The 144,179-nt window shown below is 45.8% G+C and overlaps 1 protein-coding gene and 1 long non-coding RNA gene across 2 annotated transcripts; both read right to left on the minus strand.

Annotated features, from left to right (window-relative positions):
• Window positions 1–32,178: 32,178 nt before the first annotated feature.
• On the minus strand, window positions 32,179–34,158 carry MAFB (MAF bZIP transcription factor B). The gene has a single exon (XM_001101624.5). The coding sequence runs from the start codon at window positions 33,773–33,775 to the stop codon at window positions 32,804–32,806; it is 972 nt and encodes a 323-aa protein (XP_001101624.3). The 5' UTR covers window positions 33,776–34,158; the 3' UTR covers window positions 32,179–32,803.
• Window positions 34,159–53,219: 19,061 nt separating this feature from the next.
• On the minus strand, window positions 53,220–102,809 carry LOC107000402 (uncharacterized). The gene is made up of 5 exons (XR_013399953.1): window positions 102,621–102,809; window positions 85,090–85,304; window positions 61,810–61,879; window positions 59,195–59,315; window positions 53,220–55,883 (listed from the first exon to the last, which is right to left on the minus strand). It is a non-coding gene; the product is annotated as an uncharacterized LOC107000402 (long non-coding RNA).
• Between the last annotated feature and the right edge of the window lie 41,370 nt (window positions 102,810–144,179).

Genomic DNA, 144,179 nt, shown 5'->3' on the forward strand with positions numbered 1-144,179 from the left:
TTTGGTTTCTCTGAGTCTCAATGTCTACCCATAAAGTGAAGACAATACAGGCACCTACCTCATAAAGCTACTGGAATGATTAAATGGAACGATACATGAAAAGCTCTTAACATAATACTGAAAAAATGTAGGTAATATTGGGAGCCGGCTAAAAGTCATAGCCGTGTCTCTTTCACATGAGGTCTTATGAAACTGGGTTTTTCCCATCTTTGGTCTTTTCCAACAAAGTCAGCAAGACTTTGTCAGACTTTAACTGAGTCCATGATAAATATGTTGGCTAAGAATGGACCAAAGAAGACCCCTTGGCATGGTCCAGAGACCCCCATCAAGAATGCCATGAGTGCACTGATGACCATTCCACGGGAATTAATGCTCTGCCCCCTACCACCTCCCTCAGCCTCGCTATGCCTTCCCTGTCCACTAGATGTGGAGATCCAAGGGCTGACCGCGCTGTTGCATTCATCTCTGTGTCTGCAGATTCTTGCCGAGTGACTGGCCCAAGAACAAGAATTGAATTTCCCCTATTCACAGATGGCCTAGAGCCAGGAGGACAGTTTTTGTGAGGTCTCTATTTTTATTCTCATTTTACATGAAAGAGCATTGATGATCACAAAGGTAACTGTTATAAGCATTCAGCAGGCATCAGATCTTCCTTTACTGGCTCATCAAATCCTCACTATGGCATCACTGCTGCCTCCACTATTCAGGTAAGGAAACTGAGACTCAGATGAGTTAAATGACTTGCCCAAGACCCCATGGACACGAAGTGATAGAAGCAAGATTTGAACCCAGGCCTACAAAGCTACAAGTCTCCTTCCTCCTCTACCTGGAAGAATTTTTTTATTTATTATTGTTATTATTATTATTTGAGAGAGTTTTGCTCTTGTTGCCCAGGCCAAAATACAATGGTGCTATCTCCACTCACTGCAACCTCCTCCTCCCAGGTTCAAGCGATTCTCCTGCCTCAGCCTCCAGAGTAGCTGGGACAACAGGCATGCGCTACCACGTCTAGCTAATTTTTTTGTATTTTTAGAGAGACGGGGTTTCACCATATTAGCCAGGGTAGTCTCAAACTCCTGACCCCAGGTGATCCACCCACCTCGGCCTCCCAAAATCCTGGGATTACAGGTGTGAGCCACCACACCTGGTGACTTGGAAGATTTTAAAGTGCTTTTCTAATGCTAAGAGTTGAGGGGAAAATGTATTTGGTCATGCAGTTCAGCATCTGCTCACAGGCCTGATCCCAGAGATCTACAGCAGCATAAACCTTCTACGGCAATTTTAAAACATAGCCATAAATCCTGTGACACTATTCCTAGTAGGATGTGGGCCTATGATCTGTCCCCTCAAACCAGAGGGACTTATGACTGCTTTGACCAATACAGTACAGAAGTGACACTATATGATTTCCTAGGCTACATCATGACATGCCATGAGGCATCTACCTTATTTAATGGAGCAATTGTACTGAGAGTCAGGAGATGGCTATTAAGAAACTCTCATGCTCTACTAACCTGAGACCACAATGCTGGAAGCTATATGTAGGTGTTCCAGCTGACAGTTGCATGTGAGCCCCGTCTTCAACCAGCCCAACCCAGGCACCAGAAAGAAGAATGAAGAAGCCATCTCGAAAGTGGATTCCCCAGTCCCAGCCATTCAAGTCATCCCAGGTGAGGTGCCCAGATGTCATGAAGCAGAGATGAGCTGTCTCTTCTGTGACCTTTCCTAATTTCTGACCCACTGAACTTGTGAGTGTACTGAAAGGGGGGCTGTTTTATGCCAGCAAGTTGTGGGGTGGTTTGCTCTGCAGCAAAAGAGAGATAATCAGAACACCATCTGACCCTACAGCTCCTCATTTCTCAATGCTCTCAACTTGTTGATGGAAATGCACATTGATTTTCAAAGTCAGAAGCTCCGCATGGACCATTCAGAAAGTCATATCTGACCCAGATATTTTGGCTGAGTAAGAACCCAGGCTTGCTAGAGACTTGGACTTCAGCGTCCTGATAATTTTGGTGTCCCATCTGTTCGTTTATTAGTAGTTATTGCATTGCTACCTTATGCCAGGCACTGTGCTAGGCATGGAGATATGGCAATAAACAAAATGGACACCAGCCTTGCCCACAGGAGCTCACAGTCCAGTGGGGAAGACAGACATCACATAAGAAATTTTAAGTTAAAAATGGAGACGCACAGCCTTAGGGTCATCTAACCATGTCTGGTAAAGGGAGCAGGACAGGCCTAAGAAGGTGACCATCAGAGGGCTGAACAACAGAGTCAGTACCCATCTGATGTGGAAGGGGCAGAGACAAGAACTGCAGGAAGAGAGAACAGCCAGAGGGGAGGCTGGGTTGAGAGAATGCATGAGGCATTCAAGGACACAACAGATATCTGGTGTGGCTGGAACGAAGACACTGAGGCAGAGTGGTAAGAGGAGACACTGGACAGGGCTGCCGGGTAGAAATGGATGGGGTATCCCAGCCTAGGTCCCCATCCAGCCCCAGTCCCAAACTGCTGGCCAGCTGACCACCTCTGCTTCTTGGAGCCCCCTGGCTTCCTTCTCATCTCTGACTGTTTCTTCTCCGTTTCCTTGGCTGCCTTCTCTTTCTCCAATCATTGCCACATGTGAGCGTTCCCGCCTCACAAAACACTCGTAGTTCTCAGTTGCTCATGTGCTCTTCTGATAACCCCAAAATATTAAGGTGAAACACAGGAAACGGCAATATTTGACCATGTGTGACCTAAGAAAAAAAAATCACCCAGCAATTTCAATGGTTCAGGTTAATTTTAAGCTGTTGCCCCTTTCAAGCTATCTTCTGCAATGTCCCAATCAGCAAAGAAAGCCTTGACACTCATTATTTTCTGAGGTTTGTCATTTTCAAATCTTTCCAAATATGAAATTATATAATAATTTCAAATAAAATTATGTAATCTGCACCCTTTGAATTCGACCATGCCCGTCTAACCACACCGCCCGAGGCCTCGACCCCAACTCCTAGATGTGAGACACTGCTCCATTTTGGTCCAGAGGGTTCTCACCACCCTCATCTCTTCAAACTCTTCCACAGCAACTGGAAGGTTCCTAAGAACATTAAAAGTCTTAGAGGGAATTGAGGAAAACAGCAGGTTGGAGAGGTTGAAACTCAGAATGAAAGAAGTTTGGAGATGATCTCAGCAATTGCTGAGAATGGCCTATGGCAGGTGCCCAAGGTGCCCAGAATCTAAATCTGAAAGGCCCATACATTTATTTCTGCCCTGAACCCAAGAATATGATAGAAAAACACAGGGGCTAAAAAGGCTCTCAGGCTTACTTCTCCAACCAGCCAGCCAGACCCTGCCTGATACATATAGGGAAACTGAGGAGACCTAGAGACAAAAAAGGATACACGCCAGACCTTGCCTTGAGGTTGAGCTTAGGGCTAGAAACCAGATGTCCCAGTGCTCCATCTACCCCTCCACTCCTGCAGAGTGGGGCAAGAGTCCTGAGTGGCCAGCTGGCCATGTCCAAGCCTGAGGCCAGACACTGCTCACGTGCACTGCTGTTTGCTCAAGGGAGCGGGCCTGTGGCCATCTGGTCACATGTCATGCATTGGAGTGTGAATGGCCAGACAGAGGCATAGGTGCGGGGGTGGATCGCAGGGTGGGGGGTAATTTTTTAAACTGCTCTGCGTCACTGTCCCCAGAGATACTGAGAAATTGGGTGAAAGTGTACCATCTCTGGAGCCTTAGCCACCTGGGTCAGGGATGGGGCATACTGTGCCCCCAGGTCAATCCTGCACCTTCCCAGGCCTAGGAATCCTGGGTTTTTGTCCCAATGTGCTAGAGACTCTTGTTTGGCCCTAGCACTGGCCCACTCAGAGGTGAAGGATGGTTCTGGGCCTTGGAAGAGCTAGTGTGGTAAGGACAGGCTGGATCTGACTCTTTCTCTCTCTCTGTGTGTCTCTCTCTCTCTGTATGCATGTGTGGGTCTGTGTGTCTGTGTTAGGTGTGTGTATCCAGAGACAGCCACAGAGAGACAGGCACCAAGTGCATCTCCACCATCCTCATTACCAGCTAGCATCTACCGCTACCTCCTCTGTGCCCAAGGAAAGAGGAAAGAAATGGGAATCCTTCCTTGGCCCTGAGGAGGAGCTCAGTCTCCACAGGGCAAAATCTACTGAGCACCTACCATGCACTGAGTGCCTTATTGCACCTCCCAATTTAATCTGCTCAACAATCCTCTCAGGAAGAGGCCATTACCTGTGTCACAGCTGAGGAAACAGAGGCACTGCAAGGCTAATGGGCATGCCTGGGGGAAGGTACATGAGGAGCAGGTGCTAATCTGCCTTTGCTCACCATTTAATTCTCAATGGTTGGTACAATAGAGGTAGATGCCCAGTAAATCTTTGTGGAACGAGTGAGTTGAATAAATAAATGAAGTGTCAGAAGCAGGACTGGCAGCGGGGTCTGTCTGCTCCAGAGGCCGAGATGCCTCTTGATTTGCAGACATGTAAAATGTGCACTAAGAGGAGTCAACACAAAGCAGTGTGGAAACAGAAACCACAGTGCCGGACATTGCCAGGGGGCCGAGGGTAGCACAAAAAGCAGACTCCATTTGATTGAGGTTTTGAAGCTTACATAGGAGTTTTCTGGGTTGACCATTCAGTCTCCAAATATTTAATAACCATCTATCGTATGCCTGGCACTGTTCTAGGAGTTTGGGATCCATCAGTGAGGATGTAAGATTTTTGTCCTCAGGGGACTTATATTCAAGAGGACCAGGGAGTGAGGCTGTTCCAGGAGGAGCAGGTAGAGCAGGGAGGGAAAAGAGCTTTGTCTTGGGAAGGAAGAATATGGGGTTCATCAAGTGGAGCAGGTGTGAAGTGCAAGTTGAGAAGAAGCTGCTGATGAATTGGACCAGGGTCTAGAGGGCTCTGAGTGCCTGAGAGCAGATAAGAATGAGGGGAGGGTTCTAGATTTGGCTGTACACATGTCAAGGGGAAGAGTCAACTTCCAACCCGTTGACCTAGTGCCCTTGACTGCATTCATGGTTACTTTTCTATACCTACTTTTTGTGTTTTTTCTCCTATTTTAAGTCATAGATAAAACCATGAAAAATCTTCAGCTCCAGAAACAAGTTCTTAAACAAGTTCTCCCATTTAAAAGGGAAAAAAGTTGTTTCTGCTCTTTATTCATCTTTTTCATATCTTATATTGATTTTGGTATTGAAAATATATATATTTCCATATTTAAAGCTGGAATCTGCCAGGTGCAGTGGCTCACTCCTGTAATCCCAGCACTTTGGGAGGCGGAGGCAGGTGGATCACCTGAGATCAGGAGTTTGAGACCAGCCTGACCAACATGGGGAAACCCCATCTCTACTAAAAATGCAAAATTAGGGCATGGAAGCACGTGCCTGTAATCTTAGCTACTCTGGAGGCTGAGGCAGGAGAATCTCTTGAACCCAGGAGCTGGAGGTTGCAGTGAGCCAAGATAGTGCCATTGTACTCCAGCCTGAGCAACAAGAGTAAAACTCCATCTCAAATAAATAAATTAAATAAAATAAAGCTGGAATCTTTACGTCAGGTATCCAGGCTCCAATACGGGTGGTTAAGTTGCTTATAAAATTATGTGACATGTTTTAATTTCTTTAAATCAATCAATCAATCATTCATGATGCCTTTGGCAGGAAAAAGATAGAAAGCAGGCTTTTATTGTATTAGGAAGCTGAGGTTGTCAACATTTCAAATGAGAGGTTACCTGACCCATGTTTCTGCAGATTGTTGGGGAAAAGTTAAAGAAGACAACTTCAGGGCTGAATTTGGATGTGGTTCTGCAGAGGAGAAGGAAGAGGTCGGTCTTGTGTCCAATTGGGACTCACTGGGATGTGGCGGTGCAGGTGAACAGAGTTTGGGCAGATCCCTCTGCAGTGAGAAAAAGGTAAGAAGATGATAGCTGATCTCCATTAGATTAGGTAGGGCTGCCTGCCCAGGTCAAGGAGAAGATTCCAAGGATCCAGTGGCAAGCAAGGAAGTGAAGATAAAGAAGGGAAAGCGAAATTAGACAGAGAATCTTAGGGTCTTTGTAAGACAGAAATGGTGAGTGGGGTGATGAAGATACAGACATAGGTGGGGTGGGGACCAGGGTCTGCAGAGAGAGGAACAGGCAGGGAGCAAATGACAAGAGTACCCAGCATACAGCTTGACCCGTAGCAGGTGCTCAGGAAATATCTATAAAGCGAATGGTCTTGACCACCAGGCTGATGGACTTTCTTGATGGCTTTGATAGCCTTTTGACAGCTTTGGTGCTTTGGATCCTTTTTATGTGCTCAGGGGCACCCTTGCTAAAGGCCTTTCATTCATTGTTTATCTCATTTTGCAGATGAGGAAACAGAGGCTCAGAGAGGTTAAGTGGCTTAGCCAGGGTCACAAAGCTTGTAAGTAGTAGAATCAGGGCTTGAACCCAGTTCCATATGAGTCTAACACCTGAGTTATTTGTCTCTTGGGATCTTGTCCTGCAGCAGAAGGACGTGCAAAGACCAGGCTGCATATGAATTTTATGGGCCCCTGCAACTTTTGTTTTTATGTACCCCTTTCTCCATAGAAATATGTTAAAAATTCTAATTTATGGCTATTAAAATAAAGAGGAACATAATCCAGAATGCATTATATTAACATTTTTTTCTGCTGATTTTAAAGAAATAAAAACAATGCCATGGACCCCTGAAATATTGCAGGCTGTAGGAACAGTGCCTACTGTGCCTGCTGGTGAAGTTGGCCGTGGTCAAAGGTGCTTCATGGGTGTGATCTCTGTATTAAGAAAGCAGTCAGTCCCCTGTCAAACTAACCAGAGCCATTCTGTGAGGATGCAGCCCTCCGGAGCTACCCAGTGGGTCGGGGGTGCTCCTGTGGCACATGCCAGGGACCCCTGCAGGAGGCCAGCCTCCTGATCATGGCACTTCTTTGGTTTTTATGGAGGAAGGACAGAATCTTGCTCTGTTGCCTAGGTTGGAGTACAGTGGAGTGATCTCGGCTTACTGCAACCTCTGCCTCCCGGGTTCAAGCAATTCTCCTGCCTCAGCCTCCTGAGTAGCTGGGATTCCAGGCACGTACCACTATGCCCGGCTAATTTTTCTGCATTTTTGTAGAGACAGGGTTTCACCACGTTGGCCAGGCTGGTCTTGAACTACTGGCCTCACGTGATCCACCCGCCTTGAACTCCCGAAGTGCTGAGATTACGAGTGTGAGCCACCACGCCCAGTCACCATGGCACTTTTTGAGACATCTCCACCTCTTCAACTGAACAGGCAGAGACAGGAATGGCCCAGCAGCCATGAGACTCAGACCAGGCTAAATTAGTGCACACAGAGCAAGGGCAGGAATATCCAGCCTGCCCGAAGCACCAGCTCTGCCGCTCCCCCAGCACTGGAGGTGAACAGAGGCTCCAGCTGCTCTCTGCCCTCCTCCTGGAACTGTCAGGCTCCAGCAACTGACATCTGCTCCCTGGGAAGAGAGGGGTCCCCACGGATGACCTTTGGTATCTCTGTCTTTCCCCCCATCACTCCTGGCAAGAAGACTGGGCACAGGGATTGGAGGACAACTGTCCCCAGCCCAGCCTCTCGGAACCTGTAGGCCCACTGTCACCCTGAGCTGTAGAAGTCTCCCCATCTCAGCCTCCAGAGGCCTTGGTATCTCTCTTCTGGAAATCAAAACCACCCTTCCTGGGGCTTCCTGACAACTCCCCATACCAGCCCCTGTTGTCAGCTTTCTGAAAGAAAACAAGAATAGCTGTCAGGCCTTACTGTATGCCAGGCTCTGTGCTGAACACCAACTTCTTCCATGGTCAGGACAACTCCAGGAAGTAGGTGCTATTATCGCCTCAAGGGGAGCAATATGAGATCAAGAGACTTGCCGATGGTCAAGCAGCCGTAAGTGTGTAAGACAGGCTACGTCAGGATTCAAACTCTGCCTGTCTGCCTCCAAGCACCAGGCATCCTGCCTCTCAAGCCTGCAGTGCTCCCAGGTTAAACTCCCTGGTGCCTCTTGGACAAAGCCCAAACTCTCTAGTCTGGCTGTCAAGGCCTGTCTTAGTCTGGCCTCTACCCTGCAATGGCTCCCACACACACTGCTCTCCCACAGGGGAGCAGGCATACTCCAACTGTCCAGAACCGCTAGAGCTTCCCGAAACTCCCGCACGTTTCATCCTCCTGTGCCTTTGTGCATTCAGTTCCCCCAGCCCGGAACACCCTTCCCAGTGGAGGAATCTCCAGTGGATTGGGCAATGGGGTCTTGAGTCAGCCCTACGGGGATCTGAATCCCACCACTGTCCCTGGGTCCTTTTTGTCACCTTGGGCACGTCATCCCCTCTCTCTGAACACTGATTTCCTCAACCGTAAAACTGGAGCCACCAGGCCTACTTCATACTGTTTTCACGGAAATTCCCTGAGAAGAGATATGAGGCGTGACAGGCGTGGAGTGAGAACTCAGTGGATATTCCCTGTGCTGACCCCATGTGGTCACCATCTCTCCACATTCATTCATCTTTCAGCTCAAACATCCCCTCCCCTGAGATGCCTTCTGTGAGTGCCTTGACCAGGCAGGCTGAGCGCTGGCCCCTGGGCTGTGAGCCCCAGCACAGGGCCAGCTGTGTGATGTGTATTGAAAGGAAAGAAAAGGGAGGGAGAGGAAAGAATTAAGTGGGTCAGAAGAAGGCAGCTGGGGGTTGATAAATGAAATTGGACAATGGAGAATAATAGTGGAAAATGACTTGGGCCTTAATTATTTGGTAATTAGGTCCAAAGTGGCTGGAAACAGGAAGGCGGGTGACTGTGTTCAGCCAGATTGCCCAGGTAACTGGCTGTGTAGGCAGGCTCATCACTTCTCAGGATCCCCATGGAGTGGACTCCATGCCCCACTTACCTCCTCCTCCCAAGGCATCTCAGACTCAATTAGGGTCCCCCACACCCCAGACTGGACTGAATGGAAAGCCTCAGAAGCAGGGCGGGGCTCAACTCCCATCTTGTGGGCTGCTGGTGATTTAGGAGGAGCTTCCCAAAATGGTTTTCTGTCCTCTCCATTCCTACCCAATTCCTATCCCACCCCACACTCCCCCCACCTCCATCCTCCGCATCCCCATCACCCCTTCCTCCATTCCCTCCCTCCTCCTCCTCTGGGTCTCCATCTCTTCCCAGAGAGCCCTGGTAATAACCGCCTCCAAACCGGCCCAACCGGTCCCAGAGGACCCAATGGCCTGGCCTGGCCCTGCCCTAGAGGCAGGTAAGGAGGTGGGGCAGCGACTCCTGGGGTGTCTGAAAGCACCAATTACCTCTGCAGTCTGCTGGCCTGCCCAGCCAGCCCAGCATGGGGCCCTGGGGGTGGGGGTGGGGGTGGGGGGCAGGGCAGGCTGTTCTGGACAAGGGGACTGCACTTCAGACCCTACCACAGTCCAGGGACAGGACATCCCAAAGTGTTCCTCCCTCTTCGGTAAGCTGACAGGTCTAAAGAATTCTGCCAAGCCTGACACATTGAGTCACGTTTAATTACACATAGAACCAATCATCTGGTTGAAATGAGTGAAGTTTCATAAAAGGAAATGTAAAATCCAGGAAAAAAAATAGCAACTTTTTTTCCTGACAGATACATTGTTTGAAGCTTTGACATGACCTGTCTTAGAAAACCCCTTTCAGAGCCAGGGATTCCAGACTGTTTTATCTACCTGGTGCTTCGTGCCCCTTAGCCAGTGATAGGGGTTGTTGGGGGGAAGGCGGGGGAGGGGAGCAGAGTCTGGGAAGGGAGGCTGGTTGGAACAGCATGAAATGTGTGTATGCGATTGTGAGTGTGAATGTAAAGGGATGCATGTCTGAAACTGTATGAGTAAGTAAATGTAACCCAGATGCCTTTTGTTCAAATCCCAGCTCCACTTCTTCTTAGCTGTGTGACCCTGGGCAAGTTACTTAACCTCTCTGTGTCTTGGTTTCCCCACCTGTAAAATGAGTAGACGTAAAATGGGTAAAGGAAGAGTAACCTGGCTCCTAGCATGGCTATAAGGATTGAATGATTTAATGAATGCATAGCGCTTAGCAGAAGGCAGGTGGTAGACATGACTGAAGTGTTCAACATCATTACTATCATTAGTATCTGTATTAATAGAATTCATATTAATAATATTATCATGACCATGATTATTACTTAGAAACATGCCTGACCCCATAAACACTCATTCCAAGTTCACTAGCAGCACTAATTGTATTCATGTACATGTGTGTGGTATGATTGGAGAAGGACCCCGTGGATGAACAAATGGATCTTTCTGGATAAATGGTAGCTCTCTACTATAGCTTTCATTACAATTCTATAGGTTGGATATTTGGCACAGGTCTTACTGGGTTAAATTCACAGTGTCATTGGTGCAACATTCAGTTCTGGAGGCTGTAGGGGAGAATTCATTTCCTTGCCGTTTCCAGCTTATAGAGACCGCCTGTGTTCCTTGGTTCGTGCCTCCCTTCCTCCATCTTCAAAGCCAGCACTGTTGCATTTCTCTAACCTGGCTTCCCTGGCCACATCTCCCTTTGACCACACCTGGGACAGTTCTCCACTTTTGAGAACCAGGTTGATGACATTTGTTCCACCCAAATAATCCATGCAATCTTTCGCATCTCAAAGTCATTGACTTTCATCATATCCGCAAAGTCCTTGTTTGCCACAATAAGGCAACACATTCACAGGTTCCAGGGATTAGGATGTGGATGTCTTTGGAAGGCCATTATTCTGCCTGTAGCCCAGGGGGATGATGGAAACAGGCCCTCGTGGCTCTCAATTTGTTGTGGTGGAATCGCATCAGTGAGCGTCTCTTCTGGGGCTCTGGGCGCTGAAAGAGGCTGGAGACAGCTGGACCCATGATGGACAAGCTACAGCCCCACTAAGGGTCCCAGGCCCCCCACCTGGCCAGGTTTGGGCAACTTCTCCCAGATCCAAAAGGGCAGCAAGGTGTGGACCAGGCTCTGCCACTGACCCGCCGTGTGTCTGTGCAGAAGCGGCTCCCTGTCTAAGCCTCCAAGATTCCTTGTCTGTAAACCTTCTGAGGACCACAGGCAACAACACGCGAGGCTCCTAGGACAGCGGGGCACGTAGCAGGGGCTCAGTAAGTGTTTCAGTCTGCCCTCTCCACAACCTGGAGGTCAGATGCACAATTGCCACAGCAGTCAGGTGTGTGGCAGGGAAGCCCGTACTGGTATCGGGGACTGTGACTAGGTTCTGGTGGGGGACTGTATTGTGGGTAGGAAAGAGAGTGGATGTGGGAGCAGAAGAGTGGAAATCAGTGTGTAAGAGAGGGCGTCCCAGCATGCAGAACCCAGCCCCGTGCCCCTTCCTGAGGGCCCAGAGCCTCCAACCCAGGTTCACCTGAAAGTTAAAGCCAGCGCACACAGCTCCCCTCAGTTCTGCGAGCCTGACCACGGTGCACTGCCTAAGCAAGGCATGTCTTTGAAGTCTCCTGTTTTACACTTCCTAATCCAGAGATGCCCACTGCTGTCGTATTATAAAGGGCAACGTTTCACATTGCAAATTCTCAGAACACCGAGCAGCTACGAAAAAGCATTAGGTCAGACTTTGTACAGACAAGATGTCCCAAACACATTGTTAAGTAAAAGAAAAAAGTGAGTGTCATAGCACCAAGTATGGGTGGACCCATTTTTTTTAAAGTATCCATCTTGCCAAGTTTTAAAATGCAAATGTTTTCAAGTCACGAGGTAGCAAGTGGACAGATGTGAGGCTCCAGGGAGAAGTGAGGCCTGTGTCAAACTGCACAGCCTCAGCTCCGTGTAAAAACATTCAAATTCCGGTTTTCAAAGCAGGCAATTGGCTTTTAACCTCCATTGTCTTTGAAAAGAGAGTGAAACAAATGTGGTATGTGTGGGTATGCAGGTGCCGCGTGTTTGTGTGTATGCATGTGGGGTGTGTGTGTGCATGTGGGGTGTGTGTGTGCATATCCGGTATGTATGTGCATCTGTGGTGTATATGTGTGCATATATGTGTGTATATGTGTGGTGTGTGTGGCATATGTATGTGGTGCATGTGTATAGTGTGTATGTGCATGTGGCGTGTGTGGTGTGTGTGTGCATGTGTGGTGTGTCATTGTGTGTGTGCATGTGTTTAGTGTGTGTATGCGGTACATTTGCATGTGTGTGGTGTGTGTAATAGTGTGTGCATATGGTGTGTGTGCAAATACGTGTGCTTGAGGGGGATGGTGTATGTGAGAGTGTATGTGGTATACGTGGATTGTATCCATGGTATCTGTTTCCATGCTGTGTGTGTGCATGTGGGGGGTGTATGTGTGCATGTGTGTGGTGTGTGTGGTGTACACATGGTGTGTGTGCATATATGTGTGTGTGAGGGGGGTGGTGTATGTGAGAGTGTGTGTGGTGTATGTGGATTATATACATGATGTCTGTTTCTGTGGTGTGTGTGTGCATGGGGGGGTGTATATGTGCATGTGTGTGGTATGTGTAATTGTGTGTAGTGTGTGCACATGGTGTGTGTGTGCATATATGTGTATGTGAGGGGGATGATGTATGTGAGAGTGTGTGTGGTGTATGTGGATTGTATACACAGTGTCTGTTTCTGTGGTGTGTGTGTGCATGTGGGGGTGTATATGTGCATGTGTGTGGTGTATAATAGTGTGTGTGGTGTGTGTGTGCATATATGTGTGTGTGAGGGGGATGGTGTATGTGAGAGTGTGTGTGGTGTATGTGGATTGTATCCATGGTGTCTGTTTCTGTGCTGTGTGTGTGCATGTGGGGGGTATATATGTGCATGTGTGTGGTGTGTGTAATAGTGTGTGTGTGGTGTGTGTGCACATGGTGTATGTGCACATACAAGTTCATGATGGCTTTGTAGTGGAAGCAAAGAGTTTCAGGACTCTGAGTCTTTTTTTTTCTGTTTACATTGTACATTTTCTTAATTTTTTAAAACAAGGTTATACAAGTATCCCAAAAGTCTTAGTGCAAATTTAAGCTTAAAAAACTATTACTTCCTTAATCAGAAAAAACAAAGACAAAAAAGGAAATATATGACAAAAGTTTGTGTAAAAACGTTACACCAGGAAAATCAGCAATGTTTGTCTTACAGTTTCAATACCACTGGGTATTCCTGATACTGACTGGAGTCAAGGCTGGTGGGAAATCTGTGCTCCCGCTAGCCCCAGGGACACAGCAGGTCTGCCTGGAGAGTTGCTGCTCGGGCCCCAGAGAAAGTCAGCAGCATCTAAAGCCAAAGCACGGGATGTTTTCTGGAGTCCTGCACACATGCACAAGCAACACACACAGAGCTCTGTGCACAAATCCCCCTTTCAGTGCACATTATTTGTTCTCCGCAAGCCCCAGTCTAGGCCATGGCAGATCCGGCTTCCACAGCTGACTGCCCCTGACCAGCTGACTGACCCTGGACATGGCATTGTTACTTTCTGACCCTTGACTTTCCCCTCTGCAAAATGAAGTCAGATAAAAGATAATGCATGCAAAGTGCCTGTTGCGGGACCTGATACATGGTAGGTGCTCACTAAATAGGGTTTATGAAGAAGAGGAAGGCCACAGCCTATCCCCACTCCCTGGGCTCCAGCCAGATAGAAGTACGTCATAGGAGGCCTGCTGGCTGCCTGGAGAGAACAGAGTCCACTGACCTTATCAGGTCGGCCTCACTCTGCCCCACGCAGGGCTGACTTCTGTCCTCTAGCCACCTGGATATGTGGTCCCAGATGATTCAGTACATGTGTAACATGATCCAGTGGACCCAAGGCTCAGAGTCATCACTGCCTACCTATGAGGGAAGAAAGATAATTCCTTTTTGCAGAGGTTATTTAACTTCTATTTTTGCATCTTCTTTCCTTCATTGATTCATTTGATGTTTAAATGAGATGTGCATGAGAAGTAGGCACCGCATGAGGCTTGGGCCAGGAGGAGGCGGCAGTAAACCAGACCTACAATGTCCATGCTGCCACAGAGACAGGACCAGCTTCACGGGCATGCGACCTGCATAGTCACACAGAACTCTCCAGTTAGAAAGGGCAATGCCCGGTTTAATGCTCTGCTTTTGCCACCTTGAATGTCTTAATAATTTTTAAACAAAAATTTTATTTTGTTTCCATTTTGCACTGGGCCCTGCACATATGTAAGTGGTGGTGTTAGAAGTTAAGAGGTTGTAAATCCAAATTAGCAGTGCCCAGGAGATGAATATATCAACAAGGGAATCAGAGCAAGCCTTGGAAACGTGGGGGTTTAACAATGGTGGAGGTGGGGAGTAGCTGACCCAATGTGAAGCTTTAGTCCTCGCCTTCCTAAGGGAATAACATTTTGGTAGTAGCCTGAAGGGCAAGTAGAAATTGGTAAAGAGGTGGAAATGAAGTTTCTTAACTACAAAATGGAAACAGTGATCTCCTGACCCACAGGACCAGCCATAACAAAACTTGATTCAATTCATTCCATTCATCCATTCATTCATTCCAACAACATACAGCACCTATTCTGCTGCAAGTGCTGACCAGGCACCCCATACATCCCTGCCCTGTGAAACGTGTGTTCTAGCACAGACAATTATTATCTATTCATCTATTCCTGGGATTTGTGCAGGAAAGAGAAGTACATGGTGCTAAGGGAGCACATGATGGGGGCTGGGCTGGGTTAGGGGGCAGAGTTCTCAGCCCTGCCCAGGACTGGGCACAGAGGAGGCTCTGGGAGATTGCAGGCTGGCAGAGCCTGGTTCTGCAGAGCAGTCAGCTGTGGACACAGGCCCAGCAGGGAGCTATGGGCCCTGCTGATTTGCGGAGGCACCATGCCAGCAGCCACCTGGTTGTGTCCTGGTTCCAGGATCAGTGGGTAGACCTTAGGAGGAGCTGGCCCAAGGCAGGAGAGGGCAAAAGAGAAATAAATGTTTAATTAAAGAGAGGCAGCTTTTGGAGGGAGGGAGTAAAGCGGGCTAGCCTTACTGTCTAGCTGCTGTGTCCCTGCTACTTCATCGCATCTGTCAGATCACCTTCATGGCCCTCTACAGCATGTGCCTCTAGGTTACAATAGAGGAAACTAAGTCTCAGACAGGCTAAGCAATCTCCCAAGTTCATGTATGATGTTGGAACCAGAATCTAGTCTTCTGATTCCCAGAGTAAATTCTGCCACTTCTACCCGTGTGCCCTCTGACCAAAAATCTGCCCAGGTATTTGACAAGCCACCCCAGAAATTTCTTTCCAGCCCAGAACCAGCAATGCTTACATCTCTGCTGAGCAGTGAGTTTGCTTTTCCTTGAGAAAACCATGGGTCTTAACGGTTGATCTTTTTCCCCTCTTCCCATTGGCCACTAGGAGGCTCAGCATCAACTCTTGGCCCATTTCAACACAGATTTTTTTGTCATCATGTCACCTCTAGTTCAATCTGACTCATCTACCTCGCTTTTATTTTCTGCCTTTTGTTTTTATTTTCTGTTTGGGGGGTCTTTTTAAACTAATTTTAAATGTGCTTTGGCCCACTCTATTACAGAGCTTCATTAAGCCATCTCCAACCTCTTCTGCATTCTCTACATGTCTGCTTTGCCCCTCCCTCTCTGCAGAGAGCCTTTCTGTGGCTCCTTATGCACAAGGCCTGGGTGAGGCTTCCTGGCTTCCTGTTCTCTCCCTTTCCCATTCAAGCTCCCACCACGCTCTGACCAGTACCCGGAATCCAAACACCAATTTCCCAGGAATTATGAGGCTTTTGGCCCAATTTGCTCCAAACAACTGTGGCCATGGGCTGGGTCACACAGCAGAAATATGGCAGCAACATTCCATTCCTGCAGGGGGATACCCAAGCTCCTTTCCCTGGCACTCAAGGTCCCTTAGGACTTGTGTACAGCCTCTGCTTCTCAGTTCCAGCTATCCAGCACCTCACTCCCCAGCCACACGGGGCCCACTTCCTGTTCTGGAAACTCCCTCCATTGCCACCTGTAAGCTTTCCACCCAGGCTGATTCCTCCAGTGAGAGCCCTGTCCTCCAGCTCCATCTGTCTTAGTTGATGACAAACACAAAGGCTGCCTCCTCTCCTAAGCCTGCTCCATCCACCCCACCAGCTCTTATCCTCCTCTTGGCTCCCACTCCAAGTCCTTTATCCACCTTCCTGACCCTACACCCTGAGTTTCCATAAAGGTTCAAACAGATGCCAGACTCCAGGGAGACAGAGACTCTGGAGCCAGCACCATATGCCTTGTGGTGAGACAGATCTCAGTTCAAATCCTAGCTCAGCCACTTAGCAGGAGGACTTGGCCAACCTCCCAGGCTCTGGAAGCCCCCACTCACAGTCACATGGAGTTACGGTTGGGTTGAACGAGAAATCAGCAGTCAGGAGTGCAGAAGGGCTGAGCATGGACTGGGTGCCGAGTGCTTGGTGAGTGAATGAGTGGATTTGTGCCTGAAGCTGAGCATGTTCTTAGTAACTTACATATACGCTTCACTTTCAAACTCTTTGGTAGTGGCCCATATACCTGTCCATGACCCTCTTGGATCCCAGGGACACCAGGAAGGGCCTGGTGAGCACACACCCTGGAGAGAGGGACAGGCCTCAACAGACCTTGGGCTCAGGCCTGGCCCATCCTCAACCTCACCCTCAGAGGAACCCACACTTGTCCCTGCTTTTTGGAAAGCATGTCTGAGCCTCTTTGTCCCCTTCAAGCTTCTCGCCATCTCCTGTCCCATGGAACTCCCCTAGGATGGGGAGGATGTAGGAGAGGAAGGTAGAGAGAGGGCCGTATTTGCTGAGGAGCACCCCCTCCGTGCCAGGCACTGTGTTTATGCTTTATGTGCATTTTCTCATTCACCCTTCATTTCTCATTTACCACTTTACCAGATTACCATGATTCTATGCATGTTACATATGCAGGAAGTGAGGCTTAGAGAGATTACCTGGACTCCCCTGGCCATTCAGGGGATGGAGCCAGAATTTCAGGCCAGGACTGTCAATCTGCAGAAGCCAGAGTCTTGCTAATATGCCAAAGTGAGGACCCCACCCCGCCGCCAGTAAGAACCTCCTGCCTGGGTCCAAGGAAGGTTAGCCTCTGCTCTCCTAAGGGCTGGATGAGTACGCTTTACAAGGAGGCAAGAGTGGACAACAGTGAGCAGTGAGCGCTGAGGGCCCAGGCGGCTGGACCAGCTGAGCTCTTGCACCTCTCCTGGCAGGGGATGGAGCCAAGTATCATTACCAGAAGGCAGAATGTGGGTCAGGAGCTGTCTCCTCACTCACCATTCAGAGTGCCTTGAGAAGAACAGCTGTTGCTGACTGCACTTTGTGCAAAGAGGGCCTAAAGCAGCAGGGCAGGACTTGAACTCAAGGCTACATGCTATCCTAGATGACACTTGGGAACTTCACTGGGCCCTTCTCTAAGATCTAAGCATGGACCAAGTGCCTTAGAGATCTCCTCACCAGCAGATTGTCCTCTAGAGGAGTAAGTGGGCACCAATCATGGCTGGCAAGGTCATGATTATGGCAGAGAAGAAGAAAGAAGAAAGAAGAAAGAAGAAGGAGAAGGAGAAGAAGAAGAAGAGGAAGAGGAAGAGGAAGGAGAAGGTAGGTGGTGGCAATGATGGTGATCGTGACGGCAATAATAGCAGAGCCCCATGTATCCACCAGACACTGTTCTAAGCACTTTATGACATAATAATCCTATGGAGTAGGCACAAGTATTATCCCCATTTTACAGATGAAGAGACTGAGACATGGATGGTTAAGTAATTTGTCCGAGTTCACACAAATAGAGTGTATTAGAGATAACACTCAAGTTTCAGAGTCTGCACTTTTCTTCACAATGCCTATGTTATATTTACAACACAATGAAAATGGCAATCACTATTTGAGCATTTACTATGCATCAGAAACTGTGCTAAGCACTTTATTTGCATTATCTCATTTAATTCTCACAAGAGCTTTAACACCTGACAGTAGTATAGTTGCATTCACAGGATGTAAAATTTGAAACCATGAGAGGTAATATAATACGTGTGAGGTCTTGGGGCCAGTAAGTGCAGAGGTGATGGTCAAACCCAGGCAGCATGACTTCAGTCCCCCCATCTTAACCACTGAGGCACACTGCTTTTCTGTGGCTGCATATGCATGTTCACACACACTCTTCCATGAGCCCATTTGCACACACACATATGCATGCCAGGATGAACTTAACCCACACAGATTCACAGAAACACGGACACCAAAAGCTGGCTGTGCTGTCACTAAGTTAGGGATCCAAGCCCTCGGTCTCAGGGTTCCATAAAGTAGTTACCAAGGCAGGAGGCAAGTCTGCACTGCAACTATGCAAATCTTCGTTCCCCAGTCAGGGCTCTGAGCAGCTGGAAAAAAAACTGTGGGGGTGTGGGGGTAAGAATATTTGCACTCAGGGCTGAAACTCCAGATTCCTTTCAATGTACATTCACAGCTGTAAATCCCACTTCCCAGGACCTCCTGCTGGGGTTTGCACACCACCTTCCAAGGTCTTCCCTGCCAATTAATTTCAGTGCAAGTTGAACCAGAGATCTTGGCCAGAGGATAAAACCGGTTATACCTGCTTGACGATCTCCCCAGCTGCCATGCAGAGTCTGGGCTTTCTTCCTTCCAGGTTGCTTCTAGGAGTATTTCCTAAGCTCCTGCTCCTTCCTGTAAGTCCTGGCCATAGATACTTTGATACACTCAGATCCAGCTCCCTTACACCTCCTGGGGAGACACCACTGATAAGCCCAGCCATGCCCACCACAATCACAGCAGCCACCACACACCTAACATCATGGACAAGTTCTGTCTCCAAAGGTCCCTCCTGAAACCAGAAATGGACAAGATGTTCCCCATCTTACCAAGAGGCAACGAAGGAGGCTCAGAGAGATGAAGTGACTAGCTCAAGTCTCCACAGCCAGAAGAAGTTGGGTTTAAAACTAAGTCTACCATACCTAAATCACCTGGTTCTGCAACCCTGAATTTCTTCCAGGCCCCCATTCTGGCTCCAGTGAGCATTTCAGAGGAAAGAAAATGTCTTCCTTTAGGAGCGATGCAAGAGAAGGTGACCTAAAGAGGGAAGGATTACAAGTGACAGAGAGCTTCATGGGGAATCAGCTCAGACAAATGTGTGGAGGCCATTGCACCCTAGGCAGCTTCTGAAGACTGGTTTGGCCAGAGCAAATGGAGGGGCAAGGGCTGAAGCTGCAGAGCCCTGAAGGTCAAGCTAAAAGATTGGAAATGTGCCCTGGTTACCATGGGCAGCCATCAGTGGTTTCTGAGGAGGACTAGGTGCCAATATCTCCAAAGAAAATTACTTTTTTTTTGAGACAGAGTCTCACTCTGTTGCCCAGGCTGGAGTGTAGTGGCACGATTTTGGCTCACTATAACCTCTGCCTCCTGCATTCAAGGGATTCTCCTGCCTCATCCTCCTGAGTACCTGGGATTACAGGCATGAGCCACCACACTGGGCTAATTTTTGCATCTTTAGTAAAGACGGGATTTTGTCATGTTGGCCAGGCTGGTCTCAAACTCCTGGCCTCAGGTGATCTGCCTGCTTCAGCCTCCCAAAGTGCTGGGATTACAGGCATGAGCCACTGTGCCAGGCCAAGAAAATTAATTTAAAGGCAATATCCCTAACAAAGCACAGATGGCTTAAGAAGTGGAAGCACAGTTGGCTGAGGTGGACACTCCTCTCAAGGTTAAATCTCCACTGAATAAAATCCCAGAAGCATTTTCCAGCCTGTTACAAATTCACCAACCTCAGCTATCATCCAAACCCCAGCCTCAGAAAAGGAGAAAGATTAAAAACATAGCCTCCAGATTCAGACTTCCCGGGTTTGAATTCTAGCACTGGCCTATACTAGCTGTGCATCCTTGGGCAAGTTGCTTAACCTTTCTGTGATTCCATTTCCTCTTGCAGAAAATAGGGATAGTAATATCCCCCTATCTCATTGGGTTATTATGAAGGTTATGTGAGTTAGTGGTAAAACGTTTAATAGTGCCAGGCATATGGCAAGTGTCTGTCAAATAAGGATCTTTGTGTTCACAGACCCTGATCTATCTATCAAATGAAAATAGATTGAGTATGACACAGTGTGTTCTTAATGATCCATTTCTAGGTCCTTCTGATCACCAATTCCTCTGCTACCCAAAAACAATTCCTTGGATAATATGCCTCAAAACATTTGGGCTCACAGGTCTATAATATGCAGAATAAATCTATTACGTATCAACAATTTCAGAGGGTTCAGCCTAATGCTTCCACTTTTTTGAGAGCTGGAGTTTTTGACCCGTTTTAGCATTCTCTCTTTTTTATTTTCTCTTTGCTTACGGCAACAGAGAAAGGAAGGTGAGTCCTCAAAAGAACACAAGAGAGCCAACCTTTTCAGAAACCTTGAGAAAAAGAAAGATCTTTGAGACATATGATATCTACAATCTAAATGATACGTAACTTTCCTATTATACAAAAAAATGTAAAAACCCAAGTTCACTCTGTTGACCTTGAAGAAGACAGAGCCTGGACAGGCTAACAGCCAGGCAAGTACGGATCCCCTTCAGAAGATTATGTGAGGGCCAGGGCAAACTCTTGCACTCAGCTTCGCCCTTCAATCTTCCCCAAATCACCTGAGAGTCCGAGCTCAGCATCTTGGACTGACAAAGCTCTAGTTCTGTTTCTGTTTCATTGACGCAGGAAGAGGCTCTCTAAAAGCAGAACCCAGATGAAGGGTGGCTGTCAGGCTTGCAGGAGGACATTTCTCCTGGGCAACCAGGGCTGGGAAACCAAACATACCTGGGAGCAGCCACGTCCCCCTTATCCCCTTGTATTCCTCTAAAGACCTTTGGCTCTTTACCTCACACTGGAAGGGATCAGGTATAAATGTCACTAGGTCCATTTCACAGCTAGGCAAAGACAGGCAGTGGAATCTGACTCTCAGGCAATAAACAGAACTGAATTTTGAAGCATTGCTCTTTTCTGGGGCAAAGATCAATGACTTGTTGATTTTGCAAACAAGACAGTGACATGATCCATGTTTGAAAGAGGATACTGGTAGTCTTAGAGGAATAGGGTGGGGACTGGAGGTAAGTTACAAGACTCTGGGAATTGACCAAGAAGGAGGCGGGGGGATACTCCAAACTAAGATGTGGTGATGGAAACAGACAGGAAGGTGCTTCTGAGAGGGGATACAAAAACAGATTTGTCCCCAAGAAATCAGCTTGTTTCTCAAGAGCCGAAACAATGACTGAAGGAGGTTATTTGGCCTGGTATTATTAGCAGGCACCTGGAGACACATTCTCTCCCAGCTCTGCTTGGAGACAGATTCCCCTGACTCGCTTTACCTAGCTGTGAAATGGACCTATAACATTTATACCTGATCCCTTCCAGTGCAAGGTAAAGAGCCAAAGGTCTTTGGAGGAATACAAGGGGATAAAGGAGCAATGGCTGCTCCCAGATATGTTTGGGTTCCCAGCCCTGGTTATCCAGGAGAAATGTCCTCCTGGAAGCCTGACAGCCACCCTTCATCTGGGTTCTGCTTTTAGAGAGCCTCTTCCTGTGTCAATGAAACAGAAAGTAGGAATTTGGGAAGGTGGATTTTGATTTGAGGACACTGAATACAATCTTTTCTGGTGTTTATGAAGTGTGTTTACCAAGCAGCCACTCTCCAAACCCTAGCAACTGCTTAAAACAAGAGAGCTGCTGATTTGTGGAGTGTTTCCTTTTAAAAAATATCACCATAAATGTTGGATTTAGAGACATTATTTCCATATAAAAATAACTTGTCAAGGGGACAAAAGTATTTAAGAGGCATTCTTCTCAGCTCAGAAAGCAATAGGGAGGAGGGGTGGTTTGTTTTGGATTTGTTTTTTGATTTTGGGGGATTTTTTATTTTGCATGAGGTTAGAGCTAGGAGTAGGAGAAGTAAGAGGGGTGGTTGGAAAGCAGGTGGGGTGTTGGTTAGCTCTTTGCCTTCGGAATCCCAAACTCCTTCTCTGATTGCTCCTTCCCCCACCTTTTTCTCCCAAAAATCCACCAGGATCTAGGAGAAAACAAGAATGAGTTCTACTTTGCCCCCTCCCTTTCCCTTTCCCCCTTCCCTGCAATCTCACCTCAGCGCTCTCCCACCTACCTCTCATATCAGATGTCAACTTCTTCTTTCTCCCCACAGACACCACAGTGTGTCCCCAAGTGCACCACTGATGGTATACAAGATTTTGGAGGATAACATACAAATAAACTTTAAAAAAAAATTTAGCAGGATGTATTTTTTAGAGTACCAAAAAACACAAAGATAGATAGATTATAACAGATAGATAGACAGATATGATTGACAGATAGATGATAGATATGAATGACAGATATAGGTAGATAATTGACAGATGATTGATAGATATGATTGACAGAGAGATGATTGATAGATGATAAATATGAATGACAGATAGATAATAGGTAGATAATGATTGACAGATGGATGATTGATAGATATGACTGACAGATTAATGATTGATTGATAGGGCGAGCCAGGACCTCAAACCCATGCTTTCACAGACATTACCCCTTTCCTTTTTAAGTACATTTTACACAACACATGATCATTGAACCAATTATTGGGTTGTTATGGTCCTACTAAGTGCCAGGCACCATTCTTCGTTCTTAGGAACATCAATAAACAAAACAGTCGCCAGACACTGACCTTACAGAGCTTATATGCTGGCAGGCAAAAGCAGAAAATAAGCAAGAAGTGAATAATAATCCGATAAATTATAAAGTGATTAGTGCCATAAGAAAAGAAATAAAGAAAAAACAAGAAAAGAAATATTAAAGAAAAATAAGGCAGGTCAGCACTGCCCAGGGAGAGGGAAGGGGGCAGGTTCCGAAATTTGATAGGGTCATCAAAATAAGACTCATGAAGAAGGTGAGATTTCAGCAAGAACTTGAAGGAGGTAAGTAAGTTTACTGCAGGTGTATCTGGGGGAAGAGTGGTTCAGGCAGAGGGAACAGCTTCAGCAAATTCCCTAAGTAAGGGCCATAAGCAGCCTCTTCCAGAAACAGTAAGGTGGCCAGTGTGGCTGGAACAGAGTGAGCAAGGCAAGAAAGTACAGGGAGAGAAAATCAGAGGAGACAGAGATGCTGATTCTGATCACTTATTTTAAATGTTATTAAAACTAAATGGCATTTAAAATTCAGATTCTCAGCTGCATGAGCCACATTTCAAGGCTTTGATAGCCATTTGTGGCTAGTGGCTACCTTATTGGATGGCACAGATAAGAAATTTTCTCTCATCACAGAAAGTTCTATCACATGACACTGACCTTGAGTGTTCTTCCCCTCCTTATTTGACTTGGTTAACTTTTATTCAGACTTTAACAGCTCAAACATCACTTCCTCCAGGAAGCCTTTTCTGACCACTCTTCCTGTACATCAGTTCCACTGTCCTATGCATGCTCTCAGAGAGCCAGGTGGCTTACCTTCATATCATTTATCTCTTTGTGACATTGTACACTAATTGGCAGTGCTTGGTGGCTTGTACCTGAAGTCCCAGCTACTCAGGAGGCTGAAGTGGGAGGATCACTTGAGTTCAGGAGCTGGAGGCTACAGTGAACTATGGTCACTGCACTCCAGCCTGGATGACAGAGTGAGACTCCACTGAAGGAGGAGAAAGAGGAGGAGGAGGAGAAGGAGGAAGAAATTGTATGCTCATTAGTACAATAGCTTACTGATGTCTCTCTCTCCTAATAGATTGTAAACTCCATTGTTTCTGTTTCGGTTCATTGTTATATTGCCAGCACCTAGCACAGTGCCTGAGGTATGAAAGACAAATAATTTGTTCAACGATCCAATGAATGGTTTTAGGTGGCAGGACTAGAAGCAGAGTATTCACTAAACAAAGGGTTATAGCACCGCGGAGAACTGTGATTCAGTAGGCTCCTGGAGCCCAAAATTTTGCTGGGTGAGAGCAGCTCCAGAGGCTGGAGTCCCTGCTGCACCAAACCTGGATTCGGCTCAGGACCCTTAATCATTTTTGTACCCACCTTCTCACCAAGGCCCCCACATGCTGTCCCTCCAAGAGAACAACAGGAGAGCATCTGTCTTTACTAGAGAAGCCAAGTCTCAGATATTCACAAAATGCCTCTTCATTCCTTCAGTCTGGTGCTTGCAGCAGCAGCAGCAGCATTGAAATGCTTCCTTTTGCTGCTCGTGAATCCGAGGACTGGGGACCAACTTTGGCACATTTGCTGGGATGCCTGGCTAGGCACGGAGAGTGCCGTGTGCTCCAGCACGTATGTGGCCGCCCTCATGGAGCAAATGCTGGACTGCACAGCCCTGGATCTGACAGGTAACACGCAGCAGCTGCATGATTTACAAGGCCTTGTGGGGAGAGGTTTTGTCTCCCACTTTGAGAGCTTGAGTGCTTCATATAAATATTTATGGGAGTCTGGGGCCTCCATTAACCCTACCAGTGCCACATTTCACTTGTTACATGGTGCTTGTCTACGAATGAATGTGAAGACCCATGTTCAATTACACATGCATGCAGGTATGTGCATGTGAGGATGTACATGGACTTATATGCATTTGAGGAGAGCATGTGTAATCAATTGCATCTCAATGTGAGTATAAATACATATAGTTATGTGCACATAATTGTGAACATTATATCCACACTGTAAATGCATGTACATGAGTATTTGGACATGCATGCATATAGGTGTGGATACATACATATGCATACATGTATAATGCATGTGTATATGTTTGTGTGCATGTATGTGGGCACATGAATATGAGAGTTTGTATCTAGCAAATGAGCACATGTGGATTCTGTGCTCCAATGTGTGTGCAGGCCTGCCTCCATGTGTGTAAGCATGAGTGTATACACATGCATGTTTATTCACACACCTGCTCTAAGAGCATATGCATATCTATGTGCAGATCTAGAGTTTCAGCCTTACCCTAGAAACAGCTTTCATTAAACTATGGGTGATTCCATAAAAATTGCCTCACCTAGAGGCTGCTGCTTCTATGAACACTTGCTCTGGTAATTATGATATATTTACTGGTAAGTTCAATTGAGAACAGATGAAAGGTGAAAGAACTGTTCATTAATTGAAAACAGTACCAATGTCCCACGGCAATGATGTCCAAAGTGTCCTCCTCCACCACACACAGCCACAGACACACACACACACAAACACACACACACTTCTCACCACCATACTCCTCTGCCAGCAACTGAAATGAGCAACAGAGCTGCAGTTTCTCTCTGACACCCTTGTCATCATGTTTGTACTTGTGCATCTCCAACTTCCCATCACCCATCTCTTTGCCTGGGGATGCAAAGAGAGTGTCTTATGGCTGGAGAGCATGAAGCACACCCTTATAAATGTAATTACCCTCTGCAGAGGGATTTAGAGAGGAAACTGTCACCAAAGAAGACTATGTCCCACTCCTCCATACTTCCCTCCACCTGAGTGTTTCAGATAAGACATAGTGGACTTATGAAGTTTGGTGACAAAAATACAAATTTCAGCATCAGATACGTGGGGACTGAAGTTCTAGTTCATCCACAGGGTGACACTGAGCAAATAGTAACCACTCTGAGCTTTATTCATCTCTGACCTGCAGGTAATAGCAACCCATGCTTCATAGAGTTAAGAGAAATGTAATAATGGAACTAATCTCGCAGTTTGACTACACTTCTGTTTTGTGACCTTCCTGCCCATTGTCCACGGAAAGGGACATTTGTGCCATGCTCTGGCTCCCAGAACACAAAGAAGGATTGGTGTCAAGCCCTGCAATGGGAAGCACATCACTTCTCTGACCACTCAGGACAGGCAGAAGTGAGCCCCCAGGCCAGTCCAGGCCCATGGTCTCTGTAGAGTAAGGCTCAGGTGCCTGTAACACCAGTAGAAGCAGGGAAGTGAATGTGGCAGATCCAGAGAAGAAACAAAGGGACATGAAGAGTGAGCTAAGGGCAGCTGTGGCTCCTGAATCCGATGGAGTCCTGGGCTATGATCAATGCCTGCCTCATGCTCCAAAGCTCTGAAATGGGCACCTTGTAGTCTCCCACCCTGCTGTCCATTTACTAGAAGGAGTCCAATCCTAGGTAAGATATACAGATCTCCAAAAAAGAAAACACAACAATATAAATGTTGGACTTGTGGATTTCATCTCCCTTTTTATGTTGAAACTGGCTTCTTCCAGCAAGTACCAGGGCTCCTCCCACTGCCTCCAAAGCTGTCCCTCCAGCCCAAAGACAACATCCCTTTTTGATACAAATACGAAAGAATGTATAATGAGTGGCTGGTATTTTTCATGAAAGTAGCTTCACATGCAAAGAATGCAGAGAGGCAGTTAAAACTGAGTTTGGCTTCACAACAAATCATTAATATAGGTGATTTTCCACAGTGAAGTAGTAACTTATTTCATGTATTTTGTTTCTTCCAAGTGAGAACACTAAGCTCTGATTTTCTTGTCTAAATGCATCTTTTAGGAGGCATTCTGGGATAATATATATAATGTATCTTTTATTATCCTAAAAGATAGGATAATATAAGATGCATCTTTTCGTATGCATCTTTTAGGATAATATGTGTAAGACAATGGAGAAAGACATTAAGAAGAATAAGTGTGAGGCATAGGAAATTGACAGAACGTGGTAAAGGTGTTCAGAAATGAGGCATAGGAAATTGAAAGAACGTGGTAAAGGTGTTCAGAAATGAAAGAGGCATACAGGATGCGGAGGAGATGGGATAATGTGCTCCTCAGTTGGAAGAGGTGCTCTCCATGGTCTGGATACATGCTTCAAGCGGCAGAAACTATAGAAAGAATAAAATTTCAGCAGTAGTAGCTGCCGTCTTCACCAAAATAAGGCTAGGCTTCTAGGCCAAGAAAGCCCAGCCTGGGAAGCCCACTGAGGGCTACTTCCACGGACCAGGTACACCCTGGACACAGAACTGTCGCTTTACTGCAGCTGGATTGTCTTCTGAGTGTACTGGGCTAGGCAACAGCACAGAACAGCTCTACCAACCAGATCGACTTCTTTTAGGAGGGCTGCTGGAAACCATGCTGCCTACTGGATGTGCCATTTGAGGACTTTTATTTTGTTGGGGGGAGGAGGAGCAGAGCAAACCTCTAATCTTCCCTTCCTTACATAACAAATCCAAACACAACTATCTCTGGGATGAGAGGCCAGGCCAGCAGACTGCAGGCTGCAGAGGGAAGGGTTACGCAAGAAGCCAGTTCAGAGTTTTTCCTTTCTGAAAACAGAAGGGCCTGGAATGCAGATTTTGCACCTGAAAGCCTGCAAGGGAATGACCAGAAACTCTAAACCCACTGTCTCCAGAAGCCCGGAGAGGAAGAGCTTGGGGAGTGGGGATGGGAGAGCAGGAGAGTAGGGGGTTTGCCTGGTGTGGCAGAAGCTGCAACTCCAGGTCACAGAGAAAGCCAAGTGACCAGCCTGGTGGATCTGGCGTGGTTCCTGGCAGCTCCCATTGCAGTGTGGGTCCAAGAGGCCTCTGGGCGGGCACTGGCTGAAGCAGTAGGTAGGAGTCGAGTGCCCTCTGACAGGCAGGAGCGTTGTCCTGACACAGAAATGCCCAGAGACCCGGGACTGAGGGAAGCCTGCCTGGTTCACCGAAAGAGGGATCTGGGTCCAGGGCCCAAGCTCAGCTTCCCCGGAGATCCCTTCCCCGAGAGCCGACTGGTGCCGGTTTCCCCGCCAGTGGGGCTCCGATCCCCAGCGAACCTCGCCACCGGGGGAACCTGGAAGGGAACAGCGGGATAGTTGGAGCAATCAAGACGAGAGCCTGGAGCAGCGGGCCCTGGTCCTAGTGCTGCGCGGTGGCTCGGGGGACTCCAGACTCTCATTCCCCCGCGCCGCATACTATTCCAGCCTCCTCGGGACCCCGCTCGGCAGCCCTTCCCCGCCAGGCAGTGCGGAAATAAAAAGCAGAAGAGAAATCAAAACAAAAGGAGAAAGTTTTCTGAAATGAAAGAGGTTACGAAGGAAGGGCTAAAAGAATGGGAAATGTCAAAGAAATAAAAAGAATGCCAGGAGGCAAGGGAATGGTGCCCAGGTTCCCACCCGTCCCCGCGCGCGAGGACCCGAGGCTCCCGGCAAGCCCAGCTGAGCGCCTTCCTCCACCCGCCTCGCCGAAAGTGGCGACGGCGGATCCAGCCGGCACAGCCTCCCGCACACCCCCAGCGATCCGGGGTCGCAAGAGGCGGGATTCGCGCCGGACTGGACTGCAGCCGCTCCAACCAGGGGCGCGGTCCGGAGGGAAGCCCTAGTCCGGGCCCTGCGTGTGCCCCGTGCGTGCGTCGGGGTGTCTGAGCGTGCCTGTCTCTGAGTGCGTCTCCGGGTGCAGGCGCCAGCCTGTCTACGTGGGACTGGTGCCGGCTTGGAAGACTCCCGGCGCTGGGAGGATTTTCCCCCGGGGATGTCAAGGATTGCGAGGAGCCCGAGAGCCGCGGGGAGCGGTGGGAACGTAAAAGGAGGATGACGGTGGCGGGGTGCCGCTAGGGTGGGACGTGCCAGAGGGCCTTGGGACTCAGTTCGCTTTTCCTGGGCTTGTGGGCTCTGGGGCATCACGGCGGGTCGGGCCGGCAGGCTACAGGCGGAGACATAGCTGGGGCTTGCCTGATGTGAGAGTCCGCCCTGAAGGCTCCGGAAGCCCAGGCCTCCTCCAAGCGGCTGCCGGCTCCGCCTGACTCTCGCCCGCTTGTGCCCCCGGCCTGTTAGTGCTCACTTGGTGGGTTGATGCGGGGACTGACAGTGACTCAGTGTCAGTCCCCGCACCATCAATATGGGTATCAATGTGGACATTAATGTGTGCAGGATGTATGTGTCTGTGTATCTGTGTGTCAGTGTGTCACTAAGACTGTGTTCTGGGATTGTCAGATTCTCCGAGAGGCAGCTGGTCACTCCAAACCGGCTTGAACCACTTTGTCTTCTGGATGCAATGCTGATGGTATTGGTCACTGGGTCAATGTCTGTGCTTCTGTGCTCTGGGGAAGAAAAGCCAACACTTTGGAGTTTGCAACCCTCCCTAGCTCAGAGACTAAGGATGGAGAATGCCAGTCCGCTTGGTACGATTCCAAAGGGAGTCAGGCCACCGGATTTAGGGTCTCCACCAGCCAGGCGTTCGTGATATTTTTGGTCTCTGGAACCATGCCGTGGGGTTTCCTCTGGCACCCCACCTGAGCGAAGCCTCTTTCACCGCAAAGAGGATACATGTGTACACGTGAAGACGTTCTGTGCAGGAGCATGTGCGTAGGAAGTTACCCAACTAATCAAAGCCCCTTGCTCCTTCATTCATGCACGTGGGGGCAAAGGTACCACAGAGCCAGGCTCAGCTGCCTCCTCCTCCCAGATCACAGCCAAAGCCTTCCCCAGCAGACACATCTTCCATCTTCCCGCCATGAAAATCAACTGGACCTTTGAATTAAATTCGAGCTAGAATCTCAAGCTTCTCTCCTATTGAACACCACCAACACACTATATAAATGTACATAAATGTTAATGTTATCTGTATCCTTAATTTTTAGGTCCCCTTCCTCTTCTCTAGACCTCAGCCTTCACTACTTCCAGGCTTCCAGAGATCCAGGCCAAAATTTCCTGTTAGTTTCACTCTCCCCTTCCTTCTCCCAACTCAGATTCCCAGCTGGGGCTCCACTTCTTGGGTCTCCTATATTTCCCCATTAGGGTTCTGAAACTCCATGAGCCAGAGAACTCCAGGGACTAAAGGTTAAGCCTCCTGGACTGCAGATAATGAGTCTGAGGATGCTGGAGCCCCTCGGAGCTTGCCATTGGCAAAGGATCACAAAAACTCTACAGGGGTTGGAGATCCTACTCCGTGTCCCAGAGGCCAACCCTGAGTTATAGACAGGATTCCAAGGAGGCTGGGAGGGGTTGGGGGTGACCTAGGTGGGCTCCACTCTTCCAGGAATACAGAAAAGGAAAGGTTCTCGGGCCACCTCCCAGTCGGGGATCTCCAGGATGCAGCTGAAGCTGCTGCACTAGAGTGATGACCCAAACTCCTCCAACAAAAATTCGAGGAGCCACTAAAATTCAGACTCGGCCACACAGTGCCCATCTGCGGAGCTGAGGAATCCATGCCTGAGTGCCAGTGCACCCCAAGGCATACTACCCTCAAAAACACAAGTCCACACAGAAGGGCTTCCTGCCTGGGGGATATTGCACCCCAAGATCTAGTGCTGGGTTGTACCTGCTTCCATTAGCTTTGGGGTGAGAGACAGGCCCCATTCAGAGAAGGCATCTGGCTCTGGGCAGCTCCAGTTGCTCCCAGAGAGATGCGCTGGGTAGGAGAAAGGAGACTTGCACCCCAGGCAGGAGGGCAAGGGCCCTGGTCAGCTGGGCCAGAGCGCCAAAAAGACCCAGCTTCCTCATCAAGGTGGCAGCTCCTGGCTTCCTAGTCTCCATCAATCACTATATCAGAACAGACAGACTAGCAAGTCAGTTCTGGTGGCCAAGCCTGAAAGCACTGAAAAAGTGGCGTGTGCCCCATATCCAGGGACTCAAGGCTGTTTGGACCTGCGCCCTCTCAGCTCACAAACCAGCTCTCTTGACTGGGGTCTGTACCTAGGGTGGGAAGCAGAAAACACATTTGAGGTTCATGTATACACACACTCACACACTCAAGGAAGGGCTTTACTAGGGCTTGGTTTGCTACTCCATTGGCCACGGGGTAAGAGTAACCCAAAGTTGGTGTGACTCTTGAGGAAGCAAGAGAAGAAAGTCAAAATCATGCGAACACAGAGTCCTCTAAATAAACACCATTTCCATGGTTTTAATAAGCAAAATAGGAAACCATTTTAATAACCAAAAAACAGAAACCAGTCTGAATAAAACTACAATAGACTAGGTTTTAATATTTTCATATCATAAGCAGGGTTTGAAATTGATCCCTTATTTTACATGAAATAAAAACAATTTCTGTTGCGGCAGGTTTGATTTCAACACAGTTGAATCTGTAAAAACCAAAGCTCGTTTCTGATGCAGGACAAATATCCACAATATTTAAAACTGCAAGCACCATGCGGTTCATACAATCTTGTTATTACTGTTAATTTATCAACTAATACAAACTCAAAAATGCATCTGGCCAGCAGCGCCAGCAATTTCAAATGGGAACTTAAAAATACACTTTTATTTTGGTATTTTTGTCAGTGCAACTTAAATCCTTTTACTGACCTGCAGAAAAAAAAAAAGTAATAATAAAGAAAAACACCCATGTCTTCCCTATAACTACTATACAACTGAAGAATTGAAGGGGGAGGGGGAGACACCACCAAGAACTCTTCCTACTATTTCAAAAGCAGGGAAAGAAACACAATGCACTGGTCTAAAGAACACATTTGAAAGTTGCAAAATTACTTGCCAATGTTTGGGTTTCTGGTACATTCTGAGCGTGGCAGTTGGTTCAGTGCAATGTCTGCTTACCAGTGCACTGCCAGGGTCAGGGATGGCTAAGCCTCTCACCCTAAGAGCGCTGTGGTTCCTACAATTAGCGCAGGCCCAGAGGGTTCAGAAGGGACCTCAGGATGATTCTGGTTACAATAAAAAGCAGAGGGGAGGATCTGTTTTCCTTTCCTTTCCTTTCCTTTCTTATTAAGGGTGTCATTTTGACCATAAAGACAAGGCTGGAGTCCAGTACACTCTTCTGGGGTGCGGAGCTTGGCAGCTTCCCTGCCCTGCCCTGCCCTGCCCTTGTACTCGGGAGCTGGGACCTCTCGGTTCTCTCTCTCAACACCAGCAAGGTCGAAAACTAAAGCAGGAGAGAAAAAAGAGGACCGAATGGGGATAAGGGAAGGAAAGAAAACACGCAACTTCCAAGTGTGCCCCAAGACAAAGTTGTTTTCTGATGTAAAATGCCTGGAACTTTTTCTTTTTTTTTTCTTTTTAACTTACAAACAAAAATACCATAATCATAAACCCAAACAAAGACCCTCAGCTTGCTGCCATGTTCTCTATGCGGTTTGGCGGGGCGGGTATTTACAAGCCTACAGCTGGGACTGAAACCCCGCACGCAGCACCGGAGTTTCCAAACTGCGATCCCTTCTCACCCAAAGAAACAAGGGGAGTATGATCCATGATCAACAACATGCTAAAGTTAAACAAGAAAATGGTACAAAATAGAAATTATTACCATACATGTCCAGCATGCAGGATTAATATTTTTAATGCAGATTTTTGTATTTTTCTATATAATCGAGCAGGCAATAAAACTGATGAGATTTGGGCGCCGAACGTCCTAACTGAGGCCCGTGTCTCAGGGCTGAGAGCCAGTGTTCTCCGAACTCTGACAGACAGGTCCGTCTGTCCTTCCTTCTTTCGCTCAGCCTCGCCTCTCGCCTGCCGGGACGCCAGAGTCCCTCTCCTCTCCTCGTTGCTCTCTTCCTGGCGCGGACTACGCTCCGGGCCGCAAAGCAGCGGTCCCGGCTTAACGCGCAAAGTTCAGAAAGCCAGGAGTCTCCAGATGGCCTTGGTGACTTCTCGGGACTACGCCTCGCCGCCCTCCAGCCTGAAGAGAAGTTACTCCGGGACCTCCCACCCTCTCGTCTCTCTCTCTCAGGCTCTGCTCGAGTCTAGGAGGCGGCGCTGGCGTGCGCTACTCTCGCCTTAGCCAAGGTCCCCTGCCCGCCAGCTCGCCAGCCCGTCGCCCGCGGCCCGCGCGCCCTTCCTCCCTCTCGCTCAAGTCAAACAGGTCAAGGTTGGGGCCGCGGCAGGGACAGGGTCCGGGGTAGTGTGGGACTGGGGACATGGACAGGGAGTCCGGGCTGGGGCAAGGGCGGGGGCCGGGACCGGCCACGACTCACAGAAAGAACTCGGGAGAGGAGGGGCTGTCGCTGGTGGAGCCCGCCTCCCTGAAGCCGGAGTTGGCGAGTTTCTCGCACTTGACCTTGTAGGCGTCTCTCTCGCGGGCCAGCCGGGACACCTCCTGCTTAAGCTGCTCCACCTGCTGAATGAGCTGCGTCTTCTCATTCTCCAGGTGGTGCTTCTGCTGGACGCGTTTATACCTGCAAGACTGGGCGTAGCCCCGGTTCTTCAGGGTCCGCCGCTTCTGCTTCAGGCGGATCACCTCGTCCTTGGTGAAGCCCCGCAGGTGGCGGTTCAGCTCGCGCACGGACATGGACACGAGCTGATCGTCGGAGAAGCGGTCCTCCACGCTGCCGTTACCGCCCGCCGCCGTCGCCGAGGCCGTCGCGTGCGGCCCGGGCCCAGGGTGGCTAGTGGGCAGCTGTTGCGCCGGGCTAGCGGCGCTGGACGGCGGCGGTGACGCTTGGTGATGATGGTGATGGTGCGGGTGAGCGTGCGGACCCAGCTCGTCGTGGGCCACGCCAGCGCCCGGGTACGCGTGGTGCGGGTGAGGGTGGTGGTGATGGTGGTGGTGGTGAGCGCCGCGAAAGCTGTCGAAGCTTTGCAGCGGCTGTGGCACTGGGTGCGAGCCGATGAGCGCTTCCACCGCGTCCTCGGGCGTCAGGTTGAGCGCCTCGGGGTTCATCTGCTGGTAGTTGCTCGCCATCCAGTACAGATCCTCGAGGTGTGTCTTCTGTTCGGTCGGGCTGAAGCTGGGCGACGAGGGCACGGAGCTACACGGAGTGCTGAGCGGTGTGGAGGACACCGAGCCGGCTGGCTGCAGGCGCGTGCAGGGCCTGCCCGGACGCTCCGCGCGCCCCAGGGGCTCCTTCTTCACGTCGAACTTGAGCAGGTCGAAGTCGTTGACATACTCCATGGCCAGCGGGCTGGTGGGCAGCTCTGGCCCCATGCTCAGCTCCGCGGCCATCGCTGACGCGAGGCGCAGCTGCCGCTGCAGCCCGGGAAACTTTGCGGCCGGCCGGAGCGCGCCCAGCCAAGCGCGGGGGCGAAGAGCGGCGAGCCGGGGAGGCGGGGAGCGAGGGCGCAGCGGGCCGGGGCCGCCGGCCAAGCCTTTGTCTGGGGACGCGGCGGCGCGCCAGAGAGTCCCAAGGCTGCCTGCACCGCCCCAGAGCTCTGGGCTGTGCCCGCGCCGGGAACGGGCCGGGGAGAGTCGGGCGGAGTGGAGAGGCAAGCGGAGCGCGCAGTGGGGCTGAGGGGAGGCGTGGGGCGAGTGCCCGTTGCTCGCTCTCTAGCTCTCTTGCTCTTACGCTCTCTCGCTCGCAGCCGCTCGCAGCTCGGCGGTGCAGCTGTGCTGGATCCGGCGGCGCCGCAGCCTTTTATCGCCTCCTGATGTCACTGGGGTGCGGGGGCCCGGGCGGCCCGGTGCGCGGGCCAATGGCTGCACGGCCTCCGCGGCCCAGCGGCGCAGGGCGGGGCGCGCCTGACAGCTCCCCCGCCCCCCGCGTCAGCTGACTGGCGGCCCGAGCGGCCCTGGAGGCGCGGAGGCCTGGCGGAGCGCTGGAAAGGAGTGGGACGGCCACCCTGGGCCCACCCCTCTACCCTGCAGGTCCCGGCCCCCGCACGCTCGCCTGGAGTGCGCGCCCCACCTCTAGGGCAAGCAGCCGCTTTCCCCTCCTCGCGCGCTCTCCTCCCTCAGTTCCCTTTGCACCCCACCCCCAACCCATGTCACCCCCAAGGAGGCTCAGAATGAGTGCCGGGACAACGCCTCCTGGGCCCTTTGTTCCCAAGCGGCCCCCGCCCAGTGGGCGACGCTCTGTGTGTCCTCGCGGCTTCAGGCCGTGTGTGCCGTGCGTTCCTGTTTCTGGAGATCTGCGCGTATTTGTGTGTTGGCCAGGGCGGGCTCGAGGCTCCGAGAGTTGTGTTCAGACCCAACTCTTAACCTCAGGGGACCTTTCTCAGGCCAAGCGAGGGCCGTGCCCCTCCTGGCGGGTGCAGTGGCAGAGCCCTGAGATTCTACTCCATTGGCCCCGCCGCTCCCCGCGCTCACCCCACCCCACAATGTTCACAGTGAAGGCGACGGGAAAAGCAGCAGCCCAAAGGCTCTGAATTCCTTTCCCCCGCCACACGCACGGAATCCTGAGCGCCCGGAGCCTCGGGGCCGAGGCCGGCCCGGGACGGTGCTCGGAATGGCTCTCCACTGCTGGGGAGCCGGCCCTGTTTTTGTTTGAACGTTCTGTAACGATTAAGCAGATCCAGGCGTCAGCCCGCCGCGGAGAGGCTCAAACAGGCATAAAGTGCGACCCCAAGTGGCCACTGTGCGCAAAGGCGTCGCGACCGCCCGGCCCACTGCCGGAAGGCTTGGACGGCGCCTCGGACCCAGCCAGGTCTCCCCTACCTGGCCCAACCCAAGCCAGCCCGGAACGCATACTGTGTGTGCAGCGGCGCCCAGGACAGGTTCCTTTCGAGCCACGTACAGGTCCTCGGGTCCCGTCTTCGTACTCAGCCGCGAGCCTCGAGCAGCGAGCTCCGCGCTGGTCGCCCCTGTTGAAATTCCGTGCCCCAGCGTTCGGGGGTGCCCGTCGGCTGCTCCCCGCGCCAGAAGGTCCCGGGCGGAGGAGGGCCCGTAGCCAAAAGTGGAAACGCCACAGTGAAGCAGCCCAGGGCTACCGGGTGAGAAACCTCCCCGGAGGGCAGACGGGGAGACCGAAGCGCACCGCACTAGGCATCCAAACCAGGCTTGGGAGCCGCGAACCCTCCCTATCCAGATCCAGGATGGCTAGAATTAACGGGTTCTTCCTGAGACCTCGGCTCAGGCGCCAAAACCGGATAGATCGCGAATTCGCTGGACCCGGAGACCCGACCCGCCTCCCGCGTCGCCTTCTGCTTTCCAGCTTTGGGCGCGCGCAGCGAGAGGCAGGAGAGGCGCGCACTGGGTGAGTGAGTCCCGGCCACTGTCTGCGCTGGACCAGCCCGACTGACCCCGCGCGTAGGGGTCGCGTGAGCCACACCAGTGCAGACGCACCTAAATGATTTTTAAATGTTAGAAGGTAAAATATTTGCCTCCCATTAATCTGAAAACTCTCTATTCTCTTGCGCCCTCGGAGAGGCTGGGGTACGGCGTGGTATTGGGTCGCCTATTTTTAATAAAATGAGTGTATTTTAACTAAAACTTGAACTCAGTCTTGTGGGGTGGCAACTTAAATGCTGGAAGGGCGCGTCTACAACCCTCTTCGAGAAGCGTGCTCTCCGCAGAAATGAGGCGGCCGCCTTGAGAGAGAGCCTGGGCGGTGCCGCTGCGCAGCCCCTGCCAGAAGCTGGGGGTTGGGGACTCGCACCTTGTAAATGTCCTCGTCCTGTTTGAACGCGGTGTGAGCACACTCGGACCATGGCTCAGTGGAGAACGTTTCCAAACCACTCGGGATCGGGTGTCTCGGATCTGTGCAGACTATGTATGGCTCCGGACTCAGGTGGCCAGGGCGGGACAAGCACGCCGGACTCTCTTGGTCCGGACTGGACTAGAGCTGGTAGCACCCTCCCTCAGGGTCCTAAGAGACCTGTGGCTCCCAGAGTGTTTCTGCCACTGTGGACTTCTGTGCGGGCACCAAGGCGAACAGGCCAAGCTGTGACCCACTCCACCCCCGCCCGTACGTCCGTCGACTCTGCCTGACACTCGCTGTCGAGGACTGGCGTGGCCCATTGAGGCCCTGGGGATTCCTGAGGCCCCAGGTCTGCGGTTCCGAAGTTCCTGTTCTCCCGCGCGCGGCCTGCCTCCGTCTCAGGGTCTCTTGGACTCGGGCTTTGTCTAGGCAAGCGCGCTCCTCTTTGTCCCTGTGTCTCTGTCTCTGTTGTGGTCACTCCCTTCGCCTGGGCTTTGACTGAGGTATCTCTGCCCATCCCCAGGCTCACTTCCCCACCCAAATCCGTTTCTCTGCCCCTCTTCCAGCTTAGCCACTCCCTCCTCTGCACGCCCGCCAACCTACCCCACCAAAAAAATGTTGGAAACAGCCCTACCCCTGCCAGGCTGTGGGTGAATGACGGAGACACGCAGGTGGCCAAGGAGTTAAGGCCGCTGCTGCGCAGCTGACCCCACTTCGTGGCCCGGCCTCCCCCACCGCGGTTACTGCTGCACTGATCAGTAGGGTCTTGGAGCCCCAGGCCCTATGGCCTCCAAATCCCGACTGCCGTCGCGGGATGCCGCTTCTCATCTCTGGGGTATCTGGATCAGCGTGCCGGGCTCCCCGGTCGTGGGTACACAGCAGTACCCGGAGTCTTCACCCTATCCCTAAAACGTAGGCAGGGTCGAGGTGAGGAGGGTGGGGGGTTACTACTGTATCCCCATTGACTGGGAGTCTGACATGCTGAAAGAAAAAAAGAAAAGGGATGGTGGAAGAAGTGAAGAGTCGAGGAGGAGAAGTAAAGGGAGGCCAGGAGCCACGCGAGCGGTCCGCGGAGTCCCAAGGCACACTGAAGGAAAGTCGGGGATTTTGCGGCAGCCACAGCCCCTCTAGTGAACAGCTTGTTGTCTCTAGCTGCCAAAACTCCCATTTAAGGTGCTTACCCAAGAGTGACCTCCTGTCTACCCACCCCAGCTTGGGCCAGAGGCTATGCCTCTGGGACGCACCGCCTCGGGATTCTTTAGTTACAAATGGTAATGGAGGAAGCTCTGCAGGGTCCGAGCCGCCGCAGAGCCTTGGAGCATTCGGGGTAGGAGTAGGGGAAGAGGTTAATCCCTAAGGGAGCGTGGAGCCCAGTCAGTCGCCAGGTGTGAGGTTCGCCGCGCTGCCCTCGCTGGTCCCCACTCAGCCAAGGAAATAACTCCAGAGAGGCCCGGCGGCGTGCCCTCCCGTGCGCCTGCAAACCAGGGCGGCACTCCTGGCATCCGCATTCAGCCCGAAGGTGTGCCGTTCACCTTCGGCGTTATTTCCCTGAGGGTTGCAGGGGGTTGGTGAGCGAGACGGCGTCTCTGTGGATGCATGGGTGCTGTTGGAGACGTGCGGGAGGGGTGTGTTCGTGCGTGTGTTGTTTGCGCGCGCGTGTGTGTTGGTGGAGAGGCGCAGCAGCACGCGGGATGAGGGAGCGGGAAACTTCCAGCTTCAAAGCTCGGGGGGCTCTGGATCGCGGAGTCGCTAAGCAGAGGCCAGTGGTCTCAAGGGCCTCAGAGGCAAGTTCTGCCAGGGAGGGTCCCGAATCAGGGGACCCCCACCTCCCGCCCGCCTCAGGAGCCTGACTTCTGCCTTTGCATCACCCAGATGTAGTGTCACCTGTCTTTTCCAAGGAGCCCTCAGGTCTGTGCTACCATTTGTGAGGCTCAGTGGAAAAGTATTCTGTTGCTCCCATTCCATGGGATCCGCCCAAAGTCTATGGGACCCAAAAAGAGACAGGAGAGTTTTCTGGGGGATTTTTGTTTTTGTCTTCCTTTTCCTCTTCCCAAAGGCAGCTATCACTTCCACTTTCCCTTGCCCCATACAACTGCTGTCAGATTCCAACCCAGTGCTTCTAAAAAGGTATTCTTGGGTTTCTAGGTCCTGGTAGTCTTTAGGCAACCAAAAGATTCAGAGGGTCCCAGTAGGGAGCCAGAGTTACACTGACTGTGAAAATCCTGGCTGTCTCCCCTGGGGACCAGGGACTACTCCCCAATACATGCACAAATGTGCACGCGAGCACACACACACACACACACTTAGGGGTAGGAAAGTGTTATTAAAACTATTTCACTGTTTTGGGTTTTTTTTTTTTACTGTGTTTTAATGTGACCAATAAATAATTTTAAATTACATATGTGGCTCACATTCTATTTCTGTTGGACAAGGCTGCATTAGATAACCACTGGGCAGTATTGCCTCCAACACAGATGGGATATTTGATAATAGTCACTCTCATTTGTATAGGGAGTTGCAAAGCCTTTTCTCATTCACCTTTTTGTTTCGTCGTTGTTGTTCTTTGTTTGTTTGCTTTGTTTTATTTTTTGAGACAGAGTCTCGCTCTGTTGCCCAGGCTGGAGCCTGGAGTACAGTGGCGTAATCTCAGCTCACTGCAACCTCCACCTCCTGGGTTCAATCGATTCTCCTGCCCCAGCCTCCCAAGTAGCTGAGATTACAGGCTCCCACCACCACATTCAGCTAATTTTTGTATTTTTAGTAGAGACAGGGTTTCACCATGTTGGCCAGGCTGGTCTCCAACTCCTGACCTCAGATGATCCGCCCACGTCAGCCTCCATCATTCACCTTTTCACTCAACTCTCACAACTCTGTGAAGTAGCAACTATTATTATCCCTATATTAGAGAGATAGGTAGGCAGGGAGATAAGTGGGTGGATGCAGATATATCACAGTGTCTTAAGAGCATTTTGCATGTCAACTCATTCAGTCCTCACAATTGCCCTATGAGATGAGTAGGATTATCTCCATCTCAAAGAATAAGCCTGGAGAGGTTAAATGATTTATTTACAGTTATACAGCAGTGATGAGCTGGAACTTCTGGTCCCAAGTCCAGTGCTCTGAATACTATGAAGTGTGTGGTCTCTGTGTCAACTGAGTAGCATCCTGGGGATTCTGGTGTCAGTACAGTGCTTCTCTACCTGTTCTCTGGGTAAAGATTTTCAGCTGCCCACAGGATTAGTGACTCTGTTCACATCATGGCTGAACCTTTACCAAGTGCCAAGTCCCTGCCAATAATTCGATTATGAGGGCAGTGTTTAATGTGCCTTCTTGTCAGTGGCAGTCAAACTTCTCTTTCCCTTTTCTCTTCCCTGACTGTGTGGGGCTGGAGAGAAACCAAAGCAGGGTTACTGGCCAAAGAAGAACAATTTTGCAGAGTCCTCTCATCCTGTCCTTTACCCTTGGCCTCAGCCTGGCCTCTGATCCTTGGTCCTGCCTCTGGTCTGAGTTTGACCTTCAGTCCCTATTCATACATCCCTAAATATCAAAGGAAAGAGACAGAGAGAAAGAGAGGGGAGAGATGGTTCAGTGCTGATGAGAATCTCACTGCTACTCAAAGCCACTGTCCAGTGAATGATAACCAGGACAATTCCCTTCCCACTACACCTCCCCCACCCATGACCCCAGAGCCAGTGTCAGGAATTTTGAAACCTCATTATTGCTCCCCAGGGCTGAGGCCCTCACCTCCCATAGTCCAACTATTGCCTCTCCTCTATACTTTCACAAGAGAGATCCACCAGATCTCTCTGGTTCTTCATCTAGTACCTTAACCTTCATCCAAGCCACCCTTATCTTTTCCTTAGAGGATTGCACAGGCTTTGGCTGTAGACTTTCTGCTTCTCCACAGGGCAGTAGAGATCGTTTTTAAATGAATCTGATCATTCTCCCTCTCACACCCCCTGGCTTAAATACAAATCACTTTAACACTTGGAAAAAGAACCAAATTCCTTGACATAGCCTTCAGGCCATGGACGGTCTACCCTTGTTACCCTCTCCCACCTCATCTTGCTGCATCCCCCATCACAGTGCTCCAGGCACACTGATTTATTTAAGTTCTTCCACAGCCCAAGCTGTGTTCTGCCACAGGACCTTTGCACATTCCATTCCCCTGCGTACAATGAGTCAATCACTTGTTTCTGAAGAACTTAGAAGACGTGTTCTATGGATCTTCCCAGGCCTTGCAGGGACTTGGGTGTACCTAGGCATGCGAGAAGGGTGAAAAGCCTATTAGCAAGGACAAGGTCCTGGTCATTCTAGGGAAATCCCACACACTGGAGTCGTAGGGCAAAGCTTGTACCTCCATTCCATCTTTCTTCAACCGGGATCAGGGTAGACCTCAGGTTTGGGAGAGGCTTTAGGAAATAACACGTGGACGTTCAAGGAAATGATATGGTCAGCTAGTCCAAATGTTTTACACTTGAGAAAATGGGTTACAAATACAAATTTGTGAGCCACAGTCTGATTTTATAGGTCTGAGTGGAGCCCAAGAATTTGCATTTTAATAAGTTCCCTGGGTGACTCTGAAGCCCAGAGTCCAAGAAACACACTCTGAGAAACTAGATGGAATTTGATCATGAGCTCCCAGAGGAAGTCTTCAGGAGGCAGCGTTGTCTCTTTGTCCTCAGTAGCCAGTGCAATGCCCATACCAGGAGGAACTCAATTACAAGTATGGAATAAATGAAAGAATAAATGAAATTAACAACTAGGCAAAGGCTGATCTTCCTTACAGTGTGAGGTCTCTGAATTGTCAGGCCTTTTCTGCACACCCTCCAGCCCCCTCCTCTCCCTTAGTTAACAGTCATTCCTGAACCAATCCTTCTTTCTTCCTCCTGAGGCCAAGGACCAACTCAGGAAATTTGCATGATTTGAGTTATCCTACCCCACGGGCCTCCCTGCTTTCACTTTCTTCCTCCTTTGTCTGGATGCTCTTCAAGGGCCCCGAACTCCAGCTTCTACTACATGGTCATCACCGCATGGAGAGCAAACTTCTCAGGTACAGGGGAAGTAGATGGCACCCTCCCACTGCCCTGGGACCTGCTGCCTGGGAGTGGTGGAGGAAATAATGCTGATTGTCTGTGTCAAAGCCCAGACTCCATTCAGCCAGGAGCTGCTGTGGTCATTCAATCTCTTTTTAAAACAAATCACAGAAGATCACATTCTCATTGTGAAAAAATGCAGCAATGTAATTTTAACATCTATGTCTAGAGCTACAGCTTGCCTTTGATTTTTACTCAGCAAATGCTCTGTCAATACATGGAGATCTACTTCTTTTTAACTAATGCATAGCATTCTGTCCAATGGATGCCCTATAGTTTTTTTATCTAGGCCATATTGATGGACACTTAAGCTATTTCTAATCTTTCACTATTGCAAACAATGCTGCAGCTCAGCTTTTTACATGTGCCTTTCTGCACATGGGCAAACATTCCTCTAGAAAGCAAGAAATAAAATTGCTGGGTTGAAAGATGTGTGCATTTTCAGTGTTAATAATGTCAAATTAGCCTCTAACAAGATGGTACCTATTTCATTTACAATCAGAATGGAAAACCTGTTTCCCCATAGCCACACCAACAATGAATTTCATCTTTTACAATGAATTTCAATTTTACAACCAGTGCTGGGAGATGAGGGTTCAAGGATAAACATGGCTTCTTTCCTCCCCTCCAGGACATTGCAAACCTTGCCATTGTGACATGAAAGGTGTTGTGATAGCAGTATGTCCACAGTGCTGCTGGATCCCAAGTAAATGATCCCTGGTTCTATTGGAAGAAATGGGGAGGGTGGCAGAAAATGCTGCAGAGGAGGAAAGGTGACACTTGGTTAAGGCTTTGAAGGCTGAGCAGAAATTTGCCAAACACAGAAATGCTGGAATAGCTGGTGGTAGGACTAGTCCAAGCAAAGGCATGGAGCAAAGGCTCTGCCTCGTGCACTTGGGGAGCTATTTCAGGGAGGCTGGAGACAGAGATGAAGGCTTCTGCAGGAGCCAACACTCGAAGGACCTGGAATGCCATGTCAAAGGGTCAGTATTCTGTCCTGAGGGCTAGAAGGTCATCTCCACATGGGAAGGCATCTTTTTTGGTGGACTGTCAGGCACATAGTAGGTGCTCAGTAAACACGTATGGAAATAAAAAGGAGAATCTCAAAGGTATTTAAGCAACATGCTTAATCATCTTTAATCCCTCATGGAGACAAGGTGCGTTCCATGCCAGGGACTGAGATCCAGGCTTCATTCTAGACACTGGAGAGGTGGCACAGACACACTCAGCTCAGGAATTCTTTCCTGGGTTGCAGCCCCCCTCCCGGCCCTGTGCCAGGTCCCTTTCACCTCTGCCCGTTAGAGATTGCTTTTGGTTGCTGTGTTGACAACCCCTGTTTCTGTGTTTGGAGCGGCTGTTCAGTGCCATTTCCTGATTTAATATCAGCACCAGCATACAGCAAGGATGCACAGTTAGCAGTTTTTGCTCCAAGTATTTTTCAAGTTCCCTTTTGATGTAAGGGTTGGGTTTGCAGCTTCCCTGATCTCACAGAGCAGGGAGGGAGAGACTGGGGGAAGGAACTGGGAGCCAGAGGTGGGAGAAGAGGACCCTGAGAAGATTCATCTAGTCCAGCTGAGCTGAGAGACTCCAAGCTTCTTCTGCAAGGGGATGGCAGAGGGATCAGCAAAGACAGGGCAGGCTGAAGGGTTTCCTGGAAGGTGTGGCCTCTGAAGCAAGGCTGCTGTTACCCTTCTGTGTGGGCATAAAGATGTACCCGTGTCTGTGAATATATGTCTCTGTCACAAAAACAAAGTGCTAAAAAGGTTAAATAACCTAACATGATGCAATTCAAAGCACCAGGAAATGAAAACAAAATTGGTCCAAAGCAAAACTTAAGGTTGGTGCAGGTCCCAGTAGTGCTCAGTTTTTCAGGGTTTGGGGTTGTTTTTGTTTGTTTTTGACTGAGCATCTACTATGCCCAAGGACTTCTTCAGGGCTGAGTGCTCATCCTCTCCTGATGGAAACAGATCTTTTTCACTACATTATGGCCAATGCAACAATGAGAGCATGCTCGGGGACTGTGCACACACAGGAACACACACCCACATTTGAGGACAAGACACAAAAAGAGACTGGGCACTTCTTCACCAGAGTCCTTGAAGGCCTGCACTCCCCCCAACCCCACCTATAAACACCTCTGTGACCTGCTGCTGGGGCTCCATTCTACCTCTTCTACCCTACCACCCACCTGTTGGACTCTTCTCCAAGACCTCCTGTGTCATTTGGGGTCTTCTGAGAAGGAGAAGCCAAAACAGGATTCTATATGTAAGAGGTTGATTGGGGGACACACCTGTGAAGTATAAACGAAGAGAGGGCAAGAGGAGACAGGGAGAGCCTTCAGACTGACCACGATGTTGGTCTCACCCCTGTGAAAGGAGAGGAGGAAGGAAGGAGGATGTGGAAGGAAGAGTCTTAGACTGCAGCACTGCTCTAGGAAAGTTGCAACCAGGATCATGCCACCCAGTCATGGCAGACTTCCCCAGGTAATGAAATTAGCCCAGCAAACATCTTATTGTGTGTTTTCCACATGTGAGGGACTGTATTATATTTAGCTTGCATCATCTCACTTAGTCCTTCACAATAACCTTAACAGACAGGTACTATTTTCATTATTACCCCATTTTGTAGGCTGAGGCTTAAATAAATGAAGTCCCTTGCCAGACGCCACAGGTTACAAGTGACAGAGGAAAGATTCAAAGGCTACTTGACTCTAACTATTGCTCTGGACTACTGTGGCCAGGAGGAGGCCTGGAAAGGGTAAGTGGGTGGCTCATTTCTCTCTTTGCACCCATCTCTCCTGCTTATGGGCCTTGGGATGTGTTTCAGCACAACCCCCAAGAAGGCTTTTCTGGTCTCATCAGGGCTGATGCCAGCTCATTCCAGGCTGGTCTGCCAGTCAGGCCCAAGCAGATGGCCCAGAATGCTCACCTGAAACAGGCACTCTCCAGCAGTCACACATGTGCTTTTTTCTTGGGCATTACCTCCTCCAGGAAGCCTTCCTGCTAGCTGGCCCATGTTTCCATACCTTATATAGACACTTTGCCCAGAGCCTATGTTACGTCTGTGTCCACCACCAAACTCAGCCTCTCTAGGACCCAAACCAGGTCTGAGTCATGTCAGCACCCAGCACAGGAGGGCATAGAACTGGAGAGACAGCAATACAGGCACCTGGTGCTTGGACAAAGGAACGTGTCCCAGGGGCATCACGAAGACACCCTTAAAGAGCATGGGTCGTTGTCATGAAAGCCATTGCTTTAGCCTTCAGATGTGCAGCCTGCACTCCCTGGCCTGGCTGCCAGGGGCCTCACCAACCCCCAGGCAGGGTTAACAACTGAGCTTCTCGTTTCTCTGCAGCATATAACACCTCCCACCCTCACCTCAACTTCTCTTGGGGGCCAGGCCCGGGCTTATACCCTTGCTTCCCAAAGCTTCAGCATCTGCTGGCTGCCAGTGGCACAGTGGGTAGCCCCAGCCAAGGAGGAGAGTTATTTTTATTTATTTCTTCTTAATCATGAACTTAATTTAGCTGCTAATCAGGTTACCATGGTGACTTGCACTGGATTTATAGCAGTTTCCTAAAGTGCCTTTTTCACACTCTTTTGGTAAATGAATAAAATTTGGGTGATGCGCAAAGCGCATAAATATTGGGTGTCCTAGAAAAAGGTCAGATGCATCCGTTTTGTATTTGCCTTTTGCCCTGACTAATCAGGCGTAAGAAAGAGCCATGACTGTGAATAGACTCCAGGTTCCTCTCCTCTGCCCTCCCTTTAAAACCTTCCATGGATCCCTACTGCCAACCAGGTAAAGTCTGAGATTTTTGCAGTTCTTTTCAAGGCCTGCCCCTCTATATTCCCTTCACTGACACTCTACCTTCCAGTTCTCCTGTGCTGTTTCTTGCATGCTTATGCCTCTCTGCTTTTGCTTGTGCTGTGCCCTGATCTGGAAAGTCCTTCCCAGACAGCAGGAAAGCCCTCAGCCTTCTGAGATCTCCAGAAGGGTGAATTCCTCTCTCCTCTGTTCCGGGAATGACGGTAGCCTGGCTTGTCTGAGAAAGATTTTCCCCCTTGTCTTGGGACCACTCCCATCCCTATGTGCTACTTTAGAAAATCTTTGCGCACTCTTATTGTCTCCACTATTGCTTGGACAGGGGTGGGGGGCTATAGTGCTGGCCAGTCCAGGAGAGTGGGTCAGGGAAGCAACAAGGAGATGAAATGAGGAGTCGGTATTTTGACAGCTTTCCGTATTTCACTGTGTGGGAGCCTCACCTCATATTCTATCCAGGTGTTTGGGAACAGAGGGATCATCCCATGGGCTCAGAAGCACTTCTGCCTTAGGCCTTCTGCAAGCACCCCCTAGTGGCTCCCAGAAGGGACAGTGTCTCCAAGCTGGAGACAACAGTTTCCAGGTTTCCCTTGAGGACCTTGGGGCCGGCTGCCAATCAGTCTTGGGATCAGCCACAATCCATTAGCGAATGCCTAGGGCTCAAGGCGCCAACAGAGCCACCAGGCGTCGGCGCCAGATCCTACTCAGGGAACCCAAAGCCACCTTCAATTATTGTCTTGGCCTTTATAATCAGACAAGCTGGACCCACAGACCATAGGCTGTTTCCTAGGCTCAGAAACCCCACCAGCCCCAGTTCTGACACTCTGAGCTCACCAGGCACTCTCCAGGCCAAGATATACATGCAACCCAACAGGAGACCTCTCTCTCTGAACCACTTGGGTCACAAAAGGAACCACGTGACCCCTTTGCAGCAGCCTACGCTGCAGGTAAGGCTATGTGAGTACATTAAATTACCACCCCTCTCTGAACCTCACTTTCCCATCTGGAAGGTAGAGCTGTCTTCATGGCAGTTGCACTGGCATCAGTGATCATGGCCTTACTTTACTTCTGGCCTTCGAAACGTGGAGTCAGAAAAACTGAGTTCGAATTCTTCCTCTGCATCTTTATTTGATTTTGCTTCAAGATTGAAGCCAAGGGAGAGGAAAGGGCTGTTTCCAGAATGCCTTTGGAAGAGTGAGATCAGCAGGCACAGACATTTACAATAGTGACCAAGAAGGGTACGTCTTGTGATATGTCAGGCAAGCCCTGAATGGCTGCACAACCTCAGCAGGCATGTTTGTCCATTTGTACCACCAGAGGAGTTCTAGCCAGAATGACTCAGAGGATCTGGGACTGGGGAGTAGACGTACAACTCTCTCCAACCAAGCATGGAAGGACCCAGGTATCCAGACACAATCACCCAAGGCTTGAGAGAGTCTGGAGTTCTAACCCTAGCTCGGTGGCAACCTTACTGTGTGATCTTGGACAAGTCACTCAAGCTCACTGGGCTTCAGAGAGTTTCTCTGGAGACATGAATCCTTCCCAAACGGGGGTGAGACCTTATCTTCCCCAAACCCTTCTCCAGCATGTGAGTTTATGAAGCTGGTTCTGGCCCATCCAACAGTAATTGGGGGTGGGGGACAACATGACTTTGTAAAAAACTCAGAATAAAGCACAGTAAACCCTCCAGCCACTGGGGACTGCCTTACTCCACCCTTGCGCATACCTTAAGGTGAGAATTAACAGGTACCCATTCCTGGTAAGGACTTGACAAGCATCTTGCATGAAGAAAAACCAGGACCTCCTCATTGACTTGGTAGATGTTACACAGCACTGTGTTTAAGAGCACAGGCTCTGGAGCCTGACTCCCTGGGTTCAAAACCCAGCTCTGTCATTTACTACCTGTATGGCCTTGGGCAAGTTACCTAACCCTTCTGTCTGCTCTTCCTCACATGTACAATGGGACTAATAGTAGCATATACCCCATTGGATTGTTGGGAGGATTAAGTGAGTAAATACACATTAGGCATTTAGTGTTGAGGGTTGATGATTATATAGCAAACATTTCTCCCACATATTAGTTCTCAAAGCTACTATTAGCCCCATCTTATACTCAAGAGAACTTAAATGCAAAGAAATTAACCCTCTTACCTGGTCCCTGTGCTCTCTGCTAGTGCATTTGCCATCAGACCTTGCTGCTCCCACTTCTGCTCAATATGATCAATGCTGTCCACTGACTTGTTTTGCAAAACAAGTTCATATAGCAATGGAAATAGAGAAGGGAGTTGGGAGTTAATTAGGGCAGGGTGAGCCACAGATCAATTTTAACATTGTTAAAGGAGAGATGACTAGACATTAGCATGTGATACAACAAGAACCATCACAACACCATCTACAAAGGCTTCTAGCCAAAAATGAAATACGACTCTGATCAGGCCTCTGGATCAAACTACCAATTTCCAGGAAACACAGGGATGGAGGAACACGTTAAACAACACCACAAGGAGGCGCTCAGCTGAATCTGGAATGTGAAACAATCTATGGGAGAATGACCAAAATTCATCAAGAAACAAACAGCATTTAGAAAAGAGAAATAAATCACATTTTTAAATGTGAGAAAAAGGGAGCACTGTTATAAAGAAGCTTAAGAGACATATCAGTCTAATGCAATGTTTACAGCCTGACTCAAACTAAATGTAAAAAGGAGGTTTTGAGACAATTGGGAATATCTGAATCTCTACCGAATATTAAATGAATCGGGTTTTTCACTGGGTTAGATGTGACAATGATATTGTGGCTATGTTAAAAGAAATTGTCAGTCCTTATCTATTAACAATACCCCCTAAAATGTTTATACATTAAATGAGATGGTGTCTGCGATTTGTTTTAAATACTCCAGCAAAGAGGTGGGGATCAAGAGTGCGTGCAGGTTTACAGTGATTTTCTCTTCTTTTGTATGTTTGGAAAATGTCATAATAAAAAGTTTAAATGAAAAAGGAGGGCAGAGGATGAAGGCAGATCACTAAGTATGAAGAGTTGTAGGTATGGGTTTCAGAAACATTGGTAGTGAGTGACATTTGGCTGCATGGAGATGGGACGGGGAAAGCACTCAGCCCCTCATGCATTCTCAGGTCACCTGAGGGAAAATAAGCCTTTGCACACGAAGTTCATTTGTTTATTCTCTCACTCACTCTCCAATTCATTCATCCATCATCCATCCATCGGTTCATTGTGCAGTCAACACACCTGTTTGTTGACAGCCTACAATGTACCAGAAACTGAGGATACAAAGGTGATCATCCCATCCTTCTGGTACTTACGGTGAAGGCAGGAGAGTCAAACGCTTGTTAAATCTGCCATCACGCAGATACAGCTTCACAAAGCCTGAAAAGTCTGAGGTAGGAAGTGGATTGCATGCCGTCAAGAAGTTTAACATGGGCAAACAGGACTTGTTCTGGAGTGAGAGATGGTCAGGGAAGGTTTCTCTATAACATTTAAGCTGAGACTTGAATGACCAAAAGGAGATAGCCATGTAAAGGGAAGGGCATTCAGGCAAAAAGAAAGGCAAGAGAAAATGTCCTGAGGCAGGAAGGAGCCAGGGATTTTCAGGAGTGTTCAGTATACAATGGTTACAGCAGAGCGGGGAGCGAGACTCACAGGCTGGGGGGAACATCTGGGGCTGTTAACTGCTGCTCTTGAACGAAGAGAAATGTCTCTCCCATCCACAGAACATGTCATACAGACACGGGGGCCTCAGGCCAGATGACAGATGCTCCACCAGTTATCAAGACAGGTATGGGGAAAGTGCATGTGCATGTTAGAGCACTAGAGAAAATGTTCCACTTCCTTAAAGAATTTTAATTTGGGACTAGGGTGGAGAGGAAGGGAAGTAGGCGGCCCTGGGGCAGAGAAGAGGCTACTACAAAGGGAACCATCGGAATCGCTGAGTAAGTAATACTCCCAATTAGAGATTTAAAAACCAATGGTGAAAAGCAGTCTTGTGCTCAGCTCAGCCCTCCCTCCCTTGGCCAGCCTCAGTCAGGGAAAGGAAGTCGTAGCCAACTGTGGGGACAGTTGCCCAGTGATTTATGGCCCTGAGACAAAGGCTCCCAAGGAAAGGCCCTGCGAAACTCAGACGTGTTGTTGGAACAATTAGAGCCCATCCATCTATTTGAGTCAGCACAGCATCCGGAAAATGGGCCTGGCCCGGGCTGAGCACCAGCTCTTCACGTGGGACTTCCCGCGTGGTGAACACACACAAGAGCCCAGCAGCTGGTGGGGGGAAAGCCCCATTTTTCAGATAAGGAAACTGAAGCTCTCAGAAAGACAACTTGCTCAAGGTCATCAGCTAGGAGATTCAAACTCAGATCTGTTGGAGTCCCAAGGCCACACTCTTTTTGGCATTTCTTACTATCTCCCTGGAAGTTTCTGCAGCTGCCCTGGGTGGCTGGTCCCTTGGGAGCTACTGGGCTCTTTCTTCAGTTTTCCAAGATGGGGCTGCTGTTGCCCCTGCAAAGAGGTTTGGCCCTCAGATCTCGATTTACTCTAAAAAGCTAAGCTGGTGTATCCAAAGCCAACAGCAGGTCCCTCTCCTGCAGAACAAAATGCGTAATTCCTCCTCTGGAACTGTGATTCCACAGAGACCTGGAAGGGGTCAGTGGTATCAGGCCCCTGCCTTCAAACTATGTACAGTGTTCTGGGCCCTTCTAAGAGCTGCATGTCAGAAGTACCCCTCAGGGCACATGCACAGCCCCGTGAGCTGCTTCCAGCAGCTGCACTTCAGGAGTGCTGTGTCTGACTCAGCTCTGTGATCCCAGTACAGCGTCTGATCCAGAGAAGCACACAGCAAATGTTTGCTGAATAAAGGAACAGACCTTTGGCATTGGAGATATTGCAGCAAACCCAACTTTAGAAGAAGAAAAAAAAAAGGATGGCTTATTAAAATAAGCTTATGGTACAATGTTCATTGTCAAAAGTAGATGATACAATCACATAGCAAAAAAGTCCCACAAAAACCCAGTATACATTTAATAGTGTAAAGTAACATGTATATATTTGTGCACTGTGAAAATTCTAGATTAAAATGTCAGCCAAAATATTAACAGTTCTATCACTGTGCAGTTGGCTTATGTGTAGTTTTATTTGCTTCTTGAATTTTTTTCCAAAATGTGTTATAAGAGCATGTGCTGTTTTCACAATAAAAAGGAAAAGCTGTAACTATTTTTTCCATAACATAATTTTTACATAATAAAGTTTAGGGTGCTGCCTGCCTCTCTGAATCCAGAGGCAGCTGCTGGGTGCCAGGAAAGGCAAAGATATTGTGTGAGCTCAAAGTCAGCTTCCTCGATCCACAGACCCCAGGGCCACAGGACCCACACTGACCTCAGGAGCTGCCCATTCCCCGTCCGGGTCCTTAGGATAAGGAACAACATGGATGCCAGACCTCACAGCCATCTGCCAAAATCTTACCACAGCCAGGTACATTTCTACGACTCGTTTCTCCATAAGCAAGTCAGTAAATCAAAGTGCATCTCATACACAAGGTGGGCCCTTTCTGGTAAAACACAAAAAAACTTAATCTTTGGTCCAGAAGCAGTAGATTGCGGCGGCAAGTCGGCAGCCAAAACCATTAATCTTTGCTGCGTTCCCCAACTGGCCCGAGTAGTAAAGAAGATAATACCCCAGCAGAATCAGTGACCCACTACAAATTGGTCCTGAAAGGTCCACCAGCATAAATAGACTTTTGCTGATCCAACACTTGTTAGGAACCCCAACAAAGAGACTATTGGCTCATCTGATGAGCCGCTTGCAAGGGGCCCTTGCAATGGCTGGTGATGGATGACCACCCTCCCTTGGAGGGGAAGACGCAGCTCCTGGTATGGGGCCCTTTCTCATCTTAAATTTGTCCTCAATAAATCACAGGTGCAGAGAAGCCGGCATCAGTTTCATTACACCTACATGCTCCAGTATCAATCACGCCACCATGGCGGCCTGTCTGGGCGCAGTTCATTTCAAGTGGCTGTTTCTGTCCTGATTCCGTTTCCACTGCAATGCACACCTCCAAGGGGCTGGGGCCTAGAGAACTGGAGGAAGAAGCTTTTCTGTAAAGGCCTATGCTTCCCTGGCCTCAGCACCTATTCCCTTCTCCTTCTCTATTAACTATTCCCCAAATGGGTGTCACTTGGAGCTTCATACCCAGTGCCTGTGCAAAGGGCTGAAGCCCCGGGATCAGAAAGACTTGTTTTTAGATAATAGCTCTGACATTTGCCAACTTGGAGCAAGTCATTTTACTTTGCAGAGGCTCAGCTTCCTTATCTGGAAAATGGGGCTAATGATACCTGCCTCTGGAGATGAAACAACACAGAAATAGTCGTAAAGGACCTGGCACAGCCTGGGCACAAAGTAGGATCTTCAGTTCATGTCAGTCCCAGCCCCTGCTCATCCCTGGCTAAGATGCTGGTTGAAGAGAAAGTATTGCAGGGATGACTGATCTTGCTCTCCCTCTGGTACTCAGACCAATGAGAAAGTGGAAATTCTGTGGTTCCTCTTCGCTGTCTACCTTCCTGGACCATTCCTGGTGCCAGCAAAGGTATGTCGATTATGGCTCAGAATTTATGAGGATGCTGCCACAGCTCGTTTTTTGTCTTGTTCCTTTCATTGTAGGCAGTTAAAATACACTTAAAACTAAGGACACCAGAGAGCTCTCAGACCTCTTCTTAATGCACATAATCAAATACTTTAATGTCATTAAATGCATATATAAGGCTCATCATAAAAGCTGTGAACTTCTTTTTTAAAGAATCATAAATGGGAATAAATGGTTTCTTTTTAGGCAGGTCCTACGCCAGTTCGCCTACAACCACTAGAGGCAGGACGGAAGCATCCCTCCAAGCCTGCCAATAGGCCTCCTCCAGAGGGCACAGCCCAGCTCCCTCTGCCGTGGGGTGTTCTCAAGGCCTAGTGGCAGCCCTGTAAATTGTTAACTAAATGAGTAGATCTTTGAGCAGAAGAGAGGGGAGTGCAAAGGACCCTGCTCCTGAGCTGGTAAGGAATGTCAGACGGAACAAGCTTTTCAAAAAGACACTTCCATTCACTCTAAACCTACAAGAAAGCCAGAGTGACAGGGCCATTTATTTGCAGAAGAGCTGGGGAGGGGGTGGAAAGGGAGGCAGAGATAAGAAGAAGGAGGAGAGAGATAAGTAAAGGAGAGAGGGACAGGCGGAGAGAGAGAAGGTTCACAAAGCAGGCAAAGAGGGAGACAGAAAAGGAGAGAGAGCAGGCTCTACCCCAGGGTCCAGTGTCTCATCCATCACCAGCCATTGCAAGGACCCCACTGGTTCAGGGTCCAATGTCTTGGCACTGCATGTTGGCTCAGAATTCTGAGACAGAGCCTACAGAGCTGCATATATATCCAGTACATCTCAGAGAACAGAATATAATAGCAGTATAATAAAGATCATGATGATGATGATGATGATGATGTTGAACATTTACTCTGTGTCCAGTCTAATGTCTAAGTTCTTTACCAGCATGACCTCATTTAATTCTCCTAAGAACGCTATATGGTAGCTACTATATTTCATCAATTCTAAGACATACAATTTCTTTTTCCCATTTTAACACCTCTGAAATTGAGATGCTTTTTAAAATCACTATCCGCCTGGCAGCAGTCTTGATGTCACTGTCATATCTGGGAACACACATCAAAACTTGCGGAACAAGTATTTGCAGCTTAAAATCCTGAGGACAATAGAGGAGTGGTTTTTAAAGAAATGCTCTCACAAACACCTGCAATGTGACCGCAGATGATAGTCTGTTGAAAAACACGAACACTGACAATGCTGAGTTCCTAAAATGCTGAGTTCCTCTGAATATGAGGAAGTTTTAGGAATGTCTTAAACAAATTATTCCAATTATATTTTCCTTTTCATGTATGCATACAAAGGTCTTGTGACAAACATCTGTGTTTAAATCAACCTGAAAGTTCTTTTCATAAATATAAAAATAAAATTTTAAGTGATAAGAAAGTATTATGTCATGGTTTCATTAGCAATGATTTGACTTTTTTTAGTGTTTCATAAAATAATGGTGCAACATACGAGCTCTCTAAGTCCCATCTTATAGATGAGCAAACTGAGGCACTTTTATTACTTGCTCAAAGTCACACAGATATTCTCAACCCCAGGTCTTTCTGATTCTAGAACCTGTGTTCTCAGCTATTATTGCTCTTCATCTCTGACATGTCTGAATTCAGATCAACATAGGTTCTGATTCCAGCGTCGCCACTTTCTGGCTTTGTAACCCATGAGACTGATGTCTAGTAGTCTCTGAGCCATAAAGCAGAAATGCTAATGAAACCTGCTTCTCAAAGTTATAGGTGGGAAAATCCATATGTGAAAAGGTTCAACACAGTTCCTGGCCCCAAGAAAGCGCCCAGGATGTGGCAGGCTGAAGGAGGGTCTACCTAAAAGTCCGCGCACATCCGAATCTGAAGAGCACCCCTTTGCCTCTGCAGCAGCACACAAAAGACTTGGGTGGCACCAAGAGCTCAGATCTAGGACTGGAACTGTGTCAGTAAAAGATGCTTTTAGCACTCTCGGGACAAGCCAGTCTGTATACACTTCCTGGTGCCTGCGAGATGCTCAACTCTTCCTTCCTACTAACAAAACAACAGCTGCAGTGACCGTAATTAGTGTATTACTTTATTATTACCATTTATATCTTTTGAATGCCTACACTTTGGGACTGTTCTAAGGCCTTTACCCACATTCTAATCTCACAGTAACCCCAGGAGTAGGCACATTACAGATGAGGGGAAGGCTTAGAGAGTTGAAGAACACATAGGGCTGTCTTTGGGGGTCCTGGGCTGATTCAGAGAACAAATACGCCCAGTGTCTTAGGTTAATTTGGTACTTTGGGATCCCATGGTTCATTCCCATTAGGTCTGAGATTCAAGTTAAGAAGTCAACTTCTAAATGTCATAAAGGATTTCTTCTCCCCCTGCCCCACACCAGTGATAAATAAAACTGTTTACCGTGGAAAATTTGGAAAATATTTATAACAAAAAGATATGGTCACATATAATCCCATTGCACAGAGAACACCTCCTGGTTTACACTTTTTTGCTCCTTTTCTCCCATTCTTATTTCTAACCATATTTTACACAGTTTATGTTATACGTGGAATTTTATATCTTGCTTTTATCTCCCGGCATAAGCATTTCCCATGTTATTGGAAACTCTTAAACATCATTTTTATTGTTACCAGTATTGTTGAATGGGTGGACCATAAGGTCCTTAACCACTCCCTTAATGTGGGAGCATTTAATGTCTGCAGGCACAAACTTGTGTGCCTAAACCTTTGCTTACATTTCTATTTCCTTGAGATAAATTATTTATAATAACATTACTGTGTCAAATGATTTAAGACTTGATAGATATTGTCAAATTGTAATTCATATTTAAGAATATCTATTTCAACCTTTTTTTTTTTTTTTTTTTTTTTTTTGAGACAGAGTCTCATTTCATCGCCCAAGCTGCAATGTAGTGGTATAATCTCACCTCACTGCAACCTCCGCTTCCTGGGTTCAAGCGATTCTCATGCCTCAGCCACCCTAGTAGCTGGGATTACATGTGCAGGCCACCACACCCAGCTAACTTTTGTATTTTCAGTAGAGATGGGGTTTCATCATGTTGGCCAGGCTGGTCTTGAACTCCTGGCCTCAAGTGATCCGCCTGCCTTGGCCTCCTAAAGCACTGGGATTACAAGCATGAGCCACCGTGCCCAGCCGAATATTAACATTTTATTGTTATTTTGATAATGAAATTTTTCTGATTATTTTCAATTAACATATTTTTGTTTACTAGTAAATGTGAACTTTAAAAAAAAAAAACTTTATTTTACAATTGTATCTGTGAATTTGTGAGGTTACAGCAAAGCAGTTAGGAGCCCCTGCCTGCTAGATTAAGCTGCGTGATTTTGAATCCTGGCCCCTCACTTACAATATGCGTGATCTTGGGATGATTATTTAACTTCTCAAAGCTTTATTTTTTTTCTCATCTTTTAATAGGGATGAGAATAATAACACCTAAATCATAGGGTCTTTGTAAAGAATGAACGAGAAATCTCATGTAAATTATACCTGGCATATAGTAAGTGTTCACTAAATATTAGCTACTTGAATTTCTTTTGCAAATTCTTTTTCATATACTTTTCTCATTTATCTTTTGAGATCTTAGTATCTTTCTTATCCATCCGAAAGAGTTCTTTCTATAGGAAGAACATTAGCCCTTTGCTACATATGTTGTGAATATTTTCTAATTGGCTTTTAAAGCTACATTCTTTCTCTCTTGATAGTCTCCCTGAGAGTATTTTAGGGCCATCCACATCTAGTGAAGCTGAAGGGAAGAGTTAGGTCTATTCAGTAAAGATATAGAAAAATGAAGGAGTTTTCATTTCCAGTGATGCACCCCAGAAAACATTGCTTCCATTCACAATGCTGCATTTCTAATAGATGAGGTAAGAATTGATGGGGTTTGTCCTACTCACAAAATGACGCCCAAGCGGGGATGCACGAAGAACGTTGCCACGGCTCCGACATATTGATGCCAAACACAGCCCGAAGCACTTCGTGTCAGGGACGGAAGTGTTAGAGCTTTCTCAAGCCCACTCTTTCTCAGTTTGGAAGCTGTCCTCATGTTCACAAGGATATTTTGGTAGAAAACCTCCTTTTCCAGGATCTCCATTTGCCTGTCGCCACTTCTGTGTACTCAGTACTTTTCTGTCAACGAGGGTTCCAAGGAGTGAGAAAGCCTGTTTTTGTTTTCATTTTTTATGTCTATTAAAAATAAACATGCTGAGAAGCTGCCTCTTAGTCTCTTTATCAAGCCCCAAATGACGTGTAGCCCGTGTCAACTCAGCGTTGACGAACGCAATCAGCATTTACAAAATCAGATTTGTAAGGCATCGGGAATAAACTTAGCTAAGGGCAGGTTTCCCCTCCATTGATCAAAACGGGTTTTTGCCGAATGATGGGCAGTCAGTCGGTCCCTCGAAGTAAGTAGGCTACAGGCAGACAGGATGCTGTCCCCAGCCCACCCGCCTGGGCCCAGCTCACAGGACACCTGGCAGGTTCTTCTGCTAAGAAAGCCGAGAAGCCCACCTCTTTATGGGTCGGCACAAACGGGGCACATTTCATGCTGAGTCAATTTAATCAATACTTTTCTTGCTTTGGAAACCCAGAGCATTTAGAGAGAGCAAAGCCACACTACACAGTAAAGCAGCTTTAAATTCTAATGAGCTTCTCTGTGCTAATTAATGACTTTGCTAACTGGAAGCTTTCTTTGTTAGAAAACACACTCTTGCCTTTCAAGATGACAGCTTTTCCTTTCCCGAATGTCTTTTATTATCAAACCAGAAAGGGACGTACTTTATTCCTCTCATCCTGTTAGAACTAATACATTTTTATTATTTAAAAAATAATTTTCTTTTAGTAACCAGCATTGCATTTTGCCTTGTAAAATCTAGAAAGTGCAAGAGATCAATTTCTCCTAAATCCTACCTGTCACCCGCCCGGCAGGAAACGGAGTTCTAGAGGGTAAACACAGCCTCTTCGGAATAGACACAACAGTATGCCTCCTCCCACCCCCTCCCATTGCACAGTGAGGTTTGGTAATTTGCAAATTGAGCAGCCATCATTATTTTTTAAGGAGCAAACAGGGTCTCCACTCCTCACTAGGAGAATGTGGCCCAATCATTTGTCTCGGCAACGCACGAATTCTAGAGCACTTGAGAATTCTTAGCCATAAAGCTGATTACTAACACAGGGATGGTTATAAAGAAAAAACTTCGTCTTAATCTGGGGAGGAGGGGAAGGGAAGATGAAGGGCAAGAAGGAAAAGGTACATACAGCTCATTGCTGGAGTTATCAGGCCAAATCAGAGCTTGAACTCTAATTTTTTTGTGAATCAGAATTCACACGTGAATGAATGAGTGGAATTTCTCTCCCTCTCTCTTTTCTGCCTTGTTGTTGTTGCTGTCTGACAAGAGAGTCCGTCTGGGTCTCTCTGTCACTATCGCCATCACTGTTCCTCTGTCCTTTCTGAGTACTTGGTGAAGATACCCTGCCTGGAAATAATTGCATTCAGACCCCTGAGTCCCACTTAAAAGTCTTTGGGACTGATCGAGATAAATCCCATCAGGCTTTTGTTTCCACTCAAAGTGCCCCCATCATTTATTAGACGAATTAAAGTATCAATTTCTGTTTAAACATTAACAGGGTGATGCCAAATATTAGTCAGTTCCTAATAATTCTGAGGGATTAAAAAGATAATAAAAGTAATAGTCCATTACATTACCTACTTCAGCAAGATTGTAATGAACGTAATAAATTCTGGATCAGGGTTATAACAACTTCCATCTATTTAAAATGAATTTGTAGGGTTACTTTCATTAACTATGTATATGGGGAAAATGATCTGACATATTACTTTAAAAGAGCTGTAAAACCGATTAGGAGAAAATATGCTTTCCAGACAGGGATGCCGGCCACTGGGGACAACTGCATCCTTGGGAAGTTGGAACGAGCTGCCGAGATAGCCCGATTCTGTCCTTCCAGCACTATCCGCTTGCTACTCGGAAAAAAATCGTGACAGCATCAGTGCTGGTGAACGACGGTAAGGGAACCTTCTTCTTCCCCTTCTCCTTTTTTTTTTTTTTTCTTCCCAGGTATATTCCTACTAATGAACCAGGGCTCACTCTGGGAACTTCTGCAAGGAAATAAACCCTAGGACTGCAGCCCAGCCTGGCCTTTGGACCCCCAGGGGAAAGCTGCCATATTAAAGGGGCCCATGCCCTCATTGCTAGAGGAGACAAGGGAGCGAGCACTTGACTGCACCACAGAAATTACTGCTGTACCTCGAATGCCCGCTTCATTTATCAATTTCATAGCAGAAAAACCCATATGACTGCCTTGTTCAGTCGCACGCTAAATCTAGTCACAGAAAGCTCCCCACCGCCAGTCAAGTGTGTTACGCACAGGCCTGGATAAAGTAACTTGAAATACCACTAATGATTTATACTTAATTGAACTTCTAAGTGATTAAAGTGGCAGTAATGAATGAATAACACCCTCCTCATTCCCTTGACCACTCAGCCCAGCCCCTCCAGGCAGAGAGGGCCTCGCCTGGGGAAGTCAGCGGGGACCGCCGACCGAAGCCATCCTCTGGGCTCCCCGACGCTGCTCATCCTGGCTCAATTGCTCTCACTTGCAGTAAATGACTCCATAAGCACCAAATCAGACCATTGATCCTTTTTATTAGATTACCCAATTGTAAGGTTAATGCATTTGCATTTGGCAAACGGAGTCGGTCAACTCGAATCCCGAGCAGCGATCAGCGTTTAAAAGGACACATATGGGGAGCAACTCTGTCAACACACAGATTTGCTGGCAGCAGTAGCCGGATGCTGACGCCCTTCCTTCCCCTGGCCCCCCCACCAAAGAAGGTGCCATAAGAATTCACTTCCAGGCCTGTGTCTTCCTTAGCAGCAGCCCCCATGGGACAGCCAGGGGACCAAATCTGCTGCCCATGTCCTCCCCACCCCCAGTGCTTCTGCTTCTGGAAGAAGAAAGAATCCTGCAAAAGTTTTCAGTCACCTCAGGCAGGGACAAAGGTGGATAGTTCACCTTGGGCCAGGAACCTTGCTGCCTTCTCTAAATGGAGGAGAGCCAAGACTTAAATCAGTGACAAGGACATAGGCTTCATAAACCAAAAGTTCTTTTCTGATGGTCATAGAGTCAGACAGGGGGCAGCCATTTATACTTAGGCCTCTACACCTGATGTGAATTTATTCTTGGATTTTCCAAATGCATTAACCAAATGCTATTTAAGTGGTCCGCCTTCATTAGGATTTTCTAGTAAAGAAATTCATAAGTATGTTGGAAAAACATACTTTGTTGATCTCATATGAGTTCTGCATTGGAGAATATAGCCACGGTTTAGGGGAAATTAGAAGTTACCCAGAGAAATCACCCCAGAAAATCATGTCCTTTCACAGAACAGGAAACTAGGGTGCAGAGAGAATGAAACTTACCCAAGGACCACCCCCACCACAGTGAGTTCATGGAAAAACTCCCGTCTTCTGCCTTCCAGATCACCCTGATGGGCCATCCTCGGGTAAGAAAGCAGTACTCTCAGAAGAGGTGGTTTTGAGGCTGCGGCAGTAAAGAAATCATCTTTTTATACAAATGTCTTAAGACACAAGCCATATTTCATATTCAGCTGCATAAACTAGGTCTTTGTCTAAATTGTTCTGTGGAGAACATTCGCTGTAAGTATTGCTTACAGGATGGATTTGTTCAGCATCTTGCCTCTGAGGACAAGGAAGCTGCTTTCATCATCTCCATTCTGTTCCCTTTTTCTGCTGTTCACTTTCTAAAGGTGGCCAGGACGCTGGGGAACAACCCATCATGTGAAGTCAGATACTGAGGGTTCAAGCCCCAGCCCTGTCACCTACAGGCAATGTTATTGTTCTGAGCCTCAGCCTTCTTCATTGTAATAATTCCTCCTTGCTGAATTGTTTTGAGATAAATGGGATAATATATGTGAAAATGACCATTGCAGATGAAGCTTTTATCTAGGTAAGGCTCCTTATCCATGAGTTTTCTCCCTCCTGGTTTCATAGAAAAAGAGTGATCCCCTTGGCTTTACAGGCAGTAACTGACTGGTGACAGGTAGCCTAGAGACAGCCCACGTCAGTAAAGGGAGCTGTTTCCAGTCCCAGCTCTCTCTTGCTTTGCAAGAGAGGCCCAGGCCCTTGCTAGCCTTTCACTTGCCTCCTCTGCCAAAGGCTGGAGGCTGTGCCTTCTTTGAATCACTGCTCAGACCTTGTCTGAGTCTCACAGGGCCTAAGAGGCCATGAAGATAGGGGTAGGGCAATTGCTGTAACAATTCAATTACACTTCAATTGCCATAATAGTCATTCTTATTCACTTACATTTTTTGAGCACTCTGTCATTTAAGTCTTTTTTACTTGTGATTAACCTCATCTAAGCCTCTCAGCAATCCTATAAGACTCAAATGACCATGCCCATTTTACAGAAGCAGAAATCGAAGCTTGCATAGGTCAAGTGACAGTCCAAAGCGACACAGCTGAGAGGGGACAGAGCTGGGGTTTAAGCTCAAGCTGGTCAGACTCAAGGATCAGTGCTCCATCACTGTGCCCTGCTCCGAGGACTCATAGTACCTTTGTGACAAGGCACAAGCCAGATGTCAGCAGGGACCCTGACCTCTCCTTCCTCTTTTAGCCAGTTGACCCATTGAGCCCCAGGGACAGGTATCTGTTCTCAGGGAAAACAGAGCATCAGAGGAGAAGGGGGAAAATAATCCCCAGGTGAGCAACAGCTGACCTCTGTGAGTTATTGAGAAAGTGCCGAGGTGGCAAGGCTGGTGGCGACAGGACCCCAGGGGCCTAAAGGAAGGGCGCTTATCTGATTAGGAGTGCATGCGGGCAGATTCTAGCTAGAGATAGCTGCGGCTGGGCTGTCTGGGAGGAGAGGGCAAAGAGAGGCCCCAGCTGGAATAGGCTACTAGTCCAGAAAGAAGTTCCCAGCATTAGAGCTTGCCACCCAAGAAGTTTCAGACCTGAGCAGGCCAAATCCCAAATCCCCATAGGCCATGCCATCAGCCGTGGCCTCTGTTCTAAGGAGGACACACGGAATACCAGGTGTAGGGAAGCAGATGCCTGTATATGCATAGACATGGACAGACTTGGTCTCTAAGTGGGTCTGTGCTTGTCTGCAGGGGCGTGTGCATGTGTGTGTGTACATGTGCACGTATGTGCCCACACAGCACCTGAGAGTAATGTGTCTCACCTGAGAGTGATGTGTGGGACAGTGTCTCTCTGTGCTTGTGTCTCTCTGTGAGGATGAGGGTGGGTGGGCATGTGTATGAGTGACCATGGCTGGTCCCAGGACCGGCATCTATGGCCCCATGGAGGTCTTTATGCCCATGACTCAGCTGAGGTGAAGGATGATGGGGGAACAGTTGATCCCATCAGTGGGAATGTCATGATTCACAGAAGTAGGTTCTGGGGGACTGGGAAGGAAGGGTCTGCTCTGTCTTGAAGAGTCAGGAAGGGCTGCCTGGAGGAAGGGGCATTTGCTACATGGAACCGTCCTCCTGAGTCTCTCATGTGCTAGACTTGAACCAGAATGTGTGGAAACCCCTATTGCCACCCATTGCAAACCATATTTGGTCTGTCGTCCCCAGAGCAGTTTGAGATAAGCCAAGCAGCATGATGGGCTGAGGAGTTAACCAGCCTCTTCCCCTGAAATATAAACACAAGCTCCCCACCAAGGCCTGTGTTCACAGGAGGAGATGGGAGTAACCAGGACAGCCCCTGGCCACCTCTGACTCCTGGACTTGGGGCTCCTGAGTACTGCCTGGTGGGTGTTTCCCTGCTGGACTGACCTGATTTTTTATGCACAATGCAGAACAAACCCCTGTGCAGAGTTGAGCACTGCCCCTGTGACCAGGGCTGGTGCGGGCAACAGAGCTTGACTCTGTACCTCTGGCCTGGAGGATACAGTGCCTGAAACCCACTTCTATCACCACCTCTTACTGCTGTATGATTTGGGACAAGCCCTTTCAGCAACGTGAGCCTCAGTTTCCTCATCTGTCAGATAGAGACGATTATTTCCCCCATACCTCAGTCACTGATCCTTGGTAGCTGTGCCTCAAGCCAATCACTAAGCCCTCTGAGGTTCAGCTTGCTCATCTGTAAAACAGGGACAATAACAGTAAATGAGATCACATGGAGAAAAGCACTTCAAAATTTAAACATTATCTGGCGTTTGAGAGAAATCACCTATGAGATGGAAAGACTCAGCCAGAGTTTCAATTCTTGGCTCCATCTGCAACCCTGGCTGGGCATTTCTCAGAGGATGCAGGCCTCTGGGTGTTGCTTCAGCGGCCAAGGAGGCTCAGACAGAGAGCTCCAGGACCCCAAGGACAGGAAGGCCCAGGGACAGAGTCTGCCGGTCAGAAGGCACTGGCCCGTGGCTCCCTGGAGCTGCCCAGCAATGATTCAGGAAAAGGCTGACAAGGATATTAGCAGCGTGGGTTTTTTTAATCCTGAGTCCAGAGAAAATGCACGGTCAGGAATAAAGGTGCCCAAGAGAGCAAGGAGAAGGAGAAATAATCAGAATTAGCCAGGGGGAGGGCAGCACGAACAGGGGAAACGCAGCCCCACCAGGGTTGGAGCCTCTGCAGGACCAGCTGAGGAGGTGGCCAGGGAGTGGGCAGGCCTGGACAGGCGTATGAGGGAACTTGGGCTGGCTGGAGCCCAGCGAGGAGGCAGAAGGGAAGACAGTAAAAGAAGCCGTCATCAGGTGAGTCCAGCACCCTCTGAGGCTGCCGTGGGACCCCCTGGCCACAAGGCAGTGGAAAGGGTGCTGCCAGAGGGCTTCAGTGCTCTGCCCCGCATTGTTCACGGGCTCTGGATGTGGACACTGGGTTTTAGAGTGACCAAGAGACTTCCCAGATCCTGCAGAAAGGCTGCAGAAGCCTCTGCAGGCAGCAGGCCTTCACACCCCACTCCCTCGAGGCTGAAACCAGACAAACATGACAGAGACCATGGCCCTAAAATTTCACTGGGGCTCTCTCCCTGGCAGTTGGACAGGGTGTATCAAGGCATTCAGGAGGTGATCCCAGCTCCTGCTTTAAGAGCAGAAAGGAATGGATTTCGATGAGCTGGGGCAGAGAAATCCATTTCCATGGGCAATGGAACTGATGTTGTTCCTAATTGAAACCTGCTTTTCACAAATCATTTAGACTATCAGATGGCTTAAGAAAAAGCCCTGGTCCTGAGTGTGTGTGTGTGTGTGTGTGTGTGTGTGTGTGTGTGTACTGGGAGAGGGCAGCATTAATGCATCCACCCTTGATTCCACTGCAGATCCCAAATTAATGGAGTATAAATTAATGACAAATGTGTGTGGCGTCCTGGAAGCCCAATGCTCCTGCGATACCCCCTGACTCTGGGTCCTCAGGCAAAGTGCTTTCCTGAGCTGCTTTGCTACTAATCTGATATAGAGGAATGGGAATGCATGTCCCCAGGTCCCCCTTGCCATGGCCGGGACCACATTACCCATTCAGCACAGCTTTTTTTTTTAACCAGGAAAGGCCTCAAATTGAAGATTTGACAGTGTCGGCGATAATAGCACAATTATACAGAATTAAATTGTGTCTCTGCATTAAAAGGATTCATTGGCTAAATGTAATATTTATTACACCACAATTTTGGTAATGCCATTCAGCCTATTTTTCTGCAATATTTAATACTAAAGAAGCATCAATAAATAAAGGAATCAGGACCTCTCTGATCCTCCAGCCTCTGAACCTCATTCCCAGTTCCTATCATGTAGGTTCCTTTCACTGTCAATTTGAGGTAAATTGGGATATTAGGATTCAGGAGAAGCCTAGAAGGAGAAGAGAGTTACTTCCCTTGAGCACTGCTGATTGTCCATACCTCTCTGTTAAAAGCTCTAAATTACTGACTGACGCGGAGAGCCCGGCAGACGTTCCCGAGAACCACAAGCTCTCAGCGTTACTCTCTCCCATCAGAGCTGCACTGTCTCTGGGTCAGTAACTGAGCAAACACCCTCTTGCATTTGCATCCCTCTCTTGGGTGCCAGGTCAAGGCAGGAATCATCTGGACCTCTCACCTCCCCAGCCCACTCTCTATGGGTCACCTATGTGAACATCAAACCCAAATCACAAGCCCCCAAATTTAATTTATTTCTACCTAAACAAGTTCTTTTATCATAAAGCAATAAATTTGTCTTGGTGCTAGCAATTTGTTGCGGGTGACATAACATTGCAAATTGATTAATCGCTACTGTACGCAGCAAAATGAGAAAAGCAAGGAATTATTATGAATAGCGTCCGTCTTTTACGGGAGGGATTCATTATTCAAAAGTGCTCGCTGGTGCTTACATGTGCCCTCGGTGCAGATTACATCCATTTGCAGACTTCCCACATCATGCTTACACAAATCAACAAACGTGCATTTATTAAGACGTAGAATGAAAGCTATTTAAAAGTGAAAAATGGCCTTTTGCATTACTTTTCTTCAAGGAAGGCAAATCTGGGTGGGATGTTCCTGGGACATGTCCCCACGGTTGTCACATGAGTGTCTCTGGGTTCTATGCAATCTGGCTTGTGCAGGTGCCAACAAATCTGCCTGCTCTGCCTTTGACAGTCCCAGGATCAGAAATACGCCACCAGTGATTTTGCAACCCTTGCTATGGCTCAGGAGACTTAAGCAATTGGCTGTCACTGCCTGCTGGGGAAATGCAGCAGAGAGTTCTCAGTTCTCCAAAAAGGAGCCTCCTTAACATCCCCCGGGACGGGGAAAGGAAATGAATATTAATTGAGTATCTATTCTGTACCAGACACTATCTGAATGCTTTCCTTGCATTAATAAGGCAAGTCCCTCTACCTCCCTAAACCTCATAGGATTGTTGTAAAGACCAACGGAGATAATGTGTGCACATAAAGCACATAGTAAATGCTCAATACATATTAGCTATGATTGCTATTATAATTTCATTTAAGCATTCCTAAGGTCAGTATTAGTACCATCATTTTACAGATGGGAAAACTGAGGCTTAGAAAGATTTCAAGATTTTCCAAATCACACAGTCAGTGAGCAGGGCTGGACTTCAATTTAGGATCTGCCTCCAACAATTCATTTTTTTTTCTAAACCACCCCCACAGCTATCCTTGACAGTCAAAATAAGATGTATTTGCTTCCTCTAATCCAACAGAGGAGGCCACACACCAACCACACATTAGCTACCCACTCTTTCCCTGCAGGTGTGTCAGAGGGGACATTTGAGAGGGTCTGGAGATTTCATGGCCTTCCCCATCTCTGCCCCTAGCTCTTCCTGCATAGGCAGAGCCCTCATCTGTCTCTGACTCTTGTCCCTTGCTTCTTTAACTAGTTGTCCCATTACCAAGGACTCTTCCAGAAAAAAGCTCGTTGCCTGCCCCAGTGAGAGGCTGACGGGCAACTCACAGCTCCAGCATTGACTATTCCTACTGAACTCATGCTCTGTTTAAAAATAGACTAAGATCTCAACTTTCATATTCTAATTAGATTTCGAAGCGACTTTCATAAAATGAGAATGCCTTCATTGTTTTTCTGCTGCATAAAGAGCCATTAACCGCTCCCCAGCCAAGCTAAAGTCCTTTCTAATCCCTGATATCACCCATAAGATGAGAATAGTTACTCATCAGCTTCCGAGAAAACTGTACGGAACCAGAAACCTGTCTCCAGGTGTCCAGAATCCAGGGGTGGTCGGGTTAGAAGCCTGGGCATGTAGCTCAAATTGAGAATTGGCCCCTGTGAGCATATCTCACAAGACTACATTTCACCAAGGGTCTTCCTCAAACCACCTGCCCTGAGATCCACACGGGGCTTATATGATTCTGGGTCTCCCCGAGATCTGCCACAGACTTACCTGATTGTGTGGCCTGGCAGTCTGAATGTTTGACAAACTCCCTGTAAGATTTTTTGCACACTGAAATTTATGAACTGTTGTCCCAAGTATTTCTCAAACCCCATGCCCAGTTTTTTATGCCAACAAATTGAATCATTGATTATTGCAGATTCGAGCTGACTTACAAATATCCCTCACTTAATGACGGGGAGATATGACCTAAGAAGGAATTTGCTATTTTGAGGCCCGGTTGACTCTCTTCCTGTCAGCTCTCCCCACCATAGTCCCACAGGGTGTCCTTGGGCTCCTAGCAAGACCAGGGTACCAAGGCTAAGTTAGGCTGTGAGTCACTTGTTGCATAGTCTGGGGGCAAGAAAAGACCAGATGCCCAGACATGATGGAAGTGACAAGGGCATCTCTATGCAATTCTGGGCTCTGTTTACAACAGTCAGAGCCCTGAGCTGTCGTGTACCTCTGTCCTTGTTGTTATCACAACCTGTCATCTTACATGCCCTTGAGTGTAGTAGTTCTCAAACTTTAGCATCAGAATCATGTGGAGGCCTTGCTAAGACACAGCTTGCCGGGCCTGACCTCCCAGAGCTTCTGACTCAGTAGGTCTGCTGTGGGGCCTCAGAATTTGCATTTCTAAAAGTTCCCACATGACGCTGCTGGTCCAGAGACCAGACTTTGAGACTCAAGACTCTAAGCTCCATGTTATATCTCCAGTGTTAAGTACATAATAAGAACGCAATTTGTGTTTGCAGAATGAATGGATGAATGAATGAATGAATGAATGAATGAATGAATGAATGAGTAAATGATTGAGTAAATGACATGAACGACCTTCTTGAGCTCTCTAACTGGGACTCCTCACTCCACTCCACTTCACTTGTGGTTATCCAACATCTGCTGGACATCTGTAAGAGCATCCAGGAGGTGTATGTGTCCTGGGGCCAGGACAGGGTTTGTGGTTTCTCATACCCACAAATAAAAGTATGGCTTGCTCAGGAGGTCAGAAAGCTATGCAGGGAGTGAGGTATCCCATTCTGGCCTTGATAAGGGTAATGGTGACTCTTACCACCTCAAAACACTGGCCCATAATGTCCTAGCTGGGTGACCTCAAGCTAGGCCCTCAGACTCTAAAGAGTCCCCATTTCCTTATTCATGAGGTTGGGCAATGGATAATTGTCTTCAGGGTAACTGTGCAGATTCAATGAGGCTATACATGAAAACAGTTCAACAGTGTCTGTCTGGCACATTTGGGGGGCTTGGTCGATGTCTGTTCCCTCATTCATTCCCTACAACCCCTGACTCCTGTGAAATGAGTCCCAGAGATGTTTTGGGAGTAATGAATTCCCTCATTTCAGCTAAGCCACCCGTGATCCTGGTTTTGTAGAGATGTACGATGCAACATGATAAATTATTGTTTTAAGCAGAGGCTTCATTCAAATATCCATTTCCCTGTCAAGTTAATTTTGTTTGGATGTATTTTCTAGCGGGTTCTGACTGGGAGCACGGATGGTACATAAACAGAAGAACATTATGTCTTTGGCCGGTTCTCTGAGTGACAGGGAGCTGATGGCGTGGGGGAGGGAAGTTTTGGGGGATTATCACGGTCAAGAATCCCCATTCCCCAATTGTGCAAAGTTGCTGGCATAGCTCCGAGGGTTAATTGTAGTTAGTTCACCTCTGTCTGCAGAGCATAGCAATACCTCATCTCTCCTCAAATGGTTGAGTTCCTCCGGAAGGGGCATATTTCCTAGGAACACCTAGAAGGTAGCCTTGTTTGTATCAGTCTCTAGTTAAGCCAGGAGCCAAGGCTTCGGCTTATCTCCTTTCCCCCTCAGCCCCAGAAGACTTCAGGGTGAATTTCCTAAGAACAAGGACATTTTCTTACATATCACAGTACAATGAGGGAGATAGGGCAATTAACATAGATGCAGTGCTGTTATCTAGTTCACGGCTTATATTCCAATTTTGCCAGTTCTCCCAAGAATGCTCCTCATAGCCATTTGTTTTCTCAGTTTAGGGTCCAATGCAGGATCACTCTTTTGAGTCCTCCATTCTGGAACTGTCCCCTAGCCTCTCTCTGCCCTCCATGACCTTGACATTTTTGAAAAGTTCAAGCCAGTTATTTTGTAGAAGGTAACTCAGTTTGTGTTTGTCTGATGATACCTCATGATTAGATTCCAGTCACGCATGTTTGGCTTACATACCACAAAAGTGATATTGTATCCTTCTCAATGTGTTCTACCCGTCCCATTGGTGATGTTGACTTCAATCACACGATTAAGGTGGTCACCCCCAGTTTCTCCACCGTAAAGAGATTATTTTCCCTTTGTGATTTATCAGTAATTTGTGAGAAGATACTGTGAGATGATGTAAGTATCCTTGCACTTGTTTTAGTCTCTATCAATAATTGTTGCCTAAATCAATTATACTGGGATGGTTGCAAAATGGTGATTTTTGCAAATCCATCATGTCTTCTACATTTCTGAGTGACATTATACTGTAAAGGAGAGCGTTCCCTTCTCCCCATCTATTTATGTATTAGTTTATTTATTGCTAACGCTATGGGCTCAGAGATTCTTCTTTCATTCAATATGCTATAATCCACTATCATTGCTACCATTGTTTGATGCTTCAATTGCATGATCTCGTTGAATCCTCATGACAATTGGGTGGTATGGCACTATTATCAGGGATGTTTGCGTTTCCACCTTAGGTCCTGAAGCTATGTCAGCAAGGCTCTGATTCCCAACTCCCAGACCCAGGCTCTCTCCTGGAAACACTGCCTTCCCTGCAGGGCTCAGATGGGAAGACAAGAGCCCACAAATAATGTCACCAAGCCCAGACTTCCCACTAAGCACCATGGGAATGACCCTACAGGATAGAAGGAAGCTTGACTTCCCTAGCATTCTCTTGCTCTGTCTGAAGCAGTTCAGCCTGGAGGCACAGAGGCAGTTATACTGGGCTGTCTAGTGACATGATGTCCCCAGTGACTCTTGACACAAGCTACTTTTTGTCTGACTGGATGAGCTTGGCCACTCCTGAATTCATCATTTGACAAATATTTGCTGACCACCTACTATGTGCCAGGCCCTGGGCTAACCTGGATTTACAGCAATGAGCAAGTCAGACGAGGTTCTTGTTCATGGAGCTTGTATTCAAGTGAAATAAACTGTAATCAAATGATCCCCCAAGCAAATATATGGCAACAAGGGGGATGAGGCCTATAGAGGAAAGAATAATTACGACGAACATTCCCAACAGGGGAATTTGACCTTGTTTCAGACGTGAGACTGCAGTAGACAGGTTAAAGTCAGTAGTTCAAAACACACTGTTTGAGACCATTACTCAAAAGTGGAGACGAGGAAGCTGAGACTCAGAGAGGTCAAGTAACTTACCCAGGGTTGCACAGTATTGGAGTCCAGTCTCAAATCCAGGTCTGTTGACTCCTCAGCCCAACACTGGTGCAGCTCTTCTGCCAAAGTGATTCCTTAAGGGTCTCCAGTGATTCTGGGCATAGGGCCCGTGTCCATCTGTTTGTTCAATTTAGCACACTTTGTTTCCACTGTGACTCTGCAGGGTCTTACTAAGGACAGCCAGGGGAAAATGACTTTCTGATAGGCCCAAACATTCTCTAAATCAGTTTTGATTTATTTTTAAGAACTAAAGCCAAGAAAACTGAATAAGTCTCAGTATTAAAACAAGGCGAGTGAATATATGCCCATCACTGGACATCAGAGATCTGTAACTGTGCACCAGGCTATGAGCTAAACATAGAGGGAGGCTGAGAGTCACCTAGGTGGGTCCAAGGCCAGAGCCCATGCTCTTAACCATAGCACTGGGCTACCTCCCTGGAGATGTCTGGCTGGCTGGCTTGCTGTCCATCTGTCTGTCTGTCTGTCTGTCTAGGAGGCTGCAGGCAAGCCTTAGCCCTGGGAGCAGCAAGGCAAATTCCAAGAAGGAGAAAGGATGCCCACGCCTGCCCCTGCTGCTCAAGGAATAAGGAAGAGTCGAGGTGGGGGCAGCTCAAGCTCATGCCTGCACCGTGCTACACACCCACACCAACACCCCCAGCCTCCAGGTCTCCTCTGGCTGGCCTTGGCCGGTCCTGGCTTGATACCTGATCCCTGTGGAAGCTGACACCTCAGCATGAGAGGGATCAGGGCAGACACTGCTGCCGCCACTGGAGCCTCAACCGACTTCAGGGAGAGACTCTGAGGCCACTGGCCCGAAAACCGTTCCCCCTCACGCCACACTCAGAGAGATGCATGTATAAAGTCTTATATATAATAATAACAGCAGGAAAAGAAAAAGTTTCAAGTTAAGTGACTTGACTGAGTTTACACAGCTGAGAAACTGTACTCAAAATCCAAGTCATATGTTTTCAGTTTATACATTTAACCTTTTCTTCAACAAGCCATCTCCTTGTATAATCAGGTAAATATACTTGTTCAGTGCCTGGTACATCATAGGTTCTCCATGGGAATTTGTTTAACGACCACATGTAAATACATGTATATCTGTGTTTGTGTGCGAGTGAAGGTATCTGTGCGTGTAAGTACACATCTCTGTTTGTGTATGAGTGAAGGTGTTTGTGCATGAGTGTACATGCAGGATTGCATGTAATGTGGATGTCCTGAGTCCTGAAGTTATTAGAGAAGATTCATTAAGATCAGGAACAAGGATGCATGATAGTCCTTGTATCTCGGCTCTTGTTTATCTCACACTTTCCCCTCTGGAAACAGAGAAGAGCATAAACACTATTCCATTCAGCTTTAGGATAGGGAAATAATAGCCAAAAACCCACTCAAGGCATGGCATGATTGGCAACTTGATGGAACTAAAAGACCACAGCTTTGGAGTCAGACAAACCTGCTTCATCTCCTGGCTCCACCACTTACTGGAGTTTAAGTCACCCCGGGCAAGTCACTTCACCCCTCTGAGCTGCTGATTCCTCACCTGAAAATGGACATGATAATACCTACAGTGTGATTATGAGGATTTAGTGTAGGGAAATTTCCCAGCACAGAGGGTCTGATGCACAGCAGGCTCTTAGCATACCTTAGGTCCCTTCTTTGTCCTTAAAGACAGTGTCATAGTGGTCATCTTAGTACGTTTGTGCTGCTGTAACAAAATATCTCAACACAAATTATATAGACCAGAATTATATATGAACAGAAATTATATAGAACAGAATTGAATAGAACAGACATTTTTGTCCTCTCATTTCTGGGGTCTGGGTAGTACAGGATCAAGGCACCAGCGGGCTTGTTGCCTCATGAGGGCTGTTCTCTGCTTCTAAGATGGTGCTTTGTTGCTGTGTCCTTCTGAGGGGGGTGTTCCTGTGGGGAGGAACACTGTGTCCTTACATGGCTGAAGGCAAAAGACTGGACACTGAGGGAAGCCTTTTTTTTTTTTATAAGGGCCTTATAAGCAAAAGGAAAACTATAGTGTCTGCACCAGTAGAATGATGATTCTCAACCTCAGCTGCACATTGGAGTTCCTGGGGAGCTTCAAAAAGTCCTTTGTCTTCTCTCCCCTACCTCCCCAAGAGGTTCTGATTCAATTTGCCTGAAAGGTGGCCTGGGAATCAAGGCTTTTAAAAGCTGCCTAGGTAATCCTAATGAGCAATCAAGGTTGAGAACCTCTTGTCCATAGGGCCTCTCTACCATTTATTGAGCCGCTCATGGGATCAGACCTTGGACAGCCTGCTTTGCAGCCATTCTGCCTGGAGTTTGCTTTGTCAGCTCAAGCCAAGGCAGAGAGGAGGAGGAGGGAGAAACTCACACCATCTAAGGCTAAAATCCTCTTATTTAAATCAGAGTCTGAATTTCCAAATCAAAACTGGAGATCCACAAGATAAATAAGTGCTAGAGATCTGCTGTACAACCTTGCCCCTACAGTTAATGATACTGTATTATATACTTAAAATTTTGTTAAGAAGTTAGATCTCATGTGTTCTTATCACAGTAAAATAAAAATTTTTTAAACCCTCAAGACTCTTAGTCTAACAATTTTTTTCTAATTTGTAAATGCATTAATATGCAAAGTGTTTTAAGATATAAACATGTCTTAGATATATATTTAGCTAAATGACCTTGCTAAAATAAATAAAAACCATTAGACCCACTAATATTGAGTATGTGCTATGTGCCAGATATTTTACCTGCGATATTCTCTCAATAATTGCTACTCACTACACCCTCTGAGTATGCTGAGGCTGGTAAGGATGGTTATGTAAAAAATGCAGTATTTCCCACCTTTCAGACTTAAACTCCTAGTCTTTTATACATAGGCCTCTCCACAGATTTCTGAGTCATTTTGGAATTTGCATGCAAAATAAAAGCTTCCTACGTAATTGAAATTATGGTCAATTGACCGTGAAATGGAAGTATCCGTGACCAATGAGGTGCTGGGTGAGGGGGGGTTGTTGTGCTCATAAATGGGGCCTCAGGAGCCCCAGGGCCAGTTCCCGGGCTCTGGGAGAGAAGCCCATCTAAATCCAGCTTGTTGTCCTGGCCAGCCCACAGCCTTTCCTTGGTCCCTCTCTCTGGTGTAGCTCCAATGGGAGACATTCTGCTGTACTCTTTTCTGTCTTGGTTGAGAAATCAGTTGGAGCAGAAATGTCCATATGGAAATATTTTCCTTTCTCAGGCCATGGCTTTGCAAGAGAAGGAACTGATAAGCCAGACTAGGGTATGGGATAACCAGAGAGAGAGAGAGAGTGGGAGAGGATGCCAGAAAACTAGATGCAGCCCAACTGCAGATAACTTGTGGGCATTGAAGAGCCATCAAAGGCATAGGGAATTTATTTTATATAACCTGCATTTTACAAAGATCACTCTGCAAAGAGGATTTGAGGGGAGCAGATGGAGGCAAGGAACCCAGCCAATCAGTTTCAATGACAATCCAGCCAGGATGTCATATTGTCATGAACAATAGCCATGGGATGAAGCAAAAAAGAAGGTGGGAGACTCAGAATGTGACTAACTGGGACACAGAAAAGTGACAAGAACATATGCTAGGTAATAGTTAATATCACAGCCCTGTTAGAAGGTACTGTTATCGTCATCCTATTGAAGGGGAAACTGAGGATCAAAAAGGTTACATGTCTTGCTAATAATTGGTACAGCCAGGAATTAAATATAGGTCCATATGTATTTGTATGTTAATAAATAGGTAAAATGTTAAGATTAAGGAGGGAACACAATTTTGCTCTGGTCAAACTATACTCAGTGTACTGCATTCAGATCCAGATCACTACTTTAAAGAGAAACTTTGATGGGTTAATGGAATGTATATAGAGAAGAGTGATGGGGCAGGCATGGAGCTGAAAACTGTGTTGTGTAAGATGAAAGTTCTGGGGCATACACCTGAAAAACAGCAGAATTGGATGGCATGTGATGCTGTGTTCAATTATTCTGAGTCCTTTTGAAGCCCAGGGAGTGAGCAGAAGGAAAGCTCTGCATGAGTCAGCAGGATCCAGAAAAGACATGTTTTAAACTTAGGTCTTTGTCTTGAAGACAATGGGAAGCCATTGACAGTGTTAAGCAATCAGTAACATGTTTTCATTTTGAAAAGATCATTCTTGGAGATGGATTCAAGAACACCTTTGTCGGCTGGATGCGGTGGCTCAAGCCTGTAATCCCAGCACTTTGGGAGGCCAAGACGGGCGGATCACGAGGTCAGGAGATCGAGACCATCCTGGCTAACACGGTGAAACACCGTCTCTACTAAAAAATACAAAAAACTAGCCGGGCGAGGTGACAGGCGCCTGTAGTCCCAGCTACTCGGGAGGCTGAGGCAGGAGAATGGCGTAAACCTGGGAGGCGGAGCTTGCAGTGAGCTGAGATCGGACCACTGCACCCCAGCCTGAGCGACAGAGTGAGATTCCGTCTCAAAAAAAAAAAAAAAAAAAAAACACCTTTGTCAATAAATTGTATGTTTCCTTCATATGTATTCCAGAACACAGCCTGGTAAGTTTATTACCTAAGATTTTCTATTTTTTGTTATTGAAATAAAATCTTTGTCTATTATATTTTCTAACTGGTTGTTGTTTGAATTTTGGATTTTTTTTGTATATTTATTCCATATTCAGCCTCCTTAATGAACTCTTTTTATTACTTCCAATTCTAGTTAATTCTCTTAAGTTTCTGAAGATAATAAACACACCTTCTGAAAGTAATTACAATCCTCTCTTTCAGTAGTTACAAGTTGTAATTTTTTTCTTGTCTCATTGCATTTACTAGAATTTCTAAAACAGTGATTCTCAACATAGATTAGTTATTCTCAAGCAGGGATAATTTTGCTCCCTAGGGGGCATTCAGTAATGTCTAGAGGTATTTTTGATTATCACAACTGGGGAAAAGAGGGCTCTCGTGGATAAAGGGCATCCTTAATGTCAATAAAAATGCCTTTTGTATTTAACCAGTATCTATGGCTTTGACTGTTAGTGTAAGGCAGAAATTTTGTTGAGTAGAGTCTTTAAGCCCATATTAATTAAGATTTTTAAAATCAGAAGTAGATATGGAGTCTTATCAAATTCTTTTATAATTTTCATCAAGATGATAATATCGCTTTTTACATTTGTCCTATTCTTACATTATAATAGTTGACTTCTTGGCTCCACTGGCATTACTTTAGAAAATCATTGACCATTGTTAAATAAGCATATCTCTGCTGTTTCTCTCCCTGTAACACACTATAAGGAATTGCCCATGTGAAAAGCAGCTTGATTACAAATCAATGCCAGTAATTTGGAGTGTCTGCCCTTGTGGCTTTCAATGGGGCCTCATATATGAAGCCACCATTTGTTTCTTCTGAGTTGTAATGGCTAAATATGGATACCATGAGCCTCTTGTTGCCCTCAGCTGCTCTGAAGAATGACTGCTAACCTCTTTGAGGTCTCTCTAGATTCTCACTCCCAAAAAGTGATTTTTTTTTATATACTGCAGAAACAGACAATATCAGGGCAAACAATTTCAAACATACCCTCACAATTTGGGGGAAATTCACTCAGGCATGTTTGCCTGACACAGTAACAAACAGAAACTTAATTTTTAATATAGATTTCCTAATATTAAGCTATCTTTCAGTCCTGAAATAATTGGTAGCTCATGGTGAATTATTCTCTTAAGATTGGACTTACTGTCCTAAATTTTTTGTAAATATACAACATTCTTATTACATTCAAAAGTAAGAATGTTCTCAAGTTTCCTGTCTTTATATAATTTTGGTATGAAATTGCAATAATTTTGCTATCCCTTTTATGTTCTAAAGCAATTTATCATGAGATTTAAATATTTAGATTATAAATTAGAAAAGATGTACCTATAAAACATCTGGCTACTTGTTTATCATTCCTAAAACTCACTCTGTAAAGTTAAATACCTCTTTTCACTTCTAATGTTTTGTAGTAATATTTTGACCATCTTGCTAGTTGTGTAAGAGACTTTATTAACATCCGTGGAACTTCTCTTGGGTTTAATTGTAAATTTTATTGTTTCCCATTTCTTATTCTTATTATTATTATTTTCTTTTTGAGATGGAGTCTCACCCTGTTGCCCAAGCTGGAATGCAGTGACACCATCTCGGCTCATTGCAACCTCTGCCTCCCAGGTTCAAGTGATTCTCCTCCCTCAGCCTCCCAAGTAGCTAGGACTATAGGCATGTGCCACCATGCCCTGCTAATTTTTGTTTTGTTTTGTTTTTTGGTAGAGACGGGGTTTCACCATGTTGGCCAGGCTGGTCTGGAACTTCTGACCTCAGGTGATCCACCCTCCTCAGCCTCCCAAATTGCTGGGATTACAGGCGGAAGCCACCACACCCAGCCTTTTTCTCTCATTTCTAAATTATCACTTTCTGTGTCTGTCCTTGAATATTGCTTTTTACCTATTGTCTACCTTTTTACCTATTGCTTTTTACCTATTGAAAATATACATTTTCTCGTAATTTCTTATGTAAGTTGTTCTTTGATTTTTTAATTCTTTCTCATTTTAACAGTGAAGTCACTTAAGGAGATGTATTTACCTTTGAGTCCAGCTTTAACCATATCCTAAAAGTTTGCTAAATGATGTTCTCACTCTTTTCATCTAACTATCCCATGTCTGTTGGTTTAAGTTGTTTCTAACCCAAAGGTTTTGTTTACCTTTCCATTAATTATTTTTCCTCTAACCTTTTCTTATTGTTTCCTATCTTTATTATATTGTGGTTAAAGAATTTAACATATAACTTTTATTTGGGGAAATTATTGATTTTTTTTCTTTTTAGCTAACATGTAAACAATTTGTATTGATATGTCGAGTTCTTGAAAAGAAGCTTCGTCTCTAGAACATAGTCTCCACTTTGGGGTGTGCATCACAGAGGGGAGCACAGGATTATCCGATCAAGTGTAGGTAAAACATTAAAACTTACATTCAATATTTATTTTCATTATATCTTTTCTCTATTTTGTATATGTTTCATATGTCTTATATTAGTATTGTAGAAGATTAATATTATTAATATATGCACTATTGGGAGCATATACTCGAAAAGGTTTTAAACAGAGAAGTGCATAGTGAACATGACAGAGAACACCAGTCTAAAAAGCACAGAAGTCAATATTTTAATTCAGTGGTATGTCTACATAATTAACAAACATTTATATTTAAACTGTATGCTCAAAATGTTCTACATATTGGGATTCACATTCAAAAAGTTTGGAAACAATTGCATTATCAACAATAATTTTCTAAAGAGATAGAAAGCCTTTGTTTATCAGAATTCTGAGGAAAGCAGGGAAACTAATTTGGATTCATAGGGAATGCTAGGCTGAAAATAATCTTCCAAAACAATGGGACCAGACTCTACCTCCTATTTAAACATCACAGAAACAAAAAGGAAGTCAAGAGAAGCAGGAGAAGGTGAGGTCAGGAGATTTTACAGAGCATTTGACAGCCCTGAAGTATGGAAGTAGGAGTAAAGTGGAAAAATTTTATCTAAATTTCCAAGGGTCAAGGTATATATTACTGAACTCATAAGTATCCTTATTTATATTTTTGGTCTGTGTTAAATTCCTCTTCTATTATTGTGTTTCATCACTTTTTTCCTGATATGATGTTACATTATTTGGCACATCAAGATTCATGACTATTATTGCTTCCTTATCTCCTTATCAAAATAAAATTACCTTCTTTTTTTTCTTTTTCCTTTTTTTTTTTTTTTTGGACAAGATCTCACTCTGTTGCCCAGGCTGTAGTGCAGTGGTGCAATCATGGCTTATTGCTTCCTCAACCTCCAAGGCTCAAGTAATCCTCCCATCTCAGCCACCCAAGTGGCTGGATTACAGGCACATGCCCCACACACAGCTAAATTTTTTTATTTTTTATAGAGATGGATTTTTGCCATGTTGCCCAAGCTGCTCTTGAACTCCTGGGCTCAAGCAATTAGCCTGCCTTGGCCTCTCAAAGTGCGGGGATTACAGGTGTGAGCCACTGTGACTGGCCAAATTGCCTTATTTTAATGTCTTTTACTTTGGAGTGTATCTTGTCCTTGTATGTCATTTTGACTTAGATCTAAATCATATACAAAGTTTGTAGGTGGTTTCTGTTTGCTTGCTTGCTCACTCTCTTGCTTTAATCCAATTTGAAAGTCTTTATATTTTGCATTAAATTTTATTCTATTTAAAGACCCATGTCCACAGAGGAGGTCTACAGAAAAAAAATGAAATAAAAAATAAAAATAAACAAAGACCTAGAGTTCTAGATCTTACTGCATTGTTATTTTATACTGTTCTTTGTGCTTTTTTGCTATTAGTTTTGTTTTTCATCAAGACTATTACTGTTTTTCTAAATTTTGAAAAAGTTTAAAATATAAAAAGCACTAGAAATAATATATAAAAATATTCCCATAAACTCTGTTCTCTTTGATTTTTTTCCTCTCTGGCTGATTGAAGTGTATAAAACCTTCTTATATTCCCATAAATGATTGTCTTTTCCTGGTAAAAACTATACTGTATACCTGTATTTTTCTGTTCATTAATGTAATGAATTAAATCATTTTTGTTGATGACTCTTCTGTAACAGGAGTAAAAAATCATTTTGAAATTTACCCCCAATCCATTCCTAACCCACTTACATGTTTTCATTAATATAATCTAGAATTTTTAGACCCAGATTATTAATATTTAATTTTATGTTTGTTTATATTATGTTCCTCTATTCCAGGAATTGTTTCTCAGATAATTGCATTGCTAGGTAACCTTATTTATTATTATTAAAATAATAGATATGTTTAACTGATTTTAATGTTCACTGTTCTGACTTTTATCTTGATTTATCCTTTTCTGTGTCCCCGACTTTGATTTATTTCATTCATGTGTAATACAGCCTCAAGAATTTTATTTGCTTTGCTTTTTGTATTTTAGGATGGGTTCATAAATGATAGACTTTGCATATATATCTTTCTGTTATCTTCACAATTGAATAACTTGCCTGGGAACTGTATGCTCTTGAGTCATAACCTTTTCCTCTCCGAATTCCGTAGACATTGTCCCATCATCTTGCAGTTTTCAGAATTGTGGCAAAGTCTGAAAGCAATCTGATCTTTGTCCTTTATGAGAAAATTGTTTCCTTCCTTCATGCCTCTAGAGGTCATTCATTTATTAATACAGGTATTCAACAAATATTTGTCAAGTACCTACTGTGTGCAAAGCACTGATCTAGACATAGCAATGAATGGAACAGAGAGAATGAAGAACAGAGAATTAAGGCAGAGAGAAAGAACAGAGAATTAAAGCAGAGAAAAAGATCTGCCTTCAGGGACCTCTCAGGCTAGTGGGGGAGAGAGGCGATAAACAAAATGAATAAGTATGTCATGGACTCTCTATTATAGGGGATTTCTGATGATAACACACACTAGGAAGGAGGTTAAAGCTGAAGAAGGGTATAGGGAGTTGGAAACATGACCATTTAAATAGGGTCCTAAGGGAACACTTTAATAAGTTAACATTCCAATAAAAACCTGAAGGAAGTGAGGAGTGAGCCATGTGGCTCTCTGGTGAAGAGCATTCCAGGCAGAGGGAAGAGCATATGCAGAGACCCTGAACTGAGAGCTTGCCTGATATGTTCAAGGAATAACAGGGAGGCCACTGTGGCTGGAGTAGAAATGAGCAAGAAAGAAAGAAGAAACTGATGAGATGAGATGAGACTTACAATGGAGGGCCAGATCATGGAGAATCTTGTTAACCAGTATGTATACAGGTCAGCTTTTCCCAAGCTGGGGTTCCAAGGAAAACATACATTGAGCATTGCTACTTTCCAAGAGGCAGCTATGATAAGCAAAGCTTCCCAAATTAAATTGTCTATGGAATCTCATTATAGAAGACCTGTCAGTATGCATTCACCCATGCACTCAACAAATATTTATTGAGCGCCTACTATATGGCAGGCACTGATCTGGGCATGGAGGATACGATGATGAACAAAACAAAGTCCCTGCCCACATGGAATTTTCATCAATGTGTAGATAACAAACAACAAACTCCTACGTATGTGAGATAAATGCTATGAAGGAAAAATGAAGCAGGATAAAATACTTGTAGAACACTCGTTTTGCTAAACATTTATCTCTTTTTTTTTTTTCATTTTTCCTAATGTATTACTGACCTTTCAAAAAATATTAAAATTTTTCTTAAGCTTGAGAAAGTTCTCTCCTAGTTCACCTTCCGCTGTTACTTCTTTTGTTGTTCTGGTCTCTTTTAAAATTTTGTTTTTTATTTTGAAATTTTGGAGGGAAATATTTTAAAGTATTTCTTATATGCAAAAGAATAAACACACTGGTCTCCTTTTTAGGAACAGCAGTGATCTCTATGCTGGCACTCTATTAAGTGCCATTCTCTGTTCTCTATGTACCTAATCTCTTTGCTTTTGTTTCTCCTATAATCTGCTGGAGTTTTTTAAGTTTATCCAGGATTTATGATTCCAAGTTCAGTGTCTACCTCACTATTATTAGTTCAAATGCACAATTAAAATCTCTAAAAACTCACTTTTTGTGATCACATTAATTTCTTACATTAAGTTTTTAATTAGAAAAATAATAGCTAATATTTATTAAAAGCATACCTCATCCCAGATACTCTGCTAAGAGCTTTACATGCTTTATGTCATTTACTATTCAAACGGCTCCATGAGCAGGCACCACGGTTATCACCACTGAACAGATGATGACATTGAGGCATAGAGGCATACAGATTAAGTGATTATTGACTATTTTCTACCTTGCCAATTCTGCTCTGTGCTGCATCTAACATTAATTTTAATTTTGCTTCTTTATATTTCATCTTTATGAATTTCATTTACCTTATTTTATTTCTAACTCCTCTCAGCTTGCTCCCTTCATGTCATACATTGGCATATCATCTTATTTTTATTTCTTGTATCATAAACTACATATTTCCATGAATTTTGCTGAAAAGACAAGTCATATGTGTTCTAAAATGTTCTTCAGTTTACTATCATCAATCTTTTTCAAAAGTAAGTTCTTTCTCTACGTTGTGAGTAACATGTTCTCTGTTTTGTGAGGCAGATTTTCTCTGAAGCCTCATGCGCTTCTTTTCTTCCTCTATTTACTCATTTCTGATCCAACAAAAGAAAGAAAATAAAGCCAAGTCTGCCTAGACATAGGACTTTTTTGCTAAAAAAAAAAAATTAAAATTAAAAATAAGACTTTCTTTGGTTCTTCTTTGCTGGCCATCTGGGTGCTATTTGAATCCTTAAGCCCAGAACTTATGCCAGAGAGCTGGAGCATGTGACAGCCTCTAATTCTCTCTTCAACTTCCAGTGTTTTTAGTCTCATATTTACTATAATTCCGATGGTTCACAGGGAGTTATAGGCTGTCTCAGAAACCAGCCAACTGATCATGTTACTACGAGAAGGTCACATACTCCTGAATAATCTGTGTGAACAGTAAATTCAAACTCCAACCTCTGAATGCCCATGTCTGTCTCAAGATTAGCTCCTTCCCAAAGCCAGATCCACATCCCAACATGGCCATTACCTATCGTATGCACTTCCACCCAAGTGGCATTAGAGTGCTCGTCACTGAACTGCTGGAAGAGCACTGCTAGGGTGGAATGAGGGAATCTAGAACCCTGGCCTCCTCAGAACATAATTCCTACAGAGTAGGGGTGAGGAAGGCTTCCTTCTCTCTGAAGGACTCATTTAGAGATATAGATACAGGTTGGGGATGGGTAGACTGAGAGTGCCTTTAGCCTTTTCCCCGTTTGGCCCCACCCTCTGCCTCAATACTTCATCTGTTTTGGTTGAAGGAAATTAGATGCATATCACAGATTAATATTCCAGGATCCTGGTGCTATTAAATATGTCAGTATTTGTGTGTTTCCATAAACATTTCAGTGGAAAGGTAGGGAAGACAAAACAAAGGTGACCAACTTAAAAAGAAACAGGGAGGCAAGCTTACAATAGGAGATGGGCAGCTCTCTGCCTCAGTCTTCCCAGACCTCTGACCTTGCTGTATTAATCCATTCTCATGCTACTAACAAAGACATACCCAAGAGTGGGTAATTTATAAAGAAAAGAGATTTCATTGACTCACAATTCGGCAGGGCTTGGGAGGCCTCAGGAAACTTACAATCATGGCAGAAGGGGAAGCAAACACATCTTCACATGGCAGCAGGAGAGAGAAGAATAAGAGCCAAGCAAAGGGGGAAGCCCCTAATAAAACCATCAGATCTCATGAGAACCTACTCACTATCACAAGAATAGCATGGAGGAAACCACTCCCATGATTCAATTACTTCCCACCAGGTCCCTCCCACAACACATGGGAATTATGGAAACTACAATTCAAGATGAGATTTGGGTGGGAACACAGCCAAACCATATCATTTGCCTTACCCCTAAGTTAACCCTGAGCAGAGCAGGGACTCTCTTATCCCCATCACAGATGTGTGCTGGGCCAGGCACAGTGGCTCACACCTGTAATTTCAGCACTTTGAGAGGTCAAGGTGGACAGATCACCCGAGTCCAGGAGTTTGAGACCAACCTGGGTAACACAGTGAAACCCCATCTCTACAAAAAATACGAAAACTAGCTGGGCATGGTGGCATGCTCCCATAGTCCCACCTACTTGGAAGACTGAGGTAAGAGGATCACCTGAGCTTGGGGAGGTCAAGGCTGCAGTGAGCCATGATCGTAACCACTACATTTGCACCTCGGCAAGAGTGAGACCCCATCTCCAAAAAAATAAAAAAGATGGATGCTGAAAGTGTGGACTCTGGAAGCAGGCTGCCTGGGTACAAATCTAAGGTCCACACTGAGCAAGTTACTAAATCTTTCTGTGCCTCAGTCTCCCCATCTGTAAAATGATCTCTCTCATAGTTATTGTGAGGTGTAAGTGATATAATATTTGAGAAGTACTAATGACGGCACATGGCACGTAAAAATGCTATTGGTTGATTAAATGGTTGATTTATTTAAAGTGGTCAGCACTGGTACCTATGAGGCTCTCCTAGGCATGCACAGTCTGTCCTCATGGGCTACTTCCTTGATTTCCTTTACTAGGATAGAAGCTCTGCTTAGGGAGACCTGTTTTGCCTGTCCCTAACCCCCGGCCACGTTCTGTCCTTGAGGTTTGGGCTAACTCCTTGTCCCCAGGATCCAAAGGATCCTTGATGAGTGAGCTTTAATGAAAATTAAACCAAGTACCAAAGGTTTCCTGTGTGCCAGGCCTTCAGTACTTTGCCTGTATAAATCATTTAATTCTTACAACAGCTCAGTGACATCAGTGCTATTATTATCCCCATTGTACAGATGAAGCAAGAGTCCTAAAGTTTCAGGGCTATTAAACAGAGATGGGATTCAACATGAAAAACCTGAAGGACATAACCACCTCTCTGTCTGCCAAGGACAGAGACTTTGGGAGTTCTGAGACAGGCCTCTCTTTTGTGAAGAAATTCCTAAGCAACTTAAAGGGCCCCAAACCCAGCACAGATCTGGTGGTCTGTAAATATTTACTGGAAATTTATAGAGTAAAACATTTTGCCCTAGATCAATGATTCTTAACAGGGTGCGATTCTGCCCCTGAGCAGACAATCGGCAATGTCTAGAGACATTTTTGGTTGTCACAACCGGTGGGGAAATGTTACTGGCATCTAGTGGGTAGACACCAGGGATGCTGCTAAGCATTCCACAACACAGGACAGACCCCCATGACAAACGGTAATCCAAGTGTCAGCAGTGCCAAGAATGAGAAACACAGGCTCTGAAATCAACCGGCATGTTCATCTTTTCCTTGTATCTCTGACAAGACAAAAGAAACTAGATACTCCCACTGGGCGTGGTGGCTCACGCCTGTAATCCCAGCACTTTGGGAGGCTGACACAGGCAGATCATGAGGTCAAGAGATCGAGTCCATCCTGGCCAACATGGTGAAATCCCGTCTCTACTAAAAATACAAAAATTAGCTGGGGGTGGTGGCATATGCCCCAGGAGGCTGAGGCAGGAGAATTGCTTGAACCCAGGAGGCAGAGGTTGCAGTGAGCCAAGATCACGCCGCCGCACTCCAGCCTGGACGACAGAGCCAGACTCTGTCTCAAAAAAAAAAAAAAAAAAAAAAAAAAAAAAAAAAAAAAAAGAAAGAAAGAAAGAAAGATACTCACAATAGCAAAGACTTGGAATCAACCCAAATGTCCATCAGTGACAGATTGGATTAAGAAAATGTGGCACATATACACCATGGAATACTATGCAGCCATCAAAAAGGATGAGTTTGTGTCCTTTGTAGGGACATGGATGCAGCTGGAAACCATCATTCTTAGCAAACTATCACAAGAACAGAAAACCAAACACCGCATGTTCTCACTCATAGGTGGGAACTGAACAATGAGATCACTTGGACTCAGGAAGGGGAACATCACACACCGGGGCCTATCATGTTGAGGGGGGAGGGGGGAGGGATTGCACTGGGAGTTATACCTGATGTAAATGACGAGTTGATGGGTGCAGCACACCAACATGGCACAAGTATACATATGTAACAAACCTGCACGTTATGCACATGTACCCTACAACTTAAAGCATAATAATAATAAATAAATAAAAGAAAGAAAGAAAGAAAAAGAAAAAGAAAAAAGAAACTAGATACCCCAAAATGCCATAAACCCCAAGAAGGGTTCTGTGCCTTGTAATTTACCTCTGTAAATAGGGCTGTCTCTGTACCTCTCATCCCCCAATTCAGTCATCTCCTTATTCCTTATTTTGGGGGCAATCTCAGAACTGCCCTTGAAGACAAAGAAAATTGTGAATTTCAGGAGGAGGGTGGAAACCTCGTCCTTTGGGAAAATTGAGTTGCTGAACAAAAAACTCAGCAGGCAAGCCCCTCATAGCTCACAGAGGATAAAGCATAGAATATTTTAAATTTCAGCCAGAGAGAACTGACTCTCTGCTCCTTCCATTCAAGAGCTTTTATTTTGCATTTAAATGACAAGGGAGAGGTTGGGGAGCAGGCGGCAGCTCCAGCCTCTGTGAGAAGGGAAGCTGTCGCCCCTCTGAAGTGGCTGCGTTAATGTCATGTCATTACACCGTATTGCTGCACAGGTTAATATAATTGGGTGACGATGTGTGAGCAATGATCCGTGCCGTGTTACAGCTCTGAAACAAATGACATTTAACCAGCCAGTCTGTAAGGCTCCTTGTTATCTACATGGTGAGCAATTGAAACGGAGAAGCAGACCTCTCGATGAGCAACTGATGAATTAGTTGTTGGGTTTCCTCGACAGCCTGGATTTATAAGAGCACAATTCTAACATAATTTATTAGATCTATAAATGGACAGATCCAATGTTTTTACTGAGATTACATCTTGTCACCCTCAGATATTGTGTCGCTGACAGCCCTGTTATAATTTAATTTTATTATTCTGATAAGGTGTTGTTTCTGGGGATTTATTTATTTTTTCCCCCTAAAAAGACATTTTCATTTTTAGCTGGAAAGGAATCAGAAACTTTTATGCTAGCAGATCTCCAGTAGCCACCCAGACAGCTTTTCCATACTGACTGTGAGCTTCTAAAGAGCAGGGCTGAAGTTTTAGCATGAATTAGTGCATGGCCCTTGGCCTGGGGAATGGCAGGAAGACATAAGGGAGTATCTGTCGGGTGGCATTGGGGCTTGTTTGAGGATCTTCCTCTTGTTGAAACATCAGCCAGTGATTGATATCCTTCCATAGAGTTTCTCACCTTCGCAGCCTGTCCGCCCCTCTCCACACCTGCCTTTCAGGCCAGGCAGGGCACAGAAGAGTCTACCCTGGCTCTAGCCATCACTCACCTGAGCATGAAGCTGACATGTAGCTTCCTGGACAACAGTGTCCCACAAAGCTATTCTAAGCCAGCTCCTCCTGACCATGTAAAAAAAGGGGTGTGTGTCCACTCTCAAAGCCCCTCTAGCCAAAGGGTTACAGGTGTGAGTGACCAACACCTACCAGTAAAGGACAGTGGCCATCCCAAGAACTGCAAGGGAGAGGCAATGCTGGATGTCCAGTCCAAAGAACATAGACGGTGAGAAAACACCCGACTTAGAGGCAATCAGATTGGGGTTGATGTCCCTCCAGGTAGCTGTGACTTCAGGCATTCTACTTCTCCTTCATGAGCCATTGCCCATCTGAAACATAGCAGTGATGACACCTGCCTCATAGTCCTGGTGAGAAAAAAATGAGATAATGAACATAGAGTAGTGCTTTATTAGATAAAGTACTGTGCAAAGGAAGGATACCTTTATTAGCATTAGCATCTCTAAGCTCTAGAGATACATTTTTTCATCTAACAGGGATATTTTTATTGTTGTTTTTTATTTTATAATAATGATAAACTTCATATAGCTTTAAATTTTACCAGGTGCTTGCATATGATATAACAAGCTCATTTTCATCTCCTAATAATTTGGTGAAGGTAGGTGACTTCACTGTCTCCTATTTTATGGATAAAGAAACTAAGGCTCATGGAGGTGACCCAGAGTTAGTCCACTGGTTACAGGATTCTAACTCACAATAGAACAACCCCACATCCATGACTTTGTACTTCCAATAAAATCAGGGCTTTCTCTACTCTGGATTCAAATGAAGCAGAGCATGGCTCTGGGGACAATCAGAATGAAAGTTTGTCACCAGCTCCCCGTTCTCAAGAGTTCAGCCACAGCTTGCTCGTAGGAGAAATGATTTGGGTCAATTCACCAAAGCCTGGGGTACAGGTGCTCTAGGGTTTCAGCTCCATTGGCTTTCAGAGCCAGCTTCCGTCCCCAAGGCCAGAGGCAATTCTTGGAGTCATTCATAAAGCCCTCCATGTCTCATGGGGAGAAAAGAAATTAATATCAGAAGTGGCAGCATCTGAGCGGTGGCTTCATAACAGGCTTGAACCTCGACCTCTCGGCTACAACTGGGAACGGCTCAGTCAAGCACGTCATTGACTCCCACAGTCCTGGAACCCGAGATGTGCATGTGGGCTTGTAGGTCACCCAGTCCAGCCCCGTTATTTTACAGATGAGGAGGTTGTATTCCAGAGAGGGGAGAGGGTTCACCCAAGGTCACACAGTGGGTCAGGGGCAAAATCAGGGTTGGAACCAGGTCTCGTGGTTCAGGGCTCTTTCCAACATTGGGCTCCCCATCAGGCATACTTTATCATTGGAAGCTTTTATGAGACCCAGTAAAACAGAGGCTCCATCAAAACACCAAATACGCAATGTGCAGCCCTGCACAGATCTGTTAAGCCATCACGGCAGCAGCCAGGAGTTCTACCCGGGAGGGAGGCCCACACCCCATCACCATTCACCCCCTTGGCCTTGAACCTCTTGCCTCTATCCACTGTGGATTTCAACCCTCCCTTCCTCTCCCAGTTGCAGCCTGATCTTACTCTTAAGGCTTAACGCTAAAATGTGCTGATTTTTCTAGATCTCTTTCTCTGTTCTTATTGAAGTTTTCCTTCCAGAAAATTCTGCCTCAGGCCAAGCTGGTAAATGTTCTCCAGCCTCATCCGATCCTCAAGACCCTTTCCTAGGAGCGGTGTGGGAGAAAAACCAAAGTTTCCAAAATACAATGTCAGCTGAAGTATCGCATCTTCAGGGAAGCCTTCCCTGACCCCAACCACCTCCACTCAAAACTGGATCCGTTTCTCGCATCCTTTGTAAGTAGCTCTTAGAGTTTGTAAGGAGACTTGGGTGTGATTTCTAGATCAGCACGTGTCTCCCCCACTAGAGGGAGCTCTGAGGGGCCAGGGTGCAGCTGCTTTTGTTTGCTACTGTGTGGCCAGTGCTTGTAGGGTGCCTGCCAGGAGGTGGGTGCTCCATAAATATCTACTCAAGGGGGGGATGCAGATGAAGCTCGTCTTCACCCACCCCCAAAAGGGTGAGCTTTTCCTGGAAAATGGGGAATTCTGGGGGCCCTTGGAGGGTCCAAAGAGGATGCACCTTTAAGTAAAGGGATGAGTCCATCTTTAAGGGGAGAGTTTGGGCTGAGACACTGAACAAAGTGAGAGCACCCTGTCCCCACTGCTCCCTTAGCGCTGAGGATGTTTTATGCTGCCCACAGCTGAAAAAGTGCCCCTTGTGGTGGTGGAGGGGGGTAGGTTTACTCAGGATTGAGGTGGCTACAGCAAGACGTCCCCTCCTCCGTGCTTCCCAAGGTTGCTTCGGCTTCCAGGGGCACCTGCCTAGAACCTGGCAGCCCATCAAGGCAGAGGAGGTACAAGGCAGGAGATGTGGGGCAGCCCAGTTCCTGTGGGTCAGCCGGGAACAAGCCCAGCCACCATAAGGAACAGGAAGAGAAGCCCCTGGATGCCCCTCAAGAGACCCCTCTGGAGCCTGTCTTTGGGTCTAGAGGGAGTAGCCATGAGCCTTGGGACCCAGCACAGGGACTGTATCTAGGTGCCAGGGGTAGCAGATCAGCAGAAACTGCCAGGAGTAACCAAAGTTGCATCTGCAGTCACTGCTCTTTGGAAACAGCTGACCAGGGTCCCTGAGGACACAGTTCTCACTTTCTGGGCAACAGGGGAAGGGATGGCCCATGCCTCCAGGACCTAGCAATATCCAGCAATAAGGGCTCCTGGGCAAATTTTGCTGGTGACACAGGCACAATGTCTTTGAGGATGATGCTACAAGGCCTGCCCTCTAGGACGGCACAGTACAAAAGAAATAGAAAGCAAGCTCTGTGTGTCATTTCACATTTTCTGGTGGCCACATTTTCTTAAAGTAAAAATAGGTGAAAATAATGTTAATAATAAATTTTATTTAACCCAATATATCCAAAATATTATTATTTCAACATGTAATCAATATAAAAATATTATTGAGATACTTTATTTCTTTTTTTTTCAAAATGCAGAGAGTATTTTAAATACACTGACAATATAAGTCAATTCTGAATAGCTTGTGGATAGTGGCTAGTGAATTGGACAGCATGGCTCTGGAAGGTCAAGTCAGCCTTCACCTTGACAGTTTCATCTGGTAAATGGGCATATCTCAAGGTTGTCAGGTGTCTGAAGGCTCCAAATGTGACATGCAGAGCTACAAGGACAGGTGCAGAAGCAAGGGGTTTCATAAGCCAGAGAGTGCTCACTGGGCCACACGATTCCCTCTCAACAAAACCAGGCTTACACCGCATTCTAGTGAAACTTTGGTTGGAGAGACCCTGTGGCACTGGTTTTATGGCTGCCCTGCAGAAATGCTCTGCTTTGAGCCTGGGAAATGGAGCTGTTTGAAACAGATCCAGGTTTTCAGCTGCCTGGTCCCTGCGCCCCATCTGCCAAGCACCAGGAATGAGGCAGATGCTAGAAACACATCTGTCAACCTGCCCTGATGGTTTCTGGCACTTCCCCCAGCCTCTCTGAGCCTGTGCCCCCACCCTGGAAGAAGCTGGCACTCTCTGGGTTTTCAGTTCCTAGTACCCACCGGAGGGCAAACTAGGGCATCCCTGGATGTGGCTGCCCCCAAAAATGGGTCCCCCATTCTCAGGGACTGATAGCTCTGTCTGCTTTGCTGCCTCCCACCCCTCTAACACAGCCCCTCTCTGAGACAGGAAGTAGGGTGTAAACCCAACAGTCCCCACAGACACAATGAGCAGCTCTGGGAAGGTCTGCATGGGCTGCAGTGAAGCAAATCCCAGCATGGAGCAGGCCAGTGCCTGCACGGCAAGCGACAAAACCTGCTCCCGCTCTGCCTCTCTCCCCGATAATATGAGTTGTTTTGAGGATGAGATGAGAGTATGTAAACAAAGTTCCTGACAATCAGTACTCAACAACCTCTGAGTAGAACAAGACCGAGAGCTAACAGGGAAAAGAGAGGATGCCTTAACCATAGTGATGGCAGGGCTAGACTCCAGGTCAGAGTCTGTTGTCCCTCGTCTGGGCCATTACAGGTCACCACCACCTGGGGTTCCTGAATGATTTCAACATTATGTAGTTTAAGAGGGAAAAGTCAGTCCATCTGGTTGTGCATGTATTTTATATGCCTAAAAAAGTCATGGGTTAAAAAAAGTTTAGAGTGTCTGACTCTCCTCTGTCATGCCGGCTCCCAGGTCAGAGCCTGGATCAATGTAGGTGTTCAGTAGATACGGTTGATCAGACAAGAGGAAGACAGGAGTGCAAAAAGCAGGGAGGGAAGAGAGAACTCAAGAAATTTGGTGAGGGGTGTAAGGGGTGAGCAACAAAGACACAGCAGAAGGAAGAGGTGGAAGAGGTGATCCAGGGTCGGAGCCTCCCGCTGTCCCGGCCCTGCGTCTTCAAATCCAGCTCAGCCCACCTCTCCCAAAGGCATCCCAGTGGCTGGGTGCAGAGGGCTGGGCACCCTGGCTTGAGCTGGAAAGCCTTTTGCCAACTCCATTTTTCCTCTTAAACCATCAAAGAGTCTAAACGTCAGCTAAATGAGGACCCCATATGTGGAAATATTCATTCTCACATTGATGTTTTCCTTATAAAAGCACGTTGTTTTATGTGTGGGTGGAGGAACTCATTGTAAACTGTTAAATATGATGTAAATGCTAATTTCTCTGCATTGCCCTGTAAAGGAACTCCCTGGGAAGTGCGTCTAGTGGAAGACCATAAAAGAAAATGGTAAAAATAAATTAGGGAGAAACGCGGGTGGTAGCATACGGTGTCTGTTTTGCCAACACGCAGCCATGTGTCTCCCCTCCAAGCTCTGGCCCTAACAGGAGAGGATTTGCATAACTGCAGTGACAGATGCCACCACTTCCCAGCAGCCACCCGGCCTTGACAACTTTTGGGAAACATTCTGCCAAGGTTTGCTTCCAATAAAAACAATTTTTAAAATCACCAAGCATTTCTCCCTTTTGCAATTTTTAACAAAATTATGGTTTCTAGAGGTTTGCATTTCAATCCTGAAAAGAAGAGGCACAACTGATATGATGAAGCTCTGCCTTTAAAACCAACCTAGGTTTCAGGTTGCTCACCCAAGCTTGCAGTAATAACCTTTTCTAAAAACCTCCGATGCACTTTGGCCACATTCAAAAGAGAGAACATGGCAGGTGTCTGGTGAACACAGGCCTCTTTCTCCATCAGTAGCCTGGCCAGTCTTGGCACTCTGTTAACCAAACCCAGTTCTGGATTTTAACCACAACCCAAATTTTGTCACACACAAAAGAATTAGAATTCAGGGTCACACAGCTATTTGTGGAATGAATATTAGTATATTCTTTGCAAATGCATGATGTATGAACTGCATATATTTCTCTGATAAATTGTTTTTAAATATTTCCTCCTTTTTATTAATCGAAGAGGAGCCTCGTGTATCACTGCCATTTTTTCCTGTTTTTCACATAAATTATTTTCTTGCAATGTTCGTTTGTATTATTATTGCCGATATTAAGGCAAAGACTTTTTTTGCCTTGTAAACAAGATTTTGCTTACAGCTAAATGAAAGAAGTGAAGTTAATCACATTGAAATAATAGGTTTAAAAAGGTAATTCAGTGGTGTGGGAATGAAGTTTAATCTTCAGCAATAGAAGCCGTGCTGAGAGAAATGGCAGAAAAGCTTGTTCTGTAATTAAATGGTATTTATCACAGGCAGGTCAGCTCTGCTGGGTGAGAGGCTCCAGGACTTCACAGAGAAGAGGAAGGCAACTAGGGCAGACAAAAAGGGTCCAGAGTAGAGCCTGCAGATTCCAAGAGTGGGCTGGGAGGAAGAGCTAGGTGCAGTGACACCTCCTGGGGTCCGGCTGTCCAACCTTGCACATGTGTACCTCAGCCCACAGCAATGAGTCTGGCAAAAATGTCAAGTGCATCCTCCACATCCCTCCAGAAGGGACCCAATGTACAGCCTCCCTAGTCAGCATTAAACCACATGAGGTTAGAATTTACACAGACCTGGGACCAAATCATACAGCCGGTAGCCCCACTTTCTTCATCTGTAAAATGGAGATAATAATGCACCAATCTCCTGGAGTTGTTATGACAACTTGCAACACAAGATGTAATGTGCCATGTACCATGCCTGGCACTGCAGCAATAATCAATGCTAATTATAGCCCACTAATGAGGATTCAGACCTCAGGCAAAGCTAGTGCAGGTTGAGAATCTCTAGCCCAAAGAGGAAAAAACTGAGCTTCTCAAACAGATGTTTCTCAGGCAGCCTTCTGCAAATGTGGCCAAACTTGTCAGCAAAGCGTCAAACCTGGTGTAAACTGAGGGCATCAGCCTGCAGCTGAGAAGGCTGAGGGCTGATTTCAAGATGGTTCTCGAACAGCCCTCTGCAAACATGTTCAACCCTAATAATAAAACGAGTCAGTGAGTTGAGCCCTATCCCAGATTTCTCTTTCCAGAACTCTGATTTCCTCCGGGAGCTAGATGATATGAACCCCAGATGCTTTGGCTGGGCTCAGACCATGCTGTTCATCCATCTGAGTTCAAGCCCTGAACCTGCACTTGGAAGGGTGTGGTTTTAGATAAGTGAGCATCTGAAGACGAGAGAAAGTGACAGTACTGTGTGGAGAGGAGGATGGAGTTAGATAATTCAGGGACAGTCTTTCATGCTGCCAAGGCCAAGCCCTTTCCTCCCATGCTACAGCTCTTTGCTAGCTGCTGGCTCTTTCTTAGAGGCTTTTGGCCCTTTCACTCACCATTTAGAGGCTTTTGGCCATTTCACTCGCTCATTGATGAGATACTCAGGCCACTGTGCTTCAGGAAGACCAAAAGACCCCATGTGGGGATGTCTCACTTCGGGGAGGACCCTCTTGTCTTTAACTCTGGCCTGCCTGTCTATCAGGGCATTTGCTGGCAGGAAATTTAAGCATCCCTGATCCCCCTTCAATGAACCCCATTTCAGTAGGCCCTGTTTGGCATTCACAGGTCCCTGGGGCTCATGTGCTGTTGAAAGATGCCTTAAAATCAACCTAGTCCTCAATTGGCCCATGTGCAAAAACATACCAGGGCATTCTTCCACATCAGGGCAGCTGAGCCTGGCACCACTCCAGCTTTCATCTCTAAGAAGCTTGAATTTGGGTCCTTTATTAGCTCTCCCATCTTTATTAGTGTTCCGGAGCAGAGTGTCTGCAGCTAAAGTTATTGAATTTTCACTAAAACCTCAATACATGCACGACCCTTTTGTACTTTCATGTTCAAAAAGGTACAGATTTCCAACCACCATCTCCTGCCTCTATCCGTATCTTTCCTCATTACAGGCTGCGGTCCAAAACCAATACGAATTAAATAAATACCCCACTGAGAGCTGCACTTTGGAGAATTGTCTCCTTGCTGTACAGATGTGGGCTATCTCCAAACAGCACCAACATCTTGTATTTTATCTTATATTTGAAAAAAAAAAAAAGAAATTAAAATCCAAATAGTATCCAGGAAGGAAACGTTTGCATGGGTGAATGTTTCATTTCATTCTTCTCCCAGCGTGCCCTCCTCTTTCATCCCATAATGGCTCTTCTCGGCTAATCTGTCTTGAAAACCCGCAGGTAGCGATGTTTATTGATACAAGGCTGACATGCAACTCAGTTTACAGAGACTATTGAAAGTGCATAAATAGTATATTTCACTTGATGTCTACTTATTAATGCAATTCCACTCTGAACATTTCTACAGAAAGAGGTTTTGCCAGATGGGAGATAAGTCTTATGTTATGGATATCCATGCAAGAAAACATTTGGTTTCCGTTCTAAATGTCTGATACAGGCTGTCCCCATGATTGCATTTTTCAGGGCAAGTCACCAAATTCAACATCAATTACTTTGTCTTTTAGCAGTTTAAGGGAAAAAAGTTTGGGTTTTTTGTTGTTGTTAAAAAAAAAATCACTGAAATCTCATAGAAACATTTCAGCCCACCATTTCATATGAACACAACCAATTACTTGTGTAATTTTACAAGAGTAGCTTTAACCATGGTTCACACAGAATCATCTTGTGCCCTGAAACCACAAATTCGACTTCCCAGCAGCTGGTAAGTTTAAATCCCTAACATAATACCCACAGACATTTGTTCCCTTAGATCCACCCGGGATCTGATATTGCCAGACAGATAAGCAGAGTGGAGGAATTCACTTTAGGCATATTGTGGAGAAATATGGCAGGCGGGTCCACGCACTCTGCAAGGCCTTTATGGTCCATCTGTGGAACTGGAATAGGAAATCAATGGCTAAGTCCAGACTGGGGCACTGAATTCTTCCACGTAATCATTTTTTCCTTCCTCCAGTCCCTGGCCCCTCCTCTGTTGAAGACTTAACATCGCCTTGCTCATTTAGAGCATAATTGAGACTCCACTTTTATTTCATCATCCTTCCCCTTTCATTGATCATTGCTAATTTTCTGGCTCAGTGCCATCCGGGGAATGGGTTTCCTAACCCCAGCAGAGGTGCAATTGGAGTCATGGAAATAAAAATGAGTTTGTGCTTTGTCTCATGAACCAAGTCAGCTGATGTGAGGCGCTGACCAGGTGACTCAGGGGTACCTTCTACCCGCCACCCTTCTACCTCTGTGCCAGCCCACAATATCTCCCCTGCCCCCTGGAGCCTGCCTGGCATCTCAGAGCATGTGACCTCAGCATCTTCTGCCATGTAGATAAAAACACCAGCACAATAAGGAAATGATTCCTCCCCAACAGGTGCAAAAAAGAGTGGGTGGCCAAGTGCAGCTGTACCTCCAGGTAGCCAGATGTGAGAATAGTACATCTGTCTGCAGTTTCTCTGTTCAAACTGAATCACTGATTCTTCACTCATGCCTGAGAACATGTGCCAAGGAGAGATTTAGAACCACAGAGTCCCCACCACCCCTCCTCCAGGCATATCGGGATGGGGGCAGGGAAAATTTATAAGGTGTGTATGTCAGAGCTTTGAACTTAGGCAAGTGTAAACCCAGAAAGAAGAAGGTAGCCTACCAGAAAGGAGCAGAAGGGAACAGTACCCAACACACTATCCCAACATAATGTCATACCATCCCTAGAGGGGAAAAGAATCATAACTGTGAGAAATGTGATAGAACTGTCAAAATTATACAAAATCAGCTTCATAGATTGTGAGCCACAAGTCACACTTCTGTTTGTTCTATAACAGGGTAAAAATTGCAACATTTCCATCAAGATATGAAACAGAGACAATAATAGCACAGAAAAAGACCTACCAATGGGATATTCAAGTTATCTGTACGCTGTTACCCATTTCTTTCATCTGACACCTAGGAAGCCTGCTACCAAAGTTTGAAAATCCAAATCTTGCAAAGTATTTGAAGATTTGGAAGCTGTAGTATGCTGGAGTCAGTTCGTATCAGCTCCCAAGAGCTAACTGTTATGTTTTCAGGAAATTTGCAAGCTGGTTAACATCATGTTGGTAACTCACAAAACTGGCCATTATAAGAGTATTTACACCAAAGAAATAGGCAAATGCTATCAGGACTTTTCTTTTTTCAGAGAGCTTGTTGTTAACCATTTTCTAACATCATTGATTAGAGGGCTCTCCTGAGATTGGTCAGCATGATAATTAGATTTAGATTTAGCTCCATCAAATTCTCTTTCAATGCTTTCAAATTGCTTAAGCCCAAGGTTTTCTAACTGCCAATAGCAAGTACCTTGCATTCCCAGAAGTGCCCAAGGATAAATGGGGAAAGGGAACAAGGTGAAGAATGAGCCTTATACACACTCCTGATTTAATAGCCCATCTTGGCTTTGAGCTGTTAGAGTAGGTCTCACTACAGGTTCCCTTTTGTCAAAGTGCTCTGCTGCTCTAAAAGCTTAGTTTAACTGAGATTGCTTCTGTCTGTTTAACTGAGCTATCTGTCCATTTGAGTCTTCAGAGAGGGGAGATTTATGCAAGGCCACACAGTGAGGGCAAGGCTGTGGGAGAAGGATCCTGCATCCTGGACCCAACTTCCCCTGGACTTGTTATATGACCTTAGACAAGCCCACTTTTCCTTTTCTCTGGTGTACAGGTGGACTTGGTGATCTCTCCTGACACTGTTGGCTGTGAAATTCTGACATTCAACTCTGAGTTCTTGGTCTAAATAGACTCTTGAGGGAGTGTGGATAATTTAAGAAACTGAAAGACGAGAGACAGAACAATGCCATCTGATTTTTCAAGAGAAAACATGGAACCATCATCTTGACCCAGACTCCTGAAGTCCCAAGATCTGCTTACTTTCTAGATGATTCACAAGCCCTTGGGAAAGGAACATCAGGAATCTACTTGGGTTCTGTAGGAACAACCCAGCCAGCCATGAGTTGGGGCATCTGAGTCATACAGACCTAGATCCAAGTCCCAGCTCCTCCACCTATATGCTAAGTGGCAATGGGAAATTTACTTAACCTTTCTATCTTTTGATTCCTCCTCTGTAAAATGGATCATAATAATACCACTATCTAAGACTTTTATTAAGAATTAAATGAGATAAGCCATGGAAAGTACTTAGCATCACATTAGCCCAGACTAAACACTCAATAAAGAGCAGCTATTAACATCATTATTTCCTCAGGTGATGGGGCTAAATTGAGAGGCCAGGGAAATGAAATAGACTTGGAATTTGCACTCTCAGTTTTGATCTGCATTGAATCCATGTGTGGGACTGAGGTAGGCCTGGGCTTCTAAGACTGATCGCTGAGTGGACTGCACTCATAGGGAAATTTTGGGAGTATATTAGCCAGGAGGCGATTTTGCACAAGTCAGTTTGGGTTGGAATCAGTTAAGTTTCTTTTTATTTGGAGTGAAAAGAGCAAAAACATACACTTGAGAAGCCACGATGGACTATTCACATCCCAGGCCTGGGCCAGGAACTCATGCCCAGGTCCTCTAGGGAGAGGCTTCAGGAAGAGACTAGTGAGGCTGAGCTCTCAACAGACTTGCTGAGACCCAGTGCATCAGCAGCCCATGTGACAAAGTGTGACCCCAAGAAAGGAAGCCTGGACTTCTCACTTCTGCACCAGACCCAAAGCAGCTTTAATCAATGGGGATGCCGAGAATGGTACCAAAGTCTGGGATATTGCACACCACACAATGGACATTTGCATTCTTGCAGGGAGCACCAGCAGAGGTGGAAGTAGTGAGGTTCCCTACCATGATCCATGGGCCGCAGGTGTCGGCAAGAAAGGAGGAGCAGGAGAGAGAGAATTTAGTAAGTGCTGTTGTGTGGGGAATGAGATTTATTCCTAAACATATAAGGGGCTCCACAACAAAATTGGGAGAACTTTTCAGAGGTCCATAAATGGGGCTATAACCAGTACAATTTGGATGACTTTTGTTAATGTTATCCTGAGTTTAACCCCAATCTGGGGTTCCACATTTTGGATCTGGAATGAAGCATGCATCCATTCAGCAGAAATGCTTTCAAGATATCCTTGTAGACAGGTGGAAAAATGTAAGCTTCAAGGTGGGTCCATGACTGGCTGAATGTACCTAAAAGGAGAGTCTCACCTTGGTGCAAAATTAGAATCACCTGGAGAACTTTGTTTTTTAAATAGAGACAGGGTCTCCCTCTGTCACTCAGGCTGAAGTGCATTGGCACGATCCTGGCTTACTGCAGCTTCTAACTCCTGCCATCCCTCCAAGAAGTGCAAGGTTTTAACCAGATCCTCTGACTCTCAGGCTGGGCCTCCTGACTCTGCAGTCTCATGGCTGTCTTTCCTGAGTCATAGGATGCTCTAGAGTGGGTATCTTGGGTAGAAAATGAACCACAGGACTTTGAATATTGCTTCCATCTCTGAATGCCTGTGCTGCCTCAGAGGCTGAGGCTGCCCCAGTGACCCACCTGCTCCCAAGCCTGGCTCCCACCAAGGCATGCCCACTTCCTGAGGCCTTCTCTCAGGAAGGAAATCCCAGTCATCATAAAAGGAAAATAAGGAAATAAAATCTTAATAGGATTTCATAGATGATATAAAATCTCTACAACTCTGGGTGACAGACACTAAAAAAGATCATTTAGAGAGAAAAAGCTTTCTAAGACTTCCTGTGGAATTGGTTGTCTGAAGAAGCTTGCATGGCGGTCATATATAATGTCAATGGAGGGAGGACCAGAAGGGTCTGGGCTGACTGGGGCCTGAGATCCAGGGAGAGTAGCTTCACCCACTGAGGAGGCTCTCAGGGTCATAAGGCGACACCAAGACATACAGTCCTGTCTGCCTTATGACCTTTGCCACATCCTTCAGGCCTTGACTCAGCCACTGCCTCTTCTGGAACCTTCCCTGACTCCCCTGACTATGGCCCTCCACTTCTTCCCCGGTACTCCTGGGACATGGTTCCATTATACAGCAGTGTTTTTCAGAATGTGTTCACAGAACGTCAGCATTGGTATTGACTGTGTGCATCTTGTTAGAAACAGGCTCCTGAAACCCACTCCTAGACCTGCCATTTCAGAATCTCTAGGGGTGGAGCCCAGGCATCTGCATCTCCAACAAGCTCCATGGGTGTAGGTGATATTTTGTTGAGATCTGGGGGCAAGAAGGAGCCCGTCCTGTGAAGATCTGGGAGCAGAGAATGGCAAGTGCAAAGGTCCTGAGGTGAAAAAGCATTTGGAAAGTCTAAGGGACAGCCAAAATGACAGTATGGCTGGAGAGACATTTGTGAGGGGGAAAAGTGGGAGGAGTTGAGCTTGTTGATATATCAGGAGCCAGATTCTCGGGGGAAGAGTTTAGACCTTATTCTAAGTTTAATAGAAAGCCACAAAAGGCGTCTGTTGAAGACTGAATTATTGGTCGCGATTCTTTTTTTAGAAAAGGGGTATCACTGAAATGCAGTAAGGCGATCACAGCTCACTTGGACCTCAAACTCCTAGGTTCAAGTGATCCTCCCACCTCAACCTTCCTCCCCTTGTAGCTATGACTACAGATGTGCACCACCACACCTGGCTAATCTTTATTTATTTTAGTTATTTTGTAGAAATAAGAATCTTGCTATGTTGCCCAGGCTGGTCTCAAACTCCTGGCTGCAAGGATTCTCCCTGCTTAGCCTCCCAAAGTGCTGGGGTTACAGGGATGAGCCATCATGCCCAACCAGGTCCCAATTCTTTTTTCTTTCTTTTCTTTTTTTTTGAGATGGAGTCTTGCTCTGTTGCCCAGGCTGGAGTACAGTGGCACTGTCTCGGCTCACTGCAACCTCTGCCTCCCAGGTTCAAGTGATTCTCCTGCCTCAGCCTCCTGAGTAGCTGGGACTACAGGCACGTGCCACCAGGCCAGGCTAACTTTTTGTATTTTAAGTAGAGAAGGGATTTCACCAGGATGTTAGCCAGGATGATCTCGATCTCCTGACCTCATGATCCACCTGCCTCACCTCCCAAAGTGCTGGGATTACAGGCGTGAGCCACCACACCAGGCAGCCTGGTCCCAATTCTTTATCCCACTATTATAAATTATCTATCCACACATTTGCTATGGCCTCATGGTGATGAAGTGTACTTCCTTTCCCTATGACTTTGATCTTGGCCACATGACTTGCTTTGAGGAATGGGATGGTGGTGGATGTGTTGGGAGCTGAGGCTCAGAATGTTTTTGCACAGATGGGCTTTCCCTCTAGCGTTCCTCTTTCTTCACCAGGAGTAGAGCATGCCTTAGGTAGCCATTGATCCAACGAGGAATGGAAACAAGTAGCGTTAAGCTGGACCCAACCTGCAGGGCAGAGCTAAACCCTACCTAGATCAGCTGAGCCTCAGCCAACCCTCAGACACATGAACAGGAAATAAATTCTTGCTGCTATACATCACTGGGTTTTGGGGTGACAGGTTATACAGAATTACTGTGAAAATAACTGTGCGATAAAAGCTTTCAGCAGAGGAGTGATTTGACAGCTGTTTCGTAAAGACCACTCTGGCAGTAGCAAGGAGACTGGATTGTGAAAGACACATGGAAATGAGAAAACCAGCTTGAAGCCCACTGCAGTTGTCTGGGTTAGATCCCACAGTGGGTTCGACTGTGGTGGTAGTGGTGGAGATGAAGAGAAGCTAATGGATCCTAGATGTATGTGGGAGATAAGAGCTGACAGGACTTGCTGATAGGCTGAGTTTGGGGATATGACCACACTATTGTGCAATTTCAGAAGGAGGCACACATAGGAAGGTGCAATTTGGCACCACTGGATACACTGAGGAGGGAAATGGAGAAATTGAAGATGGATGAATGTCTTCTAGATTTTTGATGTATGCGACTGGGTAGATGGTGGGGTCATTTACCAAGAGAGGAAGACCTGGGAGGAAGAAAATTGATGAGTGTGGGTTGCAGGGGGACCAGGAGGACCAATATCTCTGTTTTAGCCATGCTAAGTTTGAAATGCCCATTGCATCTAAATGGAGATGTCAATAGGCATTTGGATATATGTATCCAGAGCTCAGTGGAGCAATCAGGGCTGGAGTTATAAATGAATGAACCAACATTTGACGGTGGTGTAGCATGGCTTTGCTCAGGCTATTCCCTTTACCACATCTTCCCCGGCCACTTAGCTCCTATTTCTGCTTTAAGACCCAGTTCAAACATCACCTCCAGGCAGAGTTTGTGGTTTTCACCTCTGTGTTCCCAGAGTTTACTGTAAACAGCTCACATGTTCCAAATAGCCTGCCTCCCCTACTAGACCACAAACTCTGAGACTCTTCATATTCCCAGCACCTAACTGAATGCTTGACACATGGAAGATGCTCAATAACATCAACTTCCTTCCTTCAAGGCATTGGGCTGGGTACTTATAAAAGCAATGCTCCATTTAAACCTCTCCACAGTGCAGAGGGTATGTTGTCATTCCATTTCAAAGTTAATCACACTGAGGCCCTGAGGGATTAAGGTCCTGCCCAAAGTTTCTGCAAGTGGAAGCATCTGGATCTGTCTGATTTCACTGCCTGGGCTCTTACGACGTTGCCTCTGTCCTACTCCTGCCTCCCATCCCCTCCCTCCTCCCGCTCCCTTGCAGCCCTCCTCCTCCCTGGCAGGGCTCCCACGCTGCCTGCGCCTCCACACAGGATGTGCTTCCTGAAGTTCGTGGTCCAGATGGCCCACGGAAGCTGCTCCTCATAAATCACCAGGCCTCGCAGAGCTGTGCTCAGCCACTTTCTCCTCTCAATCTCCCCAGGTCCCAGTGCGTGGGCCCCATCTGCCCAGTCAGCAGAACTGGCTTCTCTAGACTGGGGAGCAGGTTTGTGATCCCCCTTTCCAGCAGGGCCAGGAGCCACGGAGCAGATTCCTGGGAGCTGATGAGGGGACTCACAGAGCATCTTTGTTAGGGACTTGGAGGTGACTACATGAGATGCACAGTGCTTAAAGCTTTGCCCGTAGTGGAGGTGCAGGTTCAAAGGGTTATCAAATCCATCTGCCAGTCAGGCCCTATCACCACTGAGTATTCAGACCCCATTGCTCCCTAAGACACCATGCCACAGGGCAAATGCATGCTTGGCACCACCCAGTCCCCAAACACATTTCCCAATACAGATCAGCAGCTTCAGTGACAACCCGCTCGAGGCCCAGCACACCTAGGACAAGTCACTTCCTTTCCCTGAACTTTCTATTTTTTTATATGTAAATTGCAGATAATAGTATCTGCCTCTCAGCTGTGCTAAGGAGTCAATAGACAGTGTTTCAAAAAGGCACATGGTGAGTCCCTAGAACGTGGTAGGAGTGTAAATGCAAGGAACCCTTGAGTATTGCCCTACTCAAAACTGGGCCAGAAGTGGGGACAACAGGGACCTGAGTCCTTTTTTTTTCATTCCATTACCACCATGTCCATAATGTTCCCAGAGCACAGACTGATCTGTTGTGTCCCTCCTCTGCCTAAAAATCACTCAGTGGTCCTGATGTCACCTTACGCAGTAATTCTCTGTATCTTCTTTTCTGTAACTTTAAAAACTACAGTTTGGGACCACATACTTGGAGGCTGTGGCAAAGTGGGCTAGCTGCCCTCCAAAAATGCATGCTACCACTCCATGGTACGAGGTTGGCAGATCATGATTGCCCAATCAGAACAACACTTTCTAGCCCCTCTTGCACTAGACGGAACCACATGACTACTTCTTATCACTGAAACATGAATGAAAGGGATATGCCTGTCCCTTCCAAGCAGAGGTGCCTTCACCCCACCTTCTCTTTCCTTGTCTGCTAGCTGGAAGAAAGGATTCTAAGATGCAAGGACTTGGTGGAGCCATAAAACGAAAGGTGCCTCAATCTATGAATGGCTCTGTGGAACAGAGAGCCAGCACTGTCAATCAATTACTCACTTTCTGGACTTGAAGGAAAATTGTCTGAGGCCAATAATATTTTACATTTTATCTGTGATAGCAGCTAGCATTACCCTAACTCAAAGGAGTTAAAAGATTCAAGATAGCATAAAACAAATCAATAATAATGATGGTGCAATGTGACTATAGTATAACAGTACCTCACAGAATCCATAAAGGCACATATCTGTGCTGACTATTTAACAGAGACCTATGGATACCACATATCAGTTTGAGTAGACTTAGTGCCCTTGTCTTGCTCCCTATATGCTCATAAAATGACTCCCTTGACTGTTCTATTAAGCATGCCTCTCTGCATCTTGTCACACAACCCACCCACCTACTGGTAGCATCAGTCTGATTTCCATCGGGGCAGCCACCCTACCACTATTCTTAGTCTCTAGGTTCCAACAGGTCTGGCACATGGTGTAAGCCTGGCCGATCAAAGTTCTACCCATGGTAGCAGTGGCTGGCCTAGGAATGGGCACATGCACTACAACCAGTTGAGTCATCAATCATGGTAAATAGCAAGACTTTGACCAGGTATGCTGGGGGAAACACAACTACTCTTTTCTGCTATATTCAACCCTAGAAAAAATGCTAACAACCACGTTGCAAACACAAGGGGAGAGCCTAAGTGAGAATGGTGCCAAAATGGCAGCAGACAAAACCTAAAGAGAGAGAGAAATCAAGCCCCAATTACATCAAACCATGGTCTTTTCACTTACATAAATCAATACATTCTCTTTTTTCCTAACTCCAACTTGAAATGGATTTTCTGACCCTTACAATCAAAACAATCTTAAGTAGAACTCAGGTGGGCCAGCATTTGACAGCCCATCCCTGAAGGATCGGAAGTTCCCCAACAGGACAGCCTCTGGCCTACATGGTACAATTTAGGCTGAGTCCTGCACCCACAACTTCCTTACCAGACCCTGCATCCTCTCCCCTCCCTCCACTCGTCTGTCCCCCATATCCTCTTCCCAATCTCCACACAAACGATGTTGAATTCCCAGAAAGTAGTTATCCTTCTCCTACCCCCTGTCTCTGCTATTTGTTTCCCTACCCACCACCTTTGCTCAACTACCCATAACTACTTCTCAACCTCCCTCAAACCTTACCTCCTCTGTGAATTCATCTCTGAACAACAACTTGTTTCCAATTAATCAAATTCTTTTTCTCTCTTTTTTGTTCAAATCTTGTTGATTCTCTACCAAAACAGATCTGACCTTTAAAAAAATGCCCAAAGAGATATTGGCCAAGTTTCAGCATGAGGTATCACTGAAACCACTTCAGGAAGGATAACACCACCACAGACTTCCTGGGAAGAGGAGATGTAAACCCACCTCAGAAGATGACAGCAGAGAAGAAAATGAGCATCACAAACTGGTTCCCAAGGCCTGGGCCTGAGAAACACTCAGGAGAGCCAATTGCTGAAAAAATAATAATAGTAATACCCAGAGAGAAGAAGCCTTTTCTTCAGGAGGAAATTGACTCACACTTTCTGTCCTCAGATCTTCCTGTTCTCACCCTTACACCTCCACTCCAACTACAGTGCCTCCTTGCTGTTCCTCAAGCAACCAGGCATGTTCTCACCTCAACATCTGCATTGGTTATTTATTGCTATGTAACATACAACCTGAAATAGTAGCTGCTTAAAACAATAAACTCTTTTTTTAAAAAGCCTCAGAGTTCCTGTGGGTCAGGAACCTGGGAGTGGCATAGCTAGGTGATTCTGGTCCCAGGTCTCTCCTAAGATTATGCCCAAAATGTCAATGCAACTATAGCCATTAGAAGGCTGGGGGCTCTGCTTCCAAGGTGGTCCACTCACAAACCTCAGAAGTTATTGCTGGCTGCTGGCAGGAGGCTTCAGTTCCTTCCCATGTGGACTTCTCCATAGGACTGCTTGAGTGCCCTCACAAGGCAACAGCTGGCTTTCCACAGGATGGGTGATCCAAGAAAGAGAAAGGCTGAAGCTGTCATCTCTTTTATGACCCAGTCATGGAACCCACATTTCCACAATACCCTATTGGGTACACATGTCAGCCCTATGCAGTCAGGGGGGGACTACACAAGAACATGAATACTGGGGTCATTGGAGGCCCTCTTTGAGGCTGGAGACCACTGAGACTTTACACTTAACATTTCCTTTACCATCCTTTCCCCAGATATCCCCATGGTTTCTCTTTTTCCTCCTTTAAATCTTTGTTCAAATGTCACTTTTTCAAAAAGACCAGCCTTTTAAAAACTACAGCTCCTCCTCTTGCCCCAGCGCATTCCCAAATTTCGTTTCCCAATTTACTTTTCTTCACTGCATTTATCATCAAATACACACACACACACACACACACAATTTTGTTGTGTTTTTGAGTTTTAGATTTACAGAAAAGGAACAAAGATAGTACAGAGACTTCCTGTATATGTTTCACCCAGTTTCTCCTAATGTTTGCTCTGGTTGGGTGGTGGTGGTGGTGGTGTTGTTGTTGTTATTGTTGTTGTTGTTGTTATTGTTCTTTTGTTGTTGTTTTCTGTCTTCCCCTGTTAGAATATAAGCACAATGAAAGCAGAGACTTTTGCCTATTGGCTGATGTATCCTCAGTGCCCAAAACATTGCCTCACTCACAGTAAACATTCAATAAATATTTGTTGGATGAATGAAAGACTATATTACCAGCTCAAAGAAAAGCCAACACTTGCCTTTTGACTTTGAAGTTCTTAACAGAAATACAGAGGATATTTAACATAGGATGACCCAAGGGATTTAGGTAGAGTATTTAAAACTCAATGGGGAAAGGTTTGGGTGAGAAAATGTAAACCTAACTTGTTGTAAAACAATAAACTTCATTTATTAATTTTCATTTTTCTCTCTTTGCTCTTTTCAGTATGATTTGTTTTATTGCTGATAAAGTGAATTGGCTTTATATTGTGTCAACAAATCCATCTTCATTTACCAATAACAAGAATGCAGTATTTCCCTAGAAGAGGCTTAACTGGACTAAGCAGGGAAGAATAAGGAGAGAGGATGACTTCTGAAAAATCCAAAAGAATCATAGACCCTGAGATTTCCCCGATCTAGTGGAGTTGTCCTCAGTTCCCTGCAGAGCCTTCCCTCGTAAGGCTTCCCATCTGGAAGGCTCCTCCTCTCTCTCTTTATTCGCTGGGAAAATTATCCCAACAACGCAATCACAGGATGTATGTCTTGCTTCCTTTGCTGGGGTCACCTCCACCAGGGCTTAACAGCCTTGGTGAATTCTCACTGATGGATTGATGTTGTACCCTGGGCTCTGAGCCCCTCCAGGCCCTGCAAGCCCCATTCCATGTCAGATCCCTGACAGCTCCTAACCCATTCAGTGCTGAGGCAATTGGCTGGGGGTGAGGGCAGTGAGTACTTATCAAGCACCTGCAATAAGCCCAGCACTGTGATATGTACTCTACAGATACTTAACTCCACTGAGACTCAGCATCACAGTTAAAAACAAGGGGAGGTAGGTGGTCTTGAGTGAGGCTTCCAGAGTTCAAAAATAATAGTTCCTACTTGAGGACTACCATTGGGATCAAATGAGAGGATGCAAAGGGTTTAGCATTATGCCTGGAACTTAAAGAATACTCCGTCGTGTTATTTTCAAACAAGGGCATGTTACAGATGCAAAAAGTGGAGCTCAGAAAGGTGAATAAATATGAATGAGGTCACACAGCTGATGTGATAAAATTTAGGTCCAGGTCTGCCTAGGTCTAAGCCCTTGCAATATCCACTATATTAGTGTCACTCGAAGAATGGCATGGAGATATTTGCATTAGAATCACCTGAGGAGCTGGTTTAAGAAGCAGAATCCCAGACGTCCAGAACTTGAACCCCTGGAGGGTAAGGCCCAGGGATCTGCATCTTTCTCCAGCTCCCCTTGTGGCCCAATGTGCACGAGGCCAGTTTGCCTCTCTTGGACCCGACACAAGCCAGGGATTTGTGCTTTGGCCCCTCTGTTAGTTTAAATGCAAGGCATGGGCAGCATTCTCTGCAGCTTTCTGGGGTCCAGCTAAGGCCATTATGACCCTGGACTCACGCATAGCCTGAAAGGCGAGTAAAGCTGTGTTCCTTTGGATCAGGGCATCACTGAGGGCAGAAAAGTGGGTCTCAGGTCTCAAGGAAAACAAGCCTCAGCTGGGAGAAGAGGATGAATCAAAAAGAGAAAACCCCACCTAATTCTCAGCACAGGGCCAGCTTGCTGCTCAGAAATGTCTCATCGTGCCCCCCTGTGAAAGAGTGGGCCTCCACGCCACATAAAGTATTTTGGAACCTCTCTCAAGGTACTGTAGAACTTGAAAGAGACTTCTTTGAAGCTTCTGTCAACAGGATGACAGGCAGAGCTGAGCGTGACACATACCCATCAAACAGAAGGGCCTCTGGTTGGACCTGGAAGAGCACTTGGGGAAGCTTTCAGGGGCTCCAAGGCTGGCAGACCAGGAAGGGGCTGCCCACCTTCCCCATACTGGTGGTTCATACAGCCCCGCCCAGACCTCAGCTCTCACTCTGAACCAAGAACTATCCAGGGCATTTCACATATAAGACCTCATGTAACTCACATCAACTCTGTGGAACATCACTATGCCCAACTGACAGGTTGAGACTTTAAGGCTTAGGGAGATGAGGTCACTTGTTCAGAGTCACACAGCAGAGATGATGGAGCTGGGATTCAAGTTCAGTCTTAAATGGCATCTGCCCTACACAGAGGGCTACAAGCAATGGACCTGGCAAGGAGGGGAAGAAGGTTTGGCCCTGTGCCCCTAAGGCTCACCATTCAGGTTCAGATCTTGGCTCCTGATCCTCTCTGGAGTCCCCTGACTGGGCCAGCCTCCCAGGTACCCTGATTCATCCCTCTCAGCACTTGACTGAGCAAGGTCCTTTCGTATTTTAATAACCTGAACAGGAAGTACAGAGGGTTTCCATGTATCTCCCACCCCCTTAACAAGCCCAACCTCCACTACTGACATCCTGCAGCACAGTGGTACATTTGCTACAATTCATGAACCTGCATTGATATGTCATTATCACCCAGAGTCCGCAGCTTACATGAGGGTTCTCTCTTGGTGTTGCCTATTCTGTGGATTTGGAAAAATGATGTGTATCCACAATTATAGTATCACACAGAGTACTTTCACTGCCCTAAAACTCCTCTGTGCTCTGCCTATTCATCCCTTCCTCCCCTAACCCCTGGCAACCACTCATCTTTTTACTGTCTCCATTGTTTTTCTCTTTCCAGAATGTCACAGAGTTGGAATCACATTGTTTGTTGCCTTTTCCAATTGATTTATTTCACTTAGTAATATGCATTTAAGATTCTTCCATGTCTTAATGGCTCCATAGCTCACTTCTTTTTATGGTTGTATGATATTCCATTGTCTGGGTGTACCATAGTTTATTCATCCATTCACCTACTGAAGGTTGCTTCCAAGTTTTGCTAATTATGAAAAAATCTGCTTTTCATATTTTTAAAAAACTTTATTATTGTTGTTATTGTAGTTCTCGATATCATTAATACAAGTTTACAATTCAGATTAAAGAAGAAGAAAAGTTCTTAATCTCTGCTACTCCAAGGATTGCTTTATCTCATATTTTTTTAAAAATGAGATTATACTATAAATGCTATTTTCTAATTGTTTATTTTCCATTTAATCTGATGTGGAATATGTCGCCTGTCTCAAAGACATGGTCCAACTTGTAACATGTTTGTGGGGTTCTGGAGATGGCTGTGTGACTTATTCAACCAGATCCTTTCTGATGGATGTACAGACTGTTCCAGATGACTTACACTTGCAGGTTCTCACGGTGAGGAAAGTTCCCACACTTCCAACCCAGCTACTTGGGACTCACATAGGCCAGCCTAGCCCCAACTTCCTTCCCTTCTCACATGGAGACTTAGGAAATGTTAAGGGAAGAAGAGGGGGTCGCAGGAACTGAGACGTTGGCAGTGCGGATGCTGCTCATGTCAAGTAAAAGGAAGACTGAACAACACCCATCAAATTTAGTGGCCCAGAGTTATTCCTCCACGCCCTCACCTGACCTCAGGGTGAGGCATGGAACTCCAGCCTCCTGGGGGAAAGGCAGCAAAGGGAAAACCCAAAGGTCATCAGAATTGCTACCTATCTGGCATATCTATCCTTGCCCTGATGCCTCACGTCCATTCTCAGTTCCCCAAAAACAGCCCTACCGGTAGCTTCTGTTCTTCCCATTTTATATACAAGGAAATTGAGGAGGAGAAACCTCACCTGAAGTCACATGGCTGATAAATCACAAAGCCAGGGTTCAAACTCAGTTGCTCAGGGCCCAAACCAGGGTCAATGTCCCCAACCGGAGAGATGGCCCAGCCAGCCCACCCCCTGGGATAAATGACCTGACTGTTGTCTGAGAATTAGCTGATTGCCATTTACCAGAGTTCTCAAAGCCACCAGCAGTTTCTGCAGTGGTTATTTTGCTGTTTTTTTCTTTTAATTAAAAAATAATACAGGGCTATGGTTTAAAAAGCATTTAAACTGGAGAGAAAAGAAGCAACCCTCAGACCCATTCTCAGAGGTAACTTACGTGACACATGTGCACACATGCAATAACTGCTCTGCACACCCCCTATTATAACCAAACTCTACGCACTTGATGCTTTCAGGAACATTGTCCCATTTCATCTTCATCAGTATCCCCGGGCCTGGACACTATTACCTTCCCCACTTTACTGATGAGAAAATTCAGGTTCAGAGAGGCTGAGCCATTTGCTCAAGCTCACCCAGCTAGTAAGAGGTGAGACTGGAATTCAGGGGCATGCTTTTCATAGTACCTTCCTGCCTATAAAGAGGGGTGGCTGAGAAAACCTGTTCCACATCCTTGAAACAAAAGGCTCAGGAGGCCTGGACTGGGGGATGAAGTTGTCCCTCAACATCTAGCAACTATGGGTCACCTACTGAGTGTCAGGCAGTACATTGCCTGGCACCTCAGGGATCTCATAATAACAACCCCAAGAAAGGCCATCCTGAGCAAGAGGCACCCCGGCCTCCCCATGGCCCAGAAGGATGACTTGCGTGGTGATAACAGAGGCAGCAAGAGGGGAGGGAAATGGGTGGCAGCTCCAGTGGACACAAGCAGGAGTCTGCAGAGCTTCCTGGGAGGGGGCCCATGGATGAGACCCACACAGTGGCCTCGCTTTCAGTCATTTCTTCCTTCCAAGCTCTCACAAAAGTACTCGTGGCAGATCTATCTGGGTCACAGGACAGAAATAAACATCATTTGAATAATCCCAGGCTGACAGACTTGGAGAGCGGATAGGAAAATTAGCCCCTAGAAAAGGCAAATCTGAGCATGTCACCAGAGGCACCAGAGGGAGTCTCAGTAGCCTCAGTGCCTCCTGGGAGCGCTCACCCTCACCCAGGCCCTTGGCTCAATGCCCAAGAGAAGGAGACAGCAAAACGCAAACTCAGGAGTGGAGGCCCATGACAGCAGCCAGTGGCTTCATTGTTGCTATCAAAGAAGACAGGATTCCAACCCAGGTCTCTCCAACCTCACCCCTTCCTCCTGCCTCCTTAGAGGAGCCATCTGGAGTTGGGTGGCCCATCTCAGAAGGAGCTGGATGTCTCACTTGGGGTCTTCATGACAACCAATGACTCCCATCCCCAGTGGCAGGATGGCTTACCTGAGCCAGCCACACATTGGGCGACCCCTCACTTGGCTGGCATCAAAGGTGAGGTTGCCTTCCAGATAGCAGGGCACAGACAGTAGCAACGAATGCAGAAACCACTGTTGGTTTTAAGAATTCTAGATGGTGAACATCAGCTGAGTCTCAAACAATAATCAGGTCTTTTAGCCCACAGTGAGGGCTGGCTGGACCACCCAGTATGGTGCCACAGAAAGGGCAGACTCTGGACCAGACATCTGGATTGGAGCTCTAGCTCTGCACTTGCTGGCTGAAGCTTTCATCATATCTATGAGCACTCCGTGAGCACTTGCCATCTGCCAGGCCCTGTGCTTGGTGCCCTTAGACGCAATATTTCATTTGAATCCCATGAATTAATAGGGTCTATTATTTTTCCCATTTTGCAGATGAGAAAACTGAGGCTCAGAGAGATTAAGCAAATAGTCTAAGGACACACCACCAGTGAAAAGAAAAGCTGAGACTTAAACTAGATCTTTCTGTCCCCAAAGCTCAGGCTATATATATATATATATATATATATGCACTAGATTGTATCACTGTTGGAGAAACAAGCCAGCACCACATAGCAGAAAACCCATATTCAACTTCTAGCTGTCCATTCCTGTGTCTACCTGGGAAGATGATCAGATATCTCCGAGCCTGTTTTCTCATCTGTAAAATGGGTAAGAGTAATCCCAGCCTTGTGGGCTGCCAAGGAGGGTCAGAGGACATGGACCTAAATGGAATGACCACAATAGGAACAGACCCCAAAACCTGTCAAGCTGAGCCAGGGGGTCTCTAACCTTCCTGGCTTCTCTCCCCGTTTCCCAAGCTGGCTAGGCTCGAAGTTGTGCTGGCTGAGTGGACCAGGCGCGGGCATTTTTCCCTCTTGCTGAGCAATGCGGATTGCGCCAAGTATTCCCTCTCCTTTTGTGCATGTTTTTCATGACCTGCTGCCAACAGCTCTTTGCTGGGCGGCTGCCACCATTTACCCAGCACAAGAAAACTGCCTTTCTTCCCCCATTTAGGGTCTGGTTTTAATTTCTACAGTATTCTTTTTAATAACAATGCCTAATTAAAACATCTGTTAAAAAGTCTGTAACATTAACTTTACAGGGAGAATTTAATAGAATTATATTGGAATTGCAGGCATTTAACGGGCTTCCTAATTAGGCTTTTCTTAAAAAAAAAAAAAAAAAGGAAAAAGAAGGAAAGAAACATTCTACAAATTAAAATCTCGCTCTTTTTTATGATAATGTAGGCTGATGGTCCAGTGGCCGGAGAGGACAGGTGGAAGCGGATAGAGATACGGGAGTCATACTAAGCCAGTATGATGACCTTTCTAGGATAGAGAAGGAAATTGGAAAGACCCTGCATTTAATGACAGGCATTGTACCAAGAGCGCTCTCATTTGTAATCTCAATTACCTCCTGACAACAATCATAGAAAGTGGTATTCACCCCACTTGAATGATGAAGAAACTGAGGCAGAGAGAGAAGTAATTTACTCAAAATCACACATGCACACAGCCAGAAAGTGGCAGAGCCTTCAAAGTATGTACTCATTCCACTGCTCCCCACAGCCTTTCAGCTTTGCATCTGAAGAGTTTTCTAGAGCCCTCAGTGGAGTCTTTGTCTCCGATTTGGTCACTGCTTGGTGGTGAGCATCATGGTTGCCTCCAATAATCATCTGTAGCTTGTCCCCAGCTTCTTTCTACAAATTCCTCATCAGCTTGGTGCTCCTACCTGATCCTCCCTGGCCCTGGCTGTCACCCTACACGCCACCAGCAGCAAGCTGGAGCATGTGGGGGGTGGGGGGTAGGAATACAGCCCAGTGCCTGCTGGGGCACACCCCACAAGGGAGGAGTCAAGAGAAAAATGTCCAACGTAATCATTCTCAAAGTCTGGTGCCCGGACCAGCCACATCAGCATCACCTAGGAGCCTATTAGAATGCAAGTTCTCAGGCCCCATCCAGACTTACTGAATGAGCATCTCTGAAGCTGAGGCCTTGCAATCTCTTGCTTTCTTGTTTGCTTTTGTTTATTTTGTTTTGTTTGAGACAGAGTCTCACTCTGTCACTCAGGCTGGAGTGTAGTGGCATGATCTCGGCTCACTGCAACCTCTGCCACCTGGGTTAAAGTGATTCTCCTGCCACAGCCTCCTGAGTAGCTGGGATTACAGGCGCCCACCGCCACACCAGGCTAATTTTTGTATTTTTAGTAGAGATAAAGTTTCACCATGTTGGCCAGGTTGGTCTCAAACTCCTGACCTCAGGTGATCCACCCACCTCGGCCTCCCAAAGTGCTGGGACTACAGGCGTGAGCTACTGCGCCCAGCCACAGTCTCTGTTTTATTAAGCTTTCCAGGTGACTCTGATGCCATTAAAGTTTTGAGAACTACTGATCTGAAGACATAGGGGACCTTTTTTGTCCCTTAACCTTCCCAGGCTAGACTCCAGAGGTTTGGCACTTGACCTGCCCCGAGAGGCAGGCTTGCCCTAAGCCATTGACCCTAGCCCAGTCCCTGCCAACTATCACAGAGGTAAACTCCAAGCAGAGCTCCCAACTTGAGACTGACCTGCTAGTTACAGGAAACAGGTGGGATTACCATCTTTACATAGTAGGAAAGTCCAAACCCAATTGCTTTCCTGCCGCTTCCTGAAAAGAGTCCCCTGATCCTTTTTAGCCAAATGTGACCTCAACAGTGCTCCCCAGAGTGGGGTATGGTAGGTGAAGCCAGCCCAGGCTACTCAAGAAGGGGCTGAGCCACCCAGGAAGGATTTAAGCAGAAACTCCCAAGTTCAAGGAAAGGATTTTTCTCCAGCCATGGTTTTGAGATTCCAGTAAGGCCCTGTCTGTTTTTAACTGACCTACCAAGCCCTGGGGTGGATTTAAAGATAATTCAGACCAAGTCCAGGCTCAAACAGAGCTCCTAGCAGAGTAGACAGACAGTTCCCATAGCAGGTTAGTGAGGCCCTCACAGATGGTATCTTTGGGTCCATCCCCAGCAGTTGTGTGAGTGACTTGTTTCTGTCCTGATGAAGCAGGAAGTTGGGTGCAACGAATAGAGCAAGGATTTGAGAATCAGACAGAACTGAGTTTGAAGCCTGGCCCTCCCATACATTGGCCACATGACTTTGGGTAAATGACATTTCCTTGCTGAGCCTGTTTTCTCATCAGTAGATGTTCAAGGCACAGAGTTGGTGTCCTGATTCATCTGGCTTTACATCTACAAAGGAATCAGAAGCAATGGAGACAGAGATGGCTTACCATCCTTCATTCTCACTCTGGGGTCCAGCATGTCTGCTGGAGGCTTGGAACAGTTATCACACAGATCAGGGAATACGGCCTTTTCTGCGAAAGCAAAACCCGAACTTTGTAGTTGGGATCTGGGCAAAGAGCCTCTGGGTGAGGTGTGGCTCCTATACCACCCAATCCTAACTCTGTCCCCTAAGTCTCTCCTCCTCCTTAAGGATTTCAGTTGGATTCCTGCTCCCACCATCAAGCAGGTTTCCAGGCTCTGTTACCCCTCTCCTTTGTTACCACAGCCTAGGGATGGCCAGATCCCTTCACTCAGCTCCTCCGACATACTTAGGAATTCTTATAAGCCTTCCCTAAACATCAAGGAAGGAAACCACAAGAGAAAAAGAAAACAAGAAGAGAAACTCTGGAGTCAAATTGTCCTGCTATTTATTGGCTGCGTGACCTCCAGCAATTTAACTAACCTCTCTGAGCCCCAGTTTCCTCATCCATCAGATGGGAACAATCACAAGATGACTAACCATGGCATTGCTATGAGGATTACAGAAGCTAATATTTGCAATGCACTTAGAAGAGTGGCCTGTGCACGGTAAGTGCTACAGAAGTATTTGTTCTATAAATAATAAATGAAGGCATGAATCCAGTCACACTCCCAACTCTGAAACATCAAAACCTTCAGGTTCCCAAGTCTTGAAATTGCCACTCCAGCCCCATCCCTAACCTACGCCCTAAAATCTGGTACTGCACAGCTGTCCCTGGCTGGAGGCACCTCCCATCACCCTTCCATGTAGAGCTGGTCTCTCACGTGGGCCAGGGCAAGATCCCCATGGGAGGGAAGCAAGCGGCTTCCACCTGGGCACCATGTGACTGCTTTGGGAGGACTGGAATTCACAGTTCAGTGCTTGGGCAGATTCAATTGGACAATCTCCTGTGTGATGGCTTCCTCTGTTCAATTACCACTAAAATTCACCAAATGGAACTGAGAGGTTTTAATGGCAGTAATTGTGGTGCAAAATGCTCTGTAATTGGTCTCACAAATGAAAGTGAGGAGAATGCTATTGAAAATGAAGCTGCCTGCCCCGAATAGTTCAAGAGTGATGGCTTAGACATGCTCCCCAGAAACCAGTTGGTCCCACCCTCTCATGCCTGAGACCCCTGCCCTTTGAACTCTTGTGTTCCTGGTGGGAACCTCAGGCTTCTCTCTCTCTGTCTGTGCTGAGGTACAGTGGTGGGGGACACTGCTGGCACACCCCTGCAGACCCCCTCCACCCTGGTCATCCCTGGAACCTCAGGCCTGTCTGTAGACACCAGGAAGCCTGGAAGGCCTCCTTGAGTGGCCTTTTCATTCCCTGCTGTCTTACATGTGGATAATCTCAGGCCCCCAGGCCTTTGCTCTTGCCAGTCCCTCTTCCCCTCACTTTCCACCCACAATCACTTCTCATTTAACCTATGCAGTGGAGCCATCCTCTCCTTTCCCAGACAGAGGTAGCAATGCCTCCCTTCTACTATAGTCCCTTCTGTATAGCCCAGATACTACTACGAATAGTACTGATGACAGTTACTCTACTGAAGGGGGAGAACTGTAGTTCAAAAACTGGCAGCAGAATTCCTCTGTGGCAGTGTGTCTGCCAACAATTCCATCCCTGCACACACCTGCTGCACCTCGCATCAAGAAAGCATGTCTATTTTCCCTCCCCTTGACTCTGGGTTGGTCCTGGGACTTGTTTTAATCAACATAATGAGGTGAAAGTTGCAATGTTCCCACTCCAGGTTAGCCTTTCAGAAGCCCAGCAGCTTTGGCTTTTGCTCCCTGGTAAGCTAGATGCTGTATTGCAAAGAACTTAGGCTGGATGCCTGGATAATGGCGGACCTCGTGGAGAGAGGGCATGGAGAATGAGGGGCCATCTCCGACATTCCATTCCCATTTAGGTGCTTTGTTTTGCAGCACAAGTTAACTAATACATTCCACTAACGAGAAACCTTTTCTTTGTTTAGCATAACACTCTGATGAATTATTTGGGTTTTTTTTTTTAATTTTAAGTTCTGGAGTACATGTGCAGTATGTGCAGATTTGTTACATAGGTAAACGTGTGCCATGGTCGTTTGCTGAACTATCAATCCATCACTATGTAGGTTATTTTAAATAAAAGAGGACAGGCGCCGTGGCTCAAGCCTGTAATCCCAGCACTTTGGGAGGCCGAGGTGGGTGGATCACCTGAAGTCAAGAGTTCGAGACCAGCCTGGCCAATATGATGAAACCCTATCTCCACTAAAAATACAAAAATTAGCCGGACGTGGTGGCACACACCTGTAGTCTCAGCTACTTGGGAGGCTGAGGCAGGAGAATCATTTGAACCTGGGAGGCAGAGGTTGCAGTGAGCCAAGATCGTGCCGCTGCACTCCAGCCTGGGCGACAGAGCAAGACTCCATCTCAAATAAATAAATAAATAAATAAATAAATGGGAGGGGGGACATAGCTAGGATGTGCTTGACATTCACATCAGTCACCTGAGATGTTTGTGAGAAATGAAGTGTCACAGACTCACCCCCAGAGAGTCTGATTCCGCAAGGTGGGGTCCAGTAATCTGCACATTTGACAAACAGTGCTGATGACTGTCATGGACACAGAAGTTTGAGAACCACTGGCTGGGAAAGAAAGGAAGAGCCGCATGAGAATTTTTAGATGTTGGGAGAAGGAGAATGAGATGGCCAAGAGGGAGAAGAGAAGAAAGGATGAGGAGAGCATACAACTGAGAATTCCCTGGGCTGGAAAGGCCTTAGACCTCCTGAGAGCATGATGCTACCAGCTGGGCTGGACTGGTCCCATTGTGTGACCTGCCACACTGCACCTGGGTCTCTCTTAAAAGTCCTCCCAAACTTGGGAGGTGATAGACATGTTCATTATCTTGATTGTGGTGATAGTTTCACAAGCAAATATCTGTCAAAACTTTTCAAAGTACACACTTTAAATTTGTGCAATCTGTTCTATGTTCATTACATCTCAATAAACCTTTTTAAAAAAATAGTGTTGCAAACACAACTGCCCTTCATGAGGGGGACTTTGATAGGGTCACCTAACTGGGACATTTCAGAAAGTGAGAGGGGAGGTAACACAATGGGACAAAACGCATAAGCTATGACCATCCCTGGCATATCTGGACATTTGATCACCCTCTGCTTTGGGGACATCAGGGACTGGCCAGGACAAAGGGAAGAGGAATAAAGGTGAGATATCAGAAAAATCAGGAAACAGGAGCCAGAGGTGACTAAGAGAAGCAAGGATTGTAAGAAACCTGTTGCCAGTACTCACTAAGTATGAGTTCTCAGTGCCTGTACTAGCTCAGGCAAACCTCACAACAGCCCCATTTTACAGGTAGGCAAACAAAGGCTCAGGAGAGTGACCTGCCTAAGGTCACCCAGTAGTAAAAAGCAAACACTGGATTTGAAACAGGAACACTGGCTCTAGGACCTGTGAACCTCACCCCTTCTGGGACTACTGCCATATGTGAGTGAGAGACTCAGTCCTTCTTAAAGATCAGTAGAAATCCACAAGGCCAGAGGGCTGCAGAAACCACACTCAGCTACAACCTGGTCACATTCACATTGACTAGCTGCTTCCTGGGGTTCCCAGCTTCTGCTTTCAGGACAGTGTCTTATGTAATTCTCACAATGACTGCAGGGCATAAATTTTTATTATCCTGCTCATTTTACAGACTAGGAAATTGAGACCCAGAGAAGTTTTCCCCGGACCATCCAGCTGGTAAATAGTGAAGCCAGGTTGAAACTAGGACCCGAACTAGACACCAAGACCTGTAGTTCAATGTCATTTGAATTACCCAGGGATCTTATTTAAATGCAGATTCTCATTTAGTAAGTCTGCCACAAGGCCTGAGATTCTACATTTCTGACAAGCTCCCAAGCTTGTAAGGCATTTTTTTCTAATTTGTGTTGTTGTTGTTGTTGTTGTTGTGTTTATATTAACCGAGACCTCCCGGAAGGCCAGGACGTGTCTCACTCATGTGGCACAATTCCCCCGTGTTGCATGTGTTAGAAGGCAGGCCTGGGACTCAGGAGCTACTTGATGATAATTTGATGGGAAGGAAAGAAGGAGCAAAGCAAGATAAGAAATTGGAGGCTGCCCCTTCTTGCACACCCACCTAACGCCACAGCTTGTGCTCAGAGAGCACACGAAAGAAAAAGACTCACATTTCCAGTATTTTTCCCACCACTATTGCAGCTCAGGGCAGGAGCCTCAAAGAGGCGAGGGAAGTGGCCAGGGGACACACAGCCAGGGCAGTGACTGGTGCCAAGTCTTGCTCTCCCTGACCCATAGAGGAAGCCCAGGCACTGATTCTCACCCCTCCCTGCATCCTGGGCCAAGCTGGGAGCCCAGGAAAGGACTTTCCAGGAGGAAATGCGTGGTTTTCACTCCAGTGCCCCTCCATGGACCACAGCCCTCCCCTTCCCTCACTTTCAGGTCCTGACTTCTCTCCACGTGGGGCAACCCAGGTGGTCTGTGGCCAGGGAGGCTGAGTAGGCAGCAGGGCCCATGAGAGGTGGGGGCCGTGTCACCACAGGCTGAGAACACACACACTCGCTTTCCCATAAGAATCCAGCCTAGCCACTGCCCAACCCACCCGCCGGGACCACCACAACGCCAACTTTCTCAGGAAACCTGGATGGGGCTGAGGACTCAGGAACTGGCGTGAGAGGCAACTGGAGGCCTCCGAGAGGGGGGAGAGGAACCACAGTTGGTGTTTTGTGGACAGAGTATGAGGCGTTTGCTGATCTCAGCAGACCAAGTGCCTCCTGTCCCTGCAGAGAACCCGAGGGGAGGAACTGACAGCAGGGGGAGAAGTCGGATGACCAAAGTCAGGACAGAATGGGGCAGAGAGCCCATAGACAGGGAGAGACACAGAAGGGCAGAGACACTGGGGCCAAGCAAGACTCCATGAAAAGGAGAGGTCTGGATGGACAGTTACAGGCATAAGAGGAAGGGAAGATGGGGGCAGAGGAACTTATCAGGATGGGCATTCCAATCCTGGACAACACTACCCCCTCTGGCTTGTGCAGAAATTCTGGCTTCCACACCCCAGGGTAATTAATACCTTCTTATCACTCAAGCCAAACTGGCAAAAGACTGGCAGATGAACAGTATGTCAATGAAGTGATAATGTTGGTAGAACCTGGGACACAGTCCCCAGCCCGTACAAAGCCCTCAAAGCAGGTGAGCTGTGGCTGTCACGATGGTTCATTGTTTTGTTTTTAGGGAGCGGCAGGTGCCTATCACCCAGGGAATGATGAGATGCCGGGAAACCCTGCCCAGACTGGAGCAGACCAAAGGGAGCCCCTCTAAAAGGAATGGGATAGTCCAGTGGTCCCTGGAACTTAAAAGGGGTCCTTCTCTCCTCCCTCCAGGACCCCCACCCAGTCCCTTCTTTCTCCAAGACCGCTGTCTTATTCTTGTCACCCAAGCCCGGGAATCTGGCAGTCACTGTCTGGCCAGAGATAGAACTGGGAGGCATTTCCTCAGGAAATGAGGCCTCATGGAAAAGAGTGCTCGCCACAGAGGGTTTGCTTTGAGGAGTCCAGAGGCTCCTCCTCTGCCACTTAAAACACAAAGGAGAATTGCTTGAACCTGGGAGGCAGAGGTTGCAGTGAGCCGAGATCGCACCACTGCACTCTAGCCTGGCAACAGAGCAAGATTCCGTCTCAAAAAAAAAAAAAAAAAAAAAAAAAAAAAAAAACACTTCATAATCAAAAGCACTCTGAACCCTTCCCCAGATGTCGGCCCAGATCAGCTCTTTAGTATCAAATAGGCAGAAGAATTCTCAATTATGCCTAAGCTCTTCTAATTTGGCTCCATGATTCCCCAATTATCCCAGCTTGGTACCTGCACAGGGGGCTTTGTGCTGGTTCTGAAAGGCAGAGTGGCCCCTCTGAGGATCCTAGCACAGGTCACAGGCTCAGTACCAGTCACTGACCCAGCAGAGAATCCAGGGAAAACAGGCCCCAAGGAGCATGGTCCTCCTCACATCTCCTTTGGCTGGGACCTGCCTGGCACTGCCTCCCCAAAGTCATCCACTATGGGATAAGACTTGTCATTCACTTCCCAATGAGCTGCCCACCTGGCCAGAGTCAGGTGAAGGCCAAAGATGAAGGGAGGAGATTTGGAATGGTTAAGTGCCCTTCACCATTCACAAAGACATCAGGGTCTGTATCTATATACTCTCTTTGTTTCATCATTGACATGACCACCAGCCCACTATCACCACCACCAGCATCATTATTTCCTAAACACTGTGCACCAGGCACCGTGTTCAGCATTTTACATGAATTAACCCAAGTCTTTTCATCCTCACAACTACCCTATAAATTAGAGACTATCATTATCCCTATTGCATAGATGAGAAATTGAGGCACAGAGAAGTTAAGCCACTCATCTACAGTCATACAGTAGTAGTGGAACCAGGTTTGAACCTAAACAGTCTGACTCCAGAGCTCACCTATTCTACCACATGACCGTAATCACACACCACTTCTCACGTGCACACAGCCCTCCACAGTTTCCCCCCAAATTCCTCATCCATGACTCTGTGAGGTAGAGAGGGGGTGTATTTCTCTTCACAGAAGAACAAATTGACTTGCAGGAACCAATGGGCACTAGAACTGGGACTCTTAATGACTACCTGTAGATCCCAAAGAGAGAGCTCATGCCTTAACCCTGCTGCCACATATCCTGGGAAGAGATACGGCCTTTTGTTGAGTCCAGGAAGATCCTCAGTCTTTTAGGATGCAGTTGGCAGCCAGGGAACCCAGTCCTGCCCTGATCTCTTAACTTAAGACACCTGGGCCAAGCCACCACCCAACCAGGCCTGCAATTATTCCACCTGCCTGGCTGGCACCCAGCACACTGCATCCTTGGTCTCCTGGGGTGGGTTTCTACTTGGTTCAGCATGCAGCAGATTAGAGACAGGGCTGGGAGAATGTTGCTCCTTAGGCTTCCTCTCCCTGTCCGCAGTGTCCGAGGAGTTTGCAGTGCTGGTGGGAGGGGGCTGCAGACATGAAGTCAACCCCACTGAGCTCCCAACTGAGGACCTCTTTTGTGACATAGCAAAGGCCCCAAATATAACTGAGGGAGGCGGTGCAGCGACTTCCGTGTGGCCTAGATCCAGGGTCCAACAACATGGAAGAAGGCAGGAAAATAGGGCAGTGGGACTGGTGGATGCAGCAAGGGGAGTCAGAGCCTGCAGTGGAATGAGACAGTGGAACAGGCTTCTGAATGGGGGACAGCTTTGGCCCAAGTCCCCTCTACCTCTCACTGCCTACTGCTAACAGCAGCAGCAGCAGCAGGAACATTTGAGGAGGCCTAGCCCCACCACAGGTCTGCCAGGAAGCATATAGTCTAGGGAAAAGGACAGGAGGAAGGTGGACCCCAGGATCTCCTATGGTGACAACTGAACCCATTACAGAGTTTCTCCAAGCTACCCATATTTCAAAAGAGTTTATCTAACAACACCCTAAATATTTTAAGTAATCATTCATTCATTTCCAGTTTCAAATATTCATAACCATCCAGAGTTTTCTGGCCAGTAAGGTAACCCCACCAAGATGGTATAATTTTCCCTCCAAGCAAAGCTCCATGCTTTTTTTTTTTTCTTGGGACAGATTCTCGCTCTATTGCCCAGGCTGGAGTGCAGTGGTGCGATCTCTGCTCACTGCAAGCTCCACCTCCTGGGTTTACACCATTCTCCTGCCTCAGCCTCCCAAGTAGCTGGGACTATAGGCGCCTGCCACCACATCCGGCTAATTTTTTTGTATTTTTAGTAGAGATGGGTTTTCACTGTGTTAGCCAGGATGGTCTCAATCTCCTGACTTCACGATTCTCCAGCCTCAGCCTCCCAAAGTGTTGGGATTACAGGCGTGAGCCACCACGCCCGGCCTCAAAGCTCCATGCTTCAGGTAACTTGGGTGGCCTGATGGCGACTTGCTGAAATACTAAATATAGTTTGAGAACAATTCCTGGCCAGTCTGTAACCAGATTTGCCTTGCTCAGGGCTATTTCCCCAGGGAACCTGGCACATGAAGGTTCTCAATGAACAAATATCTGTAGAATGAATGAATGATCCCTGTATCATTTATAGTACGTTTTCACACTGCTATAAAAAATACCTGACACTGGGTAATTTATAAAGGAAAGAGGTTTAATGGACTCATAGTCCATCATGGCCGGGGAGGCCTCAGGAAACTTACGATCATGGCAGAAGGGGAAGCAGACACCTTCTTCACTAGGTGACAGGGGAGAGAACAAAGGAGGAACCATCAGACACTTATCAAACAACTAGATCTCGTGAGAACTCACTCACTATCATGAGAATGTCTTGGGGGAAACCAACCCCACAATCCAATCACCTACCACCAAGTCCCTCCCTCGACATAGGGGGATTACAATTTGAGATGAGATTTGGGTGGGGACACAAAGCCAAACCATACCAGCCCCCATGAAGGGAAACTCCCAATTCTTTACTCCTTCCAGCATGAGCTATTCCCTACATCCAAGGGGATCCCTACCCTCACCCAGAAGTTCTCAGCAGAATCTGTCTGGGTTTGCAGTGTTGTTAACTCTGCCATGGCCACAGAGAGGCCCATGGGCACATACACACATCGCATGGCTGGGTGAGCTTGTGCCAGGACACACAGTCACCAGGAACAGCCCTGAGAGAGTAGGGGCTGCAAGAGCGATAGTGGCATAGCCATTGCTCCCAGTGAAAATTAGAGTGTAAAAGGAAAGATAATTTATCTGCAAAACCACAGAGCCACAGAGAGGTCAATGAAAAAGCTTCTAAGCTTGTTTACAAAAATATGCAATTATGTATTAACTGTTCTGCGATAATTGCACTTAACACTTGCTCTTAATCTACTCACTGTTAACCATTTAGGGTAAGAAAAGATGCTGGCAAGGAGGAAAGAGAGGACAAGGTCATTGATTATACTCTTGCTCTCAGCCCATTGCAGATGGGGTAATCAAGCCTCAGTCTCCACTTCTGAAAAATGGGGAAAATAATTATATCACTAAGCAAAGACTTCTAGTGCAGTGCCAAGCATGGAGTAGCCCATGAGGGTTGGTAATTCAGGTTCTAATCGTAATCATGAACTCTTCTCTATAAACTGTCTCTCAGATGCCTGGTTGAGAGACAGATTCGCAGCAAATCTCACAGGACCCAGCAACTATTCTTTAGGCAAACTGTATGCTCATCCACCCACCTGAAGCCCCCAGGGGCCCCAGGAGAAAAGATTCCCAAAATGTGCCAGAGTAGTCTGAGGTGTCCTGAGAAAGAGCCCCTCTGAAATAACAGCTTTAGCTAGCTCTGGTCTGGCAGGGTATCAGGTCTTTAAAAAGAAAAATAAAATAACTTCCTCCCTGAGATGAACTTGTTTTATTTTTTCTATTCCCATTTCCTGGCTCCTCTCCTGGGTCTGCTGTTTGGGGGGTCCATAGGAATTAGCAACACAGAGACCAGAAAGAAGCAAGAACTAGAACTTTCTACTGCTTTCTGGGAATCATGATATATCACATCTAAGAACACAGTTTCTAAGCTTCAGTTTCCTCATCTCTAAAATGAGAAAAATGAAAGTAACTTTTTCATAGGGTAATTATGAGGATTAGATGAACTCATGCATGTAAAGCCCTTAACATAGTGTCTGACACTTAATAATCACTCACAGCAAATGTTAAACATTTGCTGTGATTATTATTCATAATGCTCACAATGACAAAAAAAATATGCAAATAAGGTCTCAGAGAGGTTAAGTAACTTGCCTAAGGTCACACAGCTGGTAAGCAGCGGAGCTGAGATTGGAACCCAGGCAACCAGAGTGCTTTCCTATGCTGCTTCCATTTGTTAGGTAGAAACAGATATTCAGCTTCCCATTACACTTCAGAGACCTGGGCCCAGGCAAGAGATCTGGGAATGGTGGCTTGGGATTTTTCCATGGTCAATAACCAAGAACATACAAATGCTCATGCATAAGGTGATCAGAACCAAGGGAACTTAAGGACCATGTTTTACCGAGCAAAGACTTTCCAAACCCAAATAGTAAGTCTGGACTCAGACGCCAGTCTCTTTTCTTCCAATCAAGTGCTTGCCTCCAAATCACACTTATGAGATCATTGTTGCCCCACCCAGGTGTGGCAGAGCACAGTTCATGAATGCCACACACTAGCTGAGTAATCTTGAGTGCCTCATCTAGCATCTCTGTACCTCAGTTTCCCTATATGTAGAATAGGGATAAAAAGTAATTTGCTAGGTTATTACGAGAAATATGTAAAAATGCCAGCAACATTCTAGGAGCTCCATAAAGGTTAGTTTAATCTGGTTTAGGTTTGAGTGGATTACTTTTGTTTGATTTCCTTATCAGGCAACAGAAATCCTCTCCAACATGATTGACTTTTACCTTAAAATCATTATCTTCCCTTTGCAGAGGACTCACCGGCATTGAAGAGAGTGACTCAAGGCTGAGGCTTGCCCCCTCTCAGCCTGCCCTTTCCAATGTTCCCTCTTCTCTTTCTACTTCCCATCTTGCCAGCTCATTTTTCTCACCAGCAAAGACCTTTTTTCTCCAGGCCCACGGCATGAACCCTGCACTTCCGAAGGAAGCAAGCGCTGAATAGATTTAGCAGGTTCTGATAAATGTCACGTTTATTTTGGTGCCAATGGAGTCACTGCATTTTAATGAAGACCCCACCTCCACCTCTGCCCCAGATGTTGGCGCTGTTGGGAATACCACACGTTCTGCTGCCACCTCGAAAATGAGGTTTAAGCGGGTGCTAGAAGGTGATGCGGAGCTGGGTCCTGCCAGCTCCCTCACTGGCAAGGGGACACTGTTTCTGGGTGGCTAGTTCTGCCAGCCAAGATTTTTGTACGCCTATTTTCCAACCTCAGTTTCCTCATCGGAAGAAAGCGGATCATACCCTTTTCACCCTGTGAGATAAGGCAGGCCGACGACTGTCCATGGAGATGCTTAGTGGCTGTTTGCTGATTCTTATTGATTCCAAAGATCTAGGCCCCTGGGAGTAGGCTGGGAGAGGTTGGCTGGGAGAGCTGAGCTGGCTAAGTGGCAGAAGCTGATGTGGGTGGCTGAGCCAGCAGTTTTCCCATGCCAGAGAGTGAGAGCCACAGATTGGGCCCCTTGTCCAAAGGCCCCACCCAGGAGGGGAATCCTGGCCTGGGAGGGAGGAGGGGCAGGGAGGGCAGGGCCAGATGCATAGACCTTCTTTTCATCCCAGCCTGAAGTAACTGGGGATACGACAAAGGACACATGGATCTGGCTCCCATCATACCCCCACCCTCTCACCCCACCCCCACTGCAGCCAACTTCAAACGCCCCAGGGCTGGAGAACTAATGAGGTGATGGACTGGTGTTAGGTGGCAGCCGCTGAGAATCACTCCCACACACACTGTAAAATAAAATCCACCCTTTCTTTGCATTTTGCTGAGCCTAGGTGTTCTCTGGGTTCCTATTGTCTATGGGTTTTGTGCTCCAAAAGCTCTTTTTTTTTTGTCATAATCATGAACCCAAGCCCACATGAAAACATGATATAGTCAGGGAAAGAGAGGGGACAGGGTGAGAGAGGCAGGGCTTGTCAGAGAGAGAGGTTGGGAACAATGTCTCACATTTCCATAGGAAACCAGTTGGGTGCCCTAGAAGCAGAACCTGAGAACAGGATTCCAGGGTAAGTAATATATTTAGGAGGTGGTCCCAGCAAGCACCAGTAGGGGACTGGGCAAGTGAGACTGGAAGGGGAAGGTAGTCAGTCAAGGATGCATGGTCAAGAAAGTTACCACCTTGGGTAAGTGAAACTCCAACCTCCTGGATACCTCTAGGAGCCAGTATAGATGTGCTCCTCCAAGTTATTCCATCTACGGGGAGAAGGAACTGGGGTATTTATTTACCCACTCCCATAATAAGGATCTTGGCTGAAGATCCTCATTAACTCTATAGCACTCCTGACCCACCAACACTCAGACAGAGAGTCACATGTACTGGAACAGAGAATACCAAGGAAGAGACATCAACAGCACCTTCTATACTATGGACTTATAAAAACGGCCCGGGGAGGTGGCCAGAGCATGAGTCATGATGCCCATTTTAGAAATAAGGCCACTGAGGCTCAGAGAAGCAAGGAGCTTGGTCCACTATCATATCGCTAGGTAGCTACTTTAAAATGAAAATTATCTCCCTTCTAAGGTCCAACTTGACCTTTTACCTGAAACTACTCACTGCTCATCCCATCCCAGCAGAAATTACTGTTCCCATATCATCTTGTCTATACTTCAGTTAAGATGTTTGTCATGCTGAATTGTAATGACCCTCTCACCTGTCTGTCTCCTCTGATCAACTGTGAGCCTTTTCTCAAGTGCCTAACACATTGCAAGGAATTAGCAAATGCTTGTTTCCTCTCCTTCATGCTCCCTGCAAGCACAGTCCATGAGACAGGTAAGTGCATTATCAAGTTGCATTGAACCACGAAGTAACTCTAGAAATTGTTCTCAAGAGGACAGAGGCAATAGCCAATGCAGAAATGGAATTCCAGGCAGGAGAACTGGTTATGCAAAGGCACAGACATAGGTTTTGAGGGAACCCCCAAGGAACCGTGTATGTGCAAGTGGGCAGCAGTGAGAGATGATGCTGGAGAGTTGAGTGGGAACCAAACCATGAAGGTCTCCAGGCCGAGGAATGGCATTGCCACAGTGCACACAGGGAAGGACTTTTCCAAAAGCTTCAGTAGGTCCGATGAGTCATCAGGACTGTGAGTGGGAGAGGATGCTTCTGCCCAGAACAAAGTCCTCCAAGCTCAGAGGGAGAGATGCCGTGCTAGACTCTTGAGCAGATGACAACCCCACTGAGCTCATTAGGTAGAAAAAGCCAGGTTCAAAACAGTATGCAGTATGTACCTCTTTGTGTAAAAAGGAAAGGAGGTGAGAATATATTTGTGTGAGCTTACCTTTGCATAAAGAAACTGTAGCTAGTCACAGAGCTCAGTGGGACTGTCATCTGCTCAAGAGTCTTCCAGCGCAAAGCTGGAAGTTTCTGTGATCACTGATCACTGTGCATCTCTATGGTGGACAAACCTCCCCATGCATCACATTCTAGGAGGGAAGGGGAAGAATTAGAACCTTCTCGTGGTTGCTCAAAGCTCAGAAAAGGAATTAAGAACCAATGAAACAGAATCTCTTAAAAAGAGAAGTTGACACTCAGCAGCAGCCTGGGCAGGACTTAAATCACTGAAAAGAAGAGCAAAGGGCTCACATCAGCTTCGTTCCCATACTCTATACCTACAAATGGCAATGTCAAATCAGAAATGCAGGGTGAAAACTATTTATTAATAAAAGGTGAGGTTTACTTCATTTTTCTGATAATTGGGTGATACACATTCATTGCAGAAGATGTGAAATACACAGAAAAACATACCAAAATAAAAAACACAGGAAATTCCACCTGTAGAATTTCTTCCTTTTGAATCACTATATATATCATATACACTTTCTCTAAAATTGGGATTGTGACATAAACACAGTTTTGTTAGCTTCTTCATTCAGTAAGATGTCACAGACATTTTGTCCATGTCACTAATTACTAATCTATGTTAATTTAAGAAGTTGCTCAATTTCCATCAGATTTCCAAAGCACTATATTTGCTTTGCTCAATCCCCTATTGCTGGACTTTTAGATTATTTCCAGTTTTTTACTACTATCCATGTCAGTGGAGTGAACATTCTTCTACACACAACTTTTCCTTGGGATAAATTTCTGAAAGCGAGATTACTAAGGCAAAGGCTATGAATATTTTTTAGGCTTATGATATATGCTTCTAAACTCCTTTTCAGAAGATCTCCGTCCTTGTAGAACAGATAGTCTAGCCCTGTGCTATTCAATATGGCAGCCACTAGCCACATGTGATGACTTAAATCTAAATTAAATCCAATTAAAAACTCAGTTCCTCAGTCTCCCTAGTTGAATTTCAAGTGTTCGATAGCCACATGTGCTAGTGACAACTACACTAGACAGAGCAGATATAAAACATTTCCACCAGCATAGAAAGCTCTGTTGGAGAGAGCTGCTCTACGCTCAGGAGAGGACAAAAAGGCAATCCACAAAATAAATAAGCACAGTATGTTAGAGGAAGGTGTCTGCTATAGAAACAGATCACAGTAAGGGAGCCAGGCAGTACTGGGGTGGGGAGGGTTTACCATTTGGATAAGGTAGCCAGGGAAGGTGTCTGCTAAAGTGACATTTTAACAGTGACCCACAGGAAGAAAGGAAGCAAACCATGTAGATTATCTGAAGGAAGGCAGCTCCAGGAAAAGGGAACAGCAAGTCCAAAGGCCCTGAGGTCAGAATGTGTCTGGTGTGTTCAAGGAAGAGCAAGGAGACTAACACGGCTAGAGTAGCGTGAGAAGGTTAGAAAGACAAAGGCAATGCAGAGATAAGCAATGCAGCCAGAGAGAGGACACTGTGAGATCATGTGAGGCTTATAAAGCCATTGAAAAGACTTTAGCTTTTACTCTGAGTTAGATAGGGAATAATTACAGAGTTTTGAGTAGAAGAATGCTATTATCTGATTGACATTTTTACAAAGTACTTTGTGGCTCAATTGAGAATAGATTGTAGAGTAGACGGAGGACAAAGGAGGAAGCTAGGAGGCCAGAGAGGACAGTGATGTGATAATCCAGGGGAGAGGCGTGGGTGGCATGGGCCCTGGTGATGAAGGTGGTTAAAAGTGATTGGATTCCAGATACAGTTTGAAAGTGAAGCCCATAGGACTTGCAGGCATGGTTGCAAACAGTGTGAAGTGCTACAGAGAAAAAGCACAGGGATACTGTGTATCAGCAGTGAGTAGAGGCTGCCTTTCAAAAAGCCAGCTTGGGGCCAAAATCTGAGATCCAAGTAGGAGTTAATTTGGTAAAGATTTTACAGATTCCCTGTCTAGTCATCTGCAGCCTCCTGACAATGAGAGGAGGGGAGAGAACGGAATGGGGGAGGAAGAGGCTGCCTTCTCCTGGGAAAGGGGAAAACTTTGCTACAAAAAGCTGGAAACAGCCCAAAGAGTCATGTTTTGTTAGATATGTATCTGCAACCCAAACATCTTTGCTGTTCCGAGCCTGTTTGTCATAGATCAGTTAGTGGGTAGATTGCTTCGGCTGGAAATGGAGAATTAGACAATGCCAGAGCGGATAATGGTGCCCGAACGCTGTCAGGCGCTAATCAGGACTCGGCAACGACTCTGCTGTGCAGATTGAAGTGCGAGCATTTGGAGTTATTACTCAAGGCTTGTCTCTGCAATTAGATGATTGCATAACCTTAATATGATCAATCTTGCCGGATGTGAATTGTGCAGCTGTAACCACAAAATAAGGTGGCATTTCTGTTTTCTTGTTGAACACAAACATTATATATGCGCAAGTCATAATTTTATAACGGTCGCTTTTGGCGAGAAAGAGCTTTGTCAGTCAGAAGATGCAGTTGAGGGAAAAAAAAAAAAATATATATATATGCAATAAAAGTGCTTAAAGAGGCGGTCATAATGTCAGGCTTCGCCTTGGGAAATATTGCTTTGCGGGTTTTGCATCTTCTCCTTTTTTCCTTTGTACACATCAATTTTGAGGCCAGGAAGTTGGGAAACTTGGAGCTCATATTGAGCCCTCCTGGGACAACACAGCTTTGCACTCGCACATGCACCACGTTGAGAGTCATAGGGAATCAGCTTGATATTCATCAGCAATTGCACATCACACCCCGTTCATCAAGCCTCATTGTTCAGTGGGGACGTGAGCTACGACTTAGGCTCTTCAGATTCGAGATCCTTGCAGAAATCTTAGCCCGCCCCCCAAGGCCCGGCTTGAGGGACTACAGGGACACAGCCCTCAAATGCCCTCTCCACCTCACAGGCTCAGGGTATGTCGGAAGGGATGAGACGGATGAGGGGACCAATGCTGAGAATGTCAAGATTTCTCTTCTGACTCTGGCCCAATTTGCAGGGGGCACAGAACTCTGAGAAAGGGAAAAAAAAACCTGGAGGTTAAAAGTTGTTTTGTTATGGGTCGGAGCTTAATCTTGTGAAAGAAGAGAGGGGGAAAGAGATGGAGATGGGGTGGGAAGAAGGGAGCAAGGAGATACATTTAAGAATAGCGCAGTGTGATGGGATGTCCAGAGATGAAACCTGGTGACCAAATGAGTGAATGCCTAAGAGTGGGGGTGTGTGTATGTGTGGGAGAGACAGAGAGAGACACAGAGAGAGAGAGAGAGAGAGAGAGAGAGAGAGAGAAAGAGAATTTCCAATACATCTGACCAAGACTGTAATTTCATGGCTGCAACTAATGACAAAGCCAAGTATCAAAGGCTGTACTCGAGGAGACAGACACTGAGATAGAGATTTGAATACAGGTTCATTGGGGAGTGCTCTTGGGTCCACACGTACAGGGAAAGGCAGCAGTAATGGGCAGAGGGAGAGAGAGACAGCAATGCGGTCACAACAGGGCAGTCTCAGCTGATCCCAAGTGGAGGTCTAAAGCTGGATGATCTTTTAAAGCCATCCCAAGTTAGGGTAAGTGGGTCAGGCTGTTATAGCCCTGCCTTGACCAGTCATTGGATGTGGGCTGACCTGGGAAGGAGTGTGACCTTGGATGCTAGGACTGTCTTCAGCCAGGGCAATTTCTAGAGAGGGCTGACAGCTGAAAGCTATCAGCTGACAACTTCCCCGGCAGCTGGTAGAATCAGTCCTTCATTCCTGAATGAGGGGTCCGGGCAGTGTAGCAGAGCATCCCCAATAACAAGTAAAGGATTTGAGGGTAAGGAGAACTAAAATTGAGTGGAAGCCAGTGAGTGACCTAAGGTGTGAAAGAATCAAGTATGGGTCAGGAGGCTGATGTTCAGGCTGGGGGAGCCAACGCACTGCTGGGTTCCAAGCCAGCGGCAGCCTCAGCTTGGGTCCTTTCATTCCAGGCCCCAGTTCCCCGCAACCAACCACCTGTCTCAGACCTTTGCCAAATGGCCAAGCTGAGTGAAAGCAAACATCTAGGAGGCAGGGCCTGAACAGGAGGGACCGCATACGATCATCATCACCATCTGACAGCTCACATTTGCAGTGCACTCAGCATGTCCAGGACTCTGTGCTAAGCACCATAAGGTCACTGCTGTCACTACCAACTTTCAGGACAGGCTTAGGAGGTATAAACCTTCAAAAGGCCCACTGGACTCAGAGACATTGTTGGGATCCCTCACAACCAGTGGGTGCCCAACCTTGTCTCCAACTCACACTTCTCTCCCGAGCTCCAGGTGCATTTTCCTGAGGGACACCTCTGCTTAGATGTGTGAAGGACTCTCAAACTCCCATGTCCTAAACTGCCCCACTCACCTTCCACCCTCAAACCTGGGCGTCCCTCCTGTTCTGTGTTTCAGTAAATGGCACTACCATCCACCTCATTGCACAGGGCAGAACATGTCATCCGTGACTCCAGCTCCCTCTCACACCCCCACATCCAACATGTCCTGTGGGTTCTACCTCCCTCACAAGTCTAGAATCCAATCACCTCTCTCCACACCCAGTAAGCCTCCCTTCTCTCCAGGAAGCAATTGTCCCAGTGAAATCTTCCTGCCTTCAAACTTGTTTGCCTCCTCCAACATCCTCTCTTTGGGCAGCCAGAAGATCTTTCTAAAACGTGAGCCAGATCACAACTCTCCTCTATGTAAAACCCTTCTACATCTGCTCCATTGTCTTCAGGATAAAGTCCAAATGCTTTCCCACAGCAAAAGTATCTCTTTGAGACCTCATTTCTAGATATCCTCTCTCCTCGCCCCCCATCCCTCCCTCTTTCCCATGGCCTGTGCGCACACAGGTACTTAGACTCTATCTCGTTGCTGTCCAATCCGGAGGCCATGAGACACACAGAGCAACTGGGCACGTTGAAATGTGCCTAGTCTAAATCAAACTGTACTGTAAGTGTAAAATGGTCCCTGAATTTTGAACACTCAGTATGAAAACAAAGAATGCAAAATATCTCCACTGGTAATTTTTTACTGATTGCATGTCTAAATGATGATATTTAGACTAATTTATATTCACATTTGATTAATCAATTTCACTTGCTGCTTCTTACTTTTTTAAATGTGTGGACACTAGAAATTTTGTTTTTAACATGCAGGGACTTATTATCCCTGGGTTTTTTATTTTTATTTTTTATTTTTGTGGGTACATAGTAGGTGTATATATTTATGGGGTACATGAGATGTTTTGATACAGGTATGCAATGCATAATAATTATGTCGTGGAAAATGGGGTATCCATCCCCTCAAGCATTTGTCCTTGTGTTACAAACAATCTAATTATACTCTTCATTATTTTAAAATGTACAATTAGATTATTGTTGACTACAGTCACTCTGTCGTACTGTCAAATAGTAGGTCTCATTCATTCATTCTATTTTTTGTACCATTAATGATTTCCACCTCCCGCTTCAACCTCGCCACTACCCTCCTCCACCTCTGGTAACCATGCATCTATTCTCTGTCTCCATGGATTCAATTGTTTTGATTTTTAGATCCCACAAGTAAATGAGAACTTGCAATGTTTATCTTTCTGTCTGCCTGGCCTATTTCACTTAATCTAATGACCTCCAGTTCCATCCTGCTGTTGCAAATGACTGAATCTCATTCTTTTCTTTGGCTGAATAGTACTCCATTGTATGGAAAGTACCACATTTTCTTTATCTAATTCATTTGTTGATGGACACTCAGGTTGCTTCCAAATCTTGGCTACTGGAACACCAGAAATTTTTTAATGACACATGTGACCCACATTCCATTTCTATTGGATGGTGTGGGAAGAGCATCCTGCCATCCCATCAATACCTAGGAGTTTTCTCAGCTCAGGGAGCAAGAAATTCACCTAAGAATTTAAATTCACCTAAAGTAAATTGTATTTCAGAGCTTTAGCCTCTGTCTTTGTATAGTTAAGAGGTAGCCAGCAATGGGGCCTTCCCTTTTCAGGCACTGGTAAGCCCCGGGCAGACTGAAAGCAGAAGGAACCAAAGAGAGACTACAGAGCTCTGTGTAAAAATGTGAAGGGCTGTCCCGTCTGTGAGCAGGAAAGCTGTGCACATGTGCCGGAATGAGGAAAGAGCGAGGCAGGTCTGTCTCTGAAAACTACTAGTTGTTGGTAGATGAGTGTTATGTGGGAGTGGGTGTGGTGTTCATGGGGGTGGGAGTGGGGAATTCAGTGTCCTCAGATCAGGGATATGGGGTTGCCTGAACATGGAGAGTAGCTGGTACTGGACTCCAGAGAGACTTAAAGAGAATGACTTTTTTCTCTTACAAGAAGTAAGGAATAAGCCTGGCATTGTGGCTCATGCCTGTAATCCAGCACTTTGGGAGGCTGAGGTCAGGAGTTCAAGACCAGTGTGGCCAACATGGCGAAACCCCAACTCTACTAAAATTACAAATATTATCTGGGTACGGTGGCTGAGGCAGGGGAATCACTTGAACCCAGGAGATGGAGGTTCCAGTGAGCTGAGAGCGCACCACTGCACTCCAGCCTGGGCAACAGAGCGAAACTCGATCTCGAAAATAAAATAAAATAAAATATAAATGGCAAGAAGGAAGGAGTAGACCTTAGGAAAGGGAGCAAGCCTCAGAAGCCCCTTCAGAGCACCCGTCTTATAATTGATGCACTATTCTTTCTGGAACTCTCTGGACAGTCACACTTTACATAATTTTAAATATTTTATCCTATGTTGCTATTTCTGTCTGGTTCCACCAACACTTCGGTAAAGCCTACCATGCTCTGATAGCCTTGTAGGGTGGGCAGGTGAAAAGGAACACAGGTACAGAGAGCAGGAAAGGGAAGAATGGTCTCCTCACCCTGGCGCGTGTGAGAACAGCCCCACATTGATACAGAAACAGCCCTCAGACTCCGGGGAGGAGCAGGGGTCCATGGCACAGCCAGGAGCAGCCAGGAGGAGCCCTGAGCAGGGAGCTGCAAATGAATGGGACACTTGGGAGCAGCTGCCAGGCAAACCTCGGCTTCCTAGTCTATCCTAGAGAAAACCGATCCGGGAAGGGAGACCAGCTCTTACCCCATCCTGCTGCCTCTTCTGCCTGTACTGCCCTTCCTTCCCTTGCTGCCACCTCTCTCACTTGTCTTCAGGACTCAGTTGGGTGAGGTGCTCTTCCTCAACATTTTTCAATAACCACTCCTGACTCCGCTGTCACCGCCTGCCTGCTTGACTTGCTTCCTCAACAGTGAGCACCTTGAGGGCAGGAAGCAGATCTTTGTCATTCCAGTGCCCAGCTCAGGCTCTAACACACAGTAGGTCCTCAGCAAACATTTGCTGAGTAAATAAATGATACCAGACAGATATTGGATAAAAGAGGAGCATCCCCCTCTTCACGCCCCATCTGAGATTCAGCTTGCTCTGGCTCCAAGAAACTTCTGGTTTCCAGCTTGACTGTCTCCAGTTTCAAGAAATATCCCTCATCTATCCAAAGCCCGAAGACAGAAGTCGATGATGGGCATGTGTTTGAAGGCCCTCTGATGAGAGAGTTTTTCCTAATTCTTCTATCATTTAAACAAACTGGGATCCTGATTGATAGAGGAACCATTTTTACACAGACTGGGAAAAATGGCTTTTAATATCAGTTTTTAAGAAAGAAAGTATAGCCTCTATAAACTGTTAAACTTCACTTTATTGACCATAAATCTGTATTTTGCTCAATGCAAAAGTTTTTCATCTCGTACAGAAAAATGCTGAAACAGCGACAACTGCTGAAAACAAGAAGTTTTCTCTTACGAACAATTTATATGAAAAAGTTATTGAATTTCTGGTTAGGGAGGCCAGGCCAGGCATCTTGCGGCTCCCCCTCAGGGCCAGGCCAGCGGGTGCCAGATGTGACCCATTGCTGATCAATGTCAAGAGAAAATTAACCAACTGTAAGTCTATTAAGTTGTGGGCTCCAGGGATTTCAGAGCCCAGAGCAAAGACATGTTTCTCCCTGAGGACCTTAAACTGGGGCTTTCTTTGCTCAGCCAGCCTTTCTGCCAAGAAAAGGGAAGAAAGAGATAACACTGAAGAGCCTCTACCAGCTACTAGGTGCTTTCACAAGTATTGTCTTATTTAACCCCAGCAGGTAGGCTTTATCGGCCACATTTTACAAATCAGCAAATGCAAAATTAGAGAGGTTAAGAATTTATTCGAAGCCTCACAGCTTGTAAGTTACTAATTACTTTCTCTGAGCCTCAGTTTCCCCATCCATAGAATAAAGCTGGAAGTGCTTAGCCCACAACTGGCACAGAGTAGGTACTCAGGAAATGTTTGCTGGCTTCCTAAAATCAGAAAAGTGCAAAGCAGGGTTTTGAAGATAAGTTTGGGTGACTTTAAGACTCATTCTTTCCCTGCAGAACTTGCCTTTTTATCAGTCTCTCTGAAACCAATCACCTTCAGAAAGTGGTATAATTATATCTCCTATGTACACATGGGACAAAGGAGCAATATTCTATATTTACAAAAAAAGTCAACAAAAGAATGGACACTTTTACAAGGACCTGGCAGCTTCCTTCAAAGTACTTCCTCCTACACCTTCCAGCGCCAGAAATTTCACCATTAGAGCTATACACTCGAGTTAAGGCATTATCTCATATCAAAGTGAAAAGATTATTGGTTGAGCTAATATTTTCTTAAAGTCATCATATCAGATCTGTTAAGAGTCACCAGAAATATGCAGTGCAAGAAGAACATACAAGGTACGTCCAGTGAGCCAAGTTCTACTGATTGATTGGTTGTCCTGGCCTGGAAGGCTGTGTTGAAAAAGATTCTGAGGCGGAATCTAGGCTCCATGGGGAAAAGTGTAGCATTCTATCAGTAAGGTCTGCTTTAGGCAGGAGAGCAACTTGGCAGAAAGGCTTATGACTACCTTCCACTCTCTCCTTTCCTCCTGCCACCTTACAGAGATATGGTCCTATTATCCCCCAGTTCAATACATTTCAATTTACCTGTAGGACAAAATACACAGCCCTTCATGGCTGCTCCTGCCTCTGTCTCGAGCTTCACCTTCTATCAATCCCTTCATATGTTATACCCCAGCAGCACTGAATTGCTTTAATTTACCCCAAACACTTTGTGTTTTCTTACAGCACCACACTTTTTCAGACCGCTCTACATAGAACAGCTTTTCTCAACCTGCCCAAGTGGCAAACTCCTACTCAGCCCTCAAAACGTAACTCAAGAGTCAACTCTGTGAAGCCTTCCTTTACTCCCCCAGTGGACTTAGGTTCTCCTTCTCCAATGCCCCACTGCCCATTGTACATTCCCAAATAAAGCCTTTGTTTCACTGCTAGACTGTGAGCCTCTTACGGAACACAGCATCTAATTCTCCTCTGTGCCCTGATCATGCAGGGCAGAACCTAGCACAATAAATATATGTGTGAATGAATGAATGGATAAAGAAATAATTTTCCCTCCACAATGCATATGCTTGTTCATCAACCTTTGGAACCACACTGACCTTTCAACTATACACATAATTCTTTGACAAACATTAATGGAGGTATTGCTAGGTACAAGGAGTGATAGAAACAGACACGATTCTTGTCCTCATGGTGCTTGTAGTCTAGTGGGAAAGATAGGTAATATATGGGAAATAGACAAATAGATATGTAATTACAAAATGAGAAAGATGTAATGAGGATGAACACAGCACTATGATGTAGATCATTTAGCTGGAATGTTGGAGAAGATAATAAGAACAGATTTGCAGGATGGAAAGGAGCCAGCTTTGGAAACTGGGGGAAAGGGATTCTAGGCACACAGAAAAGATGTGCCAAGTTTTCAAGGCAGTAAGAACTTGATGCGACTGACGCTGAAAGGATGCCATGGAGGCTGGAGTATAGTGAAGGAAGGGAAGAGGAGCTTGAAATAAAGCTGGAGAGAGAGGCATAGGCCCCATCATGCAAGACCTTATAAAAGTAAGAAGTTTGGATTTTATGCTGAGGGAAATCGGGAGCCATGGAAGGGATTTGAATCCCTGGTTCATTTACTCATTCAGTAAACATTGGCTGATGTATGCTGTGTCCAGATGCTGGGCTCAAAGCTGCCTTTGAAGAACTCTCAGGTCAGAGGAGTAGGCACAGGAGAAAGCCATCACTAGAGAACATGGCGGTAAATGCTCATTAAAGCCTATCCTAAACCAGCCAGGAGGGATTGGGGAAGCATTCCCAGAGCATATGACAAAGGCACTGATCCTACAGAATGCGCAGAAGCATTTCAAGTGAACAATGCAGTGGTAAGCTGGTGGCAGCTCATATCTGCTTGAGAGAACTCAATGACGTGTATTTCTCCAACTCTTGTTTAGGGACAACAAGTTGGAAGCTTGAAATTGACCATGGTGGGAGCATTTACACGTTGGAAATTGGAAAACGCTACAAACTGGGTTGAGCTTCTTTGCTTGTTTGTTCATTTGTTACAGCACACCAGTGGGGGTAAGCATTAAGAGTCCCAGGAAGATTTTTGACGTGCATAATATGGAGCACTGAGGAAGGTGAGGATTAAGTCAAAGGCCATGGGAGTACATTCCTGGGACAAAAAAAGATCTTTTGGGTAACAGGAAGGCAAATCCAAAAGACCTGAACTTGGATCCTAGATTTGCCATTTTCCAGTGGATTATCTTAGCAAATCATTTCATCTCTTTCAGCCTCAGTTTCTTCATCAGTAATGAAGATTCAACAAGATATTATCTACAAAACACTTAGCACAGTGCCTTACACATAGTAAGGGCTCAACATGAATATTAGTCTATGATTTTTTATTAAGTATTTCAAGGATAAGAAGACAAACATTGGCAACAATTAAGGGAAAATCTTCTAATCCCATCTGTCCATAAATGCAGACTGGAAAAGGCCAGTCCTCTGAAGAGAAATGGTTTACAAAAACCTCAAAATTTAAATTTTAAAAATCCCAAAATTGAAACGCCCATGTGAAAGAGCAGAAGATGGAATTAAATGAGATAAATATATGTAACTTTCTCAGCACAGTTGCTGGCAAATAGTAACTCTTTAGTAAATTGCAATAGTGGTAGTTCATATTTTCAGATGGGTAAAAGTGAAGAGCTCAAATCAAAAGAAATCGAAATTGAATTTGAAAAGGAAAAAAAATTATCTATGTCAAAGTATAATTTTACATAAAAGGACATCTATCAATTTCACTGGTACAATTAGATGAATTTTGACAAATAAATACAGTCATGTAAAAATCACCAAAATCAAGATATAAAACATTTCAATCAAACCAAAAGGTTATCAGTCCCCACCAAGAGGCCCCTGGAAACTACTGATCTTCTTTCTACCTCTACCGCTTTGACTTTTCTAGAATTTTATATAGACGGAATTATACAGCACATTCTCTACTGTACATGCCATCTTTCACTCATCATAAAGCTTTTAGGATTCATTCATGTTGCTGCATTTGTCATTCAATTTCATTGCTGAGTAGTATTCCATTGTGTGGATGTACCATAATTTGTTTATTTACCGCCTGGTGGATATTTGGGTTGTTTCCAGTTTGGGAGGTGTTCTTTAAAAAAAAAAAAAAAAAAAAAAAAATGCCGGGCACGGTGGCTCACGCCTGTAATCCCAGCACTTTGGGAGGCTGAGGCAGGTGGATCACAAGGTCAGGAGATCAAGACCATCCTGGCTAACACGGTGAAACCCCGTCTCTACTGAAAATACAAAAAAAAAAAAAAATAGCCTGGTGTGGTGGCGGGCACCTGTAGTCCCAGCTACTCAGGAGGCTGAGGCAGGAGAATGGCGTGAATCCAGGAGGCGGAGCTTGCAAAGTGAGCTGAGATCACGCCACTGCACTCCAGCCTGGGTGACAAAGCGAGACTCTGTCTCAAAAAAAAAAAAAAAAAAAAAAAAGCTGCTATGCATGTTTAAATACAAATCTATGGACACCTGTATTCATTTCTCTTGGGTAAACACCTACAATTGAATTAGGTAAATTTTCTTGGATAAAGGTACATTTAACTTTAGAATCAAATACTAAACTGTTTTCAAAGTGAATCTAACATTTTTTAAATTGCCAGCAGCAATGTATGAGAGTTCCAGTTGCTTCACATCCTCTTCAGTGTTTGGTATTGTCAGTTATTAACTTTAGTCATTCCAGCGGGTATGTAGTGGTAACTTATCTTGTTTTTAATTTGCATTCCCCTAATGAGTTGAACATCTTTTCATATACTTATTTGTCATTCACAGATCTTCTTTGATAAATTGTTTATTCGAAGCTTTTGCCCTTAAAAATGTCTTTTAAAAAACAAAGATCTTTAATTTTGATAGCCTAGTTTATCATTATTTTGTAGTTCATACTTTTGCATACTATTTAAGAAATATTTTCCTAACCCAAGATCACTTGCATTTTCTCCTATTTTCTTCTGAAAGTTTTATAGTTTTAGCTCTGACATTCAGATCTATTATATATTTTTATTAATTTTTGTATCTGGTGTGAGGTAAGGAATAAAGGGATTTTTACTATTACTATTATGGATATTCAGATGTTTCAGCATTTTTTGTTTAAAAAACTTTTTTCCATTGAATTGTTCTGGCATTTTTGTGAAAAATCAACAGTATATTGATTTTTTTATTTCCAGATTTTTTATTCTATTCCATTGATCTATATGGTCTACCATTTTATCAATACCACACTGTCTTGATTACTGCAGATTTATGGTATGTTTCAAGAGCAAGTAATATGAGTACTCCAACTTTTTCTTCTTTTTAATAATTGTTTTGATCATTCTAGGACTGTAGCATTTTCACATTAAATTTTATAATCATTTTGTCAATTTCTACATAAAGTTCTGCTGGGATTTTGATTGGGATTGAATTAAATCTATTGATCAATTTTTGAGAGTACTGACATTTTACCAATAGTGAGCCTTCTATTCTATGAACATGGTATATATTTCCATTTATTTCAGTCTTCTTCAACTGTTTTATCACTGGTTAGAAGTTTTCAGTGCACAGTTCTTACACATTTTTGTTAAATTTATCCCTAAATATTTCATATTTGTGATGCCTTTGTAAGTGGTATTGTTTTCTACATTTGTATTCACATTTTTTCTGTTTCTTTTTTACTAGAATATTCAAATAGAATTGATTTTGGTATATTGACCTGTATCCTACCACCTTGCTGAATTCACTTACTAGTTATAGTAACTTTTTTGTCGAGGCCTTAAGGATTGCTACATAGATTGATAGCTGTGAATAAAGATTTTATCTTCTTTTGTTTCTTTTTTATGCTTTATCTTTTCCCTATCCTTAGGAGAAAATCATTTAATCTTTCCCCATTATGTATAATATTATCTACATGTCTTTCACAGATGTTCTTCATCAGTTTGAGGAAGTTCTCTTCTATTCCTAGTTTGTTAGGAATTTTTATCATAAATGAGTATGGAATTTTCAAATGCTTTCCTTGCTTCTGTTGAGATGACCATATTATTTTCCTTTTTTGGTTTATTTATATGGTAAATTACATTGATTGATATTTGAATATTAAACCACAATTGCATTTCCAGGTTAAACCCCATTTGGCCATAATATATTGTTCTCTTTATGTATTGCTGCACTTGACTGGCTAAATTTTCGTTAAACATTTATTGATACATGTTTATGAGGGATATTGGCCTGTGGACTTATTTTCCTGTAAGATCTCTTTTTCTGATTTCATTTTCAGGGTAACACTGGCTTCATAAAATGTTTGTGACAGGTTTTCTTCCTCTTATCTTTTCTGAAAGAGTTTGTGTAAAGTTGTCACTATTTTTTTTTCATAAATGTTTTGTAGAATTGTTTGTAGAAAACTATTTAAATGTTTTGTAGTAGCCATTCGGATCTGGAGTTTTCCATGTGAAAAGTTTAACTGTGAAGCCAATTTCTCTAATACATATATAGCTATTCAGATTATTTCTTTCTGTGTGAGTTTTGGGAGTATGTATATTTAAAGAAAGTTGTCTCTTTCATCTAAGTTATAGAATTTATTGGCATGTAACTGTTCATAATATTCATCTGTTGCCATTTTAATGTCCATAGGATGCCCTCTTTTTAAGTTCCTGGTCAGTCTGGCTAAAAGTCTATTAACCTTCTTAGTGTATGCAAAGAACCAGCATTTGGCTTCATTGATTTTTCTCTATTTCTGTATTGACTCATTGGTTTTTGCTCTCATATTTGCTATTTTCTTTCTCCTGCTTACTTTAAGTTCAACTTACTTTTTTGTATTTTCTTGTAATGGAAACTGACATCATTGATTCAAAGATTTTTTCCCAATATTGCAATAAATTTCTATCTAAGCACTGCTTTAGCTGCATCCCACAAATTTGATGTTTCCCTTTGCAGTCAGTTTAAGATTTTTACTTTTTAAATTTCTTCTTTAATTTATGGACTATTCTTAATGTGTTGTTTAATTTCCAAATATTTGGGGAATTTCCAGACATCTTTTTGTTATTGATTTGAAGTTTAGTTCTTTTGTGGGCAAAGAACTATTCTGGATAATTTCAATTCTATTACATTTATTAAAATGTGTTTTAGGACCCAGAATATGACTTATCTTGATGAATATTCTTTGTAAGCTTACAAGGAATCTGATATTCTTCTGGTTTTATGTGGTGTGCTTAATAAAATTAGTCCAAGTTGGTTGATTATGTTGTTAAGATCTTATATATCTTACTGATTTGCTGTCTATCTGTTCTATGAATTATTGAGAAAATAGTAATGAAATATCCAAATATAACTGTGGATATGTCTATTTTCATTTCAGTTCTAATCATGTTTGCTTCAAATATTTTGAAGATCTGTTATTAAGTGCATACATATTTCGGATTGTTATGTGCTCTTAAAGAATAGATTCCTTTATTGCTATTAAATGGCTCTTTTCTCTCCTAATATTCTTCTTTGGTCTGAAGGTTTATGTCCCCCCAAAATTTTTATGTTGAAATCCTAACCCCCAAGGTGATAGTATAAGGAGGAGGAGCCTTTTGGGACCTGATCAGGTAATGAGGCCAGAGCCCTCACGGATGGAATTAGTGCCTTATTTTAAAAGAGGCCCAAGGTAGCTTGTTCACTCCTTTCACTAAGTGAGGAAACAGTGAGAATGTGCTAACTATGAACCAGAAAATGAGCTCTTACTAGACACTGAATCTGCCAGTGCCTTGATCTTAGACTTTCTAGCCTCCAAAACTGTGACAAATAAATATCTGTTCTTTATAAGCTCCCAGTTTATGGTATTTTGTTACAGCCTTGATCTTAGACTCTCCAGCCTCCAAAACCATGACAAATAAATATCTGTTCTTTATAAGCTCCCAGTTTATGGTATTTTGTTACAGCAGCAGAAGTTGACTAAAACATATTCCTAGCTCTGAAATCTACTTTGTGAATGTTGTTGTAACTACTCACTTTTTTTCTGATTTGCATGAAATATTTTTGTATTTTGTATGAAGTATCTTCTTCCATCTTTTTACTTTTAATTTATCTGTTTCTTTATACTTAAAATGGGTTTCTTGTAGAGAGCATATTGCTGGGTCATCTTGCTTTTTTAGTCAGTCTGATACCTCTGTCTTTCATTGTTTGTTTGTTTGTCTGTTTGTGACAGGGTCTCTCCCTGTCATCCAGGCTGGAATGCAGTGACACGATCATGGCTTGCTGCAGCCTTGAATTCCTGGGGTCAAGCAATCCTCCCACCTCAGTCTCCCAAATAGCCAGAATTCCAGGCGCATGCCACCATCTGCAGCTTTTTTTTTTAGAGACAGGTTCTCACTATGTTACCCAGGCTAGTCTTGAACTGCTGGCCTCAAGCGATCCTCCTGCCTTGGCCTCTCAAAGTGCTGGGATTACAGGCATGAGCCACCATGCCCATCATCTCTGCCTTTTAATTGGAGTGTTCAGAGCATGGACATTTAATGATATTATTAATATAGGTGTGTTTAACTCTACCATATTGCTATTTGTTTTCTATCTGTCCCATCTGTTTTTTGCTACTTTTTCCTCTTTTTCTGCCTTCTTTTGCAGTAACTGAGTATTTTTTATCATTCCATTTTACCTTTATTTTTTGTTTCTAGGCTTAGCCTCTTTGTTGTGTTGTTTTTTTTTTTTTAATGGCTGCCCTAAGGTTTAAAATATACATCTTAAATTATCATGGTCTACTTTCAAATAATATTATATCACTTCATGTATATTTTTAGAACCTTACAACAGTAGGCTTCCATTTTCTTATTTGTGTTTTTTGTCTTAATTTTACTTCTATATTATAAACCCCACAACACATTGTTGTTTTTGAGAGGTCAATTATCTTTTAGATAAATTTTTTAAATTAGAAAGAAAGCCATATTTGTCATTTTGGGTATTCTTTATTTCTCTGTGTAGATCTAAATTTACATTTGCTATTATTTTACTTCTTCCTAAAAAACTTCCTTTCTTTTAGTGATGACCTGATGGTGATAAAATCTTTTAGCTTTTGTTTGCCTGGAAAAAATCATTATTTCATTTTTATTTTCACTAGATACTTTTGCTGAGTATAAAATTTTAGGTTGACAGTTTTCTTGTTTTTCCTTTCAGCACTTTAAAGATATTGTTCTACTATCTTTTAGCTTGCATGATTTCTGACAAGAAGTATGGTGTAATTCTTATGCTATTCTTTTTTTTCCTCTGGAAAGAAATCAGTGTAGCAATCTTTATAGCTCATACAGGGCTTGGAATAGTTCATGTTTTCCTCATCCATGTATATTAGGAATTCTTTCCACTATGGCTGATGGAAGCACAAACTGTTTCCAGCCCTATGTGAGTTATAAAGCTTATTCCTTTCCAGTGGTTATTCCCCAGCCATGGGTAGTTTCCTTGTACATACTTGCAGATCATTAATCAAGTAAAGATTCAAAAGATCCTTCTGTAAACAAGATCTCAATCTCTCTCTCTCTCTCACACACACAAACACACACACACACACACACACACACACACACACACCCCTACATGTGTACTCTCTCTCACTCTCTCTAGTATTTTCTCCCTGAAAATTCTAGCAAAATTGGTCTCCCTGAAATCTAAACTCCATCTTCTCAGCTCAGTGAAATCTCTGGTCTCTGACTTGGTTTTGCTTCCCTGCACTAATTCAAAGGCCTCTTCAGGAAACGATCTGAAACAATCATAGGCCTCACCTCATTTGCTTCCTTTCTGTAAGGAATACTGCCCTGCACTATCTGACATCCAAAATCTGAAAGCTTTAATTTATTTGGATGTTTAATTATTTAAAGCAAGAAGGGAAATCCAGTCCCATCATGACCAAATCAAAAACCTCCCCAGGAGGATATTTTAAAACAACAGAACACAAGAAAAGATGGACAAAGTAAGATGAAATGCAAATAGAACAACATAAATCATTAATAAACATTGTTGAGTTAAAGTTAACTAGTAATTGACTGAAGACAATTTAAATATTTTATTGGGAGAGATAGACCCTGCCTAGAACAGGATGAAAAGGAAGTATAGTCATGCTAGCGATACCTCTAAGTTTCTGAACATATCACAGCAAAAGAAGGTCTGTTGAAGCCAATCAGCCAAGATTCTAGTGAAAAGATGAGCCAATAAGCTATAACTATCAAAAAGAAGATAGAGATGTAGGTGCTCATTTATAGGAAAGAGGAAAGTGAGAAAGAAGAGAATTGTGACTTAGGATAAAGTTTTCCAGGGAAAATAGAAATGTCCACAACTTCTGAATGAGATCAAGAATCATGAGATCTGACCAGAAGGTACAGTTCACTGTGGAAAGAAGCTGGTTGAAGTGGAAGAAAGCATTGAAAATTTAAGTGTGTTCAGTCATTAGACCATGGATACCAAATATGTAATATTCCTACTGCCATTTCTCTCTCTCTTATTCATGACAAACATCACTAAACAACTATGGCTCTTGCATCACCAAGCCCAGAGGCTGCCTTTGAACATTTCTACATGTCACCATAGGCAGCTTCTACCAATTGGTCATGGTTGGCTTCTAAGTGAAAATCAATTTTTCTTACCTGTTTTAGTCACTTTTATGACATTTTTGTGATAGTCTTGTTCACTTAGTAATAGGGAAAAAATGAAAATATTAATTTCTAAGTTATCAAGCATAAACATGTATATTATTTAGCACTTAATAAATATACATAACATTTATATATGTTTGCATAAATATTTTATATGTAATATTTTTATAATTAAAAACCTATTAGGATCAAATGAGATAAGAGGTGGAAGAATGCCCTGAAAAGTACAAGGTTCTGTATTTTAGAAGACAACTCCGTGAAACCTCTGTCATTTGTCATCTGCTAAGATTCAGGAAATCTGTGATTGAGCTTTCTAAATTTCTGATAAAATTTTATATCTTCTCCATGTCTAATCCCCTCCATGGCTATACATAGGATGATCAACTATCCTGGGCTGGCTGTGATAAGGAGCCGTGGGATGTGAGACTTTTAGTACAGAAACGGGGAAAGTTCTAGGCAAACTAGGACAAGTTGGTCACCCTAGATGTAGGGAGGGAACAAATCCAACAGTTCTCACCTCCCCAGGATACAAGTCCTGGAAAAATTAGGATCCCGGAGGGCGTTGGTTTTTATCACTGTCCAAACCTAGGCCCCCAGATGCCCTTCTTTCCTACAGGATCCCAGAAGGGACTTCACACCACACCCTCATTCTGCTGCTGCTCCTGCCCTCCCTCCCTGCCCTCCCTCCCTCCCTCCCTCCCTCCCTCAGGTATGTTTTGAGCCATGGAAGCTCTCCTGCTCCTCCCAAGTCTAGATTGCTTTCCCCCATCAACCAATGAATACAGCTCTTTTCAGCCTCCAAAAATCAGCCAAGTTCTTGTTTCTACCAGCCTTTCCTCTCATGATTCTATTCACCTCCTCC

This window comes from Macaca mulatta, chromosome 10 (assembly GCF_049350105.2).
Source record: "Macaca mulatta isolate MMU2019108-1 chromosome 10, T2T-MMU8v2.0, whole genome shotgun sequence".
Taxonomy (NCBI): Eukaryota; Metazoa; Chordata; class Mammalia; order Primates; family Cercopithecidae; genus Macaca; species Macaca mulatta.

Coding starts and splice junctions, on each gene's coding strand:
- MAFB (XM_001101624.5), bottom strand. CDS start 33,775: ATGGCCGCGGAGCTGAGCATGGGGCCAGAGCTGCCCACCAGCCCGCTG.